General features: G+C 35.3%; 11 protein-coding genes, 2 long non-coding RNA genes and 1 pseudogene across 26 annotated transcripts; 4 read left to right on the top strand and 10 right to left on the bottom strand.

Moving 5' to 3' along the window:
* Positions 1 to 4,728: 4,728 nt before the first annotated feature.
* Positions 4,729 to 8,045, bottom strand: LOC147555419 (uncharacterized). Its single transcript, XR_015235141.1, has 3 exons — positions 7,851 to 8,045; positions 7,204 to 7,265; positions 4,729 to 5,086 (listed from the first exon to the last, which is right to left on the bottom strand). It is a non-coding gene; the product is annotated as an uncharacterized LOC147555419 (long non-coding RNA).
* Positions 8,046 to 19,026: 10,981 nt separating this feature from the next.
* LOC147555418 (GDP-Man:Man(3)GlcNAc(2)-PP-Dol alpha-1,2-mannosyltransferase-like) lies at positions 19,027 to 25,018 on the top strand. Of its 4 annotated transcripts, XM_086662946.1 has the most exons (9): positions 19,027 to 19,131; positions 20,125 to 20,353; positions 21,311 to 21,626; positions 21,983 to 22,269; positions 22,433 to 22,619; positions 23,246 to 23,314; positions 23,407 to 23,600; positions 24,072 to 24,181; positions 24,278 to 25,018. In XM_086662946.1, the coding sequence occupies exons 3-9, from the start codon at positions 21,327 to 21,329 to the stop codon at positions 24,517 to 24,519; spliced, it is 1,389 nt and encodes a 462-aa protein (XP_086519072.1). In that variant the 5' UTR covers positions 19,027 to 19,131; positions 20,125 to 20,353; positions 21,311 to 21,326; the 3' UTR covers positions 24,520 to 25,018. The 4 variants fall into 4 exon arrangements, with proteins under 4 accessions (XP_086519072.1, XP_086519073.1, XP_086519074.1 ...); XM_086662947.1 differs by lacking the exon at positions 19,027 to 19,131 and having other exon boundaries at positions 20,119 to 20,353; positions 21,323 to 21,626; XM_086662948.1 differs by lacking the exon at positions 19,027 to 19,131 and having other exon boundaries at positions 20,175 to 20,353; positions 21,313 to 21,626.
* Positions 25,019 to 26,073: 1,055 nt separating this feature from the next.
* Positions 26,074 to 27,414, top strand: LOC147555417 (F-box/kelch-repeat protein At3g23880-like). Its single transcript, XM_086657781.1, has one exon. The coding sequence runs from the start codon at positions 26,074 to 26,076 to the stop codon at positions 27,313 to 27,315; it is 1,242 nt and encodes a 413-aa protein (XP_086513907.1). The 3' UTR covers positions 27,316 to 27,414.
* A 25,648-nt stretch (positions 27,415 to 53,062) lies between these two features.
* On the top strand, positions 53,063 to 53,909 carry LOC147555416 (uncharacterized). The gene has a single exon (XM_086662944.1). The coding sequence runs from the start codon at positions 53,150 to 53,152 to the stop codon at positions 53,714 to 53,716; it is 567 nt and encodes a 188-aa protein (XP_086519070.1). The 5' UTR covers positions 53,063 to 53,149; the 3' UTR covers positions 53,717 to 53,909.
* A 1,816-nt stretch (positions 53,910 to 55,725) lies between these two features.
* PIR121 (transcription activator) lies at positions 55,726 to 75,560 on the bottom strand. Its single transcript, XM_086662943.1, has 30 exons — positions 75,156 to 75,560; positions 73,627 to 73,699; positions 73,238 to 73,302; positions 73,007 to 73,084; positions 72,692 to 72,811; positions 72,200 to 72,270; positions 71,165 to 71,257; positions 70,829 to 70,898; positions 69,476 to 69,540; positions 68,567 to 68,762; positions 68,286 to 68,437; positions 67,395 to 67,488; positions 66,975 to 67,190; positions 66,428 to 66,639; positions 66,147 to 66,291; positions 65,232 to 65,400; positions 64,932 to 65,008; positions 64,067 to 64,237; positions 62,775 to 62,851; positions 62,566 to 62,668; positions 62,217 to 62,336; positions 61,996 to 62,139; positions 60,665 to 60,814; positions 59,927 to 60,070; positions 59,017 to 59,104; positions 58,282 to 58,409; positions 57,844 to 58,051; positions 57,515 to 57,687; positions 56,719 to 56,925; positions 55,726 to 56,177 (listed from the first exon to the last, which is right to left on the bottom strand). The coding sequence occupies exons 1-30, from the start codon at positions 75,207 to 75,209 to the stop codon at positions 55,983 to 55,985; spliced, it is 3,858 nt and encodes a 1,285-aa protein (XP_086519069.1). The 5' UTR covers positions 75,210 to 75,560; the 3' UTR covers positions 55,726 to 55,982.
* Positions 75,561 to 77,932: 2,372 nt separating this feature from the next.
* On the bottom strand, positions 77,933 to 83,396 carry LOC147555414 (chaperonin CPN60-2, mitochondrial-like). The gene is made up of 18 exons (XM_086662942.1): positions 83,109 to 83,396; positions 82,956 to 82,980; positions 82,482 to 82,613; positions 82,062 to 82,221; positions 81,398 to 81,573; positions 81,204 to 81,299; positions 81,017 to 81,121; positions 80,850 to 80,936; positions 80,646 to 80,735; positions 80,460 to 80,540; positions 80,301 to 80,369; positions 79,941 to 80,018; positions 79,744 to 79,839; positions 79,485 to 79,584; positions 79,263 to 79,366; positions 78,684 to 78,789; positions 78,470 to 78,548; positions 77,933 to 78,335 (listed from the first exon to the last, which is right to left on the bottom strand). The coding sequence occupies exons 1-18, from the start codon at positions 83,144 to 83,146 to the stop codon at positions 78,227 to 78,229; spliced, it is 1,731 nt and encodes a 576-aa protein (XP_086519068.1). The 5' UTR covers positions 83,147 to 83,396; the 3' UTR covers positions 77,933 to 78,226.
* Positions 83,397 to 84,974: 1,578 nt separating this feature from the next.
* LOC147555413 (uncharacterized) lies at positions 84,975 to 89,848 on the bottom strand. Its single transcript, XM_086657769.1, has 2 exons — positions 89,693 to 89,848; positions 84,975 to 85,706 (listed from the first exon to the last, which is right to left on the bottom strand). The coding sequence occupies exons 1-2, from the start codon at positions 89,846 to 89,848 to the stop codon at positions 84,975 to 84,977; spliced, it is 888 nt and encodes a 295-aa protein (XP_086513895.1).
* A 5,041-nt stretch (positions 89,849 to 94,889) lies between these two features.
* Positions 94,890 to 95,699, bottom strand: LOC147555412 (two-component response regulator 24 pseudogene; annotated as a pseudogene).
* Positions 95,700 to 96,973: 1,274 nt separating this feature from the next.
* Positions 96,974 to 97,861, top strand: LOC147555411 (uncharacterized). Its single transcript, XR_015234868.1, has 3 exons — positions 96,974 to 97,173; positions 97,272 to 97,699; positions 97,797 to 97,861. It is a non-coding gene; the product is annotated as an uncharacterized LOC147555411 (long non-coding RNA).
* Positions 97,862 to 103,615: 5,754 nt separating this feature from the next.
* LOC147555410 (two-component response regulator 24-like) lies at positions 103,616 to 109,166 on the bottom strand. The gene is made up of 5 exons (XM_086662941.1): positions 108,896 to 109,166; positions 108,499 to 108,565; positions 104,472 to 104,971; positions 104,025 to 104,277; positions 103,616 to 103,908 (listed from the first exon to the last, which is right to left on the bottom strand). Exons 3-5 carry the CDS (start codon positions 104,495 to 104,497, stop codon positions 103,732 to 103,734), a joined length of 456 nt encoding a protein of 151 aa, XP_086519067.1. The 5' UTR covers positions 104,498 to 104,971; positions 108,499 to 108,565; positions 108,896 to 109,166; the 3' UTR covers positions 103,616 to 103,731.
* Positions 109,167 to 110,956: 1,790 nt separating this feature from the next.
* LOC147555409 (two-component response regulator 24-like) lies at positions 110,957 to 115,419 on the bottom strand. 3 transcript variants are annotated; one of them, XM_086663473.1, is made up of 4 exons: positions 115,142 to 115,419; positions 112,119 to 113,384; positions 111,342 to 111,593; positions 110,957 to 111,234 (listed from the first exon to the last, which is right to left on the bottom strand). In XM_086663473.1, exons 3-4 carry the CDS (start codon positions 111,576 to 111,578, stop codon positions 111,058 to 111,060), a joined length of 414 nt encoding a protein of 137 aa, XP_086519599.1. In that variant the 5' UTR covers positions 111,579 to 111,593; positions 112,119 to 113,384; positions 115,142 to 115,419; the 3' UTR covers positions 110,957 to 111,057. The 3 variants fall into 3 exon arrangements, with proteins under 3 accessions (XP_086519599.1, XP_086519602.1, XP_086519601.1); XM_086663476.1 differs by lacking the exon at positions 112,119 to 113,384; XM_086663475.1 differs by lacking the exon at positions 115,142 to 115,419 and having other exon boundaries at positions 112,119 to 115,098.
* A 3,074-nt stretch (positions 115,420 to 118,493) lies between these two features.
* On the bottom strand, positions 118,494 to 123,272 carry LOC147555408 (two-component response regulator 24-like). 9 transcript variants are annotated; one of them, XM_086663468.1, is made up of 6 exons: positions 122,991 to 123,268; positions 122,578 to 122,909; positions 120,474 to 120,577; positions 119,897 to 120,018; positions 118,891 to 119,142; positions 118,494 to 118,781 (listed from the first exon to the last, which is right to left on the bottom strand). In XM_086663468.1, exons 4-6 carry the CDS (start codon positions 119,963 to 119,965, stop codon positions 118,605 to 118,607), a joined length of 498 nt encoding a protein of 165 aa, XP_086519594.1. In that variant the 5' UTR covers positions 119,966 to 120,018; positions 120,474 to 120,577; positions 122,578 to 122,909; positions 122,991 to 123,268; the 3' UTR covers positions 118,494 to 118,604. The 9 variants fall into 9 exon arrangements, with proteins under 9 accessions (XP_086519594.1, XP_086519595.1, XP_086519591.1 ...); XM_086663469.1 differs by lacking the exon at positions 122,578 to 122,909 and having other exon boundaries at positions 122,991 to 123,272; XM_086663465.1 differs by having other exon boundaries at positions 119,897 to 122,720; positions 122,991 to 123,272.
* On the bottom strand, positions 121,856 to 124,966 carry LOC147555407 (putative E3 ubiquitin-protein ligase XBAT31). The gene is made up of 6 exons (XM_086657765.1): positions 124,563 to 124,966; positions 124,374 to 124,433; positions 124,201 to 124,272; positions 123,989 to 124,110; positions 123,738 to 123,873; positions 121,856 to 122,110 (listed from the first exon to the last, which is right to left on the bottom strand). The coding sequence occupies exons 1-6, from the start codon at positions 124,740 to 124,742 to the stop codon at positions 121,856 to 121,858; spliced, it is 825 nt and encodes a 274-aa protein (XP_086513891.1). The 5' UTR covers positions 124,743 to 124,966.
* Positions 124,967 to 128,441: 3,475 nt separating this feature from the next.
* On the bottom strand, positions 128,442 to 131,746 carry LOC147555406 (GDSL esterase/lipase LTL1-like). Its single transcript, XM_086662931.1, has 5 exons — positions 131,414 to 131,746; positions 131,137 to 131,264; positions 130,268 to 130,510; positions 129,530 to 129,782; positions 128,442 to 128,730 (listed from the first exon to the last, which is right to left on the bottom strand). The coding sequence occupies exons 1-5, from the start codon at positions 131,673 to 131,675 to the stop codon at positions 128,498 to 128,500; spliced, it is 1,119 nt and encodes a 372-aa protein (XP_086519057.1). The 5' UTR covers positions 131,676 to 131,746; the 3' UTR covers positions 128,442 to 128,497.
* Between the last annotated feature and the right edge of the window lie 363 nt (positions 131,747 to 132,109).

The following is a 132,109-nucleotide window of genomic DNA, read 5'->3' as shown; positions in this document are numbered from 1 at the left end:
ATTTCTTCGAATGGTTTGTGTTCAGAAACATGTTTAGAAGATTGTAGACTATTTTGGGGTGTTCATATATAGACGGGTTGCTGCCGAAGTATTTTACGGCTCAAATTTGATATTTGGATCAGTTTTATAATGAATTGGAATAAAGATGGTTACCCGAACCTTGCCGTATTTAACATAAATGGATAGGTTGAGTTATGGATTCGTGACATTGAGTTCATTTTATGATTTGATAGTTCTAGCTTCATAGTATTGAGTTCGTTAAATAAGTTGTCAGCTTATGAAGACTCGGAAATGTAAAATAGAGTTCATGGGTTTGTGCGTTGGTCCGTAAGGTCTATCGGTTGTTCGATGGAACGTCTCAATGATCTCTTTAATGCCCGATAGGACATTCCTAGTATAGTTTCATTCATTTTATGTATTTTTGCTCTGCAAGAGGACTTTTGACAGTTATATGACTGTCAAATGACCGTTTTGCCCTTTCATATTTCAGTAGGACTAATGAACTGCAATAGGGAGCTCGAGGAGAAGTGGAGCTTAGTCAGGAGCACCATTGGAAGCGAAGAAGAGGTAGGATCCTATGAATCTTACTTGGAGCACGGGCATTCCCCGTTTCACCATTATATATATAGTCATTTTCTTCTCTTTATGGTTCTCTAGTTAAATTTATGATATGATATGGTATGATATGAATGTAGTGGTGTGCTATATGTTATGGATGTATTTCTTTTCAAAACAAATTGGTTTTTCTGAAAAATAATCACATGGAGGCGGAATCGCTTGATCTGTGTGATCGTTTTGTGTGAATTGTAAACACGTGGTGGCGGAATCGCTTGAGCTGCGTGTATAACATGGAGGCGGAATCGCTTGATCTGTGTTACGTGTATTGATTGTTTGACGCCGGGCATTGGTTGGTCCCCTTGTTTATATTTCTGTTATGGATTAGCCATGAATTCATGTTAAGGGTTACACTCGGTGCGTGTGGCCATCCGTTTGGTAACGACCATTCTTGTTTACCCGGAATGGGGTCCGAGAGAGATTGGGAGTTGGGGTATTCCGACCCTTGGAGTGATTAGGGGACTGACCAGTGCCATGTTTGTTTATTTATTCTGCTAAGCCACTGGTAAGTGTGGTTTGAATTCTGTAATGTCTTGTGTTTGATACGTACAATGTTTCACCGAACCGAAAGAGGGTGTTTACCCAAGTTTTCTTAAAAGAAAATACTTAATCCCTGAAAGTGAAAACTTGTAAAAGCTTGGCTTTAAACAGGGTTTACCCTACCTTGAGACACAAGAACGCTCTTCTCCTTCGGTTGATGGGACTTGTTAGGAGGGCTCTGTTCTTGTAGCTTTGGGAGCCTATCAGATCATTTAATATTATTATAGGTTCATGCATATGTTTGGGTATTCTTCGAATGGTCAATGAGTTACCTTGCGAGGAAGCGTCAGATCTGGCCGGAGATAGGGCGCGCCTCAAGACGAGATAATTGTATCGCCGTGGGTATATGGCTCTACTAAACGACGATACTCTTATAGTCGTCTGGGTAAGTCATGACATATTCTAAGCGTATCATTGTTTGGGTGAGATTTACTATTCGATGCGTATTGAGATCACAAGCCAGCCCGATGGGCGATGATGACGAAGGGAGAGTTACGGAAGCTCTTACCGAGGTATTACGTGGATCCATGTGTACACTGCAGTAGTCAAACGCTCGATAAGGCGCTGCCTGCCTACGCACTAACAAAGGCCTACCGGTTCTTCCTAGCCGAATAGTAGGTGACCCCGACTGAGGGCGTATTCAGTCGTGATCTTGGTAAGCTAGAAGAATTATCTTGCTATATTGTTTTGCTTCGTGTGCATATTGATATCTCTGTATATATATCTGTATATATGTAACACTTATAACTATTAATATATTAAAACGTTAATGTGTGTGGTGCGGGTAGGATGTCTAGGTATCCTACTGAGCTGACCTTCGGGTTATCTCATTCCTATTTGTTGTTGTTCAGTTGCAGGTATTGGTGACCCGGAGTGACATAGTTTACTTCGACGGCTCACATTATGTAAGATTATAACTTCTATTGTATTTTCAACATAATCACAACGTTAATATTATATATGTATCATCTAGAATAGTTAGGATCGTTCTCTCACTCGTTTGCGATTGTACACATGTAAATAGTATGCACATTATCACTTTTTATTTGATGTTATTGTTATTTAGAAGTTTGTGAGATATGTATGAATGTTTGACAGGTTTTTCAGGTTTGATATGTTCAATTTATAGAGGAGACTCTGTCCAAATTCAGTCTCTTCTGTGAACTATTCATAAACATTAATTCAAGTTGTTTTTCTCTTTATGAAAACTATTTTGGGTTACATATTTTCCGAGCATATTTTCAAAAGGTTTAAACTATATTTGATTTTCCGCTGTGTTTGTTCTTGATTTGTAACCCGTGATGAGAGTTTTGGCTTGGGTTTATATTTGAAACTGGTTTTAGTGAGTCTGAGACCGAGTTTCTTTTATAAACTGCCTGGCAAACCGTGATTCGGAACACGGGGCGTCACATAATTTGTTCTTCATTTACTTTCTCTCTCTAAACAAGAGGGAAGAAGAGATGGTGATGGTGGACTAATTCCAAAAAACCTTAATGTTGCCAACAAATGGTAATATCCAAATGAAATTTGGAATGATTGTTTATTCATGTTGAGCCTGGAGTAATAGAAGATAAAGCCCAAAAAAACCCTAAAAATAAGAATGAGATCTTAAAGATTTGATCACCTTTACAAAAGAAACCCTAAAACATGAGCTAGAGTCGGATAAGAACTGTAAGAACTTCATCAAATCTCTTTCAAAATCAAGAAATTCCTGTGACAACTTAATTGATCAAGAAAATTACTCCCTAGAAAAAACGTTTTTTCTTCATTTTTCAGGTTTGAAATTTGGATGGGTGGTGGTGGCCATTTGAAGAACACGGTGGGTAATGGTTGTTTGGAGAAGGTGGAGGTGAAGATTATGTCTACACCCAAAATGATTGTCCATATAAGAACTTTGTTTGTCCAAATATTGGCAACCTAGAAAAAAAGTAAAACGAGTGTAGTTACTAATTGGCTAATAGCCAATTAAATTTTGTTTCCTTCAAATTCACTTTACCGTGTCTTAATTTATTTGAAATCTAATTGCTTTCTTACACACAACGTCTTGTCTCTCTCAAAATCTAAACATTCCATAAATGTTTTATTTTTTCTTGATCTCTTCCTATCTATTACTTATTCTCTTTCTATGTTGTAAATTATTTCCCTAACTAAATCTATAATTTATTCTCTCTATATAGTAAAAAGTTAGACCTCACCCAATATAATTTTACAGTTTCAATGGAAGGATTCATCTTTCTTTCAAGTTAATGAGTCCAGGTAGCTTTTCAAAAAGAAAACAAAATCGTTTCGTTTCAAATCTGTATTTTTGTCTTCTATTATTTTGGTGTAACGTCAAATTTCTTTTTATTATTTTTTATATTTTTCTCGTTATTTCACCAAATAATAATTACGTTTCTTTCAACAACAAAAAAGCAATTATTACATTTAATAGTTAGCATATCGGTAGTATATTGATCAATACTTTGTTATGTTTTTGACATAAATTCTTTGTATATGTAACGATTTTGAATTCTTTTTTAACGATTTATAGGTTATTGTTATGTTTTTGACATAAATTCTTTGTATATTTACTGCTTTTAAGAGCATCATGTAGCGGTAAGAAAAAAATACTTTTTGTTCTTAGTATATTTAGTCATCATAATTGTGTCTACCAAAGTAAATATTTAGTATATTTTTTTTGTGAAGATCTAATTAGATTTAGTGTTAATATTTTGATGTTTTACACAAATACAGGGTGAGTTAATTTTTTTTGGTTAGACTGTTAAATTATTTTGTGTTTGTTTGTTTTTTAACTTTTTGAAATACATTTTTTTACACTCTTGACTATACAAGAGGTCCAAAATAAAATTTTGCACTGGGCCCTCAAAATCTCAGGCACGGCCCTGGTCGGGTGTGTATACGATAATAAATACAAAATTATATTCTTCCTAAAACGATTTTTTGTTTCTCGTAGTAGTGTCTCACGGACATAAATAATACGTTGCAAACAAGCACAACACAATATAGTTGTTCATAGTCCACCACTCTTTGGTGTAACGGTTGGACACCCCTCTTAAGTCTATGATGTCGTGGATCGAGTCTCGGTGGAAGCAGTTTGCCATCAAGATTTATCCCATGTAATTTAGGCTATAAACAATGAAATAATTTTTTGGGCTTTAAGCCTCTTTGTTGTTGGATTTTAGGCCTCTTTCATTCTTAGTTTAAATTAGGCGGGTATCGTGCTTATTCCATCTTGATGATGTATCAATGCCTTGTAACAACTAATGTAGAACGTAGTCGAATTCTCAAAAAAAATATAGTTGTTCATAATAAGTGTTGAATAGAAAAATAAATTCGAACTAGTGTATCAAGATAGATCTGGCTTCTTTCATTTTCATTTGACAAACTTGATGATGCTAGTTAAGAAGTTAATGACTAACAGAAAAGGACTCCGGAGTTAACAAGAGAATGAGAAACAAAAAAGCAGAAAGGTAAGTTCATGAGAAGAATCTTGCATCAAAAAAAAGTTCATAAGAATGATAAAAATGTGGTTTGCTTTTCAGATGTACAGGGAACTAAATCTTTTTTTTTTTTTTATCAAAACCATACTTTCATTCATCAGTGAACATCACAAAGTACATGGTAGAATTCTTATTCTTCTCCTCTGAAAACTTCATGAGAGTTACATACATTCAAATGTAAAGTGCCTCATGAAAGGAAAATAATTGACTAGACACAGACACAAAGATCCTATAGATCGAGAATTAAAGACCTTAAAGGTCGACAAAAAGAAAATTACTAACAATAATATTAAACTAATAAAAGTGAAATCTTGATTGTTCTTTTCTCTTGACTTGTAATTTCATCTTCAATCTTCTTGAATTTTTCATCATAGAATGAGGTGATATTGAATCTTCTATTCTCACTGACATCTTTATCCGTACTTCCATTCCTTAAACATATATAATCACCAACAAATGGATTAAATCCTTTATCGAATTTAATTTTTGTAACTTTAGGAAATGAATATGTGATCCATGTTAGAGAGAAAATAACAAGAAAAAGAGGAAGAATCCAGGAAGAAGTACTGTGTTGAATAAGATATGATCCATAGAGTCTCTTTCTAAAACCTACAGTCCAAGATCTTATTATAGATATAATATAAACAACAAAGAGGAAAATCCGGAGGAGAGATCCCTCCTCCAGAAAAAGGGATACTAAATCTAATTGGGAAGGAAGCAGAGACCGAAGGCAAGATAATCAGGGACCTAAACTTGGAACGACCAACTGATCAGATATGATATGGATTTCCCAATTTGATCATATCACTAAACCCCCATTGATATCTTATTAAAGTGAAACTCTGATTTTTAACCCTAAAAAAGAAGAAAAAGAACTTTTTTTGAAGATGGAGAACTTTTGTGAAGGTTGGGAAATGCTAAGTATACAAAGAGTCTTTGTCAAGATTTTAAAATTTAGACGAGTATGCAAATTATGGGGAACCCTACTCACACAACATTACTTCGTTAACAATCATATACAACGCCAACTTAATCATAATACTAATGAAAACCACATTATTACCCAAAGTGGTCAATCCAAAACTTCTTTTAGTTTTCTATGTTTGATTAAGTCATCATACAAACAAAATAGATCCCAACTCTACCATTTAGAGTTTGTCAAACAGAACATCATAGGATCATCTTCTTACCTCAAACTACAAAAACTCATCAACCACCCTGCTTTTAAGTGGAAAAAAAACCTAGTTGGTTCGTGCAATGGTTTAGTTTGCTTCTCTGGGTATCGTTACAAGAGACCTACTTACATATGTAATACAATTACAAAGGAATACCCAGATATTAAACATGTGGTTTCGTTTAAATAACCGAAACCACATGTTTGATACAAAGAGTTACATCGACGGCTGAAGATGGTTCTTGGGAGATTAATGAATTCTTTCGTAATTGTTTTACATATGTAAGTAGGTTTGCGGTAAGGATACACAGAGAAACAAACTAAACCATTGCATGAACCAACTAGGTTTTGTTTCTCACGAGGAGGGTGGTTGATGAGATTTTGGAGTTTGAGTTTAGATGATGATCCTTCTAGAATGTGGTGGTGTTTATTGACAAAATCTAAATGATAGAGTTGGGAGCTATTTTTATTGTCTGATGACTTAATTAAATATAAAAAACTAGAAGAAGTTTTGGATTGACTTTTGGGAGTAATGTGGTTTTCATCATGATTAAGTTGGGTTTGTATATGGTTGTGAACAAAGTTGTGGTCAGTGACTAGGGTTCCCCATCATTTGCATAATTCTTCTTTTTTTTTTTAGGGTTTAGTAATACGATCAAATTGGGAAATCCCAAATTTTAGTCGTATTTTGTACCCACACTAGCAACACACTTGTTACAAATGCTCCACCACATTAAAAATGTTATTTTACCCTCCATTAATCAGTCTTCGGATTTTCATTGCCAACTTTGTACTTCCTTATACGAGAGTATATATTTAAAAAGATTCTACCCTCCATTAATCAGTGTACGGATTTTCCTAAATAAGTTCCTAAAATGGATTTTATCACGTGTACTTGAACAATTATAATTAAGTTCCTGACATGGATTGATCTTATATAATCTTCAGTATTGAGCTCAAGCTCATACTGAATCACTACTCGATTTAAATTTGCATATTTCTCAAAATGATACAATTTTAAATTGTAGCTTCATTTTCAAATTTTGGAGTTCAAGCATGATGCAAGTTTAGATATGCTAAGGAAAATTGATAAAGTTATTAATTTACCTTATAAGGTAACACCGTAATGATTTTGAGTTGAGCTTTTTTGGAATGTGAAAAGATTTCAGAAGATACTATATTTACTAAAGTGTAACTCGTCGTACAAACACTATTAGAGATCAAGCTTAATGAAGTATGATAGTAAACAATATTGAAATCAAATGAATGAAATTAAGAGTATCAGATCTGATTGGTAAAGATTGTAAGGAAAGGAAATATAGTCATAGATGTATTGCCAAAAAAAAAGTCAAAAAAATCTAAAATATAGCATACCTTGGTTTTAAATCACTTCCTTTACTGTTCCATAAACCTCGATAAATTCTGTAGAGGATAATCTAAATAGAACAGAACGAGCAAAGCTAGAAAGGGTTAGCGCAAAGAAAATTATTCGAGTTTATGAACACAAGAAACATTTGGCATGATAAAGATAGGGAGCTAAATTCTGAAAAGAAGATGGATCCTCTTTGAGAAAATAAAATTTGGCGTGGAAATGTTTGCCTGCAACATTTTATCAATTGATGTTTAATGTAGATCTGATTTTGGAAATAAGTTGATCTGACACATGAAATTGATTTTGGTTAGATCTGACAAAAAATAAAAATTGATATGAATCAAAATTGAGTAAGGGTAAGTAAACAAGTGAATAAAGATTAAAACTCTTTAGTTTTAAATTGGATTGTGATTTGAAAAAACTTAAGAGATAATTTAAGAGCGAATATGAGAACAGATTGAAACAAATCAAAGAAATGAATAAATGGTTAAGAGGACAACAAAAGTAACAAACTAAAATATAAAGATTAATGAACTGCAAAAACATATCTCATCTAAAGAAAATTTTAAGCTGTAAAGAAGATATGACCAGAGAAATAATTGTAGAAAAAAAATCTTGAAAATGAAAAGAATAAAAAGAAAACACAAACCTTATATTTCAGATAGTGTCCTTTTTGGTTCTACTGTTTTTATCAATCCTCCAATGGAGAATTGAGAAGATAGTAAAAAAAAATTATAAAGATTAGAGGAGGGGAATGAAGAGAATTACTGAAAACAAGATGAAACATATGAAAATAAAAATACATGGCTAGGTTTATATAGAGAAAGCTAATTTATCGCTTCCACTTAATATTCTTCTAGAAGCTCCTACCTAATATGCATCTAGAAGCTCCCTCGATAATGATGTTGGCCCCACAAAAGAAAAGTTTCGTAGGTTCCCAAATATGTCACCTACCACTTCAATAAAAAATATGTCAAAAAAAATAATCCGGTAAAATCTTGATTTTGGAAAGGCAACATATTAAACTCCAACCTAATCTTGAGCCTTTTAGTTACATTTGTAGTCATCCAATTTAAGATTTTGCTTCCTGTTTTTTTTTTCTTTTTTTTCTTTTCAATGATTTTAATTGAATCAAGATTTTGTTTTAGTTTCATTTATGTTCCATATTTGTAATGAATGGGAACTAATTGAAATTGAACTTCACTGTGACACCCATTTAGATATTTGAACAAAAATTTAATCTGGCTTAGGGATATTAAACCATTTCTTTTGTCATTGGAAATCAATTGATATTGGTTAATGCCTTTTTCAATTTGTTATGATTTTGAACAGAAATTTAATGATCTAGGATGAAATAGAATTGTGTCAACTTGAGAAGAAATTAACAAATAGACTACCGTGAAAATGGTAGAAATTTAGAAAACCCCTAAATGGTTGTGAGAACAAACCAGTATGTCATGTTTTGCGTGCAGGAAAGGAATTTGAAGCTTCTATCTAGGTTACGAAATACAGAGAAGTTCAAAATTCGACCAACGTTAATCACGAACTAATGCTTCATCGAGATGACAATCAGGGTTTAGGGTCTTCAAAATCGAGATTTGGGTTGTTGAAAGTACATCAATTTGCTTGATCGAAACTTCAATCAGGGTTTAGGCTCTTGAAAATACATCAGCATCAATTTGCTTCAACCACCCAGGGCCGTGCAGTGGGCAGTGCGGGCAGGGCGCCCGCACTGGGCCCCCCACTGCACGGGGCCCACAATACTTCCCTCTTTTTTTGGAAAAACAATACTTCTTTTTAATACTGTTAGAAAAAGGTAGCTAATATGTGGACAACTAGTTTTTTTATATGGACAACTGGGTAAGAGGTGGAAAAATACTAATCACTTTTAAAGGGGGACAACCAAAAACTTCTCCTAGTTTCTCTCTCTATATCTGACTGGCTCCTCCTCAATTTCGTATTTCTTCCTCTCTTCTATCTGTTATTCTCTCTCTAATATGACTAGTTCCTACTTTTAAAAATCAAAGTTAACCTAATTAATAAAGTAGGGTATTTTCTCCTTTTTGTTATCAACTTTTACCCCAAGACCATGAAGGTATTAATTTGTTCTTCATTTACTTTCTCTCTCTAAACAAGAGGGAAGAAGAGATGGTGATGGTGGACTAATTTTAAAAAACCTTAATGTTGCCAACAAATGGTAATATCCAAATGAAATTTGGAATGATTGTTTATTCATGTTGAGCCTGGAGTAATAGAAGATAAAGCCCAAAAAAACCCTAAAAATAAGAATGAGATCTTAAAGATTTGATCACCTTTACAAAAGAAACCCTAAAACATGAGCTAGAGTCGGATAAGAACTGTAAGAACTTCATCAAATCTCTTTCAAAATCAAGAAATTCCTGTGACAACTTAATTGATCAAGAAAATTACTCCCTAGAAAAAACGTTTTTTCTTCATTTTTCAGGTTTGAAATTTGGATGGGTGGTGGTGGCCATTTGAAGAACACGGTGGGTAATGGTTGTTTGGAGAAGGTGGAGGTGAAGATTATGTCTACACCCAAAATGATTGTCCATATAAGAACTTTGTTTGTCCAAATATTGGCAACCTAGAAAAAAAGTAAAACGAGTGTAGTTACTAATTGGCTAATAGCCAATTAAATTTTGTTTCCTTCAAATTCACTTTACCTTGTCTTAATTTATTTGAAATCTAATTGCTTTCTTACACACAACGTCTTGTCTCTCTCAAAATCTAAACATTCCATAAATGTTTTATTTTTTCTTGATCTCTTCCTATCTATTACTTATTCTCTTTCTATGTTGTAAATTATTTCCCTAACTAAATCTATAATTTATTCTCTCTATATAGTAAAAAGTTAGACCTCACCCAATATAATTTTACAGTTTCAATGGAAGGATTCATCTTTCTTTCAAGTTAATGAGTCCTAGGTAGCTTTTCAAAAAGAAAACAAAATCGTTTCGTTTCAAATCTGTATTTTTGTCTTCTATTATTTTGGTGTAACGTCAAATTTCTTTTTATTATTTTTTATATTTTTCTCGTTATTTCACCAAATAATAATTACGTTTCTTTCAACAACAAAAAAGCAATTATTACATTTAATAGTTAGCATATCGGTAGTATATTGATCAATACTTTGTTATGTTTTTGACATAAATTCTTTGTATATGTAACGATTTTGAATTCTTTGTATATGTATCTTTACTGCTTTTAAGAGCATCATGTAGCGGTAAGAAAAAAATACTTTTTGTTCTTAGTATATTTAGTCATCATAATTGTGTCTACCTAAGTAAATATTTAGTATATCTTTTTTGTGAAGATCTAATTAGATTTAGTGTTAATATTTTAATGTTTTACACAAATACAGGGTGAGTTGATTTTTTTTTGTTAGACTGTTAAATTATTTTGAGTTTGTTTGTTTTCTAGCTTTTTGAAATACATTTTTTTACACTCTTCACTATACAAGAGTTGTCAACAAAAAAACTATACAAGAGGTCCAAAATAAAATTTGGCACTGGGCCCTTAAAATCTCAGGCACGGCCCTGCAACCACCCGAATTAGGGTCTTGAAGATCGAGTTAATTATCAATTTGCTTCTATCTAGGAGAAGATCTAGATTTCGGAGACCCACATAAGAATCAATGACGACGACTAAAAATCCGAGACGAGCAAGGGTTAGGGAGGGTTTATTTCTTCCATTGAAAGGGCTGAAACTAGGGTTTCTTTCAGACAGAGGAGAAGATCTAGGTTTTGATTCCATTGAAGGACTGAAATTGTAGTAGTAGTAGTTGAGAGTTTCTTGCTTCAATTGAAATTAGGGTTTTTGAAATTTGTTTTAGGATTAAGAGATTGAAAATTAGAAAAAGGGTTAGAGAGTAAGAATGGGTTCGCTTTTGTAGAGAGACAAAGCATGGAGTAAGAGAACATAGCTCTCATTGAATGTATGTGTGAAGTTAGAGAGAGAGAGAGTTACAGAACGACCATTTGGGGGTGAGACTTGAGAGAAACTAAATTCAGACCGGGTAGCGGGCGAATCTTTTCGGACAGGTAGCGGTCGGGCATATCAGACCGGGGCTCGAATTTGAGCCCCTGTCCGAGTCCCGCCCACTAATACCCGGTTCATCGGGTCGGGTATGCCCGACTTGGATTCCATCCGGGTTTCGGGTACTAACGGTCCGGGCGGATTGGCAAGGTCCCGGGTTCCCAAACCGTTTTCCCAGCCCTAGGCACAACCCTAACAGTTGCCACTGTTACGAGGGTGTAAAATGTTTTAAGGAAATAAAATTTATTCTCGACTACAAAATAAATTCTTAAATAAATTCATTAAAATCAAGTATCTGTACGAGTAAAAGAAAAATAAAATTATCAAAAGTAAATTAGATTACCAAAAACATTTTGACTTTTTTACTTATAACATTTTTGCCAAATATACTTTTGAAATTTTTTTTACTTTTTTAAAGCAAAAGTACTTATACTTTTGGTTGCCAAACGACACCAAAAGTATAATATTTATAGTTAAGTCCTCAATTTCAGCGTGTTTCTACTTACCCGTCTAAAAATCTAAACTGGACCGTTGGAGAGGCCAACGGTCCAGATTATTTCCCTATTATATTGAATTATCTCCCTCTTTCTATGTTCAAAGTTCAAAGTTCAAACTCATCTCTCTCTCTCTCTATTGAATTATATTAATGACATACAGAGAGATAAATCAACCTCCTTCAACATGACTTCAAACCCATCATCTAGCTAGTTTACCTTGTAATTGTTCTTCTAATTTACAATGGCTTTCTTTGTTTTTCTCTTCTACTTTTCTCTTCTAGCTAGTTTACCTTGTAATTGTTCTTCTAATTTACAATGGCTTTCTCTACCTTCTTATCTACATGGCTACATCTGATCATCATAAAAAAAAATAGTACTACCCCAAAGAGAAAGAGAATTAAAAAACCAAAACAACCATCTTCTTGGGATCAAATCAAGAGTCTTCTAACCTGTAAACAAATTGAAGGCACGCAAGTTCTGTTGGAGATTAGAGGTATAGATACTTCAATAAACTCAAATAAACTCAAAATATTCACATCACCATACTTTCATATAATAAAGTTTCTTTAGATCTACACAATCTCATAAACATAACACACAAAGTTTTGTCACAATATTTAACTAGATTTGAAGTTGGTTCTTACCTTAAACACAATATTCATACTAGATCTATTTATTCTTCTTCTTCAAGTTTCTTCTATACTATTCTCCTTTTACTTTCTCTCTCTAGATTGTTCTTAAACTAGTCAAACAAAAGAACTCTCTACACCCTTTTAATTAATTTCATGAGACTTTTTACTTTTTTACCCCTTCTAGTTTGATAAAACCATTTACTCAAGCCCACATTTTATATTGGGTCCAAACCTAAATTTGGTTTAAAAGCCACCTTTCAACATCTCCCCTTAAATCAAATTTCCATAGCTTCTCATACCTAACATCTACTTCAATCTTTCAAAGACATCATGCTTCAAGAGTTGTTCATCAAACTTTTCTTCTTCGGGAACACTATTTAAGATTGTCAACTTGACATCAAATTGATAACTTTTCCATGAATATTTACCCGATATATAGACCCATATTTTCATATGAATAAAAGGAATATATACCTAACTAAAATCGATGTCGACTCTTTGCTTGTAACTTTTATCTACAAACCTTTCTTTGTACTTTTTGACTTCACCACTTGCATTCATCTTTGGTGTGTATGCACAATTTACCCCAATAGACTTGTACCTCTCTGTCAACTCATATGCATCATTCTTTTCAATTGTATTAATTTCTTCATCCATTGTTTTTCCATTTTTTCTTCGTGAATGACTTCTTCATGACTAGTAGAATCATAATCCATGAAAAAGCAACATAAGTTCACTTCTTTTTCGTTATCAATAACTTCATAAATCTCTCTCAAACTTCTTGTTTTCATTGGTCTTTCACTAGAACTTCCTTCCGATGATGAGGATGATGGAGATGAAGTTGATGGTGATGATGATGCTCTACACATTGGTGTTTGTGGCTCTCTTTGAATTTCGCTTGGTGCTTCTTCTTCTTTTTCACCTTCAAGCTCAAGTTCAACTTGAATAGCTTCTTTTCCTTTGCATTCCCATGTCATTTCTTCTTCAAATACAACATCTCTACTAAGTAGAACTTTATTGGTAGTTGGATTAAATAACTTGTAACACTTTGTTTGCTCACTATAACCAAGGAAGATGCATTTTTCACCTTTGTCATCAAGGTTTGTTCTTTTTGGTTCCGGTATCTTTGCATAAGCAATACATCCAAATATCTTTAAATGAGATATACTAGGCTTGTAATATCCCCATGCCTCTTGAGGTGTCTTCATATAAACACTTTTAGTGGGACATCTATTTAACAAGTATACGGCACATGCAACGGCTTCACCCCAAAATTCTCTAGGCAAACTTTTTTCTTTTAACATGCTTCTTGCCATGTTTAATATGGTACGGTTTTTTCTTTCGGCTACTCCATTTAGTTGTGGTGTGTATGATGGGGTAAGTTCGTGAATAATTCCATGTTCTTTGCAAAACATATCAAAGTCTCTTGAAGTAAATTCCCCACCTCTATCCGATCTTAGTTTCTTGATAAAATACCCACTTTGTTTCTCAACCATATTCTTGAATTCCTTGAACACTTCAAATACTTCGGATTTATTTTTCAAGAAGTATACCCATATTTTTCTACTATAATCATCAATAAAAGTGAGAAAGTAATTGTTACCTCCATTTGTCATTGGCTTCAATGGACCACAAACATCGGTATGCACAAGCTCTAGAGGATTGTAAGCTCTCCACCTTCCTTCTTTAGAGAAAGTTGTTCTATGATGCTTCCCAAAGATACATCCTTCACACACTTTATTTGGGTGATCAATATATGATAAACCCCTTACCATGTCCTTGCTTGCCAAAGCTTTCATTCCATCAAAATTTAAATGTCCAAGTCTCAAATGCCACAACCAAGATTTATCTTTCACAATAAAGTTTAAGCATTTTGCATCACCATGTTGAATGTTTAAAGGAAATAATCTATTCTTTGCCATTTTCACCTTAGCAATTAGAGTTCCACCTTTATCTCTTAATGTGAGATGAAGATCCTTCAATCTTATATCATAGTCTTTTTCCAAAAGTTGCCCCAAACTTAATATGTTATTTTTCATTGTGGGAACATAATAAACATCGAAAATATAGTTATGTTTTCCATTTTTGAGTTGAATGAGGATATTACCTTTCCTTAGCACCGGAATCTTTGACGAGTCACCAAACTTTACACACCCTTTCACACTTTCATTCACTTCAACAAACAATTCTCTTTTTCCACAAATATGATTACTTGCACCGGTGTCGTAATACCAAGTATTTGTTTGTGATTCACCAAGTCCATCGCAAGAAAAAAGCAATGTAGGATCTACATTTATTTTTACATCATTTTCAACAAGATTTTCATCTTCACGTACCTCATTTTTTTTTGTTATACCAACATTCATTACCATAATGTCCAAGTTTGTGACAATTATAGCATTCAATATTCCTTTTATCTCTACCTTGCCTATTATAAGGTCTAGTAAAGTTTTCCCTTTCTCTTGGTTCATTTGTTCTTCCTCTATTAAAGAATTTTTTTCCTCTTTGACTTCCAAATTCACTTCTACTATTATCATAATCTCTACCATAGCTCTTATAGTCTCTTTCTCTTTGGGGTGCATATTGTTTTTCTTCTAGAGTGAGTTTTGCTTGAAGTACTTGATCCACCAAATAATTTGAAGTGTTTGCACTATTTCTATTAACCCTTTGTTCGTGAATTTGCAATGTCCCCGTCAACTCATCCACCGTCATAGATTCTAAATCTTTTGACTCTTCAATAACAATAACCACATTAAACTTAGGTGTCAAAGAGCTTAGAATCTTCTCCATCACCCTAACGTCATCACATTTTTCGTCACACCTTTTTCATTTCGTTAACATTCGACAATACTCTTGAAATATAATCGGAGATAAGTTCCCCTTCATTCATGCTCAACTTTTTAAATTCACCATGCAAAATTTGGAGACAAACCTTTACCACTTTATCAATTCCTCTAAATGAATTCTTGAGAATATTTCAAACCTCTTTCGATGATTTTGCTTCGGACACTTTTTCAAATGTACGGCCATCAATTCCTTGATAGATAAGAAATAAAGCTTTTTTATCCATTTTTCTTGAGTCTTTAAGAACACACTTTTGTACATCATTCATAATAATCTCTTCTTCTTGAGTTTGTTCTACATAGCCATTTTGAACAATATCCCATATGTCTTGAGAGCTTAATAATACCCTCATTTGGATACACCAATGTTCATAGTTCTCTTTAGTTAACCTACGTACTTGAGGTTGTATCATCATATTTGACATTTTCTTACAAGATCCCCAATTTTTTTTTTTCACAAACCCTAGATCTCAAAATGTTGAATAAAAGCTTGAAATGATAAACTAATATGGCTCTGATGCCAATTGTTGGAGATTAGAGGTATAGATACTTCAATAAACTCAAAAGATTCACATCACCATACTTTCATATAATAAAGTTTCTTTAGATCTACACAATCTCATAAACATAACACACAAAGTTTTGTCACAATATTTAACTAGATTTGAAGTTGGTTCTTACCTTAAACACAATATTCATAATAGATCTATTTCTTCTTCTTCTTCTTCTTCTTCAAGTTTCTTCTATACTATTCTCCTTTTACTTTCTCTCTCTAGATTGTTCCTTAAACTAGTCAAACAAAAGAACTCCCTACACCCTTTTAATTAATTTCATGAGACTTTTTCCTTTTTTACCCCTTCTAGTTTGATAAAACCATTTACTCATGCCCACATTTTATATTGGGCCCAAACCTAAATTTGGTTTAAAAGCCACCTTTCAACAAGTTCATGATCCATCATCAAAAAATGTTGGTGGGTATTCTAAATTGAGTTCTTCATGTAGTTCAATTTGTAGTTTCAGAGATGTTGTTCATGGTAATACTAGAGTTGTTCATAGAGCTGATAATTCCCTTGAAAATAGTTCAGTTGGTCAAGAAACTGGCCTTCTGAGTCGGAAATCGGTGGTGGGTTTATCAAATCGGTCACCTACTGGTTCTTTGAGATGTGTTGGTGGTGGTGGTGGAGCTGGTTGTGGTGGGTCGTTGACATATTCATCTTCTTCAAGAGGAATTCAACTCAGAAAACTCTTTGAGTGTTATGAATGTCGTACAATTGTTGATCCAAACAGGTATCTTTACTTCAAATTAGGTTTTTTTTCATCCGAGTAGTTAAAATTTATCTAAATATCGAAGATTGAGAAATCAAAATTGAAAATTTTCAGGTGACGAAGGCGGTTTCCCGGTGACGGAGGCGGTTTTCCTGCGAGGACAACGGTTTTCCGATGAGGACATCGGTTTTCCGGTGACAACCGCGGTTTTCTGGAGACAGCGGTGGTGGTTCCTTTAGTTTTTCCAGTTATTTTGTCGACCTTTAGGGTCTTTTCATTCTCGATCTTTAGGGTCATTTGTCGGCCTTTAAGGTCTTTTCTTTTAGTCAGTATTGAGTCAATTTCTTTCTCTTCATGAGGCACGTTACATTTAAAGGTATGTAATTCTCATGAAGTTTCTAGAGGAGATAAATAAGAATTATCATCCATGTAAACAATGTGATTTTATCACTTATGAATGAAAATGGTTTCGCTTGGTTTCAAAAAAAAAAAAAAAAAACAATATCTTCTTTTTCTCAGTGTGGGGAAATTTTCCCCGAGATTGAAAGCTTAGAGCATCATCAAGCTATTCGACATGCAGGTAAAGACCTCTCTTCTCTCTTTCTCTCTCTATCTCTCTCCTCTCTCTCAAAAAGCAAGAATTAACAAAAGTAGCAAAAATCAGATGGAAATCGAAACAGAGAGTAGTTCATTTTAGGTATTTATAACAACTCACATATAAACTTTGCATTATTTAGCCCCGACCAACAGTTTTCCTGTAGTTTTAGAATTTGATGAGAATCCAAACTTAACATCTTCACATAAAACCCTAACCAGATGTCTTCTCATCCACCACCCATATTTATACCTACCTACCATCTTCAACTAGAAACTCACCGCACCACGATTCCGATCCGAAACTATCTCTTTCACGTTCGATCATCAAGGTAATTTGAAGAAGCAACAAACGGAATCGGTAAAACGTTTTCGGTTTTCTTTTCTTTTTTTATAAAATGGACGAAATTCATTCTTCGTGAGAGATATCTTTGTAACTAACAGAACCCAGGATTTGATCATAAAAAGATAGTTATATTCTTGTTAGGGTTTCTAAAAAGAACATCGAAATCCCAATTGGATGTGGATTGTGAGGAAGAAACATTGAAATTATAAATAGAACCCGAGTTGACTCGGACTTCAGGAAGATGAGATCTGGTTACAAGCCACAGGATTAAAGTGATAAGGGCGATGAGGACGAAAAAAGCTAATACTGCCATGATTACACGGAAAAGAAGGTAGAGCGTTGGGCATTGTATGCAGGTGGTGGGTTTCCCCCCAAACAATTAGAAAATATACTGGTTAACCAAAGTTGACCAGCTAATATCGGCATGATTACATGACGGGAGAAGGTAGAGCGTTGGGCATTGTATGCAGGCGGTGGGGTTCCCCCTAACAATTAGAAAATATACTGGTCAACCAAAGTTGTCAAATTTTTGACAAAGTCTTCATACCTTAGAAATTATTTTGATTTCCCCAAAGCGCTGACCTAATAAGGCTCTCCGATTTTAGAAATGGTAATCCTAAACCAAGGAACGACAGTTATTGAACTATTGAAATCCTACACCTAGAGACGGGTGATAACATCATAGATTATGTACGGGTTATTTCCCAAATGGCCCCCAACTTTGTGACCAGCTTCCTACCTGGCCCCCTACTTTAGCAATAATTCCCGTATGACCCCCTTTTTCCGTTATCTTTAACGGTATGTTACTCTCTCTCCTCCATCACATTTTCTCTCTCTGCCAAGTCAGCCATCACGCCACATCATCATCTTCTCCGGCATAAGTCGCCGGCCGGCGACTTTTAATTTTTAATTTTTTTTATTCTCTCTCTCTAATTTTTTTTATTTCCTCTCACATCTCTCTCTCTCTAAACTCCGGCGAAGGGGATTTCCCTTCGCCGGAGGTCAGTTCGTGAGGAACAGACCGGTCTGTTCATCGCGAACAGACCTCCGGCGAAGGGAAACCCCCTTCGTCGGAGTTTAGAGAGAGAGAGAGAATAAAAAGAAAATTGAAGGTCGCCGGCCGGCGATTTATGCCGGAGAAGATGATGATGTGGCGTGATAGGTGACTTGGCAGAGAGAGAAAATGAGATGGAGGAGAGAGAGTAACAGACCGTTAAAGATAACGAAAAAAGGGGGTCATATGGGAATTATTGCTAAAGTAGGGGGTCAGGCAGGAAGCTAGTCACAAAGTTGGGGGCCATTTGGAAAATAACCCATTATGTACTGAGTCTAAAGTTTGATGAAGTAAATGATCTATAGTCTGACGAAAACCTCTATAACTACTTTATTTATACTCAAGTTTAATATTTTTTGATTTGCACTTCTATGAGATCGAACATTGTACCTCTGCATAGCAAAATATATGCACTGATCAACCGTGTTATCTGTGGTTGACAACTCCTTTATCTACTCTACTCCGTATTATAGTGTAATGAGGGATGGGTAACCCGTAACCACAATTATTGAAGCGAGTGGAGTGACCACCATGGCACCATTATAGATTAGTAATAAGGGTTAAAAGTCAAAATACAGTTAAAAAGCTTTCCGGTTTCTATAAAAGCAAAAAAAAAAGCTTTCCCGTTTCCCTTCCATAAGGGTCCGTTTGATACGTGGGAAAGAAAATTACTCTTTTCTGACGGGAAAGAAAGTGACTTTCTTTCTCATTTCAAAATCATATTCTAGTGTTTGATAGAGCATGAGAAAATTAAGGATAACATCTAAAAGCACCCAGCATTTTTGCAGTTGGCACATTTTTTAAACATCAAAGGGGGCGCTAGTGATGAAAAGGTCGGGTGCCTATATAAACTGAAAATTAAGTACCAAGGAGTTCAATCTCTGATCCCCATCTTTCTCGTCTCTATCTTGGATCTCCATCTTTCTCGTCTATCTCTCTCTCTTACTCTTTCGCATCTATCTCCTTTTCTTCTGGAATTGAGATTAACAAGGTCATTGAATCTCAAGCAAATTCTAATGGCCAAATTGATATACAAGCAAAACTCCATCAACATGAGAAGCAAAACAAAATTAATCTTGAAATTAGGGTTCATCAGAGTCAAATCTCTAGCAATATGTTAGAATCCGCACAAGATTTGATCAAATACGAGATACAACGATTATACCTTCAAACCACAATCTTCTGAATCGATGTGGGTAATGAAGTAATGAAAGTCACAAATAAAACCCTAGTTGTTCATCTTCCTACCATGAAAAATTGTTATGAAAATCTAAAATTCTCACATACATCTACTCTAATATGCCCCTTCTAAACTCCTCTTCAAAAATCTAGTTCGATTGCTGGTAGAGAATAGTAGAGAGGGAGAAGAAAAAAAATCTGAAAGAGGGGAGGGAGAAGAAGAGAGACACAGTGAGCGTGGGTTGAGGAGAGAGAGCGCTACAGTATGTTGTGAGTAAGAGAACGATTTTACCACCTAATTGGTGGTAAAATCTTTGACCCTTTTTTCACACTTTTTTTTCTCATGAGAATTCAACTTTCTTACTTTCTTAACCAACCAAACAGCAGAAAATCACTTTTCCTAAGAAAACCGACTTTCCCATCATATTTTCACACGTATCAAACGGACTCTAAAAGCAAAAAAGCTTTCCCGTTTCATATCCATTAATCCATTTTTAACAAAAAAAATATCCATTAATCCATTTTTAACAAAAAAAAAATATCCATTAATCCATGCCATACGCCGCCTCCTTTCGGTCTCTCTTCTAAACCCTAGATCGAATCAACGGAAAAGAAAGAGAAGTTGGATCTTCTGGCTTCCCCTGAAGTGTCACCAAATATAAATGCGTCGCCAAGATTATTAACAGTTAATCTCCTTCCCTTCTTTTTCTCTTACCTTTTTTTTTGCTTGATTTCTCAATACTAGAAAAATTAGGTTTTTTTTTTTTTAATTCTATTTTGATTAAGTAGACATAGTTGATGTTGAATGAATTTGATTTAAGAAAGGAGATGGTTATATTAGATAGTATAATTCGTTTGGGCAATTGAAATCTTGTTTTATAAGAGGGCAACTTTGCTGAGGTTATTGATTTCTTTTGGTTTACTTTGTACCCTGTAATTGGGTATGTAGTTGCAATTGGTGGTACTAGAAATACTTATGGTGTCTTATCTGTGGATTCATGACTCATTAGTCCTTCGGATTCATGACTCATTAGTCCTTCGGATTCATGAGTTTCATTGCAATTGTTGAAATGCTCTATTGTAGGTTAGTAGCCAATATATGTTTATCGAACCCGATTTTATATGGTAATGCCCTAATGATGAGTACTTATTCAAAGCTATGGATTAATATCCAAATGAGGTTTTCTTTTGTCATAGTTACACTGATTGGGCAACAATGGATCTAAGAAATGAAATAGTTATCCAAAACATAGACACCAGAATACTTAGAAACCCAAAACTAGAGATACCTGAGGTGGTTGAAAGAGCGTGACCCCAAATCGGTCGACGCCTCGATTCATCAAGCTTTCAGGCGAAGCATCATGATCACCAGTGTAAATAACACAAATAAGGTTAGGTCTTTCTTCTTGGATTGCTTTCACCGCGAACCAAAGTACTCTTTCTCCACCTCCACCATCATTAGTGTACGGGTGGAAGAAGCCAACTGCTCTTTTTCTGTTGTTCCTCCCCTTGATCTTATATAACAACATTTATGTGTCACTTATAAGCTAGAATGAAGAATCTATATTGTGTTTCTTGTACTTCAGATGTCAACTCATCCTGTATGAATTCCTAATTTCACCTCTCATATTATCACTGGGAGAGACTATTGCAGGTCCATGGCGACTAGATATTTGCTGTGGGGGCTGATATCTGCAATCACTGCGATAATTTTTAGCTGCCTTTCGGCTTTGATCAAGGGGAGGAACAACAGAAAAAGAGCGGTTGGCTTCTTCCATCCGTACACTAATGACGGTGGAGGCGGAGAAAGGGTACTTTGGTGTGCAGTGAAAGCAATCCAAGAAGTAAACTCTAACCTTATTTGTGTTATTTATACTGGTGACCATGATGCTTCGCCTGAAAGCTTGATGAGTCGAGCTGTCGATCGATTTGGGGTCAAGCTCCTTCAACCACCTCAGGTATCTCTTGTTTTGCGTTTCTAAGAAGTTTCTATCTATGTCTTCAATTTTTTTTGTTCAACAACGATTTTTTTGCTCCAATACAATCAAAGAGAATTTCCAATAAAAGAATAATTGCTATTTACTTGTTGCAGTGTCCAAACACAACTCTTATTGAGGAGTTTGGGGTTGACTTTAATATAGTTTATTTTTCATTGGATTACGAGGCAAAATTTTAATTGATGTCAAAGAGATTACATACGAGCAGCTCATCAACTTTCGAGATTAGGATGGTCTTACTAATTCATCAATAGCATATTTTACAATTTGTCTTTGTAATGAAGAATTCTGACTGATATGCATTTTTGTCTGGTTAGGTGGTTCATTTGTATAAAAGAAAGTGGATTGAGGAAAGAACATACCCTCGCTTCACAATGGTTGGACAAAGCTTGGGTTCAGTTTATCTATCTTTTGAAGCACTGTGCAAATATACTCCTCTAATTTACTTTGACACTAGCGGATATGCATTTACTTATCCACTTGCTCGGTTATTTGGGTGCAAAGTTGTCTGCTATACACACTACCCGACAATCAGTTCAGATATGGTTTCCCGAGTTCGACAGCGGGATCCAATGTATAATAACAACCCTTTGATTTCTAGGAGGTATCCTTCTCTACTATTCTTGAAGATGTTCTCTTCTACTCTTAGCTTAGGTTTCATTCATAGATGTTATATCATTGGCCATTAATCGTTATTTTTAATTTAGAAATAGATTTCTTTGCTTTTATCAACCTAAACGGACCACCTTACTTCTCTCTCGTTCCAGCATATGGTTATCGCGCTGCAAGGTCATCTACTATACATTCTTTAGCTGGATGTATGGCTTTGTGGGATCCTGTGCACACCTTGCAATGGTCAACTCTTCATGGACACAAGCTCATGTGGTGAACCTTTGGAGAATTCCAAATCGTACAAAGAGAATATACCCCCCATGTGACACTTCTGGCCTTCAGGTACTTGTACAATGCTAATTTTCCCACTAAGGTTCCATGGATATTGGTGATTATGGTGCGTACTTGTTTCACTGTCTCCTGCACTGCAACTTGCAATAGTATTTATGAAAACATTTTCAAACATCTACACGACATTCATCTTTTCCATAGAAAATTTGTTGGTGGTTCACCATTCATGTGGACAAAAATCATCACTATACCAAATTGGTCTAGGGCTGAACTTGTTTTCAGGTTAGGTCCAATACATTTCCAAGTAGACCTTCGACTACCTTATAGAGTAAACTTCATTTGTTCACTTCGGTTCACGGGTTTCCTTTATCTAAAGGAATTTTGTCGTTCTTGTAGGCTCTTGTGTTTGAGATGGGTTCGTTACACTGGGACCTATTGTTGTATCGTTGTCTTTTTGGTTCTACAATAGTACAATTCAAACTCCATGGTTAGGTTAACAACTTGCCTTGCTCCTGTCTAGCTATTAATTAGATTCACTTTGGTATCATACTTCTTATAGTATTCTTGTTTTATTATTAATTAGCTTATCAACTCGCACTGCTCATTGGATTAATACTTTTAGCTGAATAATCAATTCTTGAAAACTCAATATCCCAGCTATGAGATTGTCCTAACAGGTGCTTCCATTGGAAAGACCAGTCACTACTCCAGCAATCATATCTGTTGCCCAATTTCGTCCGGAGAAGGTCGGCATCCTATAGAAAATGTTATCTCCAGGAATTTGTTTGAGAACTGTCAGTACTTCTGTTTGACTCATGATTTTTCATTCGCTTCTCAGGCTCATATCCTTCAACTTGAGGCATTTTCAGTTGCTATTAGGAAGCTGAATTCAGATACACCTAGACCCAAACTTCAGTTTGTGGGTAGTTGCAGAAATAAGGAGGATGAGGAAAGATTGCAAAAATTAAAAGATAAAGCAATTGAACTGGAAGTGGAAGAAGATGTTGAATTCTACAAGAATGTAATGTACAGGTATATTCCTGTTCATCAAATCTCCTATTCCTTCTATGCAACCTTTCCAGGAAATTTTTTGTGTGCAGGTATATACATTCCATGGTTCATCATTCTGGTTATTTTGACTTGTGACTATATGTTGTAGGTGTAAGGACATCCCTAGACAAGATGAATTGTTTGGTCATAATTATAATATTTTTTCAATTAGATACTTCCGTAGATATCTGACTTAGAAGATGCCCCTAAAAAGAATTTTATGGTTCTGATGATTTGACTGGTCAGAGTCAGACTACCAAAACTTGTACTCTCTTTCTTCATCTCGAAGATAGTTCTGTTAAAGGTCAATTTTCTTCTCAATCACTTCTTAGTTCTCTTGTTTCTGGTTTTGGTTAACAACCTAGTTTTGACCAACTTAAGTCACAGATTACATGATCATATCGTATCTTCTTTTCCACATTTTACATCTTGTACCATTCCACCATGGTGCAGGGATCTAGTGAGACTTTTGGGAGGTGCCATTGGAGGGATCCATTCCATGATAGACGAGCACTTTGGAATAAGCATTGTAGAATACATGGCTGCAGGTGCAATCCCAATCGGTGAGTACTTGCTTTTTTTACATTATCCTTGAAGTCATGATCCTCTTTTGTTGTGGCATGAGCATAAAAACATTTTCCTGATCTTGCTTTCTTCAGCTAATAATTCTGCGGGCCCAAAAATGGATATTGTTTTAGAAGAAGACGGGAAACAGACAGGATTCCTTGCGCGTAGTGTGGAGGAATATGCCGATGCCATTCTTCAGCTTCTAAATATGTCAGAAGCCGAAAGACTCGGGATGGCTGCCGCTGCAAGGAAACGTGCTAGTCAGTTTTCTGAACAAAGATTTTATGAAGACTTCAAGGCGGCAGTTCATCCTATACTATCTCATCTTTGCTAGTAACTTGGCAAGCCATATATAGTGGAGGAGAGACAGGTATATATCGGAATTTTTCGCTACTGCAGTGAAGTAGGACTGGTAGTCTTCATCAATGGTACTTCTAGGATTGTGTTCCAAAGAAGAAGATATCGCATCAGGAGTTCAGGACACGTAAGAGAGGAAGGGAATCTTTACAGTACATATTCTTACTCAGCCGCTGTGCTAATGGATTCATCTACTGATTATCTGTTGTGGGTCTGAACAAGGGTTAAATGCAGCTGGCCTATGACTACAAGATTGTCGAGGGTGGTGTTGTCATCACCATCTCAAGTAGCTTGCTATTGATCGGAAGAGCAAGGAAGTTTGTCTGTGTATCCGCGTATTCTTTGTTTAATGTTGGGGAAAGAGAATCATGATTTTTCTTGAGAGGGAAGAAAAGTGATAAAGTTGGAAAATCCCAAGTTAATTTGTATCGTTCATATGAACTCTCTATCATAAAATTGTTGTTGGGGTAAAGAAAGAAGCACGAAGGAACCTTACTGTATAATTGACGTCACTGGACAAGTGCGTGATAAAAAAAAAAAAAAAAAAAAAAAATTGGGCTTGTGACTCAAAATCTACCCCTAATAACACATTTAATCCACTCTAACATTCAAATGGTTTTATAAACCAAAAAATTAAAACAAATACATATCTAGTCCATTTGTATACATCTCGAGAGAAACTCAAATCCCTAAGATGTTTATAATTTCATAATACCTAATTTAACCTTATATATAATGCAACCACTCTGTTTTAATCAAATCCACCAATATTCTGCTTCTTTTTTTATCTCCCTCTTTATCTCTCCAATCACCATCTTAATATCGGAGGATTAAATGTGTCTTCCTTCATTTCCATTGACAAACATGGTGATGCTAGTTAACAAGAGAATGACTAACATAAAAGGACTCGGAAGTTAACAAGAGAATGAGAAACAGAGAAGAGTGCAATTGGTGATGCTACTTCATCAAATTTTGAGTTAAGAGACGAGTAAGAGTTGCCTAAAGTTGTATTAAGTTGAACTTCTCTTCTAATTCTAGTTCATTTGCATAAGATAATGAGATTAAATCATCTCAAAAATCATAAGAACAATCAACAATGATAAAAACCTACTTTGCTTTTCAGATGTACAAGGACCTAAATCCAATTGGAGAAGAAGCAGGGAGCTCACGTAAGATAATCAGCGACCTAAACTCACTTTCGTTTTCTCTTTAAAACTGGGGACAACGAACTTGTCCGATTTGATGACGTGGCAGTTGAAAATCTCTGTCCAAATAGAATTTTTGAGGAAAAAAAAGGAAAGCAGTTCTCTTTTTCTCTTTTTGTAGAATAAATAACCTAAATATGTGGGTAAAAAATACGACTAAAATTTGGGAAAAGGTAAAACCTCTTAGATATGATATTCTTATTAAATTCTAACTCGGAGTTCTAACCCTAAAAAAGAAGAAGAAGAAGAAAAGATGGTCTTTCAACAAAAAAGAAAAAAATGGTATTAATCAACAAAGAAGAAATTCAAGTAAACGTTATTGTTCGATGGAGAATTTTTCCGAAGATGTTTTAATGAATATATTTCCTCGTTTACAAGCTCAGGATATTTTAAAGTTTAGACGAGTATGCAAATTATGGGGAACCCTACTCACACAACATTACTTCGTTAACAATCATATACAACGCCAACTTAATCATAATACTAATGAAAACCACATTATTACCCAAAGTGGTCAATCGAAAACTTCTTTTAGTTTTCTATGTTTGATTAAGTCATCATACAAACAAAATAGATCCCAACTCTACCATTTAGAGTTTGTCAATAAACAGAACATCATAGGATCATCTTCTTACCTCAAACTCCAAAAACTCATCAACCACCCTCCTATTAAGTGGAATCAATACGTAGTTGGTTCGTGCAATGGTTTAGTTTGCTTCTCTGGGTATCAGGACAAGAGACCTACTTACATCTGTAATACAATTACCAAGGAATTCATTAATCTCCCAAGAAGCATCTTAGATAGTTTTTTGTATGGAACATGTGGTTTCGGTTACATTCCTTCTACTGGTGAGTATAAAATTGTTCATATCTGTTGTGGTACTTTGGGATATGTCTGTGTACTTACTCTTGGCGGTGCGAGTAATCTTAAAGGTAGATGGAGAGAGAAAAATTATAGAATCAATTATTCATTAGTAAATCAATGGTCATCACCAGGTATCTTTTTAGACGGGTCTCTTCATTGGTTTGATTCCGCAAGTGGAAGGGTTGCTTCTTTTGATTTGGTTGATGAGAAATTTACACGCCTTGATTCAAAACCATTTATTGAAATCGGGCGATATACTAAGCTTAAACTTCGAGTTTTAGGGAGGTGGTTGTGTCTTGATCGTATGGATAATACGAAGTCTGGAATGTTAGACATATGGTTACTGAAGAAAAATAACCGAAATGATCCAAACTTGGAAGGGGAAGAGTATAAGTCTTGGAGTTGGATTAAGGAGTATAGTATAGGACTTCCTAATACCATAGCAATAGGTAATTGTGAAATACTCTCCATAGTAGGTAGTACGGGACTTATACTTGGGAGCTCAAATCGCGGCTTTTTTTATTGGTACGACTTCAAAACTAGAACCTTAGAACTACTAGATTCTTCGGCCGGTTTTGATGGTACAGATTATAGAAGATGGGATGTAATTCCTCATGTGAACAGCTTTGTTTCGTTAAAAGATCTTGGAGAAGAAGGTGAAGTAATTGACATCAAGCAAACAAGGAGTAGGACGCGTTCTTAAGTCTTTTCATTTTGTTGATTTTTTTTTTTTTTTGCATGTTATTGATCAAACTTAACTCAATTGCTTCATTTTTGTTTTACTATTTATCATTGAACAAAATCTGTGATTCAAGAATATGCATGGCTCTTTAGAATTATAGCTGCCAAAGAATTCCGAGAGAAGCATTATAAACTAAGAAGTGCACATCATAGATATATTTGAAATTTCTCATCTTTATAAAGGAAAATTTTGTTCAATAACAAGAAGTAACCTACTATCATTCTAAGCATAACTAAACTACCCCGAAATCTGTTGGGGTCCCTCCTTATATAAAAAGGATTCCTAGTTTAAATAGGATTTCCCTTATTCCTTATTTAGGGAGGAATAGAAGTTTCTATTTCTAGCCTAAAAAGGAATCCTATTTCTAGTAGAATACCTCTTTATTTATCAATATAAATAGGGAATGAAAGGGAAGAAATTATTCATACTTTCAGGTTAGAGAGTATCCTCCAAGTTGGGAGCTCCCAGTTGGGAGAGTTACAAGAGAATCCTCTCAGATATATCTTCTCAGGTTAGAGAGAGATAAGAGAGACAACAACTTCCAGAACAAAGAGAAGTCAGAGAAAGAGAGATTTCTGAAGTGGTTCTTTCAAGAGAGATTGAAAGAGCAGAATATTGGTTTGAAGAAAAGAAGATTATTAATCTTGTGAAGCAATTTAGTTTGTGGTTATCTTCTTCAACCTTTAGTAATCTAGGATTTGTTCAAATCCTAAGGCGTAAGAGATTTCTATTTCTTTGTTTCTTTGTTCAGTTTATCCACCATAGGTTTGGTGAAGAGTTGTGTAACCCATTATTATCATTATAGTGGAAGATTTCTGGACTAGGTCCCGTGGTTTTTTACCTTCTATCTTGGAGGGGGTTTTTTCCCCACGTTAAATAATCTTGGTGTCTCTACTTTTACTTTCGCATCGTTTATCTTCATATTCCTGAACAAGTTAATTAGGTTATTTTTCCTAACAAGTGGTATCAGAGCTTAGGCTAGATTTATCGTTCAGAAATATGGAAGGGAAACAGCAGTGTACTTTACACATAATTCAAGTAAATTCATGAATGGGAGTCGAATGCAATTGGAATGTGAGATATAAGCGGATTCAAGACGTATTGAAGAAAAAAGTGTTGAATATCAAGAAAATCCATATAGAAGACAATACTTCAGATATGATGGCAAAAAGATTGTTCAACGGGAAGCATGAGCTACATAGTAGTATTGTTGGTCTTAGAATGGTGGGTCCTTTTCATAAGTCGGGAGGGGAAGTTTGTTGGGGTCCCTCCTTATATAAAAAGGATTCCTAGTTTGAATAGGATTTCCCTTATTCCTTATTTAGGGAGAAATAGAAGTTTCTATTTCTAGCCTAAAAACGAATCCTATTTCTAGTAGAATACCTCCTTATTTATCATTATAAATAGGGAATTGAAGGGAAGAAATTATTCATACTTTCAGGTTAGAGAGTATCCTCCCAGTTGGGAGCTCCCAGTTGGGAGAGTTACAAGTGAATCCTCTCAGATATATCTTCTCAGGTTAGAGAGAGATAAGAGAGACAACAACTTCCAGAACAAAGAGAAGTCAGAGAAAGAGAGATTTCTGAAGTGGTTCTTTCAAGAGAGATTGAAAGAGCAGAATATTGGTTTGAAGAAAAGAAGATTATTAATCTTGTGAAGCAATTTAGCTTGTGGTTATCTTCTTCAAACTTTAGTAATCTAGGATTTGTTCAAATCCTTAGGAGTAAGAGATTTCTACCATAGGTTTGGTGAAGAGTTGTGTAACCCATTATTATCATTATAGTGGAAGATTTCTGGACTAGGTCCCGTGGTTTTTTACCTTCTATCTTGGAGGGGGTTTTTTTGCCACGTTAAATAATCTTGGTGTCTCTACTTTTACTTTCGCATCGTTTATCTTCATATTCCTGAACAAGTTAATTAGGTTATTTTTCCTAACAAAATCCTCCTGTTATCACATCCTCATGATGTATCAGTGCCTTATAAAGACTAAGGTAGATCGTACTATATTTCTCAAAAAAAAATGAAGAAGATCGAATTCTTATCAGCATTGAGTAATCATAGGAATATGAAATATAATCGACAATAAAGAACAGCTGGCACTTTTGTTTTCAAGTTCGTGGATTTGTTTCCAAAAGAAAGCATTATTCTTTTTTTTGGGAAACAGATATACTATTCTTTTGTTTCCGAAAAAAGAATACCACTTTTGTTACAAAAGCAAATGTCAGCGCTTTGAGGAAATAAGAATGTTTTTCGGGATGCATAGACTTGGTAATAAAATTGATCAACTTTAGTTGACCAATTTATTTTATAATTGTAAGGTAAAATAATTTTGACTGAAATCTTTTGATTTTTTTTTGTTGGCAAGCAACCATCCTACCATCATTATTACTATTACTTATCTCGCTCTTATTTCCTTCCCCTCTCTTCCCCTCTTCTACTCTCTGTAGTTATTCTGGCGAAGAGAGAGAGAAAACCCTGTCGTCGGAAGTTGGTGTTGGACTTGGGAGAGATCCTCAACCAGTTCATACTAGTTTGGGGATCCCCCAAATTAGGGGTGGGAATCGGTCGGGCATTGTTCCCATGGACTCCGGTTGGTCGAGCTCTAGAGAATTATGCATGTTCGGGTAGTCGGGCCGGGTCAGACATAAACTTGAATTTGAGTGCATGCGGCCCGGATCTGCCCACGAGCCCGATCGGGCTCTAGCGGTCTCGGGCAAACGGGTCGCGAGCAAGAGTCAAAAAAATAATTTTGGTTTTTTTTTTTCAGATCTCAAAAAGTTTCCAAGGTTTTTCTTTTGCAAAACTTGAGTTTATTCTTGTTGAGAAACTAATCAATGTATAGATCCCTTCATCAAAAAAAAAAAATCAATGTATAGATGAACAAATTTGCTATGAAAACGAAGAAAACTTGAGTCCATACTTAGTCTTTTTTTAGCATAGTCCATACTTAGTTGATACTTCATGATATCTGTTAAAGATGAAGACATCAAGTTCTATCAAAATAAAAGTTATAATATGTGCCTTTTACAAAATAAAAGATACAAAGAGAAATAAAAACACATAGATAAAAACGTCTCTACAGGAACATAGAGAGAAAAAAGAAAGACAATAGATCTGTTAGTTTATACCATCTGTTAGTTCCTAATGTCTATAAACAGATATATCATCTATTCATGATGATAAAATTAGATAAGACGTGACTTTTAAAGAAGAAAGATAGATAGTGAAATAATTAACCTTCTTTTGATCCTCATCTAGATAGAGAAAAGCAAGGGTAGTAATCTTCTCCATTTTTTGATCTTCTTTTAATACTCTCTAGAATACTAACTCGCTCTTTCTCTCTATAGAAAAATCTCTCTCTATCTCTTAAACTCTAAAAACCCTATGACTACTGAAGAGTTAGGCAAAAAAGTTGTTTATACATGGTTGGTAAGTCTAACCCTAAATCTTATGGGAGAAAGATAAGGTCAGCCGTTAGATTTTATGACCCTAGATCTGACGGGTTCTCGGGCCACCTAAAGTCGCAGGATAATCGGGTCGGACGTCGGGCAAAGAGCTCTGCCCGTGTCCGACCTCTAGAGATCATCTAAACGAGTCGGGTAAACCCGAGTCGGGCTTCTGTCAGTCATCAGGTCTTAACGGTTCGGACCGGATCTCGGGTTTCCGGACCGTTTTCGTAGTCCTACCCCAAACCATCCCAGTTTTGGAGGGATTGGTTTTGGAATCCAAAACCGGTTGGTTTGGGGATCCAAAACCAGTTGGTTTGGGGGATCCCCAAACCAGTTCATACTGGCTTGGGGATCCCACAAACCAGTGATTGGCTTGAAAAATCACAAATCAGTTTTTCGCCAAAGGGATCCTTTCTTTTGCCGGATAAGATAGAGAGAGGGAAGACGAAAGAGAGAAGAAGAGAGAACATAGGAGAGGTAGAAGTAGAGAGAAAAGAGGAGAGGGAGGCGTAGAGAGAGAAAAGGAGAGGCTGGAGTAGAGAAAATAAGAATAAATGCAGGTTGTAGTTTTATTGGAAGAAGAAGAAGGAGGAGGAAGAGGAGGAGGATGAGGAGGAGGAAGAAGAAGAAGAATGGTGGTGGCCGGAGTTAGAATACTATATGTGAATCAAATGCGATGTACATGATTTTTATCTTCCGCGTAATAATCAGAAAGAAAGTTTTCATTCATAGTTATATTTCATGATAGACAATTTTCTTGACATATGTTTTTCACAAACGCCACTTCAACGATATATTCAATATTGTTCAATATTGGTGGTGCCCTTACGATTAAGGGCACCACCAAGAGTAAATACGTAGACATTCCCCGAACTGTGTGTTTCTGCTCAATTATAAGGTCCATCACACATAATAACAATTTTATACTCACCAGTAGAAGGACTGTAACCGAAACAACATGCTTCCCCATGAAAAGAGCTTCCGTTGTTGAAGTCGCATTTTGGGAGATTAATGAATTCCTTGGTAATTGTATTACATATGTAAGTAGGTCTCTTGTCATGATACCCACTGAAGCAAATTAAACCATTGCATCTGCATGAACCAACTACGTATTGATTCTTGTTAAGAGGAGGGTGGTTGATGAGTTTTTGGAGTTTGAGTTTAGATGATGATCCTATGGTTGGGAATCAAACATAGAAAACTATAAGAAGTTTTTAATAAACTCTGGGTAATAATCTGGTTTTCATCAGGGTTTGTATATGGTTGTAAAAGAGGTTATGGTCAGTGAGTAGGGTTCCCCATAATTTGCATACTCGTCTAAACTCTAAAATAGCCTGAGCTTGTAAACGAGGAAATATATTCATTAGAACATCTTCAGAAAAATTCTCCATCTAACAATATTTCCAGTGATTTTCCTTGATCTAATGACCAACGTTTGCTTGAACAATAAGTCTAGGGAGCCCACCATTTGGGGACTCCCTACAGCCCGGCTAACCATCTATATAATAAAACATAAAGGAAAACGATGAATGGGACAAACATCTTTTTTTAATAAAGGACTAGGGTATAGCCCGTGCCCAAGGGCACGAACGAATCACATTCAATAAAATTATTGAAGAAATCAAGCTGAACATGAAATTGCCATGAACATATTTTACCCATAAATGTAAGATTCAAAACAAAATATTAATGTCAAGATAAACCATCAATCTTCTAACAAATTCTTTGAACTTTAAGAAGGGAACATATAAGTTGATATCTAGAAAAATCAAACACAATACACCATTCACGGTGCACGCATAGGTAAAACAAGAAAATAAGAAAATAAGAAAATAAGAAATATACAGTTTCATTTATCTTGCATAACTTTTTCAATATACAAGAAACGGTGGGTGTTTTCTCTTCATAACACTTCTAAACTTGATATAACTCTCAAAAAGAAAAACTTGATCTATAAGAGAAATCCAATTGCATTTCGTGTAGAAGCATCAAACAACATATCAACAACCATCAAACAATTTCGACAAAAAACAACCATCAAACAAAGACATGTATTAGATAAACGTAGAGATCATAATACCGAAATGAACAACTTCTCCTTTTTTTTTTTCCTGAATCTCTTCCGAACTTAATCAACATTGAAGAATCAAAATAATAACTTCTTCGTGTGTCTCCCCCCTGATTAAAGACTAATAAAACGTTAGCGATCAATATATATATACAACATCGAAACCTATTTATCTTCCTATTGAAATAAAATGTAATTTGGTGAAGGAAATAAAATGTAATTTATCTCCCTCCTACTACTAATAGAAATAGATTATGAAACTAAATATACTTGACGAACAAATTAAGCAGTAGAGTTCTCATAATTCATTGTTAATTTTATCTTATTTGAAGCAAGTAGTATAAATTTCAATTAAACTTGGCACAGAGTATCTTTATAATATAAAGTTTAACTTAAGAAATAAAAAAAACATAACAAAAAAATGGAAAGAGAGATACCTTATTATATTTATTGTTGTTCACATTGCACTTATGATTTAAAGACCCCTTTGAAGCTACAGACAATAACATAAAAGAACAAAAAAAGAATATTAATTTTGTTTAAATGAATTGACTTTAATAATAAATATAATCGGCATAATTTGCAATAAAAGGATCAGAGACGGAAGGACAAAAGGCAAACCATAAAAGTTATATGAGAATATTTGCTCTATAATCTAAGAGATACCAAAAGAAATAAAATGATGAGAGTACACGACATAGAATAACACCGAAGAAAATTCCAAACAAAAATTCAAGATGAAGAATGAAAATATATAGCACATTAGACTAATTTTGTGCTATTAAAAAATCCGAATTAGATATGTATTGAAGAAGATAATAGAATAAATAGGTGGTTAAGATACCTCTTGTTTGATGACAATAAGCTCGACAGCTGTGCACCCAACTATTTATTCTGTTTGCTAATTAAAAGTAGATACCGAAGCTTTATCTGGTGGGTCGGAACCTTCATCACCACTGCATCTCTTAAGAAATAAAAAATCACATTCTTACGGAACAATCCAAATTATGAACAAAACAATCCACCATGAAAGCTACTTACCTTCTCGGAAGTTATTAACTTAAAATTGTTGTTATACTGGTTATTTCTTTGTTCTCTACGGGCAAGTAAATAAACCCTAAAGAATATAGGAATAACCGAATAACCCTATATTCTAGGGTATATTAAGAGAAATAAGTTATTATTAAGAGAAACTATAATGTACGTGAAGAGAAACTATAATGTACCCGAATATAGGGACAAACAAACTTTCTTTACCCGATATTGCTTTGAGTTATTGATTTTATTCTAGGGTTATATTTATTTCTTTCTATTTTAACTAAGTTATAATTTCTTTTTTTTTCAATTTTAAATAAGTTATATTTAATTCTAAGGACCATATTATAAATTAAGAGAAGGGCTTCTGGACAATATCCCTTATTAATAAAGGGTGTTTGTCCCAGTCATCGTTTTCCCTTCTGTTTTATATAATAGATATTGTCTAGAAGCCCTTCTCAAAATTTAAAATATAGTCTTTCGTAGAAATAAAGTTACCTATTTAAAAAACAATAATCTTTTCCTACTTAGAAATAAAATAACTAATTGAAGAAAAAAAAGAAATAAAATAAATTTTAAGGGTTAAAAAAAGAAATTAAAATCTCTCTCTCTCTCAATAAAATAAAATAATAACTAATTTAAGAGAAAAGTAACCAAAAAACTAATAACTGATAAAAAATAAAAAAAAATTAAAATCTCTCTCTCTCTCTCTCAATAAAATAATAACTAATTTAAGATAAAAGGAACAAAAAAATAATACAAAAAAATAATAACTAATAAAATATAACAATAAATTTCGTAACATTTGATTGATACAAGTGTCCGTGCCCTAGGGCACGGAATTTACCCTAGTATTAGACAAAAGGACAAGGAAAATCCCACTTTTTCTCTCTAGAATTTTCATTGCCCTTTTGTTTAGTTTGGTTAGACGGGTTCTAGGGAGTCCCCAAATGGCGGGCTCCTTAGACTTGTTGTTGCTTGAATTTCTTCTTCTTTAGGGTTAGAACTTAGAAATTAGAGTTTGATTTTAATAAGATATTAATAATGGGGTTTAGTGATATGATCAAATCGGGGAATCCATATCATATCTAAGAGATTTTATAGTAAGTTTCCTAAATTTTAGTCGTTTTGTTTACCCACTTATTTACCTTTTTTATTCTACAACAAAAAAAAAGCTTTCTTTTTTATAAAAAAATCTATTAGGGGTCGAGATGTGCAACTGACTTTGCTCGTCGCCGTTTGTAAATAAAAAAAGAAAGTCAGTTTAAGTCCCTAATTATTTTAACTTTTGTCTCTGCTTCCTTCCCGATTGGATTTAGGTCCCTGTACATCTGAGGTCAGGACTTCAACTAAGACAGCTAGACGGGTACCGTATAAATCAGAAGAAGATATTTTACTTACTAATTCTTTTTCGAAAGTCATATTTGATTCGGTTGGCGGAGATTTTCAGAAATATAAAGTATTTTGGCAAAAAAATAGCGGCATAATATAATGAGCATACAAAGCAACAACAATCACACATGAGCTGCAAATCTCGTTTCAGTAAAATAAATTCTGAATGTCAAAGTTTTATCTCTACTTTGAGACTAGTAAATAAAGTTCCAAAACGCGGGTAAAACGATTATGACCGAAAAATTATTCAAACTTGTAATCCCTTTAGTTCTATCTTTTGACTTCATAAAAACTTAAAATAAATTTTGTTTGCTTCAGTTACAAAGAGCACTTGAAATGTACAAAAAAAATTAGAAAGGAAAAGGCTTTAAATTCCACCATGTTTACAAAATTTTGATGGTACACAACAAGTAAATGTCAGACATGCCAGGAGAGACAACGCCTGACAAAAGAGATTCTAGTACCAATCTGTCGGAGGAAAGACCAGTTCGTAAACAAGCCAAAGCAAATGCAAGAGTTGGAGAAAATTTCACACATTCGACTGCTAAAAACAAAGAAGTCAATAGTTTTTCAAAAACTCTGATAGAGGGATATCGAGAACAGAGAGACGGAGAAGCCCAACGGAGAGCAAAAACAATGGAAGAAGCTCTATGGGTTCCCCAAGAAGTTGCACAGGATCAACAAGAAAACATACGAGTGCAGAAAGAATACAAGAACCAAAAAATGCAATTTGCCAGAGATCAATATGGGGTGAACTTACTGATAATTCATGCTAGGACTCTCGACGAAGATGGTGCACAAATGCGTAAGACAACACGACTACTCGGTCTTCCACGAGAGCCAAGAAACCTATTCTAGCTATCTTTGATAGTCATTGTTGTTTAGTCGTATTTAAGTAAATTTGATTGTTTAATTAATTATTAGTTGTAAGCAATTAATGGAACTTATTAAGTAAATTAAGGAATTGAAAATACAAACTTTAGGCATCGAGAGAGGCTGGGGTTGGAGCTAAATGTTTTAGACTGAGCTGAAACTGAAAATTTGAGTGAAAAAGTATTTTTTAAATCTCAGACAAACTGGAGTTGGAATTGTTCTTACGGTAAAAAAAAAAAAAAAAAATATGTGAGTGTGTTTTAGGTTACGAAATCAAAAGCATTTCCACAAACCAATAATGTTTACAAGGGAAGAGTAACAAGTACCCAATAATTCCATAAGCATTCGCTATTCAATTCGATTCTGTTTAAAAAAGTGTCAGTAGGAGTGTACTGTCAACTTCCTTATCTGACTAAGAGTCTACAGTGGCTGCAATATTGGTTCTCTCATTCTTCTTGATAACAAAACCCTATATTTTCACACCCAGCTCTCTCTCTCACCCCATTAATACCTTCATCAACTACCTCACATTGCTTTTTCATTAATGCTAAGGGAAACTTTCTATATTTGACTTTTTTTGTGATCTTTTGGGTAACCCAACTTTTTCTTTTCTAAAATTCAAAATGTACAGACTTTGAAGTCAATACTTGAATTTCATGCATACACGGCTGAATTTCTAGTGGTTTTGATCAAACAAGATATTAGGGGAGGGATTGAGCCATTGGTCCAAAAAGGGGGCCAAAATGAAAATTTCACCCAAAGTTGCCTAAAAATGAAAGGGAGGTCCAATGTGTCAGTTTGGGGGTCAAAATTACGAAAGGGCCCTTAGAAAATAAAGTATTTACCGTTCATGCCATCGAAATTTACAAAATTGCCATCGAAAATTCTCGGGAAACAATTTTTTTTCTGAAAATTATTTTATTTACTGGAAATTTGAAATTTTCGGGAAATTATTTTATTTACTGGAAATTACAAAATTTGAAAATTTGGGCGGGAAATTATTTTATTTACTGAAAATTTTCGGGAAATTATTTTATTTACTGGAAATTTTTTTCTGTACTAGACATTTTTGCTGGGCGGGAATTTGAAATTTCGTAAAAAAATTTGAAAATTTGGGCGGGAATTTGAAATTTCGTTTGAAAATTTCAAAACTTCGAAAAAAAAAATTTGTGACCGGGAAATTATTTTATTTACTGGAAATTTTTTTCTGTACTAGACACTTTTGCTGGGCGTGAATTTGAAATTTTCAAAAAAATTTCAAAATTTGCCCGGAAATTTAAAATTTTCAAAAACATTTGAAATTTTGGGCGGGAATTTGAAATTTCGTTCGAAAATTTCAAAACTTCGAAAAAAAAAATTTGAGACCGGGAAATTATTTTATTTACTGGAAATTTTTTTCTGTACTAGACACTTTTGCTGGGCGGGAATTTAAAATTTTCAAAAAAATTTCAAAATTTGCCCGGGAATTTAAAATTTTCAAAAAAATTTGAAATTTTGGCCGGGAATTTGAAATTTCGTTTAAAAATTTGAAAATTTCGAAAAAAAGATTTCGTTTGAAAATTTCAAAAAAAATTGAAAATTGGAATTTTTTGTGTAAGGGAAATTATTTTATTTACCGGGAAGAGATGGTTTGCTGGGCGGGAATTTGAAATTTCGTTTTCAAATTTTCAAAAAATTTTGAAACTTTGAATTTTTCGTATACTGGTAAATTATTTTATTTACCAGACATTTTTTTTTTCAGGAAAACGTCAGCATGTCCCGTCCAAGGGCAAGAGGGGAATAAAAAAAAAAAATCTGACATTTGGACCTGCAACTAATTTTTGGGCAAGAGTGGATTTTTTTTGGGTTTACCCCCCAGATTTTGGACTGTTGACTCAAAAATCCATATTAGGGGGGAGTGGTAACAATGGGTTTCCCTTTACGGACAGAAATAGAATCAGTTTATGTTTGTTTTGGGTCCTCATTTTCATATCCGATAAAAATTTAGTACTTAGACAAATATTACTCAATTGGAACCGATTAGATTTCGATACTAACTGGGTGTACTCGACGATTTCCAACATTTGTTATAGATTTCAATTCTGGATATTTGTACTATAGAACCGGAACCTGGACTGCTAAGAGAAAAAAAAATGTAATTTATAATAGGTTCTGATTCTAGACATATCTGAATCGAAACTAGCCGTTAACCAGGGCCGTGTTTGGGGGAGTGCGGGCAGGGCGCCCGCACTGGGCCCCTAAAACACAAGGGGCCTACTTTTCATAATGTCCTAACCATTATATATAGCAGATACCTAGTTTATTACAAACCAAGCCAGTAGCTTAGTTGGTAAGCAGGCGGGAATACCTTCTGGCTGACGCGGGCTCGACTCCTCTAGCCTGCATGTAATTAAATTTTTCGGGCGGGATCTATAGACACCCCTAGATATTGTGTTTGGCACCTTTTGGGTGTGTTATTGGGCGCCTAAAAGGCTAAAACTGCTATGTGGGAATTATCGTGATGTGATTAACACTAAAACCCAACAACATAGAACTTAAAGTCGGACAAACCCAAATTCAATAACTATGAATTTTATCTCTTTTGCAAATGTGATCTCTAAAGTTTTGGAGTTTATCCTAACACTTTCAACTACTTAGGCAACTAAGTGTTGACATTATTTTCCGATTTTGAAATTTCTATTGGTTTTGTCTCCTCTATGAGCTTATTAGTATAACTGTTAAACCAATATTTATTTTTAGTCCGTTACACTTTTTCTTAAACATTTTGTTGTTTAAAGTCTCTGTTCCGCCCCTCGTCTGTTTGATAAATGACAAACTATATTTAATATGATATTACATTAAGATCCACACGTTCTATTAGAGTTTAAGATAGAATAAATAAATCTTTTTGCTTGCCGGTGATTGTGAATTCTTAGACTAGATTTCCAATAAAAATATTTTTTAGAGTGATTTTTATTCCTATGACTACTTTTTGCAAAATATTATTGGGTTCATTTATGGTTTCATCTACCGATCATAAATTAGCTTACATTTTGTTCTTTTTTTATAATCTTTATGGCACGAAGGGCCCACATTCAAATTTCGCACAGGGCCTCTGAATTCTCAGGCACGGCCCTGCCGTTAACACCCTATAAAATATGCAACATATTCTGGTTTGGTAGTTGTTTGCCTCAATATTGAGATTACTATTAAGATCAGAGAGATGGAAAGTTACAAAGGTTTATATGTACGCAAACCTTTCTTGGTCTATTAATATTGACCTTACGTTTTATTTCAGGCTTGTATAAATATTCGATGAGATATATAACATTTTCAGTAAAGACATACTTTAGAACACCAGAACGAGAAACTCATCGTAAGGGATCAAACAACGCCCCCAACATTGTGGACATCGGCACATGTTAACAAACTCTGCCAATAAGTGTTTTACTCGTATAGAGAAGTCGATAAAGTGGGAAAGGAGGATGTCTTGGTGGAGCAAATCCGACCTGTTTTCATCCCTACCTGTGCAATAATAATTTACCTCAACATAGACATATGGCGTGGGGACGACATTATTCATAGATCGGCATTAAGTTGAAATTGATAAAAAAACATGTTTTATTCCTTGAGTTTTCCTTTATGTCTTTTTATAAATAAGGTATGGTCAGAATTGCTTCGGCGATATCCGAATTCCTTCATAGCCTTTGTAAACCTTCCAAATCACGCTTTTGGTGATTGTTTTAATCCAGACAATGACTTTTTCCATCTACATACCTTCTGGTTATGTATCTCTGGTATCTTGCATCCCGGTGGAAGATCCATATAGACTTCTTCTAATAGTTCCCCATGCAAAAGAGACATTCTTTACATCAAATTGTTGTAGTGGTCAATCTAAATTTGCTGCTAACGATAACAAGACGCGAACAGTGTTAATTTTTGCAATTGGAGCAAATGTCTCTGTGTAATCGACTCACAGAAAGCCGGGTTGCCAACGATATTTTTATATATGTCGGGAGTCATTAGTTTCCGATGTTAATGTCTGTTCCCATGTTGATAAATTGGCGGAGATATTTTGGCTTTGCGGAAATAACTCACCCTCGAGAAAGGGTGCCAGCGAAATTAATTGATTAATGCTGACGATTTATGATTTAAATAGTCCGTAAGCAATACCTCTTCCCACAGTTTGCTTCCATTGGAACATTCGTCGCGAATAGTATTGACGACGCCTAATGGGCCGACGCCTTCACTCTATCGTAAGTATCTTTTCCCAAAAATTTTTTTTTATTAGTTGATGATTTAATGTCGTCGCTAACAATTTTGTATGATGGAAGTATACAAATTTAAACTTTTATTAAACAAGTAAACGTTGGATAGCATAATTTGGGAATTATTTATTGTATGATGAATATGTATTTCTCAAGCCATATTTTATGACTTTGAGGTAGATGGAGGATGAATATGTATATCTCAGAAAAGAAAATACTTTCAAATGTAAATGACTGAACACTACAAAAAAGGGTTATTCCCCATGCCTATTACCGATGGTAGAATAAAAAATAATATGAATATGGCTGACGGTATGTCAAAATAACCGTCGGTAGTAGTTTCCCATTTCTCTTTTCTAGACGGGTTGCCAACGTTTTTTGTATATGTCGAGAGTCATTAGTTACCGACGTTAATTTCTGTTCTGTTGTTTATAAATTGACGGAGATATTTTGGCTTTGGCAGAAATAACTCACCCTCGAGAAAGGCTCCCAGCGAAATTAATTGGCTAATGCTGGCGATTTAAGATTTAAATATTCCGTTGGCAATGCCTCTTTCGATATTTTGCTACCATTGGAACATTTGTCGTGAATAGTATTGCCGACGCCTAATTGGCCGACGTGTTCACTGTATCTAAGTATCGTTTCCCAAAAATTGTGTTTTTTATTAGTTGATGGTTTAATGTCGTCGCTAATAATCCCAATTTTGTAATGATGGAAGTATACAAATTTAAACTTTTAGTTCAACAAAAAAAAAAGTAAAAGTTGGATAGCAGAATTTGGGAATTATTTATTGTAGGGTGGTCTATGAAAGAGTTTTTTTTTCTTTTTCCAACTCATTTGAAACATCTCTCTTGAAACATACTAATTCAAAAATAAAATAGTACTTTTTTTACTGAAAGGCATCTCCTTCTTATACCAAATCTAAGGAGGCATCTTGAGTTGCTTTCACTTAATGTGTAGTATATAACACATTAAGGTTTTCCATTTCTTTGTTGGATCCAAGGAATAAGATGAATGATAGAGATAAACAAATCCAAAAATATATTTCTTCTTTTACAAAGATAATTACATAAATGAAAAATATGATAACAAGATCGTACCAGATCCATCAAAATGAAAATGGAAACGAAAAGATCACTAGACAAACTTGTTAGTTTTTACTCCTATTCTTGGTGATGAAATATTGAGAAATTTAGGTGAAAATGGCATATCTTGGGTGAACGAATCTTAATGATCGAAATGAGATGTGTAATAAAACAAGAAAACCAAACAAATAAACGATGATCTTTGTGCAGGTAGATCTGTAAGAAGAAAAAATAAACGCTGCAGAGAAATAATCATAAGAAAAGTCAAAAAGATACCTGCCAAGGCAGAACCATGAGTCTAGGAGAAGTGTATCGAGTTTACCAATAAGATACACTAAGAAGAAGAAACAAATACTTTGTCGGCGCAGAGTAAAATGAGATGAACTACTCATCTACTTATATATTAGGGGTTTTAGACACGCATGAGTCGCACGTGATTTATTTTTGTAGGGAAATTTGTTGTTTTCACTCCCTTTTCTATAATTGGTTTGTTGTTTGGACTCCATTTTTTCAGTGTTTTATTATGAACTCCCCTTTTAAAAAAAAAATTAAATATAACAGTTCAAGTAGGAAAAATACTATTTTACCCTCTGCTTTACCTAATGAAATTGCTGAATTTTACCTAATGCATGCCATTGTTGAATTAACTCTGAATGCTTATGAAACGTTAACCATTTTGTGAATGATGCTGGTAGAATCTCTATGTATACTTGGTTTCACAATCCCTAGTATCTTCAATCATCCTTCCAATGAAATCTATTAGCAACGCTCGTAATTTGAAGAGGTGTAACCGATGGTCACGGTAATTGCCTGATTGGACGAATGGTTATTACAACTTTGTTTTTACTATCCTTGTTTCTTATGGCGATTGATCTTCTTAAAATCTTAGATTCTTGTATTTATGTAGTATTCTAAAGGTTACTAACGATTACAACGAATGGTTATTCAGGGTATGTACCAACCTTGCTTGGTGGTAGTGGAGCACTTGGGGCACCATATTGTTCGCCCTACTTAGCTATTGAAAGTGGTTGTTATGAAAGCTGTTAACATAAGATATCGCATGAAGAAGAAGCTAGGGTTTCGAACAGGAGAGGCTAGGGTTTCGAACAGAGAGAAAATGAGTTAGGGTTTTCTTAAAAAATGTTCAAAAAGGGTTTAGGGTCCAATCTTCTTAAAAAATGGATTTTTAGTCCTTTTGCTCTTGGGACTAAAAACTCTTAATATATATTACATAATTCCTTCCATGTCCCGTCGTTTTTCGCTGGATTTTAATATGTGGGCCCGGACAAAAATTTCAAACAGTTTAATGTACCTTGACTTTAAGATAAATTTAGGAAAAAACAGATAGATTCTCACGAAATTTTCTCTCTCTTCTATAATCTGTTTAGAAACAAAATCTAAACTTTTCCAAATCAATTTTCTCTCTCTTCTTTACAGATTTAATATGGAGATTTATTAGCAAAAAATATGGAGATTTATTAGAAAAAAATGGATAGAAACAAATCATAATTTCTCTCTCCTCTAAACAGATTTGGAAACCAAAATCCTAACCAAAACCAAAACGTCATCACCACGGATATTTCCAAATCAATTTTCTCTCTCTTCTTTACAGATTTGGAAACCAAATCAATTTTCTCTATCTTACTATGTAAAATTTTTTTCGATTCAAAACAATTTTCTCTCACTTAACTTTCAGATTTGGAAATAGTATATAATCTAGGATCAATTTAGCGTGATTTGGGGGTTAATATACAAAACATATATATATCACTTTCTCTCACTTAACTTTCAGTTTTGGAAATAGTATATTTTTCTGGGAACATTGAAGCAGCATTTGTTTTCGTTTTTACTCATACATAAATACACATCGAATACAAATTATGAAACAAATACATAAATTATGTATTATTTATGACGAAGAACCCATCATTTGTCAAGTATACAACGTAATTTATCAAATGTATTTGGGTCTTGTTCAGTAAATTACACATAATTTCTTTTACGTTACACATAATTTCTTTTACATAACACATCGTTTACATTCTGTTACAAAAAAAACGTACAAAATCTTCTCTGGTTCAATAATGGTGTCCATCCATGTTGCCCTATTGCTTGGGATGCCAATGGAGGGGCTGAATATGAGGCTTTCCCAAGGAATCATGATCAAGATCCATTCAAGTGTGCATTTCTTATGAAATATTTCGAGAACCAATCAAAAAGTCAAGTAACAAGAACAAGGGTATTTCAAGTTTGATTTGCTTACTTTGATTTGATGATTCTGCCTGGAACTCCATCTGTGATAACAAATGGAGAGAGATTAATACATATGAATTATATAGAAAAGTACATTATTTACGATAAATTACATGAACATTTACGTAAATTATATGTAATTTATTTCAAAGTACACGGGATTTACATATATAAGCGAAGTTGTTCTAATAATGAAACGAGTACTGTTTTGAGATTAAAGCATACATAATGTTCCATAAATTACGTATAATTTATGGACAATAATATAATATTCATGATATTCGTGATAAAGTATATATAATTTGTCAGAAAATACATATATAATGTTCTCATTTTGAAAAACATCGTACGGGAGATGTTTGCATAATTTACTATAAATTATGGTAATTTATGATAAAGTACATGTACTGTTAATTCTGTTATGAGGAACCGTATGAAAAAATCACGTTTCATAAATCCGTACGGATTGAAAACCAGATCTGGAGAAAAAGTACGAAAATCATTAGGCTTAAACTACATATCTAAAGATATCTGATATGATGATTGTTTGCAACAATAAGTATACTCGATTTATAGGAATCAGTAATGAAGGATTATCTCATTAATATCGAAATAATTAAAGAAATTTTTAGAGAGAGAAATACAATAATAACATACTCGATTTGAAACAGAATCATTAAAGAAGAATTTTGTTTACTTGATTAATAATTAAGAAACTGATTTTGAAAAACTCTAATGAATATGAAATAATTAATTTCTTTGTTTTAATGGAAGATTTTCAGTAGATTAAGATGTAGAGAGAGAGAATCAACTACCATAAACTGAAACAGAATCACAAAAACTTATAAATTGATTTATGTTTTACCTGATTAACAATGATGAAGATGATTTCAACAACTCAAATGAATATGAAACAAGGTCTCTGATTTATGGAGGATTTTCATTCGACTAAGATGTAGAGAGAGAGAGTGAGAAAACAAGAAAGTTTCGGTTACAAAAGTTTCTGATTTTCAAAAGATTACGGTTTCTTAATATAAAAACGTGATTGGAGAGAGATACAGGGAGATAAAAATGGAAAATATATTTGGTGAATTTGAGCTTATCTGTTTTTATATTTAAGGAAAGTTAGTTTAGGTATTAATATTTTATAGTTATTCTAGGGATTTGTGTTTTCTCTCTAGATGACACCAAATGGACTAGATATCTATTTGTATTATTTTTTTGGTTTTGAAACCCTTTATAGGATTAGAGAAGACTAAATGTCTTATTAGGTCCTGTCTTTTGGGCTATAAACCCAAAAATTCATTCAGAATCTACTTTATATGTCATTATAAAATTTGATGAAAAGAAAGTGGTCATCTTTACTCAAAAGATATTAAACTCTCTGGATCATCTCTGAATCACAGTAGATGAAAATATGTGATCAGGATACTACTCTTATTAAAAATACACAAATAAAACTATACCTAAATTTATCTGTTTTTGTTTCAAATTAGAATTTTCACGTTATCTTTTCACCATGTCTTCTCTTGTTATTCGAGTGGTTCTTCCACAATCCGGTCTTTGTGTTATCTTTCACGCGACTCTCATGGGCTCCGAATTACTCCTTCATCGTTTGCAGGCTGAAGTAGAAGGCACCAGATTTATCCACTGAGTTGTTTCACTTAACTCATGCGTGTGTTAGTTGAAAAGATTTATTCGAATGTTTGTATATAACAGTGAGGGCCCATTGTGGTGGAGGCCATGTGCGAGTTGTGCGCCCGCATATGGGCTGAGGTCGAAAATTCAAATGTTTAGCTTCAGTCGACCCATCCAACCTGGGTCGGTGAGGGGTGTTTAACCCCTTCTTTGAACCTTGGGTCGGTTGAATGTCCCCAATATGACCGTTTGGGACCCCAACGGTCATGTTAGGGATCATCTCTAGCCGTTGAGTTTTCTCAAACGGCTAGATCTTCTCCAATTTTTGTAAAATGTTATTAGTTTTAGTTTTTTTTTTGTAAACTTTAATTAGCTTTAATTTATTATAAAACTCTAACAAAAACTCACACATTAATGATTAAAATACATCTCACTAATGTGTCAGTTCCCGTATAATTGCCCAACCTTGGAAAAGAAAATATTATTTCAAAAATTGTTCAAACACGTGGTTTGCACGGACACAAGACCACACGTTTTTTACACACCCACAAAAAGGCCAACCACGCGTTTCTCACATGCAAAGATTTTAGGCCTAAAGAGAGATTGGGGTTGGCGCTGGATTTTTTAGACGGGCCGAGACTGAAAATTTTAGGTGAAAAGGTGATTTTTTCCGCAACCGTGATAGGGCGACCGACAAACTTGGCCTGAATCCCTATTCAATGGTTTGGATTCATCCCACTTTCATCAAGAGAGAGAAAGTGGTGTGAATCCAACGATTGGATGTGGATTCGCGCCAATTTCACGCCCTAAATGTCGGTCCCCCAGTCATTTTCCTTTTTTCCGGCCTGAACCAGGATGGGGTTAGAGTCGCTCTTATGTTCAATGTAGTAGGCCGAAGCAAATTAATAATGTTCTCATTCATAGTCATAATCAATTATAGAAAATTTTCTTGAAATATTGTCATTGATAAATACCACTCCAAATACCAAACATCTTAACAATAACCTTGATTTTGTTTAGAGTATATATAATAAAACAAAGATGAAGCAATTGAGATAAGTTTGATCAATAACATGCAAAATTCAACAAATTGAAATGACTTAAGAATGCCGCCCTCTACTTCTTGTCTGCTTGATGTCAATTACTTCACCTTCTTCTCCAATATCTTTCAACGAAACAAAACTGTTCACATGAGGAATTACATTATCCCATATTACAAAATTTGTACCCTTGAAACCGGAAGAGTCTAGTACTTCTAAGGTTTTCGTTTTTAGGTCGTACCAATAAAAAAGGCCGCGACTGAAGCTTCCAAGTATAAGTCCCCTACTATCTATTATGGAGATTATCTCGCAACTACGTACTTCTATGTTATTAGGAAGTATTATATTGTATTCCTTTATCCAACTCCAAGACTCATACTGTTCCTCCTTGACATTCTGATTATTTCGGTTATTTTTCTTCAATAACCATATTTCTACAACTCTAGACCTCCCATTAATACGACCAATACACAACCACCTTCCTAAAACTCGAAGTTGAAAATTAGTTAAATGCCCGACTTCAATGAATGGTTCTGAATCAATCAGTCTAAATTGTTCATCTACCAAATCAAAAGAAACAATCTTTCCTGTTGAACAACAAAACCAATGAAGAGACCCGTTGAGAAAGATACCTGACGAAAAAGGATATGGTAATGGATAGTTGATCATATACTCTTTCTTTCTCCACCTACCCTTACTATCACTGGCACCACCAAGAGTAAATACTAGGACATGTCCCAAGGAGAGTTGATTTACATCATAACAGACATTAACAATCTTATACTCACCAGTAGAAGGAATATAGCCAAAACCCGACGTTCCACCAATAAAATTGTTTCGGCGGCTGAAGCTGCTTCTTGGAATATTAATGAATTCCTTGGTGATTGTATTACATATGTATGTAGGCCTCTTGTCACGATACATGAGAGAAAAGCAAACTAAACCATTGCATGAACCAACTAGGTTTTGATTCTCGTTAAGAGGAGGGTGGTTAATGAGTTTTTTGGGTTTGATGTAAGATGATCCTGGAATGTTGTGTTTGACAAACTCTAAATGGTAGACTTGGGAGCTAATTTCATTATATGACTTAATCAAACAAAGAAAACTATGAGTACTTCTAGATAAACTTTGGTTGATGTGATCATTTTCATGATGATTAAGTTGAGACATTTGGTGTTGTATGTGGGTGGAAACAAAGTAATGTTGTGTGAGAAGGGTTCCCCATGTTTTGCATACTTGTCTAAACTTTAAGATAGCCTGAGCTGGTAAACGAACAAGTATATTCGCAGTAACATCTTCATTAAACTTCTCCATCTAACAACAATTCCCAGTGACTCTCTCTGATCGATGGACCGCGTTCGCTTGAATTATCTTTTAGTTCTTCTGGAAGAATTATAAGAAATGATTAATTGAAGAGTGAAAAGAATAATAAGATCGAATAAATTTTACATAAATTAATCTCAAGCCATATTTTATGAATTTGAGATAGATCGAGGATGAATATGTATTCCTCAGAAAAAAAAAAATGAACAAGGAGATACTTTCAAATGTATATGAGTGAACACTACAAAAAAAAGGGTTATTCCCCATGCCTATTACCGACGGTAGAATGAAAACCATCGAAAAAATATGAATATGGTTGATAGTATGTCAAATAACCGTCGTTAGTAGTTGACCATTTCCGATGGTTTTTCATAAAACCGTCGGCATAGGTCACCCCAGGTGACCGTCCGTGTTTCCCCTTTCTAGCCGGGTTGCCAACGCTATTTTTTTTATATGTCGGGAGTCATTAGTTTCCGATGTTAATGTCTGTTCCGTTGTTTATAAATTGGCGGAAATATTTTGGCTTTGGCGGAAATAACTCACCCTCAGAGAAAGGTCCCAGCGAAATTAATTGGCTAATGCTGACGATTTATGATTTAAATATTCCGTTAGCAATAACTCTTCCCACATTTTGCTTCCATTGGAACATTCGTCGCGAATAGTATTAACGACGCCTAATTGGCCGACGCCTTCACTCTATCGTAAGTAGGGGTGGGAATCGGTCCGGACCGGTCGGTATCGGACTCTAACTTCATCGAACCGGTCGACTCGGACATAAACTTTTGGTGACCACCTATTTACTCGGGCGGACTCCGACGGTCACTCTCAAGAATTCTTTGTCCATTGACCGTCCAAGACCGTTTATTTTACCGGTCCAGTCGGACACCGGACGGTCTCGGTCCGGACTTTCCAATAAATGTACTTAATTCAGAACTTTATTTTTATTACCACAAACAAAATTACTTACAAATGACGATGTTTAGCCAAGAAATCAAAAGTAAATATAAAAAAGAAAAAAACAGTCGATCATCATTTGACAAGATATAATTAAGCCATGCACTAATGTTTGGTCTTCCAGAGGACTATATGACTATAGCCAACGATCATCATATATTCATATGTCTATAAAATTCAACGGTCAACTTCTAAAAATGAGGACAGTTTGGTCGGTCAACCTATTCGGTCACTCGTACCGGTCGGTTAGCGGTCGGTCCTTCGACATAGAATTTTGACCGTGACCGTCCGTCAATTCTTTCGGGCCGGTCGGACACTGACCGTTATGACCATCGGGTGTCCATGGACACTTTTTATCTCGGTCGAACGGGTCGGATAGCGGTCTTCCGGATCTTTTTCCCACCCCTAATCGTAAGTATCTTTTCCCAAAAATTTTGTTTTCTTTAGTTGATGGTTTGTTGTCGTTGGTAATAATACCGATTTTGTAATGATGGAAGTATACAATTTCAAACTTTTATTAAACAAGTAAAAGTTGGAAGCAGAATTTGGGAATTATTTGTTGGAGGGTGATCTGTGAAAGAAATTTTTCCTTTTTGCAACTCATTTGAAACATCTCCCTTGAAACATACTAATTCAAAAACAAAATCTAAGGAGGCATCTTGAGTTGCTTTCACTTACATGATAATTTGATTTTTTTTTTTGAGACAAAATATTTGGTCGAAATATGTTGATTAAGTAAGAGTAAAATTGATATAGTTACTTAAACTATAATACTATGCAGTAGTATATAACACATTAAGGTTTTCCATTTGTTTGTTGGATCCAAGGAATAAGATGAATGTTAGAGATAAACAAATCCAAAAATACATTTCTTCTTTTACAAAGATAATTACAGAAATGAAAAATATGTAACTAGATCCTACCAGATCGATCAAAATGAAAATGGAAACGAAAAGATCACTAGACAAACTTGTTAATTTCTACTCCTATTTTTAGTGATGAAATATTGAGAAATTTAGGTGAAAATGGCATATCTTGGGTGAATGAATCTTAATGATCGATATGAAATGTCTAATAAAACAAGAAAACCAAACAAATAAACGTAGATCTTTGTGCTGGTAGGTCTGTAAGAAGAAAAAATATACGCTGCAGGAAAATAATCATAAGAAAGGTCAAAAAGATACCTGCCAAGGCAGAACCATGAGTCTAGGAGAAGTATATCGCAGTATATCGAGTTTACCAATAAGATACACTAAGAAGAAGAAACAAATACTTTGTCGGCGAAGAGTAAAACGAGATGAACTACTCATCTACTTATATAGTATTAGGGTTTTTAGACACGCATGAGTCGCACGTGATTTATTTTTGTAGGGAAATTTGTTGTTTTCACCCCCTTTTGTATAATCAGTGTTCTATTTTGGACTTCTTTTTTTCAGTGTTCTATTTTGGACTCCCATTTTCAAAAAAAGAAAAATTAAATATAACCGTTCAAGTAGGAAAAATACTATTTTAACCTCTGCTTTACCTAATGACATTGTTGAATTTTACCTAATGCATGCCATTGTTGAATTAACTCTGAATGCTTATGAAACGTTGACCATTCTGTGAATGATGCTGGTAGAATCTCTATGTATACTTGGTTTCACAATCCCTAGTATCTTCTATCATCCTTCCAATGAAATCTATTAGCAACGCTCGTAATTTGAAGAGGTGCAACCGATGGTCACGGTAATTGCCTGATTGGACGAATGGTTATTACAACTTTGTTTCATTGGTCTGAATTTTGTTTCATTAGTCTGAATTTTTGGTGGATGGGTTGAAGTTTATATAGGATTTATGGTGGATGGGTTGAAGTTTATAGGGTTATTACAACTTTATTTTGTTTCATTGGTCTGAATTTTTTTTTGTTCATAACTTATTATGAACAGGGGCGGATCCATGAAGGTGCGAGGGGGTGCGTCCGCACCCCTGGATCCGCCCGAAGAAAAAATATAGTAGTAATAGCATATTGTTTTTGTATATATACAGGTATAAAACATACATATCTTCTCATGTATAGCAATAACACAGAAGATGATTGGGCCTATAAAATTCAATTCAACTATAAATCTTATAAACTTCAACTCATCTACCATAAATCTCTATAAACTTCAATTCATCTACCATAAACCTTATAAGATTCAATTTACCTACCATAAACTCTACAAATTCAATTCATCTACTCTAAACTCTATAAACTTCAACCCATCCACCATAAATCCTATATATTTTAAAAGAAATTTTTCTTTAGATTCATCAAGTTCAACACTAAAAGTTCTAGACTCGACTCCAACGTTATTTTTCATTCCAACACCGCGACCAACTCTAATTTATCATCTTTGCGAATTGATCCTGGACTACCAATTTCAAATTATGAATCCAAATACAGAGATGAAATTCGTAAATATTATTTACAACGTGGTCCATTTCAACCAAAAGACCACAATTTCCCTCAAAAAGTTTTTAGTAAAATTAAACTCTCGTAGAGGTCATTTGCGTTTGTAATCGTTGATGTAATAATATAATTAATAAATATAAATATTTTATTAATTATTATGTTTGAAAAAAAAAATTTAAGCATATAAATCCGCACCCCCCCTAAGTGAAAATCCTGGATCCGTCCCTGATTATGAACAACTATATTTATTGTTTCAATGAGGGAAGCTACAAATGAAGCTTAATCTGATGACAATATATTCGATTTCTTTCTTAGTTTGATCTCTCTGTTGTTGAAAATGATATTAATGATGAACTAGTGATAAATCTTACCTCTAATAGATAATTGAAGCGCTAAAATCTTGTCAAACAAAGTGGAAGAATAAAGATTTATTTTGTTTCATTGGTCTGAATTTTTTTTTTTTTTTTGTTCATAACTTATTATGAACAACTATATTGTGTTCATAAGGAAACGATGAAGTTTTATGTGATGAAACTGGAAAAAGATGAAGAGATGTTATGGTTATAATAGAGGTCTAAGTGGAGATGTTGTGGTTATGATAAAGAGGTGGTGGCCTGGTGGGTGAGGATGAAGAAGGGGATGTGTTTTCTCTTTATAATAATAAGAAAAAAAAAATCTGAAGAAAAGATGAGGGTAAATTTAGAATCTACTTTATATGTCATTATAAAATTTGATGAAAAGAAAGTGGTCATCTTAATACAAAAGATATTAAACTTTCTGGATCATCTCTGAATAACAGTAGATGAAAATATGTGATCAAGATACTACTCTTATTAAAAATACACAAATAAAACTATACCCAAACGGAAAGGATCCAAATGGGCGCGAGAGGGTGCGGCCGCACCTCCTAGATTCTCCCAAAAGAATTTTGTAATAGTCATTAAACAATATAAGGATTTTAGTTACTTTCAACATTCGTAGCAAATGCACAAATATCGGTAGCAAATGAGCTTTGTCTATGACAAATAGACAGTAAGCAATAGTTCCGTCGCAAATGACTTTAACTACAAATTTTCGCGTATGGGGTAATTCGTAACTTAAAAATAAGCTCTTTGGTAATGGCTTTGGTGGTAGCAAAATGTCATATATTCATATAATATATGCTATATCTATTTCATTAAGTATATCAAAATAACTATGTTCCATATACAATAACACAAATATAGAGATGCAAATGGAGCTCTTGCAAGTACATTAGTGGAAATTAAGAGAGATAAAACATATCATTTGGTTTGTTTGCTTATCACTTTAACATTAACTTTGTCAGTTGCAATTGCCTCCATCGAAATAACTGTTTCAACTATGAAGTTAGCCAAGGACACGCTTAAAAAACAAGATGAGTGATCCGTAGTTGAATGATAGTTTAGTAGTCTTTATTAAAAAATAAGATTTTAGTGAAATTGAAGTGAGTCGATTATGCGAACATTTCAAAGCATGAACTCTCGTAGAGGTCAGTTGCGTTTGTAATCCTTGATATATAAATATAATTAATAAATATAAATATTTTGTTAACTACTGTAATTGCAAATAAATGTGGATATATAATTTCACACCGCTTAGGTCCAAATCCTGGATCCGTCCGTGCACCCCAAATTTGCACAATTTTTTTAATATATGGTATGCCCCATCACTCATACACATGTATAATGTAATATGTGATAGATTGACAGCTAAGGTTAAGCTAGCCTGGTGGTCTGTATCATAATAAAAGTAGCAATATCAATGAATGATAATTTACTGAGATGGGGAAGACAGGAGCATTTAAACCCTCCCTATTTATTATCCTTAATTACCCTATCACCTCTTCCCTGCTGTATACACTCACTACTACTAACACTATTTATACATGACCAAAACACCAATCTTTTCCTCATCACAACCTCACCATCTGCATCTTTAGATCTAGAGTGAGTTAGAGAGAGAAGTTTGAGAGAGAGAGAGATGACAATGAAGTGGTGTTTGGTTATAGTTATGCTAGCTGTGGCATTAGTAGTTAACACTAGTAATGCAAGAAATGTACCCAATCCTAGTACTACTACCTCATCAGCTGAAGTAGTACCTGTCAAAGAGCATATGAAGAAGACTACTAAATCTGCTGATGGTCTCAAGGAACAAAAGAACTTTGTCAAATTTGGTGGTATTGGAGGTTATGCTGGTGTTGGCGGTTTTGCAGGAGGTGTCGGTGGTGGTCTTGGTGGTGTCGGTGGAGTGGGTGGTGTTGGCGGTCTTGGCGGAGTCGGAGGTTTGGGTGGACTCGGGGGTTTGGGTGGTGCTAGTGGTCTCGGAGGAGTAGGAGGTCTCGGTGGTGCTAGTGGTCTGGGTGGTGCTAGTGGTTTGAGTGGTGCTAGTGGTCTCGGCGGCTTGGGTGGTGCTAGCGGACTAGGCGGTTTGGGTGGTGGCAGTGGTCTTGGTGGTGCAAGTGGACTTGGCGGACTAGGCGGATTGGGCGGTGGAGCGGGAGGTTTAGGTGGTGCTGGTGGATGTGGTGGAGCTAAACCTCTTCCATGAGTTTAGCTTTATTTTCCATGAACAAAGTATTCTAGTACTAGTATACAAGTAATGCTTCTTTTTTCAATCAATTAGACTAGATGTACTACTACTTTTACTACTCTCTTTGATGTTTTTATGTTTATTTTGGCAGTTATGTTAGTTGTGTAAGACATGTTGGTTATTTTTCATCTAGATAATAATCTTCTACCTATATATTGTCTTAATTAATGGGACCTATTTCATAGGTTGCTATTTTTCTTTCTTTTTTTTGGGCCCATTCTAGTGTTCTAATTTTATATGTCGCTTTTGTTGAATTCATAATACGGATCGTTAGAGTAGAATCAATATCGATAATTACAGATGAGTTCCACTTCAGACAAGACTCCAATCAGTTTCGACAACCATGCCATCACAAAAATAGTGATGGAACCCCAACTTTATTACCATAATATGGATTAAGCTTCTCGAAAACGTTTCGCAGTCGTATTGCACTTCTAAAACTAAAATAATGCGACTGCGATGTAGATGAATTCTATGAGAATTTGTTCTTCCCGAAGCACCGCGAAAATAGTTAAATGTTGACAGTTTTGTGACATACTCTGTAACATGGAACTAACCTAGAACTTTTGACAATATAGCTGTCACAACAAATGATATGTGGACCCACTTTCATTGTGTGGTTGGATGGTAAACTGGTAATGGTGGAGATCAGACTTCCAATCTTGCAATTTAAAAATAAAAAAATATGTAGGCAGACCCATATAAAAAAAAAAGGTGGTCTTCGACGGAAACTATGTAAATGTCATCAACTTAGATAATGGAAGATCTTCACAACCACACTAGACGAGCCAGTGTTTATGGCCAGAAATTGATTGTATTAAGGTGTGATTCTTTTGATACTTGTATTGTTTGTTATGTGAATAGAAACTCTAATCGAGATGTCGACTATCTAGCTTGATGGACTTGTGAATAAGAACAATTCACCAATCTTGTCACTGCTATCATACGAATTATAATACCTTTTGACACTCCATGTCTAGCAGTGGGAAAAGAACTCTTGATACCCGTCAAGTCACCCGAGGCCCGAACAAGTATGTGGCCACTCAAAGCCCGGAGGCGCACAGTGAGTGTACGCCCCGTTTCCCACGCCTAATCCAGCCTACCAAGTGAAGCGATCCTCACTAACATACCAAAGAATTTCCAGTTGGCCGGGTTTCTTTGGGTGGTTTGCTGTCCCAAAGCTACTTTCTATGGTTGGGCTTGGTATTACTACTTTCTTGGTCAGCTATTTGATCCTGGAGTATTTAAATGGTCCTATTTCTAATTGGTAAGCCTTTTGACCCAGGAAAATGTTAAAATGCCCGGTTCGAAATATGGCTTTCAAATAATAACAATAATCATGGAGTATTTTCTTTCAAGCTACAATTCATATCAGTTTCAATCCTTACTTGTTTTTAACTAGCAAATACTACACGCCTCTCCTCGAACCTTCAGCAGTTTTACTGCCTCTGGCTCAGTCAGGATTTTGAACTTGGACTCGTCTGGCTGGCAATCCTATTTACCAGGTATCTAACTCATTTTCTTCTGAAGATTGGTCAAATATTTCTCCATCGAGGGAATTCTGAAGAGCAACTTTGGAGCATTTTGGTTCCGCTCCTAAGAAGTCCAAAGCATTCTGGGATGGTTTTAATTCTTATATTCGGCCTCTCTGAAAGATGTTATGTTTGTCTCTGTATTTAAAACAGATTCGGACCGGTAAAGTAGTTTGAAGTTGGGTCCTTGTTCTGAGTTTATTAGTTCAGGGCAGGTGTGCCAGCGCTCGTCTTCCTCGGTATCTGCTATCTTGTTAAAAGCTACCCTACATTTGAAGGAATCGGCTAAGGACTGGTTATAGGTGTTATGTTTTAGTTTTATATGCTTAGCTGATTAAACATTTGCTTCCCCTTCTAAACTTCTATTAGATAAATAAACTCTAAGTTTACACTGAAAACGAAAAAAAGTTAACAAACATAATCAGTTACTTCAGATGCATCAACAAGAAAGTTAAATTAGATTTAGCTTTAGTCAAGATAATGCAGGCACAAAGTGTTTTTGTTTTTAACCTAATGGTGTTTTCTCTAGGGTTCTGAATTTGTTGACAGTATTATTATACATGACATTCATCTACAGTGCTAGTAGTTACAACATCATTTCAGTCTATATATCTAGAACCTAACAAACAAACAAGAACTAAAATATACCTTTTAATGGCAGGTTTCCAAATGCAGAAGAAACAGTGGTCTTCTTAGGCACCTTTCTGTGGCAGAGTTTCAAATGCCGAAACTGTATTCTCAAATTTGATCCGATGAAGAGGAGCACCACTTTGCTTTATCGCACAAGCTGTTTTATCCTCAAGTGGGCATCGTGCTCGTAACATTGAAAACACATGGTTATTCAACCTCCTTTCTTTCTTCATAGCTTCTAATAGATTTTCACTTCCCTTTTATCATTAACAAAAAAAAGAATAGTCACAAAAAATTTGAAAATGAATTCAAAACTAAGGTATTGTTTTTCTCTACGTCATACTTCAAATCTGATTTGACTCTGAATTGAATCGGGTAGGGTTTCAAAATGTTTGTTTTTGTCTGACTCGTTTGAATGGCTAATTTGGATTGATGTTGGGTCCATTTGAGTCAGACAATTCAGATCTAGAGGAGTCCGACAAGCCAAGTTCAGACAGAAAAAAAATCATCACCTAAAGCTGACTTTTAATATAAGTAAGAATCACAAGCACGCCAGCACGGACACCGATACTTTCTATTCATAACTGACAGTCCAAGAACCCAAATTACAAGTCAGACACATACTAGAAGAGCCAGACTTGTGGCTTTATGGATCTCAGAAAACACCGTTTGCAGGCAAGCCTTTGGGTTGAATCAATCCGATTCGGCGTGGGAGTCATTAGGTTCCGGTAGATTTACTGGATTTTTCTATAACTATGTAATCGTATACAAGTTTAAATTCAAAATTTATGGGGATACCTGCACATAATTAGCAGTCCTAAGAGTTTGTGTGATAGATGATGTTTCAACTTCAGCAACATTAAGGAGTTGGTAGGAAAAATCGAAGAGCTCGAAATGCATTTGTTGACCAAGCAGGTATATTAATGTACAACCTCCCCAAGCAACTGAATCACCAAACACTTCTTGATTTGTTGACTGTGATTGAACTGATTCCTCTACATATCCCTGCAACTTAGAATAATCAATAAGATGAATAGAGAAAGATGTATCTAATTACTAATACAGTTGTGGTGGTTAATCGAGAATTTTGTCAATCTTCGTACCGGAATCTAGTTCTGTAATTCATACATACTATATATCGTGGTTTGGGGTCTTTAGGAGTTTCAAGAGACGTGTTACTTGTTAAGTTTATAGTCATCCAACTCAAAACCAATTGGCAATGAGTGGAGAGGACCTAGACATTATATTCTTGGTTGCTAGATCGCCCTTTGCCCATGTGGGACTATTCTCACATTACTCTGAAGTCTTATAAGCTTGATCCTGGCCTATCTATAGTTCTAATGACGAATTGCAATTAATATTCACTGTTATTTCAACTTTAATTGGTTTAAGACCCATATTAACCAAAAACTTTGGGTTGAAATGATTAAATGAACTATGGTACTTGGAATATGTACAAGCAGATGCAAGAGATATGTCATGTCAGTTCTTCAGGGAACGAATATTATTTCTAAGAACATATAATGAACTAATGGAAATTCAACAGTACAACTGTAACCTAATAGTTTTGTTGTTAGGATGGTTTTTAACTTACGAATTGAAGACCACTATATACACGATAAAAGTCCTTTGAAGTTGTGATGTCGATGAACCCTGTCTTGGGAGCTGCACTCCATTTACTGCAATATTTATCTAAAGTTGCACTTATAAAAGCAAGGGTATATTCTAATACACTTCCTGTATTAATATTGGCCTTGTACAATAAATCTGCAAAAAAGGAGGCAAAAGCTTAATCCTGAATAGGCAAAAAATAATGGAGAAAAAAACTAAATTTAATAAAAACAGTCAAGGCACAATAGAATAAATAAAAGAAGGAATGTTAGTCAAATGGAAAAGTTTAAGGAATATTAGTTCAACACTAACCTGCTGCTTCTGCCTGTTTAGACATGGCGTAAAATGAAGATCGATTTGGATAGTTTGGGTATGACTCAATTGCAGCAGCTGCAGATTTGAAAAGGGTTACAAGTGGGCTGTCTCCTACATCTTGAGAATGTAATATCTGCCCATCAGCTCCAGGAATCAAGCCCAACCATGGAGCAGTTTGCATGAAATTTGTAGTGTCAACTTCTCTCTGTTGCACATGTAGAGTCTAATTTTAGAAGCAAATAAACTGAAATGTAATTCACTACATTTAGATATTGTAAACATTATCAGATTAGCAGACTACATACTTGCCAGGGAAGAATTTGGGACTCTATACTGCTAAATTTATTGTTATATATTGGTCTTTACAGAAAACGAAATTAATGACTTCCAAAAAAGACTCGTTTCGTAGTTTACGAAATAAAATAGTTTTCTTACCAACACGATATCAAGTAAACTCATCCAGCATAATACACTTCCGATTTCCTTTATGCCACGAAGAACTTCTGCTTTGAGTTCTAACTTTGATCCCCAGCTAAGATGTTCTTTTACTACTCTTTGACAACCTGTCGACAAAATTAGATATATATAATAGAACAGTAAGATTTAGGTGATAACGGAATGGATATGAAATTGAACGTAAACTCCAGTATGCCTATGCTATATTAACTGATTGCAGAAAAGGGGGCATTCCAACCTTAAGGTTAGCAAAAGGAAAATAATAAATGGATAACGACATCTTACAACTGTACATGGCGTGGATTTTTTTTTGAATTTCACGACACTGACTTGTATTTGATGAAGAATTCCACCAGTCTCTAATTTAAGTTTTAGCATTCTGTCCTTATGTTTCCGAAATTTGTATTATTGCGTCAACTACCTAGTACAGGTTTTTGTGGAAGTACCAATTTTCTTGGATTACGTTGATTCTTCTTTAGTGTACAGTTCTAAGTGTTCAGTGTACAGTTCTAAGTGTTGTAAAAGACTCACAGAGGGCGTCTGGTTAATCCAGTCTAACCTCTTGCAGACTATAAATCTGATAGCTAAACATGGGAGTACGACTCATACTTTCCGATTCTCAGCATAATAGTCGTATAAATGTATAATCACTTGAGACCAAGCAGATAGAAACTGGATAAGTATGGAAACTAAAATACTGGCCAATACATATACCTGCAACACCTCCATCAAAAGGAAGGAGTCCAATAGATTTTGGTAATGCTTCCTGAAGTCCTGTGATCATTGGTTCAAGTGTTGCTATCTGAAAAGTTGGTAAGACATCAGATAAGAGTGATGTGACAAGACTGAATCTTCACTGGTAAAACTTGAGCACATATTACACTGGAATACTGGATGATAAGGAAAAAAAGACTACGAGTCAGCCTTCAGCATTACTTCTAACCATATTAAATGCAGCAACAACGCCAATTAATATTAACTTAACAGGGTAATGGACAGAAGCAGATGACCAAATGCAAGTATATAACTTTCTTTACCACTATATATTACTATTAATCACTTGCAATTGGACGTAGAAGAAGTTACCAATCACATTATCCATATTTGGCACCCGTGGAGTATTTTATGCTAGACTGGTTATCAATCGCGTGGAATCACTTCAATGAGAAGCAAACAAACACTTGAAACATGTAAAGATGTAAGGAAAGGCAGAAAGGAAGAGAAGATCACTCAATCTTGTAGAAACGAGTGAACACTTGAAACGGGTGAATATACTACAAGAAGAGCAGATACAAGAAAAGAAAATCATGTATTGCTGCATGACCTAACGACCGGCCCAAATTAACCCCAATTATGATTTGTTCAGAATAAACAAATTAATCACAGAAAAGAAACTAGTCTGGTAATCAACTCTCTTGGAAATAATATTTCGAACATGCTTGTCTGAATCACTTATTGGTAGGTTAGCAAACAAAGAGTAGACGACATAAAATAATAGAAAGAGCCAACAAACAAGAGACTGCATATGACCTATCGAGATTTAGCATAGCACGTCATCATTACATGAAATTCCATTGACATAAAATGACTTCTTCACAAATATTTAGTTTTAAGAGGAAATTACCTTATTTGATACGTGATCAAGCAAAGCTCTTATTAGCCAAGGCAATGACCTAGATCCTAAAAGTCTTGCAACCGAAAATATATGAGGCATCCCAAGGAATCCACTGTGCAGCCGTGCAAAACTTTGATGAGCCATATTCAGGTCCTATAAAACAGCTAAATCACATCAGAAAACTTCACTAAGTAAAGATAACCAGAAGGCTATTAACTAGTTTTAGCTACAAACAGATGTATAAAATTATGTAATTTTTCCAACTCCAGCATAAATATATGTGTTAGTTCCATCTTAGCATAAGCAACTGGGATTTTGCTGACATTCACTGATGAGTGCTTAATGCTCCATCCAGTAGAAAAGAAAAACCACCTGAATAAGGAAATCGTCCTAAAGAGGGCATCTATATTCCCTAACTTGTCAACATTGAGAAATAGTTGAATATCAACAAAGGCTTATTAAAATCTTAAAATAAGGAACATAAGAGAGGAATTTGTCGAAGTAGTAAACCAGCGGCCCCCCGTTATGTACTTTAGCTTAGCATGTTATGTTTTATGTAGCATTGATCAATTTTTGTTTCAATAATAAATGTTAAGCAAAGTTCAGCATTTTTAAAGTACAAAAGATTAACATTAAATTGTTTTCCTGCTCATGAAGTGTTTAAACCAATCCCATGAGGAGCCGAAGGAAATATGTAATAGAGAAACGCTACAACTAAAAGTTAGTCCTTAAGATATTGTATTGTACCTGAGTACCACAATAGAAGTTAGGTTTTGCAGAGGGAACTGATGGCTTTTGAATAGGTATTTGTGTAACTTTCGAAGAGCGTATGAAACGTTGAGTAGTATTACAGAAGATAAAGTTCGGGAAGAAGTCATTTTGCATCTCTGACCATATCTGGAAATGAACAAAAGGAATAATTTAGCCATAAGAAATTTCAAGGTTTAAACTTACAAAATTTGCTTTTGTATAATCCAAATCCACTAATCGAGCTCATTGCCCTTCGAAAGGAAGAACATATTTTAAACGGTTGCTAGCTTGTAAATAAAATACAATCTTGAAGTCTTAGACCAGAGCATGTTCAACCTTCTCGAGTCTCGACAGTGAATAAGAACCCCTTATGCATCAACAAACGCAGAGCATATGGCATTTCACTGATAGATACTGCACTAGCTGTAATAGTCCCACATCACTCGCAAGAGTGTCCGGAGACTGGGCTATAGGTGTAAGCTCAAGCTTAGTAAGTATCGAGGCCTTTTGGGTGGGCTTGTGGTGCCTTCGCCAAGAACAAAACCCCGTATCTGTGTGAGAAAGTTAAAGTGGGGACAATATCGATAACTGCTAAGGTTTGGGGCGTTAGACTAGCGTAGATTCATCCGCTATTGTTATTATGTTTGTGGCTAGTGACTATTATGTGTAACACAGCTAGAATTGCCTTCCTGTACGTGATTGGTGCAGCCTTATGATGAACCTTTCAATATTTCATGCAACATGAATTCTCCTGGAAAAAAAATTATCCATGTTGGATACGGTTACTAGTAACTGATACTCAGATGATAGTCAGATAATAAGGGTCACTTCAATGGGTACAATGTGAGATTTTTATGTACATTTTGAGTGAACAGTGCACTTGCGTAATTGTGCTAGGTCCATAAAATACATCCAGGTCAGTGCTGATTTGTAATAGTGTGATCATAACGTAAGACCCTATAAGTAAGAAAGGACCTGATAACTAAGACGAGAAAAATATATTATGGTTTTGTCCCTGTTTTGGGAATTTTTAGGTTGCTTGTCCGACCTAGAATACGATACTCAAGTTGCTCTCCTTACAAATAGCACTACTTTTTAATGATCAACCATAAGGTATCTACTTCAAGACAAACTGACAACTACATAAGAATTCCAGCCCACACAAATCAAAACTAGCACACGAGACACAACTCAAACTCATTTTGAAAAGCATAGGTTTGTGTTGGAATGACCAAGCCTGACTCGAACAAATTATATTACAAAACAACTTTACTAGTCTATTAATATAAAAATTAAAAAAAGAAATGGTATGAACATGTAACACAAACCTGAGAAGCTAGTCGACTAGAAAAAGAAACAAGGGATATGTTCTCTTGCATCTCATTCAACATAAGATTGAACGAGTCTATGGAAAGATCTTTTGATAGCAACTCATGTGAGTGTCTTAAAATATCTAGAAGCTTCTCCAGTTCCTGTACACAAATCATCAGTATAAACCAATACAATTTCTGAGGAGAGAGAAAAGAGCTAGCTTGGAAATATTACTCACCACAATTGCACACAAATCCTGAGACTCAAATCGGTCGAACAGAAACTCAAGATTTTCCCTGAACATTTTGTTCATCCGCTCGGCAATTAGGCTCCTAAAATCAATTGTTCTCCCCAATAACTATATTGCAGAAATTTGTCAGTCATTTGTAGATTATTTTGGATTCTGAAGCAGTAAGTACTGAAGTAGTTCATAAGATGTAGAAATTTGTCAGCAAAATTAACCATAATAAAACTCCAAATCTAAGGATTTCCTTTTCTAACTATGGTACTTTTCTGGCATACTGCAACTATACAGTACATGATTCGTTACTCGTATATCTGGATAACTCAAAACATAACATTCTCACCTTCACCCGGGTCATCTTTAAAAGTGCATTGAACCTCATAGGTTGGACTGAGTACTTTTCACCGTTGTCCAATGCAAAGAGGAATGCTGGATCGAGAAGCTCACTGTACGAGGTAATATAGTTATAAGCAAAACATGTCTAACAAGAAACAAGTTACAGGCTTATAGCACAAACAGACAGGTAAGAAAATGACCACGATCTAAGGATACCTTGCTGCCCAGCTTTTGTAGTATGTGAAAATTGTCTCACTTAACTTCAGAACTAGCTGATCAAAGCAAACATCTACCTACAATAACAATAAGAAGGCACCCAGATGGTAAATATAGCAAGTTGTCATTCACCAATCATGATGACAGGACCCTCCAAACATAAAGGTGGAAGCTTTCCATATATTTTCGTGACGAAGGCACATATCATGTGAAAAAAGTGAAAATCAAAATGGTTGTGTTGCAAGAGGATTAATTAAATCTTAATTGGCAATACTTCTTTGAAAGTCAACTAATGGATTGAAGGCATATAGTGATTATGTTATGACAGCTTTTGAAATTCTGAATAATAACGATACTAGGAAGAATTTATGATAATTTCGTTTGTTAGTATATTCTTTCAGAAATCATTTAACCAAATCGACTTGTAAGTGAAGATGTGGTAGTTGTGAATGATTTATTAAAGAGGCTATGTTAAGCTCAACTAAGTCAGCATGACTCAGCAATCAACAACCCGTGGAGCTAGTGATAGTTTTAGCAACTATCCACATTCATCAAATAATTGAAGAGCTTAGAACCATTCTCTTAGTATATTACAGATAATGGAAAGAGAAGAGAACAAGATCAAGAAAAGGTAAGAGTAACGTGACCTCTTTAAAAGGAAATGTGTACCGTACTTAAATTATTTTGAACATACCCTAAGACCTAAAATGTGTACTTTTGCAGGAAACTTCATTAGTGTCAGTCTTACTGCTATAGGTTTTATGGATGATTTAGTTCAGCATTTATCAGTAATGAAGGTCCTTCAGATACGAAAGCAAAGGAGATTTTTTTAACTTTTGAATTAATATACTAATAAAAAGAACGTACGAAGAGGTTTATCTAAGGCTTATATGTTACGACATTAGAGCCTCCCAATTACATATGAATTCAGTGTTTTTGTTTTAGCCTAGCCCAATTTTGAACCTTTGTACTTTTGTACTCGATATTTAAACTTCAAAGCCCTCATTAGTGAGAGACGACCTTGTTAATCTTTCCCCTGATAATAGATATCCATTGTTGTAGAGTAAGTTGGTTTCCTTTTCTCAACACCTTTAAAATCAAACTGTTACTCAAAGGAGAAAACAAACTTAGATTTGCAAAGCTCGTCCATGGAGACAGAGAAAAGAGGAGCAAAATGAACAAAAAGATACAAAAAAGAACAGCATCATGAAAGAAATCACCCTGGACTTCTGTACGACAAGTCCTAATAATTAGTAAATTTTCTTTAAAAAATAGTTAGAAATATTAAGTACCTCAGCTTCAATTTCGTCGTACAAGAATCGTTGCTTGAGAACAACCAGGGCATGCTGAGCAGAATCATTATAGATGTCAAGTGGCATCAATATGCTCTCCATAAGACCAGCGTTTTGGGACTCAATTACATAATCCACTAGCATCCAAGGAAGAGAGCATTGGATAGGGAACTGCACAAGGGAATGATTTTATCACACCATTGAAAAGGATACGGAAACTGTTTAGAAGCGTAAATAATTAGACTTTTTAGTTACCTGCTGGTATGCATTCAATACAAGTGACACATCACACAAGTAAAATGAACACAACAAACCAGAACAGAGAGAACAAAACCAAAGTTAATGAGTAAAGACACTCTACTTGAGATGCTAAAAGTTCCAAACCCAAATATAATCAATCCAGTGGCTTCTTAATTTGACCTGATTGCATTTCCTGAAAACTAGAGGGCAGATCTACTAATATTTCTATCGCAGTAAGTAATTTTACATGATTAAACTTCCTAATCACTATTATGGACCACCAAGTTAATCCACTGGTGGACCAAATTGAGGTGAACTTTATAAAGGAAAACTGAAGCAGGTTAACTTACTAATTTATTATTATTGTCACATTATTTTTTCTTTTCAAACCTATCACCACATTATCCTCTTGCTCTGTTATCACTTGTCAAGTTAAAAGTAAAGAACTTCTCATTGTGCTTTTAAGGGTTTAAACTTTAAACCAAGCAACATTATCGAGAAACTGCAACAAAAGAGGCATTTAATTTTGATTTGACCAAGACTAGATGGAAGATTATGCACATGATGAGCATTAACATTGCAACTACACTAATTAAGAATAACCATAGGTCCATATCCTATTTACCTGGATAACACGAGAAGACTCCAAATAAAATTCTCTAAACCAGAGAAAACCAAGATCTGTCAATGTTCCTATTGTCTCTGCAAACACAAACTCAAGGTTAGACTAGTTTTCTATTGAAGTTTTTTGTATTGACTTCTTTATATACGAAGTCTAATACACTTGTCAACTAACTGGAACACTCTGTAAAATTTTAAATAAGTTCGTGAATCGTGGTGAGTTAAACAAACAATACTAATAATGCATCTATGCAAGTATTCTGTTCTTGGGACCAAACAAAAGCAGATTAAATGAGGAGATAACCTGAATAATCTAAAATATTTAGGAAAAAGCTCAGCTTGTAAAAGAAGGTCTCCAACTGCTTCAGATCACTAATAGAATTATCTGTTCCACTATTTCCAAAAAGACCCCCAGGTTTCCTTAAATTGCCACCAGATACAAGTTCATAGATCAGGAACTGCAAGCAATGAACCTGAAAAGGAAGGTAAATCTTATGCAAACAAAAATGAACGAACAGCAGTTGATTTGATAAGGAATTTATGGGCTGAAAATCTGAAATTCAAACTTATATCATAATAGTCTTATAGGATAAGTTCGTTAGCTACAATTGTTACTCTTCAGAAAGTTTTCCCTTCATCAATATAAACCCACTTAGATCAATTAGTATGTGGAATTTATTACTATAAAATCTTTTGCGGTACCAAGGCTCAGAGGCCCTAAAGCAACAAATTGGTGTTTCATTTTCGGTAGTTGAAGTAAGCAATATGTGAGCAATATTTCTACTTCAAGAAATCCCATTCGATAGTTGAAGTAAGCAATATGTGAGGGGACCCCTTGAACTATGTACTACTTTGAAGTCAAATAATAAAGGAAGTGAAATCCAGACAGCTCTTTGAAGCGGGCTCTCCAACTGATTGATTAAATGATCTCTCCATGAATGTCAAGCTCTTGTTCGATTCTATGGTCTCTCTCTCTCTCTCCAACTTCTGCCTCCTTCACCTCAAAGATTCAATCCGCCTAATACTTTTGTAGGGATTTTATGATTCGTAGAACAGGATCAGAATTGCTCCACTACTAGTTTGTTACAGTATTAAACTCGAAATAGAGGAATTCACACCTAATCTACACATGTATTATGTATACTTGGTGCTTGAGTTTTTAGAATGCACGACATTATAAAGAAGCTAAAAGGGAGTAAAATGGAATCAAAAGAGACACCTGAGCAGCTGTTGGTGCAACAGGTCTTGGATAAAAGAAGTTCCCTTTGTTTTCTTCGCCATATTGCATAGATTGCATCTCATTTTCGGGCTTGCTTGTATTTGCCATCCAGTCCGCCGAAAGTGTTCGCATGTCAGAGAGGATCCTGAAAGTTTTTGATAGAAAGCAGCCTTTATAACAGCACATGAATAGGAAACAGGAGTAAATGGACAGTTTGTGTTAGGTTGAATTTCAGCATAAGCGGTTTAAATAGATATCTAGTATCTACAGTATCTACAGACCTAGAAAGGTCCTTCTTCTTCCGAAATGTAGTCCTCAACATGGTGGCTAATTTGTTCTGCACAAAGTCTTGGACTTCAGCATGGATAGTTTCCAATAAAGCATCTGCAACCAATGTATCACACTGATGCATCATAGAGCCAATGCTCTTTATATAGCTAACAAGCTCCAGCAGTGCCTTTCTTTCTTCTGAAGTATAGTTCCAGCGGACAACCTATATAGAAATAATTAAGTACCCAACAGGTGGAGATATTTAAAAAGGTAACGAATAGTATACTGGTCGAAGCCCAAACTAGAAAGTTAAAGAGTTATACAGTGGAACTTTTTAGGCAATTAAGCATTCCCAGGTGGGACCTGGTTAGCTACAGGATATTTGTACCCGTGAAACATGAACCTAAGTAATGTCTCCTATAACAATATTACTCAACCTCACAGGCATACTAAGGCTATCAGTAGCTTAAATCTTTACAAGTATTAAAGGGGCCCAAAACTAGTATATCTGATATCTAATTACCAGTGCACCTTACAAAAAAAATGTAAAGCAAAAACCTTTTCATAGTCAGAATATGATGTAGAAGTCTCATTTGATTCTACAGGAACTGCATCTTTGCAGGGACGGGAGAACTTCCACGCACATTGTTCCCAAACACGTCCAGTCCATTTGCTAAGAAGTTGAAAACCTTCAACGACCATATCATACATGTTTCCCTTAACTTCCTTGGACCACTCAACATCCACACCATCTGTTGATTTTAATAACAATATCTGCATATTCAAAAGAGTCCCCATTAAGACACAGAAAAGTACTCATTTTCAGTGAAGTGGTTAAAGGTTTGCGGAGTAAGAATATTTAGAGACACTCATCAGCAAGGAGAGGTCAATAGAAACAAATAATGCATCAATAATGAGTTTAGTGGTTGTAAGCCTTTGACATGTCAACTTTAAGAACCTAGCAAAATAAATGAGCACCTGATTCTTGGACGAAGCAAAGCGGATGAGAAAATCATCATGCTCAGCACGTAAAGCTCCAATGTGATTAGCGATTAAATAATGCCTCTGATAAGTGGTCAGGTCAAGGTTGTCTATTTGAAAAGGCTAACACAGTAGCACAGGTATTTTACAAGACATTATCACGTTAAATGTTTCACAAAAAGCAGGTAATGTTGCTCAGGAGCATACTGAGTTATATAGAGAAAATCAAACAACGAACAATCCAGTGACATAAAGGGGTATGTGGATCTAAGTAGGAGTTCAGACACATCAATGATCAACATCTCATCTAAGTAATATACAGAAGACTTGAAACAATAACTTCCAAAGACCTCTAGCTCCAAAAGCATATTAAGAACCATTTACTGTTAAAGAGATACAAATAAAAAGGCTATGTTGGTCAGACAAAGAATTGGCGGACATCAAACAACAACCTCAATTGATGACTTCAAACCTAAGATGTTCAAGAATTTACATCACGCCCATATTAACATGTTATAGATAGCTGCTAACCAGCGTATAACAAAAGGTTATGTGCAGTAGCATTATCGCGATTTCATATTCCTATTTCAAATTTAAACAGCCTTTATAAATCTCTGGACTGAGACATGTCTTACTATTTGATTTCAAGTACTCTTTCTCCATATTAAATACTCCATTCAGTAGGCATGAAATGTTTAGTCATGTTCCATCTACATAGACTGAGTTGAAGGGTTAGACTGCTCCACGTATAGGTAATGTTTAATGGTTAAATATTAAAGTCAAAAACGGAGTGCAATACCAACTAAAAGAGAACATTTTATGTAATTGACCAATAGCATATAACTCTATAAGCATTTAATGATAAACCATTAACAGTCAAAAGGATATTCTTGTGTCTCACGAGGTGGGAGCTCATGTGGTGCCGGAAGAGTAAGAAGACGAGTTTGAGTTGAAAATTTCTGAAAGTACATCGACAGCTCTTTCAAGATTGCTGCAGGGGAGAGATGGAGGTCTGGGAAGGCTGGGATAACAGGGTCATTCTGCAAAAGATATAAAGAACTTTTTGTTTAACCATGGAAAGCAGAAGCAGCATACCTCAATGTCCAAATTTTTCATGACATACATCTTTCATATTAAAAGGATCTGAAGATGAAATTTTAATGGTATACCTTGAAAATATTAATAAGCCGGTTGATCTTCACTCTCTTATAAAGTGACTCGCCATCTTTCTCCGAAGAGGTTGCTAATACAACAAGAACAGGCAAAACACGAAGAAGAACGTGCCGATCTGGAAAAAGAAGTGCAAAGTCCAACTCCACAGATTCAACACAGAATATTATGAGAATCTGAAGAATATCCTCTACGCTGTTTTCAGATCAAGGATGTCACACAGGATACCAATATTAAACCAAATTACAACGATTGCATAAACTAAGTCATTTTACTGAAGAACTTAATATGATTTGAGTAGACTTGTGTAGAATGTCCCAGATTCAAATTTAGTGCATAGATACAGCCGTACGGGAAGCGAGCTTACAAATTAGAACGTCACATTTCAGTATCAAGTATAGAACATGGATAGAAATAAGTGTATCCTATCTACTCCTAAATCTTTGACACAACTTTTTCACATATAATGTTAATAACACGACATGCAAACACAATCTTACTCTAATAGACACAACCATAAAAAGAAATTAGATGCAGTTCCAGAAAAGCATTAAGAATCTGAATGAAGAATTAAGACTGCTAAAATATTCAGATAAGTGCTAGTAAGCTACAGGAACACGGTCATGAAATGATGTGTTGGAACATGAAAGCATTCACTTGCTAACCAGCTAAGATGGTTAATGTGGCAGTGTCACATGAATATGTTAGGTTTGGTTTATAGCAAGGCTCTGAGACATCCACTAACTTATCATTCTGATGCTGGAGCTACGTATAGGTGCTGGTACTTTAGAGTAATGTAGAGCCAATAAGTAATATAAACTAACAAGATAAGAGAGCCTAACACTTTCCTCTGATACAATATGGACATGTTCAAAAGAGGGAAAAGGAGATGTAAATTGGAAGGATACTTGTTCACACGGAACATCTCGATGTGCAAATTCAATAAAATGGCCCACCTCGTGCTTAAGAAAATCTGTGAAATTATAAGGGAACAATCAAGGTGTCACTTATAAGATGGCTTAACATAAGATAAAAAATCACTATGTGCAAGCAAAAAATTGCAGATATCTCTGTGATTAGGGTCGTATTAAGTTTTTTATACACATTTTCTACAATTCTATGCGAAAGAAAAATTGCCAAATCTTGAGTAGTTTGATGAAAGTGCAGGACACATAACTGTGGATAGGATCATTTTTTGGATACAAAACATCCTATACAGATGAAGTAGAGGAGACCCTTGGGCCAAAAAAAAGTTTATCTTTCTTAGACTTTACTGTTTCTTGGAAGGCTCTGTCAACAACATTATAGGCTATAGCCCTACCTGATTTCCTGAATCTCCCTAGTCTAAATATGAAGATCTAGGGAGCATGTACATTTTTCCTTATATTTATTAGAATTACTCAAAAACAAATATTAAGCTATTTTTAATATTATATATCGCCCACAAGATCCATCGTTATCTCACAGTGCAAAATCATTCTTACGAGGTTCCCAACATTTTCTTACTCAATTGTGCATTCTAACCAAGGAATAAAATTTCGGTTTCGGTGGAAATTTCATTCAGTCCCGAAATGGAAATATTTCATGAAAATATTTTGGTTAGTGTGGAAATTTTACAAACGAAAATGATAGAATTACAATGCAATTGTATATAACAAGATTATTAAACCATACTGAAGCATAAAAATGATGTATATAACGGGTTAACAGAATCTATTAGTTTGAGGGGTATTAACATTTACATAGTAACATCTGGGGGTAATTGAATAACTTCTTGACAATAACACTTGAAAGATAACATTCTTACTGATAATAGTTAATAGTTAACAAACTTTGTTAGTTTGAGAAGGTGTCGTCAATTACAAGTTATATCAGGGGTGTTACTAAAATAAAATCAATTAGGTAGTTAAGTCAGGGGGTAAATCATTCAGATAGGTTTAAAAAAATTATTAAAATCATATCATAAAAATCAAGAGATGTCTATGAGAAATAAAGAAGAAAATGAAGACAAAAAAGATGAAGTGAAAGATACGTTTCTAGTTTTAGCTTCTCCAGGTTTTTTTGTTAGATTCCCATTATGTCAGTTGAAATTTCTATCATGTCGGTGGAAATTTTGGGATTTCCATCAATTTCCGTCGAAATCTCATTCCTTGATTCTACCCACTTAACACAGCCGATGTAATTACCACGAGTCAACATAGTGTCAAAACGGAAAAGTATCGCAGATAAAATAAGTATCAGAAAGCATCATAGTCACAGACCTGTAAATCATCTAACTCCTCCCTCATTGAATCAGTGTCTTGCCACTGGACACTAACTTGTGTAAATGTTCTGAAAAAGGTGGAAGTTGATCAAAACATAAAGTGATTTTGCAATGACTAATCATTTAGAAGTTTAGTTGAAGGGAGAAAAATCAGTTGATGTTGCAGCTAAAGAGCAGTTGATCAGCTTAAAAAACAATAGAAATACTAATACAACACCAATCAGACAAAGGTAGTTACTATCCTAACTCCGACAAATATTTATTAATAAGCGTAAGGTTCACAACTAGACATTGATGATATGAATCTGAAAATAACCAGGGGTATAGGTGTTACCTCTTATACCAAGAGAAGTCATTAGGTATGCTCGCCTTTGCATTTTTGAGATGATCGAGTTGCAGTAGAACATCAAGCAACTTCAACATCGACCTGAATTAGAATATTAAAAATTAAATTCAGCTAACAGATACAGATAAGTCCAACTTCAATTGACAATAGTAGTATATACTATATAGAAACGCAAAATACATATGCCATCTTTAATTTCCTACATATCATGAATTTCTGGTTGTCTGAAAGTTCTTATTTATAAATTTGATTGCCTTATAATTACTAGTTCGATAGAACAACAATTACGAAGCTCTACAAGGTCAGATTTTAATTCCCAAGATTGGTTAAGAACTATTTGTTTCCAGACCATCGTTGTGATTACAACCGCTTCAATGAATTGATTTGAGTTTCGGTATCTCATTTCAAAATGTAATCTGTATCAATCAGTACCAGTGCACCACTTTCAAGTCCCCATGCCTAGCACCGGCATCAACTCGCCAACCTCGATTAGAGTCTCTGTCCAGTTTTTACATGATTGGGAAAATGGTTCCAGTCTTCACTCGGAAACTAGAAGGGGTCAACACCAAGATTATCTGGTTCAAATTATACTTGGAAATCTCAATACGACTCTGCAAGCTCTAACATAAAAGTGAAGTTAGGGCCTAGTCAGAGACAAAATAACATACGGCCACCTAAAAGTGGTGTCTCCAGGTTCCTAGAGGTAGCTTATTATTTCACGTAGAATATTTTCACTCATCCCTCAAGTTCCATGGTAATTTAAGTTATAGATTTGCCACAATTATTTCAGCAGGTGAAATTAAGAAAGTGAAGAAAAATCAATTATTTTTAGAAGTCAAAGAGGGGCATTGAGGTCAAAGGCGCCGCTACCAAATAGAGGCTGGGTCATAGAGCTATTTATCCACCTTCTATGACATCTGAGAGCTATATCTGAAATTTTTTTCATGCAAATGTAAGAAAAGAAATTACTTTTTTCCAAAACCTAATCATGATACCAGAAAAGAACGTTAAGCAGAGGCACACCATAGATGAGTTATTGTAGGGCCATTTATGCGCCGCTCAGGCCTAGAAAACCGTTGCATGTCAGCTGCTAGCTGCATAAGAGGACATGGAAGTTAAATAACCTTCGACGCAGTTAGCATTTCAACTAAAAGCTTTTGCTTGCCACTCAAATTAGTGAGGTTAGGAGATCAATGAAATAACATGTGAGTTGGGGAAGTGGCTTTTACCAAAAACATTTAGTTTCTTCCCTCTCAAATAAGTACCTTCTCTACTTCTCATGACATTCTTATTTCCATGCAAGGCTTGAACTATCAACATTTCCACTTAATAAACTTGAAGGTTACTTTTTATTGTGTTGAAAAAATATTTTCCAAGTACTTGCTATAAGAGCACTCATGATTTAAAAAATGTATGTATTATATTGAAAGGAATCAAGTTACTGCATGAACCACATAAAAAGTTCATGCATATGAGAAGAAAAGTAAAGCAAAGAAAAGCCTTGAGAAGATGTACTTTAGCAGCAGCTGCAGACTGCCAGCGCTGAATTTCACGAAGACGACTCATCTCCAAGTCCAGTACTTGATATGTTTCCAAATATAATTCTGCTTGGCTTTGCTTCATGGAATCTGGAAGCTGCAAGAGCAATACAAGCATTCATAACCACAACCATCTTTGTGCAGTAGAAATGGTGCAAATTTCAGGTAAAAAATGACTTTACTCTCAGTAGAAGTGAGAAGTCAAATATTCACTTGAATACAAGTGTACCTGCAAGCTCATAAGTATCACTGTTAACAGGGGGGGTAGATAATAAAAGAGCAAAAAATTAACCTGAGGAAGTGCTTTGACACAGCTGCGGTATGTGTAGAGAACAGATGACATCTCCCTCCCCTCTTGAATAAGGGTGTTCTGCTTGTTTTTCAACGTGAAGTATATTTAAAAATTAGAAACTATTCTTAAATTACACATGAACTTGTATGAGCAAAATTGATTATTTTAAACCCTAAGAACAAAGACAAAAGAAATTAGGAGGTATAATGAGGAAACAAACAAAGCCAGTACCAACTGATTGATGGCTTTTGTGTCCTCTGATAAGGAAAGACGGTATGCAGCAACATCAGCATACTCTGCAAAGAAAACATGCAGTAACAGACTTATAGACAGGCACGGAAAAAACTAGTAGATGTGAAGAACAAGAAAATTGTAGAGATTTTGGTGACAATTGCATGTAACATTCAGTGGTCGCTAACTCTGGATGACGAAGTCGCGTAGATCAACACCGATCAAGGTCAACCACTAATTATTAACGAAAACTTCACATCTCGTAAAGTTTGGGTAAGTCGTACTGAAACAAGAAGATAAGTTTGAATCGGGATCACCCAGGAATTATATACCACAACTTGAAACAGCAGTCCAACAAAACTAATTGACTAAAGCAAAGAACTACAAACCAATTGGGCTATTAGTTGCATGTCTTTCAGTTGATAGTGTAGCTGCTAGACCCTGAATCTCAGGTTGATCATCCTGCAAATGAGTCGAAAATATTTTAATGCCAACATAAACTAAAACATGCTCTAAACAAGTATCAAAAACCTTTGTGAGCATGTAGAGGATTTAATAGAAAAAATGGCACTTGTCTTAATTTTCATGTTAACTTCAAGTGTTCAACTAGCAAATAGTCATTAGAAAAGGGAAAATACTACTGTGCACGTGTTCTAAGTTAGATGCCCATTTTTAAGACACTTTCTCTAAAACCATACGGTTAGATTACCCACATTGCGTGGACATTAGAATTTGCGAAGTCAATACGCCTTGAGCAATCCTTTCCTTGCTAGCCGGTTTTCAATGAGAGGTAGGCCCAACGGGCTCATGGTATCAGAGCTAGTGTTTCAGGGATGTGTTGGGATTTAGTAACCGTAGGCTGCTTGGAGGGGGAGTGCTGAGCGACTCCAGCCCTAGAATGGACGGGAGGTATTAGCATTATCTACGTTGCCTAGGCATTAGAATTTGCAAAGTGGATAAGCCTTGGGAATCATTTCCTCGCAAGCCGGTGTTCAAGGAGGGCTTGGCCCAACTGGCTCATGGTATCAGAGCTAGTGTTTCAGGGATGGGTTGGGATTTAGTAACCGTAGGCTGCTTGGAGGGGGAGTGTCAAGCGACTCCAGCCCTGGAATGGACGGGAGGTATTAGCATTATCTACGTTGCCTAGGCATTAGAATTTGCAAAGTGGATAAGCCTTGGGAATCATTTCCTCGCAAGCCGGTGTTCAAGGAGGGCTTGGCCCAACTGGCTCATGGTATCAGAACGTGTCAGGGATGGGTCGGGACTTAGTATTATCCACATTGCCTAGGGCATTAGAATTTGCAAAGTAGATAAGCTTGAATTATTGCCTCGCAAGCCGGTTTTCAAGGAGAGCTAGGCCCAACAGGCTCATCATATCAAGAGCAAGTGTCTCAGGGATAAGTCGGGACATAGTAATAGCCTGCTCGGATGGAGCATGCCGAGTAGCAACAGCGTTGGAATTGAGCGGAGGTATTAGCATCATCCCACATTGCCAAGGCATTAGAAATTGTAAAGTAGATAAGTCTTGGGCAATCCTATCTTTGCAAGCCGCTTCTCAAGGTGAGTTATGCCCAATACATTCTAACATGGGCAAGTGACAAAAACATAAAACTTGGTTTCAATTTTCAAAATTACTTAATAAATTTAAGTACATTTGCCAAAATCAAATTGGAGTACTGAATTCTTAATGTTCATCAAAAATGAAAATACTACATAAATTCAACTAAAATCTTAATTTTCAAATTTTTCCCAAACCAAATAAAAATTTCACTTTTACCTAAAAATTTAAACACAAATTACGAATGATATCAAGAAACTCAAGCGATTCGGGGATTATACATAGTTCACCCCATTAACGATTATAGTGGTAAATGAAACAAAACATGAAGCATATAAAATTTGAGAGAAATTTGTTCACCTCAAGTGAGAAAGTAGATAGAGCTGCAATTGCTTCTTCAATTGGAACAGCCATGGAAATTTCTTCGATGAACAAATTTAAGTACTCGAAACTTAGGGTATAGTTTTTTGAGGTTATGATAAATTGATTTCGGGAGAACTTGTTTGGTCAGTGGGGAATCCACATTTGCCCTAGTTTTTTGATGATCTGAATTCTGAACGGCAGATCGGAAATGAACAAGCTTCTTCAAAGTTCAGACATGGAAATAGTAAATGTCTCTCTCTCTCTCTCATAAAGCCACTCTTTCTACTTAAGTATAGGGTAACTTTCCCTCCACCCCATTTCATTCTCAAATCTCACCCAACCCAACTCAGAAGTATTTCCCAAATAGCCTCCAACTTTGTGACCGATGTCCTGCCTAGCCCCTTACTTTGTCAAAAATACCAGATGACCCCCTTTTTGAGTCACCTTCTCTCCTCCATCTCATCACCTCTATGCCACCTCACCTTCTCGCCACCTCATCGTCTTCTCTGGCGAAGGTCGTCGTCCGGCCAATTTTTCGTCCGGCCACCTTCGACCATAAAAAAAAATTCTCTCTCTCCTTCTTCGGAGTATTTTTTTTTTTTTTTAGAGAGAGGAGATAAATTAAATTTTTTAATGGTTGAAGGTCGTCGGTCGCGCGCCGACCTTCACCGGAGAAGAAAGATGAGGTGGCGAGAAGGTGAGGTGGCAGAGAGAGGTGATGAGATGGAGGAGAGAAGGTGATGACTAGTTAACGGTGTTACAACGGTAACTTAAAAGGGGGTCATCTGGGTATTTTTAACAAAGTAGGTCTAGGCAGGAAAACGATCACAAAGTTGAGGGCTATTTGGGAAATGACTCATGTTAAAATTGTCTATGATATGGTGATGTGGTCGGTTACATTTGGTCAAAGTCATTTTTCTTTTCGATTGAGTGGAGTCGGCTACATTACCATCCGCTTGTGGTCGCCCTAATTTTCAGATCAACCAATGTATTTATTTTAGATGGTGGTGGGGTACAAAATATCATTGGTTTACTTATGATTGTCGTAATCTTATAAGGCATTGTTATCGATGTAAAGAGTGTTCCGTTTTTTATTATGAACAAGAGAAATATAGATAATTGGGTGCTAAGATTTTATTGAATTACACAAATACTAATGTCTTTCAGAAAACTTTGTAATCTTGTTCTCCTTTCATACCATCACTCCTTTGTCGGTACAGAGGACACCTGATTCGGTTAGGTACTGATCGACAAAAATAAAACTAAGACATATAAATTAGTAATATTTTAGCTTAAGAGAGTAAAAGGTAATGGTAAATGGAATTATAGAAGTATTCTACCTCATACCTCATCATGTGAACCACTACTTATGGTACCTGGTTGTGGGGTTGGTGATGTACTATCATCATAGTTTTCAAGACAAGCCAAAATCTCACTCATACCATAGTTTTCAAAGATACAATATTATCAGCAACAGCAAGTTCACAAGTAAAAGGTCCACGGTCCCCGTTGTTCAATCAGATCAAACGATTTTAGTTGTAGTATACTATTATATATGATTAGGCAACATATATGATTAGGTTAGAAATAGAATTAGTAGAGATTAATTTTGACCGTAAACTATTCGGGCTTGTATAATGTATTATACAAGGCCAGCGCTTTGGGGAAAGCTAAATAGTTTCCGGGGTGTGAAATTTTAAAGGGAATATGTATAATTTTAGAGATTTTCCGGGGAAATAAATTTTAAGGGGAAATAAAAAAAAACACTCCACCTCACCTCACTCTATCTCCACCTCACCTCACTCTCTCTCCACCTCACCTCACTCTCTCTCCACCTCACCTCTTTGTCTTCTCCGAATTGGTCGCCGGCCGGAAAATTTTCCGGCCGGCGACTATTAAAAAAAAAAAAAAAATTTCACTCTCTCTCTCTCTAAACTCCGGCGAAGGGGTTTCCCTTCGCCGGAGTCCCGGTCTGTTGAAGAACAGACCAGTCCGGTCTGTTCTTCAACAGATCCGGCCTGTTGAAGAACAGACCGGACTGGTCTGTTGAAGAACAGACCGGACTGGTCTGTTGAAGAACAGACCGGACTGGTCTGTTCTTCAACAGGCCAGATCTGGTCTGTTCTTCAACAGGCCAGATCTGGTCTGCTGAAGAACAGACCGGAACTCCGGCGAAGGGAAACCCCTTCGCCGAAGTTTCTAGAGAGAGAGAGAGTGAAATTTTTTTTTTTTTTTTTTAATGGTCGCCGGCCAGAAAATTTTCCGGCCGGCGACCTAATCGGAGAAGATAGAGGTGAGGTGGAGAGAGAGAAGTGAGGTGGAGAGAGAGAGAGGTGAGGTGAGGTGGAGAAGCTATTTTGCTTTCCCCTAAATAAAATTGTCAAACAAATTTGACCAATTTTTGACCAAGTCTTCACACCCCGGAAACTTTTTAGCTTTCCCCAAAGCGCTGGCCATTATACAAATCACATTATTTTCTCAGGCACCAAACATATCCTAAACCTAAGTTTTGGTGTATGCCACTCTCTCCACTTGGATTAGAAGCAAGGTTGTGAATGTGATGGGTTTGCCTTGATATTTAAGCAAGTTTGACCACTATAAAACATGATCCAATTATGAGCATCACCATCTTTTCCTATTACCACCTATAAGCACAATTGGAAAAGGAAGAACCTTTGAGAACGTTCAACAAAAAAAAAGAACCTTTGAGAAATTCTTCCAAACAAACTCAATAACAAAAAACTCAAAATATATATATCCATTAGATTAGAGTATTTAGCAAATGAAATTTAACCCATTTTTTATTAGTGAAACTACATTAATTTGTGGAGGCTTGCTCAAAGTTATTTTACTTGGAAAAAAGAAAAAACAAGCCTCCCCATCAATAGAAACAGAGCAATATCTCACTATGATTACATGAATGTTCTTGCCTCTCCTAGAAAGCTAACAAAAAAGATATTGAAACCCAATATTAATAGGGTTAGATGGACTAAATTTTAATACCAACTACTACTTCAATACCTAAGGTTCTTCCTCTACTTTTATGAGTGAAGCACCTTCTTGTTTCCTCAATAATCCATGCCACCCATTCCTCCGCCCATTGCCGGCGACATTTCTTTATCATCTTTGGGTAGTTCAACTACAACTGCTTCTGTTGTTGTCATCAACGACGATACACTGCAATACCGAGCAGAAACAAAAACATAATCAAGAAAAAATCTCAAACAAGCCAGGAAAAGTTCAGAAAAGGAGTGGAGAAGAATCGATATTTGAAAGTAGAGAGGAAGGAAGATTGATTAGTTTCCTGTTACCTAGCAGCGTCAACCAATGCGGTCCTGATTACTTTCAATGGGTCAATGATTCCAGCCTTGACCATGTCGACATATTCACCTAGTCGGAGTAAGAGAAATGGAAAAGAGTTCGATGAAATTAGCAAGAAATCGAAGAGATCGAAAGAACTTCAGTTTTCTAGTTTACTAGATATAGTAAATTCGGAACCTGAAGAGTTGGAGAGTGTTCACGTACCTTTGGCTGCATCATACCCGAGATCAGTGTTCTCCTGCTCCAACAACTTGCCGACAACTACGGCTCCTTCAACTCCAGCATTTGATGCAATTGTTTGCACTGGAGTCTGTTGTTTTCAATCAATCCGTCAGTTTCAGATCATGTTAGTGCATGGATGATACACGTACTGACGTACACACCTAACAACACGAGAGGTGTGCAGGCAGGTTGGGCTAGACCAGTCCGTTGCAACACTGTGACCAGCACCTCACGTGTGTGAGAGAGCTGTCTGCACATGTTCATCTCTCACATGATAGGTGGGCTGACAGGTTGAGCTGAAACCAGCTGATCACAACCTCTCGTCTGAGAGGTTTAAGTATTATAGACGGGTCACCATCTATACACTTTACGGTTTCCCATGTGGCCATGTTAGTGAGGCTTGAAATGATTCTTACTAGACATTGATTTCATAGATTGTTCAGTAAACCATTAACCATGTTGCAGTGTTGCAGATAATAAACTTTATAGACATAACTAGGTGAGTAGCTTCCCAGGAAAGATTATTTTTACCGATAAGAAGACATGGAATAGGATTCAAACCTTGAGAGCATTCTGAATGATTTGAACACCGATCTTTTGGTCAAAGTTGGCAATCTGCAACTTATCTAGCTCCTTTGACGCGTAAAGGAGTGCAACACCACCACCTGCAAAATGATAATCGTTTCAAGTAACTCTTTGACAACAGAAGCTGACCACAGATTAAGGATGACACTGATATACTATACATAAAACCATTAATCAAAAAATAAGAGAACAAAATACCAGGAACAATGCCCTCTTCAACAGCTGCTTTCGTGGCATTTAATGCATCAGTCACTCTATCTTTTTTCTCACCAACTTCAGCTTCACTTGCTCCTCCAATCTAAACAGTAAAACAAACAATATCATCTGTGTTAAATTGAATCTCCCAACGGTTAACTACAAGCAATTTCAGAAGTTGGACGATAGCCGTCATAAATCAAAAAATCGATCTTACATAGGTAGATTTCATAAAAGTTATTGCAAGTAAGAGGGGTAATACCTTCAAGACGGCAACCCCACCAGAAAGCTTTGCCAACCTCTCTTGCAGCTTCTCCTTATCATAATCAGACGTGTTTGCTTCAATTCCAGATCTCAGCTGTACCAGAATATAGAGGGCGAACACAATTTAGGGCTTACACGGATCGCTAACTTCTCACAAAAAAGAACAATGAATTTAAATATGTATAGCAACAAAACCTGTTCACATCTCTCTTCAATGGATTTTTTGTCACCGGCCCCATCAAGAATGACAGTGTCATCCTTCGATATTGTCACCTAAAGTGTACAGTTACAAGGTGAGTTAAATAACACCAAGTGAATAAAAAGAATTCTAGTGGAATTCTCGCAAATAGTGGATGACTTCTACGATTAAGAGGGCAATGAAACAATGAGGCAAATAAGGGACAGAATTTCACCACAGCCCTAAACCAGCTCTGATTAAGGCATGAAAAAGAGGAAGCACATGGCGACATTTTATAAAAGTTGCCACAAAATATATGATAAATATTACAGGCTTAAGTATTTTGATATATGTATTTAGGGTTCTAGATGATTTACCTTTTTGCATGTTCCAAGGTGCTCCAGGTCGACCTTTTCAAGATTCATGCCAAGTTCTTCAGTTATGACCTACAACACAAAATAACAGTGCTTCATTTAGTGCCAAGTTGACTTTAAAAATAAAAAATGCAAATAATGAATGCATAGTAAGAAGCTTACTTGTCCTCCTGTTAGAACAGAAAGATCTTGCATATATGATTTCCTGTTTTCTCCAAAACCAGGAGCCTTGATGGCACACACCTGCAACATAATTCCAAATTCTCCTTCATTGAACCGAACTGCAATTTAACATGGAAAACCCATAACCTGTTCTAAGCAACAGAAAGAACGAAACAGATACTGCACCTTGATGCCAGCTCGAAGCTTATTTAAAATGAGAGTTGCTAGTGCATCACTTTCTATATCTTCAGCCACAATCAACAAAGGCCTTTGCCTCTGGAAATAAGCAATTCAAAAACACAATGAAGTTATGTATTAGTTCAATTACCAGTTCCCAATCGGAGGAAACTTAATATGACTAATGTCAATAACAAAGTGATGTTAGCTTACCTTCAGTGCGAGTTCTAAAACTTTCACCACAGCATTTATGCTTGAAATTTTCTTCTCGTGGATTAAAATGAGAGGATCATCTAATTCCTGCGAAAAGAAAAATTACATGTTAAACTCCACACAGCAAAACAACTTCAATAGCAAATAAACAGTGCAACAGTACTTACACATTTCTGGTTCTTCTGGTTGGTAATGAAATAAGGAGAGATATATCCTCTATCGAGCTTCATACCCTCTACAACTTCTAGTTCATTATACAATGTCTTCCCGTCCTGCAAAAAATTTAGACAGTTTCTGTAACCTTGATCATTGAAATCTATAAATGAAAAACCCCTGAAAAATGAGACCACTTACAGAAATGGTGATGACTCCTTCTTTGCCTACTTTCTCCATTGCCTTGGCTATCAGTTCACCAATTTCCCTATCTCCATTTGCTGATATGGTGCCAACCTTTACAAGCAACAAACATCAACAACCAAGTATTGCTCAATTGTTTAGAAGAATTTATTTCGCTAACAATGGCAATAACAAAAGTAAGCGAAAGAAACCTGGGCTATTTCTTCAGATGTACTAATCATGCGTGCTCTGCTTTTCAAAGTTGTCACGACAGAATCAACTGCCATTGTTATGCCTCTTCTAAGGTCCATTGCATTCATTCCAGCAGCCACAGACTTGCATCCTTCGGAAAATATAGCACGTGTAAGGACTGTGGCACATGTGGTACCTGCAACCATGAAAAGACAAGCAGAAGGATCATTAGTAACTTATCATGCAGCTTACATTAAGACAGTGAAAGAGCATTATTAAATACTAATACAACCATAACAGATTCAGTACGGATTTTGCATACAGTAATTGGTGCTTATACAATGCTGAAAACAAGTCAAAAATTATTTATATCACCGAAAATATCTTAATTGGCTTGATGGTGTCTCAAATCAGAAAAAGGGAAATATAATGTGATGTGTATATCCACGAAGAATAAGAATCACACTACAACTATTACACAATTGGATGCAAGAACAAAAATTCTTAAACATCAAAATCAGAAACCTTGCTCTTGGCAGACGGCAGTAGAGAGACACATGTTACTACCCAACCGAAGTGGGGTTCTAAAAAGATCCAAGATTCTCAATCACATAATGTGGCTGCTAATATTGTATAAAAACACGATAATAGAAACATCTAATATAATGCATAATGAAGCCTTACCATCGCCGGCCACATCATTGGTAGCATTCGCAACCTGTTTTACAAGGCTTGCACCCATGTTCTTAACTCTATCCTTGAACTCTATGCTCTTTGCAACAGTGACACCATCTTTTGTAACTTTCGGCGCCCCATAGCTTTGTTCGATTACAACATTTCGCCCCTTTACAAAAATCAAACCATCAAAACCACCATCCATCAAATTTAACATATGTTTACTTGCCATAACAAAGTTCGAATACGAATTAAGATCTACGCCTAACCAACCAAAAAGAAAATGAGTTCAGATAAATATAAAAGATCTAGAGCTACCAAAGCTGAAAGTATCAACATTCCCGACCCCATATATAAAAGCAATCTAAATTGCATAAAATGAATTTTTCAATTAAAATTCTTAACAGACTAAAGTTATAAAGGTTATACCTTTGGTCCCATTGTCACTTTCACAGCCTCAGCAAGTTCTTCAACACCCCTAAGCATCAAGGCACGAGCTTCAACTCCAAATTTAATATCTTTCGCTGCATAATTTCTGTTCCAACTCACTCTACTACCAATCTGAACCACACCAAACACAAAACAACAAGGTTAAAAAGAAGAGTAGGTAGTGCCGCGTCATTTTTATTGTCTTGTTCTGACTCTAATAGACCCAAAATCAACCCAAATCAGGCATTTAGACAAGTCAACATCACAAAAATATACAAAAACAAACTTCAGAAATCTGACTCGAGACAATTCAGACCGCGAGTCAGATTTCAGATCCGACTTATAAACACAAAAACACTACCTAAACCCTATTTTATATTGAAGATCAATCCATTCAATCAAAAGATTAAAAGGAAATGAAACCGGCAAACCAAGCTAAACAAATCATAAGGAAATAAAATCTAACACCCTTACTTGCTGAGTACTGTTCCTGACGATCCTGCAAATGAAGAAGATGAAAGAAATGAATAAAAATGGTGAAGAATAAACAAAACCCAGAATCAAAAAACCATTAAAAAGCTTAAAGCAAGTTACTTTCTTTAAGTTGGCAGTAGTTCTAGGGCTTACCGGGATTTGGAGACAAGGTTAGCAGCTGCACGATACATTTTAGTGGAGAACTAAAATCTTGGAGTTCTTACTTTGTGTTTGGTATTTGTGGGGGAGTCTCTCTCCCTGCTTCTATCGGCGGGAGCGTGAAATAATGATCAAAAGAACGAGACTGATTGGGGTTAGGGTTTTAGGGGGGTATTGGATTGGGACTTTCACGGACATTTGAGAGTCCGCGAAAGTCCGAGGCATTCAAATCCAGACATTTGAGAGTCCACGAAAGTCTGAGGCATTCAAATCCAGACATTTGAGAGTCCACGAAAGTCTAAGGCATTCAAATCCAGACATTTGAGAGTCCACGAAAGTCCGACGCATTCAATTGTCTTCCAAAATGTCCCAGACTTTGGTGGATTTCATAGTTTGATGGATTTTGTGAAGGATTTGGGACAAATTTGGAAGCCAAAATGTCTTTCAAAAAACAAGAGACATTTGAAGTCCATCATGTGATCAAACAACAATAATAATATTAAAATAATAAATGTCTACCAAATGTCCATCAATGTCCACAAATATTCACAGATGTTTACGAAAGTCGAAAAATATATATTTGCAATGTTAGTATAAATATATTATTTCATGTGATTAAACAATAATAATAATATTAAAATAACAAATGTCTACCAAATGTCCACAAATATTCACAGATGTCTACGAAAGTCGAAAAAAATATATATTTGAAATGTTAGTATATATTTTTTGTGATTAAACAATAATATTAAATATATTATTTCATGTGATTAAACAATAATAATAATATTAAAATAATAAATGTCTACCAAATGTCTACAAATGTCCACAAATATTCACAGTTGTCTATGAAAGTCGAAAAATATATATATATATATATATATATATATTTTTTTGTTGAGAGAAGTCGAAAAATATATATTTGAAATGTTTAGTATAAATATATTATTTCATGTGATTAAACATTAATAATAATATTAAAATAATAAATGTCTACCAAATGTTCACCAATGTCCACAAATATTCACAGATGTCTACGAAAGTCAAAAAAAATATATATTTGAAATGTTAGTATAAATATATTATTTCATGTGATTAAACAATAATAATAATATTAAAATAATAAATGTCCACAAATATTCACAGATGTCTACAAAAGTCGAAAAAATATATATATTTGAAATGTTAGTATAAATATATTATTTCATGTGATTAAACAATAATAATAATATTAAAATAATAAATGTCTATCCCCAGGACATTTTGTCTATGGATCAAATGTCTTGAAATGTTTATAAAGACATTTTGTCTACAAACTCAATGTCTTGAAAATGTCTATGAAGACATGTTGTCTATAAAAAGTCATCCGAAATGTTTTGAAATGTCTTGAAATGTCTACGGAACATTTTGTCTATGAAAGTCTGTGAAAGTCCCAATCCACTACCCCCCCCCCCCCCCTTAGTCTGTTTTAGGGTTCTAAAATGGTAATTTAATTCTTTTACTCTATTATTTATCTTGATGTCATTGATATTTTTTTTTTGTTAAAATTTTTTTTTTTGATGAGATATTTTTGTTGAAACTTGATAAAAAAATGTTTTTTGAGAGATGTAATTTCAGTCCTCAAAGATAAATCTGGATAGTGTAATCACAGTCATCAAAAATAAAGATATTTACTGATGTAGATTCTATGTAACGTTACATGTACATCATCTATTTTCCATTCCGTAAAGTATTTAGTTTGGTGTTATTCGAATGGCATTGCTTTTTTTTTTTTTTTTTTTTTTTTTGAGAATAATCCCATAACTGGAGTACATTACAATAACAGACCAAAGGGAACCATGAAGGACTAAAAACCAAAAATTACAACATAGGGACTAAAAGCGAAGCCGCTAACAAATGGGCGTCCTTATTGTACACTCTATTACAATAAGACACCTCCACGTTCTTTTCCAGGATGATAACCCTAATCCTTTCAATCTCCCTGATTAGGCGCCACGGGATATCACCATCAACGGCTGAAATTGCTTCTATCAAAACCCTAGAATCCCCCTCTATTATAAAACCTTCTAGCCCTAAGTCATTTGCTAGCTCTAAGCCGCACTTTAACCCTTCCATCTCACTATAAATTGGGGATTTTGGTTGTAAAAGCTTTGATTTCGAATACATGGCTACTCCTTCACTGTTCTTGGCAATGGCCGCACATGAAGCCATGTTGTCCCTATGTGCTCCATCGAAATTTATTTTGATCTTACCTATCGGATGGGGAATCCATCGATTAACCTGCAACAAGTTGTTAGAAACCTGATTTGGTTCAAGGTTAGAAACATACCTTGTTTGATCCATTGCTTTCCAGAGGCATCTAGTCAGATCGATCTCTTTGTTTTGGAAATGAGCTTCGTTTCGTGATTTCCACCATTCCCACAGTAGGTATGTGATTTTGTACCATTCTGAATCATCAAGTTGGTTTGATGTGATGGTATTTGATAATAAACTAATGGGTTCTCGATCTCCTTGGTACAGGTAATTGATCCCAGCCATCGAGGCAAGCTCTCTGAATTTAGGGCAGTCTCCAAACAGGTGAAACCTATCTTCCTGTTGAATGGCATTGCTTTATACAAACATATGAAGTGATCTTGAATTAAAGTGACAGAAAACGTCTTACAACTTGCACTATTTTGCAAAAAAAAAAATCTATTTTAATACACCATGATGATGTGACTTAATATGCACATGATATTATCAAACGTCTTCTTAATCATTAGTAACACCTAATGTCAACCCCACAAGTAGAATATTTTGAAATCTAAAATTTGTCATTATGATCGGTCAACTAAGATTGTGTATTCTCATAAAAAAAAACTAAGAATGTGTATAATAAGTGTAAGTGGTAGTATAATACACCAACCCAAAAATTGACATACCTATGAATTTTGACAAATACGGACGACATGTTGTTCTTCATGAAGAAATATATTATTGCCCAAGTTTTTGTGCAATATTTTTAGATTTGATTTTGTAAAAAAAAAAAAACAGATTCGTGGATTTGTTAGAATACATTATTAATTCAACAAATGAAAACAAAATTTTCAACAAAAAAAAAAAAAAAAAAAAATGAAAACAAAAAATACGAAGTAAGAGTAATGGTAGGTTCTTAACAAAAAAGAGAGAGTAATGGTAGGTACTTTCCCTACCATGATAACACTGGGCATGTAGAGAAAAACACACTATTTATTTGTTTAATTTTGTCATATTGCTAAGATTATACCATATTGTTTATTCAATGAGTTTAATTTCCATAGAAGAAAGAGTAATTTAAAATAGTTTTTACAATAAGGTAATCTGACATTAATAATCTTTGGTAATTCAACTAACAACTATCTCAATCAGTTAAACAAACGAAGAAGAGAAATGAGTTTTTCTGTAGGTATCGGCTTCTCCACGAATTCGTCTAATCCTGACTCCATGAATTCTTCCTCTTGCATTTCACGAGCGGTGACCCCCACCAACAAGCTACTTTTGCGCCTTGAATAAAGTATAGGATTTTTGAGTTTAAGGTCCAAAAATAGGGGGGGTAATTAGTCATATATCCACTCCTAAATCAATAAATAAAATAAAACCAAAATAAACCGAAAATGTAAAATAAGTCCAAAAATTCACTATTTGGTGGGCCCCATGCATCAATCCTTCAATTTTCTCTCAGATTTGCCCTTTCATAAATATTTTTTAACCATTGGTAAACCAAAGGTTTATAATGGTTGAGTTAATACAATTATTCTTTCTATAAATTTTATGAAAGAATATTTATGGTGGATATTTAATGTTAATCTTTATTTCTAAAACTTATATTTTTCTAAAGTAACCTACCAAATCAATGGATATTTACCTAAAACTAGTTTCTCTCTCCCAAACACGAGTTTCTCTTTCTGTAACTATATGTTCTTTGAATTCAAGAAAATATATTATTTCCAAAACTGATATTTGTCTAAATTAACCTACCAATTCAATGAATATTTACCTAAAACGAGATGCTCTCTCCCAAAAACGATTTTATCTCTCTGTAACTCTATGTTCTTTGAAGTTCAAGAAAGTATGAATTTGTTTTTTATCTCTACCTCGATCCAATTAAACATCTACAAATTCTTTTGTGAGGTTAAAAAGCAAACTATTTTGCTAGCATCTTACTGATTCTACTAGCATATTTTACATTCTACTAGCATTCGATGAATGAATTGGACAAAGTAGTTTAAAAAGCAAATACTATTTAGCTATCATCTTATTGATTCTAATAGCAATTTTTACATTCTATTAGCATCGGTTGAATAAATTTGAATATAGTAGTTTAAAAAGCAAGAATATTTTGCTAGCATCTTATGAATTTGTTACAATAGGTTAACAAATACTTTTTAGTAATTTTATGAAAGAATATTTATGGTGGATATTTAATGTTAATCTTTATTTCCAAAACTTATATTTTTCTAAAGTAACCTACCAAATCAATGGATATTTACCTAAAACTAGTTCTCTCTCTCCCAAACACGAGTTTTTCTTTCTGTAACTATATGTTCTTTGAATTCAAGAAAATATATTATTTCCAAAACTGATATTTGTCTAAATTAACCTACCAATTCAACCAATATTTACCTAAAACGAGATGCTTTCTCCCAAAAACGATTTTCTCTCTTTGTAACTCTACGTTCTTTGAACTTCAAGAAAGTATGAATTTTTTATTTGCTTTTTATCTCTACCTCGATCCAATTAAACATCTACAAATTCTTTTGTGAGGTTAAAAAGCAAACTATTTTGCTAGCATCTTACTAATTCCACTAGCATATTTTACATTCTACTAGCATCTGATGAATGAATTTGATAAAGTAGTTTAAAAAGCAAATACTATTTAGCTAGCATCTTATTGATTCTAATAGCAACTTTTACATTCTATTAGCACCGGTTGAATAAATTTGAATACAGTAGTTTAAAAAGCAAGAATATTTTGCTAGCATCTTATGAATTTGTTACAATAGGTTAACAAATACTTTTTAGTAATTAAAATATATTATGTGAAATTGTTTTTGTTACATTTTCAGTATTTTACTAGCATTTTCTTGATTCTGTTACCATCTGATATGAATTTGTTACAATAGGTTGATTCTAATAAAATTTTATGCTGGTAGAATCTTATCGAGTCTAACAACATTTTTAACATTTTATTTTAACGTTTGTTTTTTCTTACTCTTCACTACTGTAGATGATGAATGAAACCATCAATCGATTCTCTCTCTCTCCCACTCGATGCTTTCACCTTTTTTACTCAGTTTAATTTGGGCGTCGATGATGGATGAAATCAAAACCTAGTTCATATATTAGAAAGTGACGATGCTCCCTCTCTCTCTTCGGTTTGCTTTTGTCTAATTCTAATAGAAATATAAAAGAAAGTATTCTGCTAAACGGTAAAGGTAACTATTTTTTCGGAAGGAAAGTTTGTTTTTGAGGAAATCATTTAACGAATCTCTAAATATTATGGTATATATTATTTTAGGTTATTTTTTTTAACTTAGGATAGGTTAGACAGTAAAAGATAATGAGAGGATAGACATGTAATTTACTTTGAGTGGATTTATTTTCTATTTCAGATTATCTTTGGTCTCTAGACTCATTGATCATGCGATTTTGGACTTAAAACACATCTCCCGTAAAGTATATCGGTTACCTACAAAAAAACATAATAGTCCCACGTATCTATTATCATTTCATTTTTGACAAATTTATCATAGTTTGACTCCAAGTGTTAATACAATTTGGGAATTAAGTAAGGTTATCAAATCATTTTGCCGCATGAACATGCTGGACTATTGGCATATGTCAAATCAAATCTTTGCATATGTCAAATCAAATCGAGCTAATGGCCACGTCAAGAGCGCCCTACCTTACCGCCGTTGATGTTATTAAATGAGCCAAGCCAAGGCCCCTGGTTGCCTAGTTGCAGCGGCCTAAACAGGCTCGAGTATTGGCTACGTCAGGCATGGATCAGACCAAATCGAAGTAATGGCCAAATCACGGGTGCCCTACCTTGCCCCTGCTATTGTGTGGCCCAAGCTAGGGCGCCTCACTTCCTAGGTGGGGCGGCGTGAACATGCCCGACTATTAGCTACGCCAGACATGGTGTCGAAGCGACTGAGCCAAAGGCCAAGCCGACGTTCCCCTCTCTTTCAAGAGAGCTCACAACATATCAAGTCCTGTTAAGGCCGGACGCCTCGTTGCCTAGTCGAGGCATTCCAATTGATGCTTCAATCTAAAACGATCCAACAACCACACCAAAATAAGCAAAAAGAAATTACGACAATTGTAGATGTTAAAACTACAAAATCTTTTCCGTAAATTCTATTACGGACTCTTCCAAAAAATATTTCAATCACCTATATTTTTCACATACCAACTATCATAAAATGAAAATTTCAACACTCAAACTTCGAATTTTTTCACAGATTATACTAAAAAGTATTACTATGGAGTTATGATCCATCAACCTAAAGTCTATGTATGGAAAACGTTTTATAAATTAGGGAAAAAATGTTTTATACCTCAGGGCCATTCAAGAGTGGCAAGTCATAATCAATGAGAATCAGATCAAAAGAGGCTCCAAACTCACAAAGCGCCACTGCTTCAAGTCCATCTTCCGCTTCCCAACACTCAGCACCGATCTTGGTTAATTGAGTTCGATAAATCAAACGGCTCATTTTTGAATTATCAACAACAAGAATGGTCGGTGTGTAACTTAAACCATAGTCACTAGATTTACCGATCGGAGGATGGACGGTGAAGATCGTGTTTTTGTAACATTCGGATAACAACTCAAATTGGTGAAAATCAAATATTCTCATCTTACTCCGAAAAGGAAAAAAAATAGGTTAGATTTGATTAAATTTAAACAACACTAATTAGATTTGGTATAAAAAATTGGATCGTGCTATTCTCGTTTAATACCTTGTCCAAAGTACTGTTCAAACAAAGCGAATTTCAGATTTATTAATCTCGGTCGTTCAAATCTGATGTTTGATATTGATCCCACTTTCACGACCGTCAGGGGTTGGTGAAAATTTTGGACAAACTAAAAAAATTTAGAATGTAAACCAAGACTTACCAAGGAAGAAAACTAGAGAAGAAAAGGAAGAACTCTTTCTGGCACTACAATGACCCGAAATCTCTTATTCTTATAGAAATTCAAAAAGAGAAGTTCTTAGTTTGATTTTGTGAAGTGAATGAAAAGATATACCGGAAATAATGAAAGTGGTTTGAAAAGATTCACATAATCTATCGTGAACATAATCTAAGAAGTTGTTTTCTATATTTTAGTAAGGAAAAGATTCGAAAGTAGAAGCACATAGATTTTCTATGAAAGTGCCGCATTTATGAGTTTGCAACGGTCTAATGTCATTTGTTTTAAGATATGCATTTGTCCAATTCAACCTATCTGATTCTCTAAGTTTTTATTGTCTAACTTCGTGAATTGTTTGTACAATTGTGCATTTGTGCCTTCAGTAGGTGCTTTTAGCAACACTCATGTCCCTCCTTCAAAGAGACAACTATAAACTCGAAATAACTAATATTTATACATATTACCAATAAAGAGGCCCAAGGATACCTCTCAAGTTTCAAGTGTCAATTAGTGGGTTCTCTTATGAATATTTAGTCTCATAAGTTTCGACGGTGGAAAGGTGGCCAATACGTGGAGAACTGTTTTCTTTATATAGACAACTATTTTTGGGGCAACTCCATAAAGTCTTAAATACTAACAGTTACTAACTTGTGGACCATTAACAAAATAATAGTTCAAAATTAAAAACCTAAGTTGTCTTCTTCTTCATCATCTTCTCCATCATCTTCTTCTTCTTCCTTCTTCTTAGTCTTCTTCTCATTCTTTTACTGCTACTAAAAGTAAACTATAGTTTCTACCACTTCCTTGTATTTTTCATCAAACCCTAGATGAATGAAGAAGATAAAACTCATCAATCTCCACTTGTTTGTAAAAAAAAAAATCTAGGGTTTTGCAATTTTTGATTTCTAGATTTTAAAAGTTTAACGGATTTTAGGGTTTTTAGATCTGATCTTTCTGGTTAGGAATATCCTTCAACAATTCCCTTCCCTTGTTTGATGTCATAATCTTCTCCAAAAAAATTATCTCTCTAGAATTTTGGGTTGATGTTGAAGATGAAGTAGTAGAAGAAGACCAAACTTACTTAGGGTTTATGGAGAAAAGAGAGAGGTGTTCAAATAATACATCTAATTCTAAGAGAACTTGAGTGAAAATAATAGAAAGTTGTCTCCTTAGAAACTGGTGTCCATATAAAAAAAATTAATTATTTTGGTTGTCCACATAAAATAGTTGTCCATATAAGAAAAACGGTTGCCCACGTATTGGTCACCGGTAGAAATACATGTCTATTTTGGATGGAGTGTCTTACGAGTAGGTTACTTAAAAACGAGAGGCAAATAGTCTCTAATTTCAAAGAGTATCAAGGCATTTAGGGTGGGCCTATAGAATCTTGGAAAAAAACAACCTGTTTTCATTGGATTTTTATCTGGTTTTGACTGGTCAATATGGACAAGTACAACTGACAAGTTTGGGTTGTTTTAGGTGGTCATCAATTCAAAACCAATACATTATATCATTGGTTGCTAGATCGTCCTTCTTCCATGTGAGACTATTCTCACATGTTCGTTGACGTGTGACGTTATTTTTAGCCTAATACTTAGAATTTTTGGGCTTATAGCCCAAAAAACGGGTCCTAATAGTAGATATAATCCTCTCTAATTCTATAAAGAGTTTTAAAACCAAAAAAATAATATAAATGGATATCTAGTCCATTTGGTCTCATCTAGAGAGAAAACACAAATCTCTAGAATAAATATTATTTCATAATCCCTAATCTAACCTTTCCATATTTTATAACTGATTTACCTTCGAAATCTACGCATATCTTTTTGCATATTTATCTCTCATATTTCTCTCCAATCATGTTTCTATTCAAAGTAAGGATATCTTCATTATTTTCAGTAACGGAAATTCTTTATTTGATCTCTCTAAAACCGATTCAGTTGACAAACCTCCATTAAACTCAGAAAATCTTCTTCTTCTACATTATATTGCTGCTCAAATTCATCATTTATCAGGTTTAGTACTTTCGAAATCTTTATAAACACCATTGTTAATATCTAATATTTCTTCTTATAACTAAAATCCTAATTATTTCGCTCTATTATAAAACGTATCAGATTTATGATACATATCTATAAGATCTGTTTAGGAATTCATTAACTTCGAATGTATGATGCTTATTTTCTCTCTCTAAAATTTTCATAACTGTTTAAGATCTTTATGTTTATTCCTTATTCAATGATTCATAACTAAAACCCTAAATTTTTCATAACTGTTTAAGATCTTTATGTTTATTCCATATTCAATGATTCCTTCAATGTTAGTATGTTATGTTTGCATCCAGTGATAATATCATATTTCTTTAGATCTATGTTTAATCTTCTGTTGTTTCTGATATTTCGTGAGATCAGATTATCAATCATCAATCGAATGTTTGATGTTTATTTTCTTTCTCTCTCTTAAAATTTCATTTATGTTTTTTATCTTGATGTTTAATCCTTCAACTCGAGTTTGACATTATTGCAATCAATCATCATAGCAGATATCTTTAGATGTGTAGTTTAAGCTTAATGATATTCTCATTTTTTTCTTCAGATCTGGTTTTCAATCCGTACGGATTTATGAAACATTTGTTCTTTCGTACGGTTACTCATAACAGAATTTTCAATACATGTACTTTATCGTAAATTACCACAATTTATAATAAATTATGGGTAATTTATAGAACATTACCCGTGCTTTAACACCAAAACAATACTCATTTCATTAGTAGAAATACTTCGCTTTACTATCAAATCTCGTGTACTTTGCAATAAAGTATATATAATTTACGTATATCTTCATGTGCTTACCATTATGTATATAATTTACGTATAAGTGCACATAAATTATGTATTATTTATTTACTATTACGTGTACTTTTCACCCAAAACAGTAGCCTTCATAAGTTTACCAAACTACTCAAAACCTTCAAATGTTGTCAAAATTTGACAAACATTATACATAATTTACGAAACTGTACATGTAGTTTATAGTATAATATATGATTTTTTTTCTTTAATGTATGTGTATTTATGTGTGTAGATTTGATATATCAGATGAAATTTCAAAGAGAATCATCAAATCAAAGTGAGTAAATGAAACTAATGGAGAGCACATGGATGGACACCATTTTTGAACCAAAGAAGATTTTGTACTTTCTTTTTGTAACAGAATGTAAATGATATGTAATGTAAAAGAAATTATGTGTAATGTAAAAGAAATTATGTGTAATTTATTGAACAATACCCACATACATTTGATAAATTATGTTGTATACTTGACAAATGATGGTTTCCTCGTCATAAATAATACATAATTTACGTATTTGTTTCATAATTTGTATTCTATTGTATTTATGTACGTGTAAAAACGAAAACATATGTTGCTTTAATGTTCCCAGAAAAATATACTATTTCCAAATCTGAAAGTTAAGTGAGAGAAGGTGATACATATGTTTTGTATATTAACCCCCAAATCACGCTAAATTGATCCTAGAAAATATACTATTTCCAAATCTGAAAGTTAAGTGAGAGAAAATTGATTTGAATCGAAAAAAATTTGCATAGTAAGAGAGAGAAAATTGTTTTGGTTACGATTTTTGTTTTGAATTGATTTGGAAATAGATTTGCTTTCCAAAACGGTTAGAAGATAGAGAAAAATCAACTTCGGAGTTATACGTTAGCTGCTTTAAATCCCCTAAATCACGCCCACATTAGAAACATTCCAAATTCACCCTGAAAAATTAAAAATCCCGTCATTTTTGTAGGAGGGACAAGGACGACAGTTATCTCATAAAGAATGGGTCCATAATGTAAAAGGACTAAATATCCATGTTTTGGGAAGATTGGATCATAAACCTTTTTTGAATATTATTTTGGTCTATATACCCACGGACCCATTTATTTTCTTTTCGGATGACGTGAAGTACGTGTGACTTTTAAGCCTATCAGGTGTCGGTCTAACTCTGGTAGGATGTTATTTTTGTGACCATCCAACTCAAATCCGATTGACAATGAGTGAAGAGGACCTAAACATTATATTCTGTGTTGCAAGGTCACCCTTCTCCCATGTGGGACCACTCTCACACGTCCCCTCACGTATGACATTCTTTATAACCAAACACGTATTTTTTTTCTCGTGGATCACGTGTTGGCCTACCTCTGATACCACGTTCAATTTGTGGTCATCCAATTTGTGAAACGACTAGACATTATATGTTGCTAGATCGCCCTTCTCTCATGTGAGACTATTCTCACATTTTATGATTAATCAACAAAAATTGTGTATAATAAGTATGAATGGCATAACATACCAAGTTGAAAAATTGACAAATTTTTTTGGACTACAGGTTGTTCTTTTGTGAAAATTTCTTCAACAATGTATTATTGTCCAAGTCTTATGCTCTATTTTTTCTATGTTCTTTAGTAAAATATAAACAAAAATCTGAATTTGATATAATACATTATTGAATCAACTAAAGATACCACAATGTTGTTTATTCATGAGAAACTTAGAATAGTTCTTATAATAAGGTACTCAACATTAATAATCTTTGGTGATTCAACTAACAAGAATCTCAATCAGTTGTTTTCACGAAGAAGAGATATGAGTTTTTCTGTAGTTATCGGCTTCTCCACAAAGTCGTCTAGTCCGGACTTCATAAACTCTTCTTCTTGCATTTCACGAGCTGTGACTCCTACCAACCTGTTACTTTTACCCATTGAAGAAAGTATATCAGCTACCTACAAAAGCATAATAGTCCCATACATATTATCAGTTCATTTTGGAAAGACATTTTGACGAGCCCATATTAAACATAATAGCTCGATTATAAACGTTCAAGCCGAGTTACTTAGTTGGGGCGGCTTAAACAGGTATGAGTATTGGCGTCGCCAGGCATGGCGTCAGAACCAAATTGAGCTACTGGCCAAACTAGAGGTGGCCTATCTTGCCCGTGTTATTATGTGGGTCACGCCAGGGAACCTTGCTGCCTAGTAGGAGCAGCGTGAACATGCCCGCATATTAGCTACGCGCATGTGGTTAGACGTACCAAATATTTTTCACATCCTAACTATTTTAAAATAAATATTTCAACTCTTCGAATTTTTTCACGGTTTTTTTCACAACTTATATAAAAAGATATTATGATCAATCAACCTAAAGTCTATATATGTGATAACCAAAAAAGGATCTTAAAATAACGTTTTATAGATTAGGGAAAAAACGTTTTATACCTCAGGGCCATTCAAGAGTGGCAAGTCATAATCAATGAGAATGAGATCAAAAGAGGCTCCAAACTCACAAAGAGCCACAGCTTCAAGCCCATTCTCCGCTTCCCAGCACTCAGCACCAATCTTCGTTAATTGAGTTTGATAAATCAAACGGCTCATTGTTGAATTATCGACAACAAGAACGGACGGTGTGTATTTTAATCCATAGTCAATAGATTTACCGACCGGAGGATGGACGGGGAAGATCTTGTTTTCGTAACATTCGGATAACAATTCTAGTAGTACGAAATCAAGTATTCTCATCTTACCCTGAAAAGAAAAACATAAAAAAATTAGGTTAGATTTGATTAGATTTAAACAACACGAGTTAGATTTGGTTTAAAAAGAGAAATTGGATCGTGCTATTCCCGTGTAGTACTTTGTCTAAACTATTGTTCAAAAAAAGCTAATTTCAGATATGTTAATCTCAGTCGTTCAAATCTGATGTTTGATATTGAACCCACATTCACGATTGGGAGGGATTCAGTGAAAATTTTGGACAAATTAAAAAATTTAGAATGTAAACCAAGACTTACCAAGCAAATAAACTAGAGAGGAAAATGAAGAACTCTTTCTAAAGCTAAATGACTCGAAATCTCTTATTTTTATAGAAATTCGAAAAGATGAGTTCTTAATCATACTGTATAGTTTGATCTTGTAAAGTGAATGAAAAGATATAGCCGAAATAATGAAGGTGGGTTTTCAAGATTCACATAATCTACCGTGAACATAATCTAACGAGTTGTTGTTTTTCTATATTTTAATAAGAAAAGGATTCGAAAGTAGAATCACATAGATTTCTATGCGCGTGCCACATTTATTAGTTTGCAATGGTATAATATGAGTTGTTTTGAGATGCATTTGTCCAATTCAACCAATCTGACTCTGTGAGCTTCAATTTGTCTAACTCTGTGAATTATTTATACAATAGTATTTTTAGTAGGTGCTTTTAGGGGCACTCACGTCACTTCTCATTTAACATCTATTATACCTTGTATTTTTGCATGTATTGGGTGTGCCATTTTGGTGTGGAGAAAACTTGAATAAACTATTACTTCGTCTTCGAATTGGCTCTTTCCAAAGATCTTACTTACGGAGGTACTTCATGATTTGTACAACATCAATTATGTCATCACTATCTCTCCAAAATGAGGACTTACATGGGAAGTATCATTGCCATTTATTATAGAGATTGGTTTTACATTTTCCTTATGTGTTTTGAGTTTTCTGTTTATTGTGATATTTTGGAATGTCAAGTTGGAATCAATTACCAAGTGAGATAAGTTGGTAATTTCATGTTACATCATTTGGGTAATCTGGAAAGGAAGAAATTGTGCGATCTTCGAATGGAAATCCGTAGATGTTGATCTCTTTGAGTTATTGATTCCCTTATGAGTCATGAAAGTCTTTTTTTAAAAGTGAACAAAAAACATCTGTTTTTTTTTAATGTGGTTTTAGTTCAAGGAGCTGCTGGGGATGCCAAATAACTGATGATGGTCTGTACAGAATATCTTTATCCAAGTGTGTCGGAAACCTCATATAGATATCCTTATGGGGTATGTCTGGTATCACAGATACTGGTGTAGTTCATTTGGTACGTAACGATTTATACTCTTTGTACACAGACCCACACACATATATAGACTTGGGAAAGTTGAAGTGTCAATTTGTTACTGGACTATGTTTTTGCAGGTTTCAAGAGCTGCTTCCTTGCAATTAGTGAAGTGTTCGTACATAGTGCTTTCAGTTAATCTTATTGTTCACCTCAAGGGTGGAAACATGATTTCTATCGAGGAAGACTGGTTTGAATAGGCTGCTCTGATTAAGTTGACTCTGGAGTCTGGACTATAAACTCCCAAATAACTTAAGTGGTGTCTTTTTTATTTGTCTGAGTCTGACTCGTCCAAGTCTGAGGTCGTCTGGGTATGACTTGTTTTATTCCGACTTAGTTTATTTTTTTACTCAAATCGACCAGAAATCTGACCGAGACAGCCATAGAAAGTTAGAAACAACAAACAAGGCAACCCCATGAGTCATATTAAAAAAACAGTCTGAAATTCGACTCGAGTCAATTCACATTACATATTATGTCAGGCCTTCTAAAGAGAACCAATACTAAGGTACCCTGGTCTAGCCCATCAGTAGTTCAACCTATGATTCACCTGAAAGGATTGGGACGAATTATTTAGTTAACATTGTTTCTTTCGTCTGTTGCAGACTACTGTTTTATGGAGTTGTCGCCACGTTACTGAGAGTGGGCTTCTCACGCTTGAAAATAACTGCCTTAAGCTCGAATCATGCAATGTTTGGGGATGAGAGTTCCATCAGCTAGCTTCATTGGTTTGCTTCCTATCACACCTGCTCTTCAGATAAAACCTAGAAGTGAGCATCTAAATGTTGGAATTGGTCCTCTTCCTCATCTATGGCCAATGCCATGAAGTTGTGAATTTACACTTCTATCACACCATTGAGTTTTGTAAATATCATTTATGTAATCACCTTGGTGAACACTCATTCTCAATGTTTGCTTGACACTATCTATACTAGTAAGATATAATTATAATAATTGGTTCACCTGTAATAATTGGATACATAAGTCAATCCTACCAATAAAAGAGTTTTCTTTTTCTTTTATTTATAACAAATTTTGTTGAAGGTTGGGCATCAAGTATCATCTCATTCTTTATATTTTCTCGTAATTTTATCCTCATTCGAGTTTCACCGTGCCGGAGGCACGGGTTATAACTAGTCTATTATATAAAACAGAAGGGAAAACGATGACTGGGACAAACATCCTTATTTAATAAGAGATATTGTCTAGAAGCCCTTCCTAAAATTTAAGATATAGTCATTCGTAGAAATAAAATAACCTATTTAAAAAATCTTTCTTAGAAATAAAATATCTCATTTGAGAAAAAAATGAAACAAAAGATATTGCAAGGGTTAAAAAAAGAAATTGAAATCTCTCTCATAAAATAACTAATTTAAGAAAAAATGAAATAAAAGAAAATAAATAATAAGTAAAATACCAAAAAATCATGATATCCACTATATAGTAATAATCAATATTGAAACCCGTCAAATTTAATTGATACGACTGTTCGTGCCCTAGGGCACGGGATATACCCTAGAAGTCCTTCCTTTAAAGAACAATAATCCTTTCCTTCTTAGAAATAAAAATTTTAATTTAAGAAAAAAAGAAACAAAATAAATTTCAAGGGTTAAAAAAAATTAAAATCTTTTGCTCTCTCAATAAAATAATAACTAATTTAAGAGAAAAAAAACAAAAAAATAATGCCATAAAATAATAACTAATAAAAATCTCTCTCTCAACAAAATATAACAATAAATTTCGTAACATTCGATTGAAACAAGTGTCCGTGCCCTAGGGCACGGGCCTAGTTTATATAATAAAACAGAAGGGAAAAGGATGACTGGGACAAACATCATTTTTTAATAAAACATATTGTCTAGAAGCCCTTCTCAAAATTTAAAATTTAGTCATTCGTAGAAATAAAATTACCTATTTAAAAAACATTAATCGTTTCCTCCTTAGAAATAAAATAACTAATTTTAGAAAAAAAAGAAACAAAATAAATTTCAAGGGTTAAAAATAGGAATTAAACTCTCTCTTATAAAATAATAATTATTTAAGAGAAAAGGAACAAAAAAGTAATACAAAAAAATAATAACTAATAAAAATCTCTCTCTCTCAATAAAATATAACAATAAATTTCGTAACATTTGATTGATACAAGTGTTCGTACCCTAGGGCACGGGATATAAAATAATCTATTTAAAAAAGATAACCGTGTCCTTATTAGAAATAAAATAATTAATTTAGGGTAAGAAAGTTTCTACTCAGATTTCCATAAGAGTTCTACATATATTTGGGAACGTCTCTACTTAGATTTGGGGAAAGTTTCTACTCAATCCTCAAGTATTTATGGTGAAAATAAGAGGAGTTTTACTCAAATTTTAATTGAACTTCACTTTAGGCTTTAGGGTTTTAATCTTCACTTTCTCTTCATTGAACTTCAATTCTATTATGATTTTGGTGAGTACTCAACCGTGTCTTCTAATTATTATTCTTCTTATGCATATTTATCTTAAATTATCGTTTTCATTGTAAATTACAAAGATTGTTGGAGAGCCTATAAAATCTCCATAGTTAAGTTGGTTAATAATGAAACAACTATTACGGAACAACACATATGCAGATTGAGTTTAAGAAAACTAGAGAAAGTTCTGGTAGGCCCACATGCGACACATATGCAGACACATAAATTTACTATCATTGTTGTTAATTAACTATCATTGTTCTCCAATAAGGTTTTGGTAAATTAAAATAAAGTTTTTTTTTTTACTATCATTGTTGTAAATCCATTGTTAAGTTGTTTGTTGTAGGCACATATGCAGTTTGAATTATCATAAACTTTAGTTTTTTTTAGTTGTTTGTTTGATTAAATTTCTGTTTATTTTGTTGTGGTTGCATATGTTGTTTGATTTAACTAGAAAAATATTTTTATCAATACATTTCCTACTCACCAAATCTTTGTAAATCTCCATTGTTAAGTTGGTTAAATTATCATCTCGGTTGTTAATTAAACACTATGAAAATTTGTATTGGTTATTTACAAAGATTTGTGGTGAGCCTAATTGAATTTGAAAAGAACCTTATGCTATTTTAGATGTTCATTATTTATTTATAGTTCTGGTGAGTCTAATTGAATTTTGAAACACTATGAAATTTATGGACCTTCTGGTGAGTCTAATTAAACGCTATGAAATTTCTGGTAACAGTTAGACTATATATTTAAAACCTATTACCTATAGTGAGTTAAAACTTATTTAAAAAACAATAATCCTTTCCTTCTTAGAAATAAAAATTCTAATTTAAGAAAAAAAAAACAAAATAAATTTCAAGGACTATAAAAAGAAATTAAAATCTCTCCCTCTCAATAAAATAATAACTAATTTAAGAAGAAATAAACAAACAAATAATACAAAAAAATAATAACTACAATAAATATCTCTCTCTTAATAAAATAATAACTAATTAAAATCAATCTCGCAAGTGTCCGTGCCCTAGGGCACGGGATATACCCTAGTACAACAAAAAACTCAATGACATTATTTATACAATTTAGGGATCAGATTTGATTTAATTTCACTCAAAGGTTGAGATTATAAGTAAGAGTATCTTTATAAAGATCTTATTATTTTTTGGAAGACTTAAAGGTACCCACATTATTGTTGTAGGCACTCCATTTACATATGGATCCCTTAAACTTTAACCTTTGAGGGAGCGCCTATAGCTGCAATGTGGGACTCGTATGAATCAACCACAATTATCTTAAAGTACCCTCACGTGACACATTCGATAGAACTGTCCTTGCCTTGCGGCCACAAGTTATACCCTCGTATTCTATATATTGGTAAGAGTTACATATCAATCAGACAAGGCGACCCCTCTCTCCTTTTCTCTTCACTCTCGCTATGGAAGGTCTTAGTCGTAAATTGATGAATAATAACGGCAACAGATTCCTGGGTTTCCCACAAACAGTGCTGATTTGGAAATATCTCACCTTCTTTTCGCGGATGACTATCATTTTTGGTAGAAACACTATCCACAACATCCACATCCTCAAGAAGATTCTCCAAGATTTCTGTGAGACCTCGGGTCAAATGATTAACTATGCTAAGTCAAATATCTTCTACTCCAAAAACTCGCATCCAAAGTTCAAGAGGCTGATTATGCAAACTCTTAAAGTCAAATATGCTTCCACCTCGGAGAAATACCTAGGAGCTGAGCTTTTTATAGGAGCTCAGAAAACAAAGGTTTTCAATGATATTCTCGATCACATCAAAAACAAGCTCAACAAATGGAATCATTCTCTTTTTTCCCAAGCTGGTCGCACGGTGGTCATCTCGGCCATAGCTGCGGCCGTACCTCGATATTAGATGCAGTGCTTTGCAATTCCGAAAGGAATTTGCAAACGCATCAAGTCCGTTCAAAGGAATTTCTGGTGGGGTAAGTCGAAAGGTATTCGCACTAAAACCTGGACTTATATATGCAAGCGAAGAATCTCGGAGGTCTGGGTATTCATCTGCCGGAGCTTGACAACACAACCCTTCTATCCAAGCTGGCTTGCAGGCTTAAAACTGAACTTGATACACCTTGGGCCAAACTTCTCAAAGCTAAATATTTCCCTCTCGCAAATAAACCTGGCCCAGCGAAACCTCATCACTCATGAAATTGGAAGACCATTAGGAGGCATTACAACATGATTGAAAATTTGGCTATATGGGAAGTGCAATCAGGTAGGGACATTAAGATCTGGGAAGATAACTGGATTCCAGATATTACTGGGCCAATGCAAAACAACAATCACTCTAGTCTTAACAAAGTTTCCCAACTCGTCACCAATAACAATTGGAATGAAGAGGTCCTCAATGCTAACTTTGATACTGCGACTCAAAATCTCATCAAAGCCATCCCGGTGAACAGCGAAGGCAAAGATCAGATCAAATGGAAGCTTACTCAATCCGGAAAATTCACAGTCAAATCTATGTACCAACACCTCAACACCAACAACATCAATCAAGAACCAACCGAGCAGAACTGGAAGTTCATCTGGTCTCTTCCCACGGTTCCACGTATTAAGATCTTCATTTGGAAAATATGCACAAAATCTCTCCCGGTCAGAGGTAGAATCGGAAAATATATTGACAACAACATGAATTACCCCAACTGTACTAACTTAGAAACCATCGAACATGCTCTACTACACTGTGCACTAGCTAAAAACATATGGTTTCACTTTAATATTATATCAGAGAACATTACTTCAATCTCTGATAAGATCTTCTCATGGGAAAACGATTCAAAACTCTGTTATACCAGCGAAGATATACACTTCGCGACCATTCTTTGGATATTATGCAAAGTTAAATGCGACCACTGTTTTCAACATGAGTTGAATGACCTGAATAAAATTATCAAAATGATTGTTTCGTTTCCTAGAAACAACAAAATCACAGGGGAAAAGAAACAAAAAACAGTAGAAAAATGACAACCTCCACCCGCTCAATTCATAAAAATTAATGTTGATGCATCTTTCATTAATGTAACATCCAGTGTGGGAATCAGTTTAATAGCTCATAACATTGAATCTAAATTCATCGAAGCGCAAGTTAAAACTTCAAAGGTGAGAAACAGTGAAGAAAGTGAAGCAATGACAATATTACACGGTCTTGAATGGGCGAAAGAACATAATCTAAAGTCAATCATCATTGAAAGCGACAACATTTATGAGTGGAAAGGTTTCATGGATGGATTAAAGAATATTTCCTCCCAAGTTTAATCCTGCATTATATACAAGCATAAATATCAAAAGAGGATCAAAATCAATAGAAGCATTTGATCCTAAGTAACTAATAGAGATCAGCAAATTGGACTCAATCAAGATTCAAGAGTATGGGAGGGGCATCAAGATTTTCTTCACATTATGAGTACAAATTGTAAACCCCAAAATTTGTTTAGTAATGTAAATCAGCATGTAGATCTAAACATTATTAAATAATAAATACAAAACCTAGAAATTAGATTGTGATCAAATAATCAACCCCTCTTGTTTTGTGCTATATTTGGAACCTAAGTTCCATAGGAAATCCTAAATTTTGAATGGAAGAAATCGAATTCAACAACCAAGAGGTTTAAAGCCCAGTCAAGTTAGATTAGGCCGCCAACCACTGGTAGCCCAGTTGGTCAGTGCATATACTCTGCAATTTAAGTCATTTAATTCGTCAGACTATAGGTCATTTAATTCGTCGGGCTCTAGGCCCAGTAGTATTTCTGCAGTTATCGTGCTTATCACATCATCTCGATGTATCAATGCCCCCTGTAACGACTATTTAACGTAGATCGTAGACGATTTCTCAAAAAAAAAAAAGTTAGATTAGGCCCATTCGGAGAAATAAAGACACTTCCTGACCCGAATAAATAAAGAGAATTCTAAATCATACACCAAAAGTACCATAAGATCTGCTTATTTTATTTCATTTTAGTTTTATTTATATCATATTATAAGAAGTTGACATTATAATGTCTACATGATCCACAACTAGCTATTCTCAGAGGTACCCCAACTCATGCACCAGTTTGGAGCTGACGAAAGAGAGGAGCAAACAAAGCTTTAGAGAGCGGCTTTTCGAAGAAGTAGTTGGCTCCAGCATTGAAGAATGTCTCCCTACTTTCATCGTCAGACCTTGCTGTAACTGCAGCAATCACGCTCTTCACGCCCATGTCACGCAAAGCCTTGGTTGCCTGGATAGTCCCATATTGAATAGTTTAGACTTCAGACGGATAATCTTATAAAATAGAACGTGAGGGTAAGAAGTAGGAACATTGATATTTATGGGTTTGTAAAAAGAAAGTTATACCTCAGGCCCATTCATGGTGGGCATATCATAATCCATGAGGATGAGATCGAAAACCTGCCCAGATTCACATATCTCCACTGCTTCAAGGCCTGTTTTCGCCTCTCGGCTGACAATTCCATGGGCAGCTAGGAAGCGGCGATTAACCATGCGGTTAATGACTTCATCATCGACTACCAGACAGATAAGTCGGGGTACAAACACATTGTCTTGGGCGTTTGTGATGTTAACTTGAGCCATTGCAGGTCTGGGGGTCCTGCAAATATATATGAAGAAAGAAAGATTATGTAAAATTGAAGGCAGATCGTTCCGGACAAATACTATAAGGTAGGTCTGATATTAGATCCAACATAACTCAACATCTACTTCTAAATTAGGAATATACTTCACATGCATAACTCAAAATTCATTTCTAAATGAGAAAGATGCTTCACATGAATTTGTATTTACTTGATGTCTAAAACAGAAATATGCATGAATGAGTAACAAACAGAGACAGAGAGAGGTTATTATAAGTGGTTAGCAAGTTGTTGATGGTAGCAAATAGAAAGCAGAACTCTAATGTACTTATTATACCAAATACAAGCATACCCTTTTAGGGAAAACAAAGATACCAAGCAGTTGTCTTTGTATACTATAAGAGGCTAAGAGACCAAGAGAGATTTCTAACTTACGAATTTAGGAAGAGAAGACAAGACTCATGTGAGTCCTAAGCTCATACCTCAATGGCTTTAAATAGAACTTCGAAGAGCACCTTTAGTTCAAAAATAGCTTCCAACTGCATGCCAATGACATTTAGTGGGGATATCGGAAAAGTTACCTGAAAGATACGGACATCATCAACTTGGCACTAAACTGTGCCTTGGTTTGTATGAAACCTCTACTGATTTGATTCTTTCTTCCATCCTCTGCTTGAACAAAATCTTTGCGCTTTCTGCACATTGATAAATCTAAAAGATTGTGATTTGAAGTAAAAAATTCAAGATATCAATCTTAAAGATTCCCGGTTTGGCTCTAAGGTTTCAATACACACTTTTAGAATGTAACGTTTTTCATCTTTTTAGGAAGACACTCGTCATAACGGCAACGTTAGACTCATCATAACTTCACTGGTCAAGATTATACAGGTGACGTCATGAATATCCTTGTGATTTGATTTAGTATAGAATGTGGATCTATTCTCCAATTTGACACAAACTTGGACCTTGTTATGTTTCAGTGAGATTTCTAGAGTGCTGATATGAGCTCCAGTGGATTTGTCAAGGAGGGCCGAGATGCACAAGGTTGGCCTAGAGCCATAGGTTAGAGGCTTTAGCTGCACACATTATGGCCTAGGAGCCTTAGAGGAAGAGGATGAAAACTAACCCCGACGTCTTTACTATTAAAGAGTCGAGCAACCTCATATACCAGATTTCTCTGTAATTTAGCTGTTTAATTACAGGATGACCATACGAGTATCAAGTTCTCCTGCGATAAAATAACCTATCTGACTGATCTTGCTTAGAGTCTAAGTTTAACTAGATTCAGGAAGTTTTTTTTGCTTGAGAAGTCCTAATCCAACAGGGAATGCTAGACCTTGTTAGCCAGGCTTTTAGTGGTGGGCCTTAGCTAGAAGATAACAACACTGATATGCCGTCATGGTTCAACATCCAAGAATAAAATCACGACAATTGCATTATGCTTGGTATAGTTTTGTCCGTAGCATCCTTGATGCTATATTATATGGTGCCAAGAGAAAATTTGCTCTTGGTTTGGCATCTATCACCAAGCAAAACAAGCTGTCAACAATAGAAGAACCTTCTAAGAAGACTCAAACAAGCAAAAGAAAGCTCACAAGATATTACATCACTTTGTAAATCCAGGTTCATTAAAGTCAGTCAAAACTCAATCCAAATAATTCTCAAAACGTATCTACTTCATCAAGTTTCAGAGAGAGGTCAAATAGGAATCAGAGATAGTCTTCAGAAATTTGAAAACATAGGATACCCAATTCTATATGCTTGATATCAGTAATATAAGTCTACAAACTAATCGTACTTGTTCGTTGCTTCTTATGATCGTGATCCATAGATGACTTGATAGTAACTTTATACTGCCAATGTTTTTTGCTTTGAAAAGATGGGGTATTCTGTTCTGTTCCAAGTGAATCAAGCATAGATTAGAAACAGTATCACTGTATCAGCTCTCTGGTCATAAGTTGCCTTGCAACCCCATAAGTTTTTGCTAATTGTTTGCAAGCTTATATCATTATATTTGTTTGTCTGACTCCTTTTGTTCATAAGTTTTGTCGTTTGATCAACTTTGTTGATTTAAAAGCTAACTACTTCGTCCTTTCAGAGATAAACTTTTTGGGATGTAGAAGTTTAAGTAGGACCTTCCAGAATTTGGGGAATAGTACCGCCATTGCACGTGTTCCATGTTTATCGCGGAACTCGATAAACGCCAGAAACCCATGATTGGAATTCATGTTGACTATTGAGATGTAATGAAGATAGTAGTTCCTTATGCCTTCTACTCATGCTACTACTTTATTAAGTTTGTTGAGAGTGTCTTGAATAGGGGTTGATATCTAACCCGGTTTGCGACCGCCAACCCACTTACGAGATTTTGGACCCGTTAGCAGAGCTGATCTATGAAGCAGGGTTGGTATGCGAAGTAGGGCTTATGCTGAGGGGACTGTTAGTGTTAGCGGTATCCATGTATATTTCGAGAATTAGAAAGAGAGAGTCGGTGAGGCGGTGGGTCGGCGGGATTAGAGTTTTAGTTGCTATATAAACTAAAACCCTGCCAACAACCCTTGGTTCAAGTGGTAAGAGGTTTAGTCTTCCAATTAAGAGGTCAAGGGTTTGAGGCACGCTGACCATTCAAAAAGAAAAACTGTCACAATACGTTTAGGACCACTTTCCTAGACAATCTATATAACAAATACGAAGGGATTTTTTCTCTCCCCCAACTACTGATTCAGATTTGTTTTAAGCAAAAAAGTTAGATGGTTCAGATTTATCTATAGTCAACTTACCGCTGAGATACTTTCTGCTCAACTTATCTTTGACTGTCCAGATTGAAAGGAAAGAGTGTAGGAGGGATGGGGAGGTTAGATTCAATCTGGAGGGATGGCGGAAAAATTAGACCTCAGGGAGCTAAAACGAAATTCTTTCAAATCTCAAGTGCGGCAACAAGTGGATCCTATTTACAAAAGGATTAATTTCATTTTGGTCCCCTAAAGATGACCAACTCACCAAAATGGCCATCCAAAGATGACCAACTCCCAAAATGGTCTCCCAAACGAATACTTCGTTAGTTAACTTTGACTTCTACTTTTTTCTTTCCTTTTTATCTTTCTTTTGAGACAACTTCCCTCTCCATAATTTCTTTCTCCAAAACTCATCTAAAAATGACTCACCAGAGGAAAGGGTCATTCGACCATCTGCTAGCGAGTCACTTTCTCTCTCTCTTTTTCCTCTCTCCCCCTTCCCCGTGTTTCTCTTTCTCCCTTTCCTATGTCTCTCCTTCTTCCTCACTCTATGTCATACTCTGGTGAAGGGGACAGAGGAAGAAGAGAGAAAGTGACTTGATCTATATTAATAGCGTATTTCCCTTGAGCATCACATGAACGGTCGAGGCAGCTGCACACTCCTGTAATGCATCAAGGGAGATATACGCACAAACGTAGAACTTGCCTGACCTAAGTAAACACTCATTAGCGTAACATACAAGATAGAACTACCCATTCGCTACAGGTACGAGTTACACCTAGTATATATTTTAGGATGTATTATTTTAAGCAGAATATATACACTTACTCTCGAATATACTATCTCTAGCTGAAACCTTTAACTAGTTAACTGAAATAAACCTTGCAGTTCTACTCAACCAGTTAACTCTATAGACTTTCACACAAAAGTTCAGTTAATTAAGGTTGAAGGTTTCGGTACGTCAATGATTGCTGAAGTACCGAAAACAGGGGCGTGATTTCGGTTAGTTGTAATGGATGGTAGAGTATCTAGCGACACCGGATTAACCTTATCTCTGGTTTCTATTTCTTTCGATCCATTTAATTAGCACTGCCTCTATAATCCAGATACATAAGAAAATAAGCTACTCAAACATGGTCCATAGAAGATATTTTGGTATGTTATATTTACTTTTCTACAAGAAAGTTTTGGTTGTGATTGTGAAATATTAACCAAACTGTACCTGTTTATTAGAGGGCTAAATACGTATACGTTAAATAAAAACTGTTTTATATTTGTCGAATTATTTCCTCTTTGATTTTTATTTTTCACAAGTAGTCAGAAACCAGGAATCTGATTGTTATGTTTGGCTGGTCTGAACTAACCCGTTGTCACTAATGTCATTCCATGACAGATGTGTCTTTGAGAGCCAAAGCATGATATAACGTATAAGTTCAAAAGAAAAAACATAAAATAAAAACAACTGATAAAGAAAAATGAGACTGGTATATACTGTAATTTACCAGGAAACGTTATTTCGCCAATGCATCCACCAACAGATGAAAGTAGTGCTTTCTCTACGCCAAGCAACTGAAAGCATATAAAATGTTTTCATTAGTCACATTGGGAAAAACAATACAACACAAGAGAGCAGACCATGCCCAATACCACGCAATTCAGCACACAGCAGGAAAAATATGGTATCAGAAAATTGTAGTAAGGTGTTATTCTATGAACAATTTAAATTCGATGAAAGAAATTTTTTTAAGGAGGTTGGTTGAGGATATTCTCCTTTTATATATATTAGTTACAAATATATCACCTAAGAGATTTTTAAATAAAGTGGATTCATAATTGGGAAGGGCGAGCTAGTAATTCTGTAAATAAGTTTGTATGCCATACTGCTAACCCTGTTCATACCTGGAATGGTAGTCTCAAATAGATAATGTTCTTCGAGAGATGAGCTTCTCAGTATATCTGCAGCCAGTCCCCCCAAAAGCTTCCTAACTCAAAACTTGGTCACTTCTTTTTGTCATCTGTCCCACTGGATAAGCCTGCCAGACATCCTCAGGACACCTTGTTCCAAATAATGACCTCCAAGTTGAACAAGGCAAGTAAATCAAGCATTAATACATAGGCGTCAGAGGATTGCCGCTTTAAAATATCTAGATCCACAGAATAACGATTGATATATATATATATATATATATATATATTAAATCATTGCCGAGCCTCCCACGTCACTTCCATACTTCATTAGTTCATTTAGATTCATCAAAATGTATAAATGACCAGCGGAAAAAAGTAATGTAACTCTGCTTCTCTATAACAGCAGTATGAATTATGAAATAGCAGACTTCAGACTATTTATGTAGGCATACATCATACATCACGATCATGGGATCGATCAGTTACAGTGACTCGATGTCTGAAATTGCTTCGCCTAATGAATTACATTCACTCATGTAAATAGAGTTGTGAGATGTTTTGTTTCCTAAGCCTTGTGCCTTTACAAGGAAACTAGAATCATACTAATCTCTAAATATTTGCAAATGTGGAGAATCCTAAAAAGTTGGGAAAAATACATACAGAAGATATCTACTAATCTAGGAAACTAGGGGTAATAATGGATATCTTGGATGTCAATCTCTATTACAGTTTATCCCAAAAGAGGTGTTGTAGAATCTTGGATATCTTAGATATTAATCTCTAATACAGTTCGTTTCCGAAGAGCAAAAGATGTAAAATGGATTCTGGAGTATCAATCTGAAATTTAAAAATTTATTCTAGTGACATGAATAGTATAAAAATAAACAGATCAGATTACAAAGATAAACCAAAAACAGTAGCGGAAACATGAGAAGCAAAACATAAATTACAAAGATAGACCTATGATACTGGATATGAGAATCAAACAGGATTGCAATCAACAATAGCCTGTTAATGCATCATATTCTCGCAGTATAGCTCATACACGTGAACCACCGAAAGATGAGTGCAGCAGAAACAAGTAAAAAAACACACCTACTGATATATGAATAAAATCCTGTTGTTATATATAGAAAACTTGTATGACAATTGACAAGTGTATACTAATCAAGATCAAAGTTCAAACAGATCTGGTCTTACAAATTTAAGCTCAGTTTTGCGACTAAGATGGTGTTAGCTTTTTTCTCATTGTCTGACTAAGACTTGTCTGTATCTGAATCATCTGACTCAGATAGTCAGAACCTCAAACCAATCCAAATCAGCCATTCAGACAAGTCAAACGCCACGAGTCAGAAAAAAAGAAAACATACTTTAACTAATCTGAATTGAATCAATTCGGACCTCAAGTCAGATTTTATATCTGGCTTAAGAACAAAATACTTAAGTTTGGTTCTATCATCAAAGACATTTATCAATTATTCGTCGCTGATACTGATTATAGAAGACAAGATTCCATCACAAAAAGTAATTATCAAATCAATTCTAAAGCACACTGGAACTAAAGACTTGTTGTTTTAATTTGTGCAAACCTAACAGGGGAAACACATTACCAAGAAATCAAACAACTGCTATGAGTTCATATACGCTCAGCATATATCGTCGATCACCTGTAACAAATTCCACCAAAACTTAGATAATAAGATGATTATTTGAAAACGTAAATCAGTGTCTTTTCGCGTAGATTTAGACATTTAAGTGGTGTTTATGGTACAAGAAATTCAAAACCTAGATATTTCTCTGTAAAACTCAAGTAGATCGTGTAAATGGTTTCACACAATGAAATAATCAATTTCCATCTTCTTTTGTGCTATAACTAGAACAAGTTCAATTAAGAAACCCAAAATTTAAAATTTTGAACCAAAGAATTTGAATGAAACACCCAAGAGTTTTGAAGCGGACGGGTACAAGCCAAGTTAGATTAGACCCATTCGAAGAATAAAGACACTTCCCAACACGAAAAAAGAAAGAAAATTCTAAATCATACACCAAAAGTATTAAAAGATCAATTTTTTTTTAATTTAAATCATATATAAGAAGTTCACATTATAATGACTACAGCATCCCTAACTAGCCATTCTTTGAGATACTCCAACTCATGCATCAGTTGAGAGTTGACGAAGGAGAGGAGCAAACATAGGTTTAGAGAGAGGTTTCTCGAAAAAGTAGTTGGCTCCAGCTTTGAAGAATGTCTCCCTACTTTCTTCGTCAGACCGTGCTGTTACTGCAGCTATCACACTCTTCACGCCCATGTCACGCAAAGCCTTAGTTGCCTGGATAGTCCCACATTAAATAGTTTAGATTTCGACAAATAATCTTCTAAATATAACGTTAAGTAGGAACATTTTCCATCATGGGTTTGTAGAAGTAGAAAGTATACCTCAGGCCCATTCATGGTGGGCATATCATAATCAATGAGGATGAGGTCAAAACACTGTCCAGATTCACACATCTCCACTGCTTCACGACCCGATTTTGCTTCCAGGCTGAGAATCCCATGGGCAGCTAAGAAACGGTGGTGAAACATCCGGTTAATAACTTCATCATCCACCACAAGGCAGATAAGTCCAGAGAGAGAGACATTGTTTTGAGCGTTCATGAGGTTCGCTTGAGCCATTTCAGGTCGGAATTCCTACATATATATATATACAATTAAAAAAGTAAGGGGCAGACCCTCAGACCTATATATATATATAGAGGCAACACAATTCAAAAAGAACTTCTAAATGAGGAAGATGATTCACATGATTACTTAATGTTTACATCAGAAACATGCATAAATGAGTAATCAAAAACTTATAAATAAGAAAACCCTTGGAGAGAGAGAGAGAGAGATGTATACCGAGTGGTTAGAAAGTTGTTTATGGTAGCAAATAGAAAGCAGAACTCTAATGTACTTAGTACACCAAATACTAGCATGCCCTTTTAGGGAAAACAAAGAAACCAAGCTTCAAATATCTCTATAAACCATAAGAGGCTAAGAGACCAGAGAATTTCTAACTTAGAAGCAAGAGAGGACACAACTCAGTTGAAGACTGAGTCCTAAGCTCATACCTCAATGGCCTCAAATACTACCTCAAGGAGAACCTTTAATAAAAATAGCCTCAAACTGGTAGAGCATGCAAATGAGATTCTGCGAAGATATCAAGAAAGTTACCTTAACAGATACTTACACCATCAACTTGGCACTAGGCCGCACCTTGGTTTGTATGAGACTGTCCATCGGTTTGATTATTTTTCTATCTTTTGCTTAACAAGATCTTTACACAGTCTGCACAGTGAAAAATCTAAAAGATTGTGATTTAGAGCAATAATTCAAGATCTCAATCTCAAAGATATTCCCCATCCGATTTGTCTCTAAGACTAACCATTAAATACACACATCTAGAATGTCACCTTTTAACTTTTCTAGTAAGACACTTGTCATAACGACACTGTTATTCTCGTCATAACTTCATCTTCAAAATTTTGCGAGTGACATCATGAATATCCGTGTTAGTTAGTTTGTGGATTTATTCTCCAATTTGACACAAACGTGGACCTCGTTATGGGGTTCTAGTGAGATTTCTAGAGTGGTTGTGATGCATAAAGTTTAGCTTTGGTGTATTTGTCAAGGAGGCCCGATGTATAAGGGTTGGCCTAGAGCCATAGATAAGACATAAGAGGCTTTTGTAGCTTTTGTTGCACAAGCTTTGAACTAGAAACCTAGAAGAGGAGGATGAACACTAACCATGAAGTGATTTACTTTGTCTCTCAAGTCAAAATAGAAAGTACGTCATAATCAAGGCTCCATACCCAATTGCAATTCTAGGGCATCTAAGCCACATGAGTGTGTCAACTACTCATTAACCTCAAAATTTACTATGAAAAAGTCGAGTAACCTCATATGCTAGGTTTCTCTTTACTTGAGCTGTTTAATTAAAGGATAATTGTAATAAGATTATTTAGTCCTTGTATAAGTAACAAAGAACCAGCTGTCTAACTGATCTTGCGTAGAGTCTAAGTTTATCTCGTTTCAGGAATTTTTCTGCTTGAGAAGTCCTAATGAATAGGGATTGCAAGACCTTGTTGACCACCTTTAGGGCCGGCCGGGTGGTAGAAAACAGCAACATTTTTTATGGTTTAACAATACCAGAATACGACCATGACAGTTTTTTCTGCTTTCACATTATTTTCTTGCTTTATTAGAATCTTTCTGGTTCTTAACCAGTTGGAGATTTAGTTGTTCGTTGCATCTTCTGTGCTATACTGCATGGTGCCAAGAGCAAATTTGCTCTTGGTTTGGTATCTACTACCAAGCAAAAGAAGATGTCAACAATAGAAGCACCTTCAAAGTACACTCAGCTTTCTTTTTCTGCTGTATCGTCAAGTTTCTAGTTCTTAGCCAGTTAGAAATTTAGCATACCGGAACTGGGGCTGGTACCTGTGATCAAATAGAAGAAAATGTCCACAATGGATCATGGAGGCATCTTCTAATAGCACTCAACTTGTACTGAAAGTGAAGACGCAACAGAGTTTATAAACAGTCAACGAATAACATCTGGAGAACTTGGATACGTGACAATGGCAAACAAGCAAAAGAAAGATCACAAGATATTATGTATACTGAGTAAATCCAGGCTAATTAAAACCAGTCCAATCGCAAATAGAGAAATTCTCAAAATCTGTCTCACTTCATCAATATTCCATTTTAGGATAAAAATCAAATAGGAATCAAAGATATTCTTCACAAATTTGAAAACATAGGATACCTACTATCTGCTTGAGATCAGTAATATAGGTGTCCAAATTAATTGTACTTGTTTTCTGTTTAAACAACAGAAAAACGTAACTAGACCATGCGAGGAACACCTAATGCAGAGGAACACCAGACCAATTAGTAGTCTAGCCAAGGTTAAACCAATGTTACCTGGAGTGCAGATTGCTCCAATACGTGGCACGGTACAGGTACGGGGTACGCTACCATAGTGCCATGTTAGTATGTAGTATGCTAGAGGTTAACCTCTCCAGTTGGTTATTATAGGTCGCCTTCTAGTCAATATATATTTTCTAAGATGCATACAAAATAGATACACTTACTCTCTGATATACCCATCTGTCCATCTACACGTAATACCTTAACTAGTAACTGGAAACTGTTACAGTGTACTACTAACTAGTTAACTAGTAACTGGAATCAGCAGACCATCTCTTTCTCAGATGCAGGATAGCTTCGAATTTATGGGAGTACTTTATGGGATCACTCAATTCAATGGTGTAGACCCAACACCATTATAAACATGTTTGAGCAATGGGATGGCATCACGAAACCGAGATCCAAGAAGGAAATATGGGACCTGGTGCCGGTTGCAATAGTGTGGAATCTATGGAAGGACAGGAACGATAAAATTTTTAAGGAATCGAACTCCTTCTCATCGGTAGATGTAGAAGATGTAAAAGGAACAATTCACTACTGGATTAGTGGTTCCTCAAAATTCAAATGGTCCTCTTTTTTGGATGTTGTTAGGAATTGGGAGGCCTGGGTTATGTAGTGTAGCATAACTCAAGCAACCCGATTTCTTTTTCGTCCCTCCTGTATAGTTTCCCTTTTAATTCAATCTAATTTTCAAAAAAAAAAAAAAAAAAAAAGTTAAAGGCTGAAGGTTTTGCTACGCTAAATGTTGAGTATTGGATCGCTGGAGTACAAAGAAAGGTTTAAGTCAATTAGTGGTATGCAAGGGGTGGTAGAGTATCTGGCACCACTAGGTTAACCTCTTCTCGGTCTCGGATTATATTAATTAGTGTGGGTCAATCCATTTCATTAGCACTGCCTCTATAAACCACACATATAAGAAAATAAGCTACTCAAAGTCTCAAACATGGTTTGCTGAAGGTATTTTCATTTGTTGTATTTACTTTTCTATACGGAAGTTTTGGTTCTGATTGTGAACAAAACTGCACCTATTTATCGAAGGGGTAAACCGTAAACAGCTGTAAACAGAAAATAGGGATCTGATTATTATGTTTGGCTGGTCTGGACTAATGTGTCTTTGAAAGCCAAATAAAGCTCGCCCATTAGTATCCCTTGTAAGTGCCGATCAAGAAAGGAAACTCACTGTTTCTCTTCAATGACACCACTTGAGATTAAGAAATGAAGAACATGACCTAATCTCAATAAAATATAGATAAATGAGACATTACCTGGAAATGTTATTTCGCCAATGCATCCACCAACAGATGGAAGTAGTGCTGCCTCTGCTGCTTCATCCAAGCAACTGTTTTTAATAGTTAAGTTGGAAAAAAATACAAAACTAGAGCAGACCAGGCCCATGACCACAATAGCAATTTGGCGTACAGCAAGAATATGGTATCAGAAAATTAAAAGTCAGATTTTATCCAAAGAACAATTGAAATTTGATGAGAGAAACTACTTTAAGGAGATTGGTTGAGGATAGTCTTCTTATGTATATACATATATATATATATATATATATATATATATATATATATATATATATATATATATATATATATATATGTTAAAAGTTCATCACCTAAGAGAGTTTTAAATCAAGTGGATTCTCAATTAGGATGGGCGAGCTAGTATTCTATAAATACGTTTTACAAGCCAGAATCCTAACCATGACTCTCTACTCTCGTACCCGGAGTGATAGTCTCTAAAAAATAGTGTTCTTCGGTAGATGAGCTTACCAGGACATCTGCAGCGAGTCACCACTAAAGCTTCCTAAAATTGACTGGCCCACTGGTAAGTCTGTCTGACATCCTCAGGTCACCTTGCTCTAAAATTGATTTCCAAGTTGAATAAGGCATGTAATCAAGCATCAACACTTGGGCCATAGAAGGATTGCCGATTTAATATATCTAGATCCACGGAATACATGTTAATAGATATTAAATCATTGCGGAGCCTCCCACAATTCTGCGATAGTTTGTTTAGACTCATCAATATGCGCAAATGAGCAGTGGGAAAAACTATGTAATTATGACCCTCAATAACAGCTATATGAAAGAAAGTACATGTCTGACCTTCTACTGCGGACCACCATTAATAAGAAAGAGAAATGAACAGAGATGATGAGATGAGCAAATCAGTGGTTAGTGACTGTTAAGCTCCACAATAGTTTCAATAATTTGATTAAATTCAAAGAGAAAAATAACTTACATCAGGGTTGTGATCCTATAAAAGGTGGATCGCACCTGGCAGACTAAGTGTGCAAAGAAAGCTAATATTACAATGTTATAATAAGAGTCAGGAGACCGAAAGTGATAACCAGAGCGTATCAGAACTTCTATCTCTTCTAGATACAAAGAAGCCACCGCCCCAATCTGATAGCAGAGTTTGGAAAGTAAAGGAGGATGAGGCGATCAATGTAAGGAACTTCCATAGAAGATCAAATCAGAAGCAAGATCAATTAAGACCAGGTACCGTGAAGATGATCTGAAAGTGCCAATTCCCCCTAGAATCAGTTTTACAGTGTGGCAGGCAGCTCTTCAGCAGCTACCCACAGTGGACTATCTTAAAAGGAGAGGAACGATTCTTGTGAATCGGTGCATTTTATGCAAACAAGCAGAGGAAATCCATCAATCACTCATTTCTGCACTGCCCAGTTGCTTCAAGCTTATGGCCATATTTTATCTCTTCCCTGAAACTTAGTTTGTGCTTCCCTAACAACATTGCTGACGAACTGGAGCAATGGGAGGGCATCAAAGTCAGGAAGAATAGGGAGAGCATTTGGAGCATCATCCCGGCTGCAATTATATGGAACTTATGGAAAGATAGAAATAACAAATTTTTTAAAGAAATGAATAGCAACAGCAGAGTAGATATGGAATATATTAAAGGGACTATTTATGCATGGTCCATGGCTATTAAGGAGTATAGGGACATATCTTACATAGATATGGTAGTAAATTGGGAGGCTTGGATTATGTAACAAGTCCCATCTTTTGTAACCACATTCTCTGTGCATAGTTTTTATTTAATATATTCAATCAATTTTCAAAAAAAAAGTGATAAAGAGATAAACTGAACTAATTAACATGAACAATTTATGTGGTTCAGTCGGATAATCGTGGCCTACATCCAAAGAGAAAAATTATGAAGGCTATCCACATTATTCACCACAATTATGGGATCGCTTAGTAATAATGACTAGATGACTGAAATTGCCGCTCATAATAAACTACATTCACTCGTGTTTATAGAGTTGTGAGATGTCTTATGTCCTTATGCGGAAACTAGAAATATGTTAATCTCCAAATATTTGGCATCTGGCGCTCCTAAATAATTGGGAACAATATATAAACACAAGATTTCTTCAACAACAACAAAAAAAAAAAAAGCAAGATTCTACTAATCTACGGAACTTGGGGTATAACAGATCTTGGATGTCAATCTCTAGATACAGTTCATCCCAAAAGAAGGGTTGTAGAATCTTGAATATCTTGGACTTCAATCTCTAATAACTAATATGTTTCGCTTAAGAAGAGCAAAGATGTAAACTGGATCTAGAAGTATCAATCTTAACTTCAAAAAAAGTTATCCTGTGACGTGAAAAGTATACAGATAACCAGATCCCATTACAAACACAAACCACAAACAGCAGAGGAAACATGAGATGTGACACATAAATTACAAAGATGGACTCACAAATCACGGTACTTGAAATGGCAATCAAACAGAATTTCAAACACCAATAGGTTGTTAATGCATCCTACTCTCGCAGTATCGCTCATAAATGTGAACCACCGAAAGATGAGTAGGCAAACCACAGACAAGTAAACCTTGTTACCGTAAAAAAAATTTATACCAAAGATAGGACAAAGAAGTAAATATACACATTTACTGACATATGAGTAAAACCCATTTGTTATCTACAAAAAAACTTGCATGATAAGTATATACTGATCTAGATCAAACACATTCTTAGTTCATCAATCATTTCCATCGTTGATACCGAGGCGAGTATAAACGACACGATTCCATCGGAAAAAAACTGATCATAATATCAATTCGAACGGACCATTAAACCAACATTTATTGTTTTAATTTGTGCAAACCTAATGGAGGCAAACGCATGACCAAGAAATCAAACAACTCCGCTATGACTTCATATACGTTCAGCAAATGTCGTCAATCACCTGTAACAAATTCAACCAAAACTTAGTTAATCAGTTAATTATTTGATAATGTAAATCAGTGGTTTTTTCATGTAAATCTAGACATTATTAAGTTGGTGAAGAACCTGACCAATTTAAGAAATCAAAAACCTAGGAATTTCTCTGAGAATTCAAGTAGATTGTGTGAATGGTTTCACACAATCAAATAATTGATTTCCCCTTTGTTTTGTGCTAAATTGGAACCCAATGTCAATTAGGAAACCCTACATTTTAAATTTGAATTGAAGAATATGAATCCAGCACCCAAGAGTTTCAGACGGCCACAAGCCAAGTTAGATTAGGCAATTCGAAGAATAAAGATACTTCCTGACCCCGAAAAAAAGAACGAGAATTCAAAATCATACACCAAACATACGAAAAGATCCACTTTATTTTATTTATATCATAATATAAGAAGTCGACATTATATTGTCTACAGGATCCCCAACTAGCCACTCTTTGAGATGTATTTGAAGTTTCGAACTCATGCATCAGTTAGGAGCTGACGGAAGAGAGGAGCAAACATAGGTTTAGAGAGAGGTTTCTCGAAGAAGTAGTTGGCTCCAGCTTCGAAGAATGTCTCCCTACTTTCTTCGTCAGACCTTGCCGTTACTGCAGCTATCACACTCTTCACGCCCATGTCATGCAAAGCCTTAGTCGCCTGGATAGTCCGACATTGAATAGATTAGATTTCGACAAATAGTCTTATAAAAATAACGTAAGAGTAGGAACATTGTCCATCATGGGTTTCTAGAAATAGAAAAGTATACCTCAGGCCCATTCATTATGGGCATGTCGTAATCCATGAGGATGAGGTCGAAAATCTGTCCAGATTCACATATCTTCACTGCTTCCAGGCCTGTTTTCGCCTCTAGGCTGACAATTCCGTGGGCAGTTAGGAAGCGGCGATGAACCATACGGTTAATAACTTCATCATCAACAACAAGACAGATAAGTCGAGGTACAAACACATTGTCTTTGGCGTTCATGATGTTAGCTTGAGCCATTGCAGGTTGGGAATCCTATAATTATACATGAAGAAAGTAAGAATATGTAAAATTTAAGGCAGATCAATTCGGACATATACTACAGGTAGGTCTGGTATAAGAGCCAACATAACTCAACATTCACTTCTAAATGATGAAAATGCTTCACATGATTTTGTATTTACCTAATGTCTAAAACAGAAGCATGCATGAATGAGTAACAAAAGAATGTAGTAACTAGGAACAATCTTGAAGATCAAGATGCTTCACATGATTTTATAACTACTTAATATCTAAAACAGAGACATGCATGAATGAGTAACGAAAGAACTTGTAACTGAGAAAAAACTTCCAGGACATATAAATGGACATATAAATGGACACACACACACATATATATATATATATATATATATATATATATATATATATATATATATATATAGAGAGAGAGAGAGAGAGAGAGAGAGATGGGTACTGTAAGTGGTTAGCAAGTAGTGGATGGTAGCAAATAGAAAGTAGAACTCTAATATACTTACTATACCGGAAACTAGCATACCCTTTTAGGGAAAAGAAAGAAACCAAGCTTCAACTATCCCTATATAATATAAGAGGCTAGGAGAGAGATCTCTAACTTACCAATGATGAGAAGACTCAGTTGAAGACTATGAGTCCTAAGCTCACACCTCAATTTCCTTAAATAGTACCTCAAAGAGCACCTTTATTTCAAAATAGCCTCCGACTGGTCAAACATGCAAATTAGATTTAGCGGGGATATTGGTAAAGTTACCTGAAAAGATATGGACACCATCAACTTGGCACTAAGCCCGTAAGCCGCACCACGTTTGTATGAGACCATCTATCGCTTTGATTCTTTTTCTATCTTTTGCTTCAACAAAATCTTTACGGTGTCTGCACATTGATAAATCTAAAAGATTGTGATTCAAAGTAATAATTCAAGATATCGATCTCAAAGATTTTCCTGGTTTGTCTCTAACGTTTAAACACAGACGTCTACAATGTAACTTTTTCAACCTTTTAGAAAGACTTTGGTCATAAAAGCATTGTTACGCTCGTCATAACTTCATCTTCAAAATTTTACAGGTGACACCGTGAATATCCTTGTTGGTTTAGTTTAATATAGAATATGGATTTATTCTCCAATCTAACACAAACTTGGACCTTTTTATGGGGTTTTAGTGACATTTCTAGAGTGATTATGTCATGCATCAAGTTTAACTTTGGTGGATTTGTCGAGGACCGAGATGTAAGAGTTCTTGATGCTATATTATGTGGTGCCAAGAACAAATTTGCTCTTAGTTTGGTATCTACCACCAAGCAAAAGAAGATGTCAACAATAGAGGCACCTTTTAAGAAGACTCATTTTCCTTTCGTGCTTTCTCATCATATTTCTAGTTCTTAGCCAGTTAGAACTTTAGCAGCTACCAGGATGTCCCTCTTGGGATCGTACCTGTAATCAATTAGAAGAAGATGCCAAAAATGGAGGTGGCTTCTAATGAGACTCAACTTTCATTGAAAGTGAAAATGCAATAGAGTTTATGAACAGACAAAGAATTACATCAGTTGAACTTGGGCCTCTGACAATGGTTCAAACTTCAAACAAGCAAAAGTATGGTATCAAAACAGTATGTCACTTAGTAAATGTTGGCCATTCAGAACCAGACATAACTAAAATTCAAGAAGTTCTCAAATTCTCTCTACTACATCAAGTTTAGGTGTGACATCCAATAAGTATCAAAGATATTCTTCACAAATTTGAAAACATAGGATGCCCATTCTATATGCTTGAGACCGGTAATATAGGTCCCAAACTAATTGTACATTTTTTTGGTCAGATAGATTAGAGAAACTGGACGAGAAGGAAATGCAAGGTGGAGTCAACCAATTCAAGCTTCAATATTTACGAAGTTTCACTATCATAGAAAACCTAGCATTATTCTCACTCGTCTCGGTTGCTTCTTACCCATAGATGACTTCATAGAGAATACTTTATCTGCCAGTATTTTGGCTTTGAGAACAGTTAGTGTTCTGTTCTGTTCCTAGTGAGTGTACATTAGAAGCAGTATCAGCTCTCTGGTTTCTTTTCTTAAAATAATTTGAATTAATATTAGGGAAAACAAAGGGGGAAACAATGGGAGGACAAAAAACAAAGAACACAAAAACAACACGCAAAGAAAAATTACATCAAAACGTCCTCCCACTTAGAGATGAAGTCGAAACAAGACTTATCCCTAGCCCACGCGAATTGCCTGCTCCAATGGAAGAGGATAACAAGGATATCCTCTACCTCCAAACTAGAACCGCCATGAGAATCTTTAAAAGTATGATCATTTCTGTCCATCCAAATAGCCCAAACTATAGCGAGAGGAATAAGTGTCCAAAGGTCCCTCCTGATTCGTTTAGCAAACAATCTGTTCAATTGCTCCATGGTCTGAACTATAGACTTTGGACTACACCAGTTACTACCACAGAAAGAAACAAAGAAGGTCCAAAGGGGAGTAGCTTTCGGACAGTGAAGGAGCAAATGATCCACTATTTCACTCTCCTCTTTGCAACGGATGCATCTATTTGGCCAAGGCATACCTCTCTTTTGAAGCTGCTCGATTGATGGAAGCTTACCAAGCACAGCAGCCCAAACCACGAAGTTAACTCTAGGGGGCACTCTAGGCGACCACAGCGAGATGAACTTGAATGAATAGGTATATGGAGCCTGGTCCTTGATTCTTGCTTAGCACTGATTGCCCGATAGGGGATCCTTTCCGTTTCTGCACCAAATCCTCCGATCATCGACATCCTCTAATAGCCGACACCCTTGAAGGAAATCCATCAGGTGAATGTAGATTGGGATTTCCCAATCGTTTAAGTTCCTTCTAAGAGTGATGTCCCAAACATGAAGCTCTCGAATATAGAATTGATGAACTGAAGCCTCTTTAGGACTGCTAATTGTTAGCTTAATTATATCATTATTAGTTGTAAACTGTGCCTGTAGGGCACATACAATTCTATCTTACATGTTACGATAATGAGCAGTTACCGTCAAACAAGTTCTGCATTTATGTGCATAATCTCCCTTTTGTGCATTATGGGAGTGTGGAACTGCCTTGACAGATCACATGATCCTCAAGGGAAATAAACTATTAAAATAAACCGAGTCACTTTTTCTTTCTTTTCTTCTTCCAAGTTGAATAAAGCACGTAAATCAAGCATTAACAATTATATGAAATAATATACTTGTCTGACCATCTACTGCCGACTCCATCTATAAGCAAGTGTAATGTGCAGATGACTACGCGGTCGAATTAGTGGTTAGTAACTGCTAAATATCACAACAGTTTGTCACACCTTCCAATTGTGATAATCGGAGCGACAAATTGAAATAAACAACATGTACTATTTACATGGTTCGGTCAAATAATCACGACCAACACTGAAATTATGAAGGCTACATACCTTGTTCACCACGATTATGGGATCGATCAGTTACAATGACTCTACGACTGAAATTACCTCCCGTAGTTACATAGTATTCGCTCATGATCTGAATCGTGAGACTCAATTGGATCGGAAATCAACCAACATTCATACAAGGCGGACTTTACGAGTCAAAAGAAAAAAAAAATACTACATTAATCTGATTTGAATCAATTCAGACATTGAGTCAGATTTCAGATCTGACTTAAAAACCTAAATCTGGTTCCATCATTGAGTCCAACAACCATTTTTCGCTGAAAGTTGTGCAAATCAAATGGGGCCGGCGCAAAAAAGAAGCAATCAAACAATTCCTATATGAGTTCATACACGTTCATCAAATATCTGGAAAAATTGAAGCTTCACGACGAAAATAACTGGAAAAATTAACTTACCATGGATGATTACCCGTTACCGTTGAGGTTGAATCCATGCCCAATGCGAATAAATGTAGAAGTGTTTTCATCATACAGAAGGTTTTAGTGGTTCTAGAGTCGGGAAATCCTGAAGAAAGAAAACGATTAAGAACCCTAACGAGGGATCACTAGAGAGGACATAAATCGCCATTACAACTTTCGTGATCTAGGGTTAGGGGAAAAAAACAGAGAAGGGGGAAGAAGACGAAGACTTTGGTCATATTTCTTTGACGATTACAAAGTCGCGCGGGAAATATTACGTGTGAAAATGAAGAAGGAAAATCGAAATTATAAAAAGAGTTAATTCCTATATGGCCCCCTACTTTGTGACCAGCTTCCTTTATGGCCCACTTTTTTTCGTAAATTCAAACATGGCCCCCTATTTTCATTGAAATGTCCTAACTACCCTTACTTTAAATCTTTTTGCAAAATAAAATCAAAAAAACAAACATAATTCCACCTCACTTCCCTCTCCACCACTTATCTCTCTCCACCTCACCTCTCTTTCCAAATCATCTTTCTCTCTCTCCAACTCACCTTTTTCTCTCTCCACCTCACCTCTCTCTCTCTCCACCTCACTCTATCTTCTCCGATGAAGGTCGTCGGCCGGAAAATTTTCCGGCCGGCGACCTTCAACCTAAAAAAAAAAAAAAATTTTTTTTTTTAACTCTCATCTCCCTCTCTCTCTAAAAACTCCGGCGAAGGGGGTTCCCTTCGCCGGAGTACGGGTCCCGTGGAAGCACAAACAAGAGCACCGTTGTTTAACAAAATATGAACACAATCCGACTGTCTTTGCCGGGCTGCCAAGTGCAAAGGGGTTGCTCCATTATCGTCTCTAACGTTCACAAATCGTGTGAACCTCCTGTAATTTTATCAAACACATAATAAATTAACCATGATCAGTATAAAATTTTAAATCCTCAATAACCCAGATGCGAAATTCATGAAACAATTTGATCAAGAAATTCAATACCCACCACGAATTTGAAACAAGGGAAGATTGGGCAGCAGAAAGAATAGCTTGTAAGCAATCTGAATGTCCATAATAAGCAGCATAGTGCAAGCAAGTTCTCCCATTAACAGAATCAAACATCAAAACCTAAGAAATTACAAAAAAGGAAACCCAAATCAATATAGCTATTACTCCAGAATCTAGTAAGAAATGGATGGATGAAGTTCTTATGTGTACATTTGCTCCAGCTTCAAGCAATTTTTCGACACAAGAGATCTTCCCATGCATTGCTGCTAACATAAGTGGACTCTAAACCAATAACAAGAACAAAAATCAAATTATTGATCTAAGATTTGGAATCCCTCTTTCTCTATGATGTTTAAAATGAAAAATCAGATGGAATTTTGTACCTGTTTATGACGATTCACAATATCTGGATTAATAGTTTGACTCAATATCATGGAAAGAATCTACCCATACCCACAGGAGAAAAACACAATTAGAAGCAAAATCAGAGAAACCCATTGATCAAAACCCAGAAATTTAACTAAAAAATGATCAAAAGAAAGTAAAAGATGAAGATAAACTCATAAACCCACCTCGATTCGACCATTAGCAGCTGCAATATGAAGTGCAGAAAGCCTGTCATAAACAGTGGTTTGATCTAATAGAGTTGGATCTTTGTCTAAAAGAAGCTTAACCGTTTCAGAATCACCCACTTGGATCGCTCTGAACAGAACATGTTCAAGACTCGCTCTACAACTCAGTGCTTGACCCATCTTCTTCTTCCCCAAAAACTCAACTGGTGGTACTCCCAATTCAGAGTTCTTCACACTCTTTGGGATTTGGGTTTTCCCCCAACCTTATCGTGCGCCACCTTCCACAGAGAGAGAGAGAGAGAGGACGGCGTCGATTATGGTTGATGATGAAGAAAGGAGACAACACTAATTAAGTATGAGCGCGCAGGGGTAGAGAGAGAGAGAGTAGAGTGAGAAAGAGGTTGGAGGTGGGAACCCCCTTAGCCGGAGTTTTTAGAGAGAGAGAGGGAGATGAGTGTAAAAAAAAAAAAAAAAAAATTTTTTTTTTTTTTTAGGTTGAAGGTCGCCGGCCGGAAAATTTTCCGGCCGACGACCTTCATCGGAGAAGATAGAGTGAGGTGGAGAGAGAGAGAGAGGTGAGGTGGAGAGAGAAAAAAGTGAGTTGGAGAGAGAGAAAGATGATTTGGAGAGAGAGAAAGATGATTTGGAAAGAGAGGTGAGGTGGAGAGAGATAAGTGGTGGAGAGGGAAGTGAGGTGGAATTATGTTTGTTTTTTTTTATTTTATTTTGCAAAAAGATTTAAAGTAAGGGTAGTTAGGACATTTCAATGAAAATAGGGGGCCATGTTTGAATTTACGAAAAAAAGGGGGCCATAAAGGAAGCTGGTCACAAAGTAGGGGGCCATATAGGAATTAACTCTTATAAAAATACACGGTTTTTTACTGTTTGGTTAGATCAATGGTAGAAAACTGATTTCACATAGTAGAATAATTTTCCACTTACCGAAGAAAATATTTTACCACTCCACGTATGTGAAAAGGCCGCGGCTTTGCGGAATAAAGAAAAGGCCTTCTCCGCAGAATAAAGAATTAGTCAATAAAAATTGATTTAGAGGCATATTCTTCTTTTAATCCAAAAATTGACATTATCAAACATTACCCCCTAATCTTCATCTTCTCTCTCGTTCACCCTCTCTCACTCTCTCTCACTCACCATATCTTTCACTCTCACTGACTATCCCATTGTCATTCTCACTCTAGATATCTCTCTCTTTCATTATAAATCACTCTCATCTCTCTCGTTGTAGACATGTCTATCTGTAGATTAGTTTTTCTTTTTTTCTCTCGCAGTCTTTATCTCTCTCGCAACCTCTATCTCGTCCTCTCTCTCTCTCTTGAAGTATGTATAGATCTCTCTGTGGATATCACAGAGTTTGTGGCCATGAAACATTTTGTGTCCACGAAACATTGTGCAGCCACGAAACGTTTTGCAACCACGAAAATGGTTTACAGCCACGAAATGGTCACAGTCACAAAATGTTTCGTGACCACGAAATACTCGAAGGGTTTCGCCAAAAACCCTCTTTGAGGTCTGGTTCTGGCAAAGGAACACTTTCCTTCGTCGGAACATCGTCTGTATGTGAGAGAGAGAAAAAACAATGAGAGATCGATCAAGAAACAATGAAATATTGAGAGAGAAACAGTGTGAGATCGAAAGACATAGATAGAGAGAGCAATAGAGATAGATAGTGAGAGAGAGGGGGAGACTGAGAGAGAGGGTAACAGTAAGTGAGGAGAAGAAAGGAGAGAGGAGATAAGGCAATGGTAGTCAAAATGGTGGTAGTGGGAAATTGTGGTGGTGATGGCGATAGAGAAGATGAAGATTACGGGCAATGTGTGATCAGGTTCTTTTTCGGTTAAAAAAATAATATTTCCCCCAGAATAACAGAAAAACATGAATTCCCTAAATAATTTATTACCCGAAGATTATTCTTTATGCCCCACAACAGTGGCCATGTGAAAACCCCTTTTTTCACTCTCTTTCGCAAATGCTCTCTCTCCGATATCTGTCTAGTGTATATTGTACTCTTGCTCCTCAAGACTACTTTATCATTGGAAATAAGCGACTAAGTTTATCATACAAAGCTTGCAATATGGAGGTTTGTCTTCCGAGTCACATGTCACATTTCCTTCTAGGGCGCCTCTATAGGCGCCTCCCAAAATGTTGTAGGGGCCTCCCTAAATTGCTTAGGCATCTCCACGAGCGCCTCCCTCTTCTCTGCCACTTTTTCGTCAATTTATCTCTCTCTACTTTCTCAATTCTCAATCTAAAAATATGAATATTGGTCGAAATCCTGGGCATATTTCAACCATTAAGATCGAAATATGTTCCTTATTTCGACCACAGTGGCCGAAATTCAGGCGACAAAAAAATAAAGTAACTATGGTGGGCAGAATATTTACTTTTTGATAAAAATCTTCACCAACAGTTTTCACCAAATTTTGCATATTTCGACCATATTGGTCGAAATTTTGGGCATTTTTCAATTACTTTGTCTGAAATTTGGTAAACACCGTTGATAGAAATCTTCACCAACAGTTTTCACCTGATTTGGCGAGGGTTCAGTCCCCCCCCCCCCCCCTCTCTCTTATATTTTGGTGGCGTGTGGTGGTGTGCTTTGACTTGGAAGATCTGGTTGTGGTGGTGGTGGGTTTCGTAGTGATGGGTTAAGTGGTGGTGTTGTTGATCGGTTATGGTGGAGTTTCGGTGGTGGTGATTGGTATCGGTGGTGGTGGTTTGGATATGGTGGTGGATTTGAAGGCACGATCTGGTTGTGGTGATGGGTTTAGGGTTGGCGGTGTTTTGCGGATCTGGTGGAAATCCAGTGGTGATTAGTGGTTGTGGTGGTGGGGTTGAATATGGTGGTGGAATGATTTGATTTAATGGCTAGATATGGTTGTGGTTGTGTGATTCGTGGTGGTGTTGGTTTCAGACCTGGTGGTGTGTAACGTGGTGTTAGTGGCGGTGGTGGTGATGGCGGGTTCTGAATCAGTGATGGTGGTGGTAATGTGGAGATATGGATGGGTTTAATGGTGGTGGTGGTGGCAGTGGGTGGTGTTTTGTGGTGGTGTTGTTGCCTGGTGTTTAGAGGTGGTGGTGTGTTTCGTGGTGTTCCTGTGGCGGTGGAGATGGGGCAGAGAGAGGTCGAAAAGGAAGGTAATTTTTCTATGGTAATGGCGGTTTTCCGGTGATGGCGGCGGTTCTCCGGTGACGGAGGCGGTTTTCCGTTGACGGTTTTTCGGGGACAGTGACGGTTTTTCGGTGCTAGCGACAGTGGTTCTTTTAGTTTTTTACTGTTATTTTGTTGACCTTTAGGGTCCTTTCATCCGTGATCTTTGAGATCCTTTCATTTTTCGACCTTTAGGGTCATTTTATTGAGGCGGTGTCTAGTCCAATTTCTTTCTCTTCATGAGGCACTTTGCATTTAGAAGGTATGTAACTCTCATGAAGTTTTCAGATGAGAGAAATAATTATGATCATCCATGTAACATTGTGATTTAATCACTTATGAATGTAAATCTGTTTTGCTTGGTTTCAAAAAAAAAATAGGAATGTAATGTTTGTAGGAGATACCTGTTTTGTAGGTTAAAAATAAAATTTTGTGCTATGGACTGTGAATCTAAGGAATGAAAATAAAAGAAAACGTCGATATTTGTATTATCTTAATCTTAGTTTTTTTATTCCAATAAAAATTAATTTATTCGATTTAAATCTCTAAAATATTGTCTATTTCTAATTGGCAAAGGGACTTCAAATCTAAAACTATGATATTTTGACCACGTCCCTAAACCATTCAGCCGAGCCCCTATACCAAAGACCACAAATTACTACCTAGTACCCATTCAAATTCATTTTTGTAATTATGTAATTAAGATGCACTTGAAATATGTATATATATATATATATATGTATTTTTTTTTTTGGATATACAAGAGCTATACCCTTGAATCCATGGCCAAAATGGTGCTAAGATTCATTGGGTTCATATACTTGGTTGAACCAGTCATTAACTTTGAGACGATGATCCTATTTGCTCGTTCACTAGGATGAAAAGGGTCCCAAAATGCGTATATGTCTCGGTTAGGGCATAAACTTGATGCCATCGTGCATAGCCCCAGCCCGTTGTATGGTCCTTGTCCGCAACAAGCTACTTGTGATGTTACAAACCCTAACCAAAACAAACACAAACTAAATTAATATAAAAACCTAAAAACCCGCACCCAGTGCAATGAACGGTAAAAAAAAACACACAGGTAGTTTAAAAGTTAAGGGTTTTTTGAGCTTACCCCCTCAAAATTAATAGGAAATTGAGTTTACCCCCTTCAGTAATTGGTAATTGAGCTTACCCCCTTGAATTTAGATTTTTTGTCAAAACTACTAAGGATATGTTTGGTATGTGAATACAAAATTAGAAAGTAAATACTATATAAATAAAATCAATCTTTACTAATCATATTCCTGACCAAATCAAACAATAAAATGAGGTAGAATCCCTAATATGAATCATATTGAAGAATAGTTGTTCTTGTTAGTGGCAATTATTTCACGTACGCCAAACATAGCCTTTGTGTTTTTGTCACTAATAGTAAGTCCAAGGGGGTAAGTTCAATTACCCATTATTGAGGGGGGTAAACTCAATTACCAATTAGTGACGAGGGGGTAAGCCCAAAAAACCCAAAAGTTAATGTTGGTTAAGGTGTGACTATTCTCATTTTTTTTTTTTTTGTTGAAGGGTGACTATTCTCATTTCTCAACTTGTTTCTTTAATGTGGCATTCTTTTGAGTGCTTGGGCGGTTACATGTGACACTCGACATATCATGTGTTGACCCCTGCAACAACCCTTTAAGAACCCGCAAGCAATTCTCAAAAAAAGGGTTGTCTGTACAGACGTCTGATCCGTCTGTATACATAACATTATTCCTCGTATGTACGCAAAAGAAACAGAAGTAATAAGAAAATGACTTACCATAAGCTTGAGGATTACTAATGAAATCAGACTGTATTTTAAATGCATTAGCATTAATGAAGACATCAGCTCCTATTTCACTGTTGAGTTCTCTCAACATCTGACCTAGTCGAGGGTTGAATAGTGCTGCTGCATTTTGCAGGTCTGGGGCACATTGTCCATTCCTTCCCTTCAGTGCTATCCCTGCTGGTGTACAACCTATTGAACCTATTCCCGTCACGATGACTCGTCGAGCTCCCAACTCATATAGTCTCTGCAATATCACTTACACTTTATCATCAATCAATGAGACATCGACATAGAGAGGAACAAAGATTTGCAGAAATATCCACGTTAGGTTGAGAACAGTGAAAGAGCGGCATAGAGAGAAACAATGAGAGATCGAACGAGAGTAATAGTGAGATAAAGATACCGGGAGAAAGAGATCGAGAGAGAAAGAAATTAGAGAAACAGTGAGAGAGAACCATCAGGAGAGAGATAGAGAGAATCAACGAGAGAGAGATAGAAAAAGAGAAAGAATGTACAGGAAAAAGAGATGAAGATTAGGGAGCAAAAATTGAAAAACTCAATTTTTTAACTCAAAATGGATATGACTAAGATATGCCCTTAGTCATATCCATAGATCAATAAAAAAAAATACTAACTTTGAAGTGTCATATTGATCTCTATTCTAAGCAATTATAACTAGCTAAATTCTTTATTGAAGAAGAAATATATGAAGAAAGGGAGGAAATTTACCATTAAAATTTTCTTATACTCAAAGATGAGAAAGATGACATAGTCCTCGATTGAATATTGTGTAGATCTTGCCGAGATTGGTACTAAGTAGTAATTGTTGCCGAAGTCGTTAGAACCAAGAGTCATGAGAACAAGAGCTTGCTTCACTAGTTGTTCAGCTTTGCCTAATCCAACTAACGCACTTAAACGTTGTTTGTATTGTTGGAAGTACTCTAATTGCTGGCCAATTCGAATTATATTTATCTGTTCATCATATACAAACAAATCTTAAAAAGAGTTGAGAAACTTTAAAATAAATGGATTACCAAATTCTAGCAAATACCCACCATTTGAAGGGAACATGTTGGGAGTTTGATGCTTAGTATCATGGTTTTGTAACAAAAGATGCATAATAAGATGTCCCCAAGTATTTAACTTTGAGAGATGCTAGAATCACAAAAGATTTTGACAAAAAAAAGTTCCCAGCTGATGTGGCGGTTGTGATTTTCATCTCTCAACGGCCTAGATTTGGTCAAAGTTTGAAACCACACCCGCCACATCAGCTGGGAACCTTTTTTTGTCAAAATCTTTTGTAACTTTATCATTTCCCTTTAACTTTTTGTCACCCTTAAAAATCATAGCCAATTAAAACTTATAGTATCTAATTAAAAGATAATATAATTTCTATTATGAGAAATGTTACAATTACTTAGAATTTCTTATTTAGAGGATGACATGCTGATTCATCCAGGTAAAAGAACGTTCCACATAGTAGTCAAATCCTGAAAATTTTTGTTTTTTTAGTGAAAGTGAGTCACGTCATCCTCGAAGTAATCTTCTAACTAATTGTAGCATCACCCATTATTAAATGGGACCTTAAATTGTCTTACAAAGTGAATTCCAGTATCATTGAGGATTCCAACTCCACCAGAAGCAAAATTTGCACCAACTAATAGATTTTCTCCGTTGAGTTCAGGACTTAAATATGGCAATGTTGGCTTTGCACCGAATTTTTCACCTAAATAGCATAAAATCGTGATAAAAAAGAATTAATGTACGAAACTAAAATCCAAGAAACTACTGTAAGACCTCAACAAAAAAAAAACTACTGTAAGATGAAATATAGCATAACTCGAGAAATTAATGTTAATATATTAATAACCTAACTGATAAGATCAGGGATATTAAGGCCATTAGAGAAACGTCCGGTGGGTCGGTGAGTAGGATAGTCAATTCCATAAGGAGGAGCATCGGCTCGAGCACTAGTGGCTAAGTAGTTATTATTGCCATTATCAACAAGTGAATCGCCAAAAACAAAGAAAGCCCTTGCATTTGCTTGACAAGGTAAAAGTGTTGCCAAAAGTATTACTAAAAAAGAGGTGAAAAGGGTAGTAGCATGAGGAAATGATAATGGACAAGAATTATTCATTCTTATTCTCTTACACAACACAACCTCTTGCTCTCTCTCTCTAGATCTTCTCAATCTCTCTCTGTAGACAATAGTATGTTCTAAAAATGATGATATATGTAAAGAAAGATTTTATATAATGTTTATAAATTATAATAAGGTTGAGACTCAAGTTTGTAGCAGAGGCCAAATGGAAGTAAATTACTAAATTTTTGATTGATTGATAAAAAAAGTAGCATATTAATGTCTAATCTATCTACCCATAAGAGCTAAGAGAAGAATGCAAGATAAGCATGTAATTATTATACAGACAGCTTCATTGGCAAGGAAATGTGTTAAAAATGTAATTTGTAATTGCTCAAGGTGTCTGAAAAATCTAAAGAACAATTAGTTATACGTAGTTTTCAAAATAGAAAGTGTAGAGAAGTTTGACTATGAGATAAATCTTGAATATG

This window comes from Eschscholzia californica, unplaced genomic scaffold (assembly GCF_041429995.1).
Source record: "Eschscholzia californica isolate CP2 unplaced genomic scaffold, dmEscCali1.0.p SCAF_2, whole genome shotgun sequence".
Taxonomy (NCBI): Eukaryota; Viridiplantae; Streptophyta; class Magnoliopsida; order Ranunculales; family Papaveraceae; genus Eschscholzia; species Eschscholzia californica.
The sequence above is the reverse complement of the archived record's forward strand: the minus strand, read 5'-3'. Positions and strand labels throughout refer to the sequence as shown.

Excerpts from the sequence above, each read along its gene's own strand:
- LOC147555418 (XM_086662945.1), top strand. The coding sequence starts at position 20,715 with ATGAGTTTCATTGCAATTGTTGAAATGCTCTATTGTAG. Across the intron at positions 22,270-22,432 it reads AACCCTTTGATTTCTAGGAG|CATATGGTTATCGCGCTGCA; the intron begins GTATCCTTCTCT and ends CTCTCGTTCCAG. Across the intron at positions 22,620-23,245 it reads GTGACACTTCTGGCCTTCAG|GTGCTTCCATTGGAAAGACC; the intron begins GTACTTGTACAA and ends TTGTCCTAACAG.
- LOC147555417 (XM_086657781.1), top strand. The coding sequence starts at position 26,074 with ATGGAGAATTTTTCCGAAGATGTTTTAATGAATATATTTCCTCGTTTA.
- LOC147555416 (XM_086662944.1), top strand. The coding sequence starts at position 53,150 with ATGACAATGAAGTGGTGTTTGGTTATAGTTATGCTAGCTGTGGCATTA.
- PIR121 (XM_086662943.1), bottom strand. The coding sequence starts at position 75,209 with ATGGCTGTTCCAATTGAAGAAGCAATTGCAGCTCTATCTACTTTCTCA. Across the intron at positions 73,700-75,155 it reads TATCTACTTTCTCACTTGAG|GATGATCAACCTGAGATTCA; the intron begins GTGAACAAATTT and ends ACTCATTTGCAG. Across the intron at positions 60,071-60,664 it reads ACTTCTATTGTGGTACTCAG|GACCTGAATATGGCTCATCA; the intron begins GTACAATACAAT and ends GCTGTTTTATAG.
- LOC147555414 (XM_086662942.1), bottom strand. The coding sequence starts at position 83,146 with ATGTATCGTGCAGCTGCTAACCTTGTCTCCAAATCCCG. Across the intron at positions 80,019-80,300 it reads ACCTTGGAACATGCAAAAAG|GTGACAATATCGAAGGATGA; the intron begins GTAAATCATCTA and ends TGTACACTTTAG. Across the intron at positions 78,336-78,469 it reads GCATTGGTTGACGCTGCTAG|TGTATCGTCGTTGATGACAA; the intron begins GTAACAGGAAAC and ends TCGGTATTGCAG.
- LOC147555413 (XM_086657769.1), bottom strand. The coding sequence starts at position 89,848 with ATGAGCCGTTTGATTTATCGAACTCAATTAACCAAGATCGGTGCTGAG. Across the intron at positions 85,707-89,692 it reads CACTCTTGAATGGCCCTGAG|GAAGATAGGTTTCACCTGTT; the intron begins GTATAAAACATT and ends GCCATTCAACAG.
- LOC147555410 (XM_086662941.1), bottom strand. The coding sequence starts at position 104,497 with ATGCATATTTCTGTTTTAGACATCAA. Across the intron at positions 104,278-104,471 it reads ATTTCTGTTTTAGACATCAA|GACCCCCAGACCTGCAATGG; the intron begins GTAAATACAAAT and ends ATATATTTGCAG. Across the intron at positions 103,909-104,024 it reads CCACCATGAATGGGCCTGAG|GCAACCAAGGCTTTGCGTGA; the intron begins GTATAACTTTCT and ends GGGACTATCCAG.
- LOC147555409 (XM_086663473.1), bottom strand. The coding sequence starts at position 111,578 with ATGGCTCAAGCGAACCTCATGAACGCTCAAAACAATGTCTCTCTCTCT. Across the intron at positions 111,235-111,341 it reads CCACCATGAATGGGCCTGAG|GCAACTAAGGCTTTGCGTGA; the intron begins GTATACTTTCTA and ends GGGACTATCCAG.
- LOC147555408 (XM_086663465.1), bottom strand. The coding sequence starts at position 119,965 with ATGGTCTCATACAAACGTGGTGCGGCTTACGGGCTTAGTGCCAAGTTG. Across the intron at positions 119,143-119,896 it reads TGGTGTCCATATCTTTTCAG|GATTCCCAACCTGCAATGGC; the intron begins GTAACTTTACCA and ends GTATAATTATAG. Across the intron at positions 118,782-118,890 it reads CCATAATGAATGGGCCTGAG|GCGACTAAGGCTTTGCATGA; the intron begins GTATACTTTTCT and ends CGGACTATCCAG.
- LOC147555407 (XM_086657765.1), bottom strand. The coding sequence starts at position 124,742 with ATGGGTCAAGCACTGAGTTGTAGAGCGAGTCTTGAACATGTTCTGTTC. Across the intron at positions 124,111-124,200 it reads TGCTTGAAGCTGGAGCAAAT|GTTTTGATGTTTGATTCTGT; the intron begins GTACACATAAGA and ends GTAATTTCTTAG. Across the intron at positions 123,874-123,988 it reads TCCCTTGTTTCAAATTCGTG|GAGGTTCACACGATTTGTGA; the intron begins GTGGGTATTGAA and ends ATAAAATTACAG.
- LOC147555406 (XM_086662931.1), bottom strand. The coding sequence starts at position 131,675 with ATGAATAATTCTTGTCCATTATCATTTCCTCATGCTACTACCCTTTTC. Across the intron at positions 131,265-131,413 it reads TAATATCCCTGATCTTATCA|GTGAAAAATTCGGTGCAAAG; the intron begins GTTAGGTTATTA and ends TATGCTATTTAG. Across the intron at positions 129,783-130,267 it reads AGTATAAGAAAATTTTAATG|AGACTATATGAGTTGGGAGC; the intron begins GTAAATTTCCTC and ends GTGATATTGCAG.